General features: G+C 41.5%; 3 protein-coding genes across 13 annotated transcripts; 2 read left to right on the top strand and 1 right to left on the bottom strand.

The window, feature by feature from the left end:
- Positions 1-7,357: 7,357 nt before the first annotated feature.
- CENPU (centromere protein U) lies at positions 7,358-41,910 on the top strand. Its single transcript, XM_028099685.1, has 13 exons — positions 7,358-7,425; positions 10,480-10,528; positions 12,228-12,345; positions 15,218-15,323; positions 18,519-18,579; positions 19,043-19,294; positions 25,627-25,690; positions 26,866-26,974; positions 36,643-36,721; positions 36,947-36,994; positions 38,131-38,192; positions 39,941-40,097; positions 41,734-41,910. Exons 1-13 carry the CDS (start codon positions 7,385-7,387, stop codon positions 41,863-41,865), a joined length of 1,278 nt encoding a protein of 425 aa, XP_027955486.1. The 5' UTR covers positions 7,358-7,384; the 3' UTR covers positions 41,866-41,910.
- A 4,100-nt stretch (positions 41,911-46,010) lies between these two features.
- PRIMPOL (primase and DNA directed polymerase) lies at positions 46,011-94,255 on the bottom strand. Of its 3 annotated transcripts, none has more exons than XM_028099889.2 (16): positions 94,081-94,255; positions 93,138-93,204; positions 92,690-92,758; positions 90,594-90,723; positions 88,617-88,855; positions 81,054-81,151; positions 80,035-80,164; positions 77,303-77,450; positions 69,615-69,902; positions 59,083-59,245; positions 56,731-56,819; positions 54,845-54,934; positions 54,659-54,767; positions 49,508-49,590; positions 49,383-49,429; positions 46,011-46,354 (listed from the first exon to the last, which is right to left on the bottom strand). In XM_028099889.2, exons 5-16 carry the CDS (start codon positions 88,794-88,796, stop codon positions 46,106-46,108), a joined length of 1,674 nt encoding a protein of 557 aa, XP_027955690.1. In that variant the 5' UTR covers positions 88,797-88,855; positions 90,594-90,723; positions 92,690-92,758; positions 93,138-93,204; positions 94,081-94,255; the 3' UTR covers positions 46,011-46,105. The 3 variants fall into 3 exon arrangements, with proteins under 3 accessions (XP_027955690.1, XP_027955691.1, XP_087877040.1); XM_028099890.2 differs by having other exon boundaries at positions 54,845-54,931; XM_088020914.1 differs by lacking the exon at positions 69,615-69,902.
- Positions 94,256-94,619: 364 nt separating this feature from the next.
- CASP3 (caspase 3) lies at positions 94,620-124,090 on the top strand. Of its 9 annotated transcripts, XR_015767732.1 has the most exons (10): positions 94,669-94,757; positions 98,809-98,956; positions 106,603-106,667; positions 109,086-109,210; positions 112,397-112,525; positions 112,847-113,022; positions 113,520-113,640; positions 115,002-115,123; positions 121,920-122,133; positions 123,137-123,221. XR_015767732.1 is itself a non-coding variant. In XM_088020910.1 (8 exons), the coding sequence occupies exons 2-8, from the start codon at positions 106,615-106,617 to the stop codon at positions 123,218-123,220; spliced, it is 810 nt and encodes a 269-aa protein (XP_087877036.1). In that variant the 5' UTR covers positions 94,669-94,757; positions 106,603-106,614; the 3' UTR covers positions 123,221-124,090. The 9 variants fall into 9 exon arrangements, 6 of the variants coding, with proteins under 6 accessions (XP_087877039.1, XP_087877036.1, XP_087877037.1 ...); XR_015767733.1 differs by lacking the exon at positions 98,809-98,956 and having other exon boundaries at positions 94,620-94,757; positions 106,607-106,667; XR_015767731.1 differs by lacking the exon at positions 98,809-98,956.
- Positions 124,091-128,675: the final 4,585 nt, after the last annotated feature.

The raw sequence follows: 128,675 nt of genomic DNA, 5'->3' as shown, positions 1-128,675 counted from the left end.
ATGTGATCTCAGCTTGGCTAGGAGCGGTGCCAGTTAGGTCTGGAAAAAGTAGGATCCTGGTGGCAGAGCAAATGAGTCCAGCCGTGGAGGACCAGGGCCAGGGAAATGCCAGCGAGCTTGGGACGCACACGGAGGGATCTGAGGTCATTGCAGTTTGCCACAGAGGAAAAACCTTTCTCGGCCTTCCGACTTTAAAGTACACCGAATAAAACTTCCTTTCTGGGTTTCTTTAATTTCCTCTTTTTCTGAAAGGGAACATCCAAGCGGAGGTCTCGAGACCTCCTCCCTCGCCCCAGCCTTACCCTCCTGGGACGTTTTCGGTTAATTTCCCAGCGTCATGGTCACAGATGTGGAGCAGTTGGTCTGTTTAAACCAGATAACGACTTGAGTTTCTTCCCAAAGAGAATGGCCAGGTTTCATGGGTTATTCCTGTGCACCCAGGAATTAGTAGGTGCTGCAGGAAGTTTAAAAACACAGAAGGAAAATTTGAGAAATTATTTTCTGTATTTTCTTTTCCATAATAGAAAAATCACGCCCTTTGCCTTCAGGGAAACTTGCAGGAATGAGGTTGACAGATGACAGCAGGGCCAGGAAAAATGAGTTGAGCAACAGGTAGTTAAGCTACGTAGTCTTGGGGCACCTGGGTGGCTCAGTCGGTTGAGCATCTGCCTTCGGCTCAGGTCATGGTGCTGGGGTCCCGGGATCGATTCCCTCTCCCCCTCTCCCAAGCTCATGCTTGCTCCCGTTCTCTCTCACTCTCTCCAGAAAAAAAAAAAAAAAAAAAAGTGTTACTGATCTTGAACAGGCTTCTTTTTGTTTCTAATTTTTAAAAAATTTTTTATTTAAATTCAATGTAGTTAACATATAGTGTATTATTAGTTTCAGGGGTAGAATTTAGTGATTCATCAGTTGCATATAACAGCCGGTGCTCATTCCGTCACGTGCCCTCCTTAAATGCCCATCAGCCAGTTACCCCATCCCTCCCACCCACCTCCCCTCTGCAACCCTGTTTGTTTCCTAGAGTTAAGAGTCTCTTATGGTTTGTTTCCCTCTCTGTTTTTATCTTATTTTATTTTCCCTTCCCTTCCCCTGTGTTCATCTGTTTTTTTTTTTTTCTTAACAACATCTGAAAATGCAAGCTCTCCAATTACATTTTCAAACCTCCAGGACCAGTCTTTGTCTGCCCTCTGGTGGCTGCGGCTCTGTACAGAAAGTTCTACAGAAAAGCTCACTTGAAAAAAAAGCAGAGGCCCAATAAATGACAAGTTGTTGTGGGGTTTTTTGTTTGTTTTTGTTGTTGTTGCTGTTTATGCCAGAAGTGAGATATCCATTTGTAATTTATTTTGTAAGAATACAGATTTTTGCCAGGAGTTTTAGGAATTGTTCCAAGATTGCTCTGGATTTTTTTTTTAATTTAAATTCAAGTTAATTAACATGTAGTACATTATTAGGTTCCAGGTAGAGTTCAGTGATTCATCAGTTGCATATGACATCCAGTGCCCTCCTTAGTGCCCATCAGCCAGTTACCCCGTTCCACCACCCCTCCCTCCAACAGCCCTCAGTTTGTTCCCTTGAGTTAAGAGTCTCTTATGGTTTGCTTCCCTCTCTGTTTTTATCTTATTTTATGTTTTCTTCCCTTCCCCTGTGTTCATCTGTTTTGTTTCTTAACTTCCACATATGAGTGAAATCATATGGTATTTTTCTTTCTCTGACTTATCTCGCTTAGTATAATACCTTCTAGTTCCATCCACCCACGTCATTGCAAATGGCAAGATTTCATTCCTTTTGATGGCCGCGTAATATTCCATCGTATATATATATACCACATCATCTTTATCCGTTCATCTGTGAATGGCCATCTGAGCTTTTTGCATATTTTGGCTACTGTGGACATTGCTGCTATAAACATTGGGATGCATGTGCCCCTTTGAATCGGTATTTTTGTATCCTTTGGATAAATAATACCTAGTAGTGCAATTGCTATATGTTAACTAACTTGAATTTAAATTAAAAAACAAAAACAAAAACAAAAAACCAAAGCAATTCCTAAAACTCCCGGCAAAAATTTGTATTCTTACAAAATAAATTACAAATGGATATTTTATAGGTATATGTATATATATGTGCAATTTATGTATGTAGATGCCATATTCTTTACCTGTTATTTTCATGATAAACCTGTAAGATACATAATAATATTCTCATTTATATTCTTATTTAAAAATCAAACTAAGAATTCTAAAACCTAAAACTAATATGTATATCAACCCAATCCACATGGAAGGTGTATTTCCACAGGGGAGTGTTCATGTCCAGCCACTCCATTCATCCCAGCGTCCAGGGTGCTTTGTGGTTCTTTATTTTCTGCATGTGTGTTATAAAAGCAATAATTGTGGGGTTTTGTGGTTTTTTTTTTCATTTTCCAAACATGAAAGTATGTTCTATTACCCAGGGCCCCCGCCCACCTACCCACCCACCCATGAAGATGTCCTCCAGCTTTTCTGCCATCACCTTTCCTCTTCTGGTTGCTCACATTGTCCCAGGCTGCCTGCAGGGGTCGGGACCCTGCTCCCTCCACTCCTGCGTGTTCAGCCCCCTTCCAACACCCATGCTTCACCCCGTCCTGGCCCCTGGCCCTAATCCTTCACAACTTCCCTATGTACACCGAGACAAGGTTGTCGAGTTTAACAAACATGCACAAAAGGTTAACGGTGATGGAGAGAGTGCACACAACACAGGGACCATCTGAAAATAGAAATATGGGCCATGGCTTCCTTAAAGAGTTTCCCAGAGACCGGATCTGCCCTTGACTGCAGCTTTGCTGATCTGCTGGGCTTCTCCTCTTCGCTTGACCGACCCTTCTCCCCTCTCCAGCTGCTAACTCCCAGCCCCCAGCCCCCACGTTTCTCTCACTGTCTTATGATGAGCCTTGGTGTTTGCCTTCTCCCACCCAGACTGGGCTCTACACTTGGCTTTCCACGTTCAGACGCTCATGAAAGTTCTGGTCTTCACCCCAGCAGTACAAATAAACCACAGAAGCTTGGAAATTGCCGTTCGACACTGAATTCTTAGGCAAGGCTCCCACCCACCCTTTTTTTTTTTTTTAAAGATTTTACTTATTTGTGAGAGAGAGAGCTCATTCATAAGCAGAGGGAGCTGCAGGCAAAGGGAGAAGCAGGCTCCCCGCTGAGCAAGGAGCCCAACTTGGGGCTCGATCCCAGGACCCCAGGATCATGACCTGAGCCGAAGGCAGACGCCCAACCGACTGAGCCACCCAGGTGCCCCTCCCACCCACCCTCTGACCAGAGCAACTGAGAGTCTTCTCTGTGTCACGGTAGTACTGTTTTGTCATACTCCACACGCCCCAGAGATCCTAGAATGTGCCCCCTTTCCTCTCCCCTTCCCTCACCCAATTTGAGAATCTCTGCTCTAAGCTAACAGTTTAACTGAGAAGGCAGCATGAGAGGAACAAAGGTGAGCTTGGTGTTAGAACACCTATGTTGGAATCCTGCCTTCCCTATGACTAGTTCTATGGGCTTGGGCAAGTTTCTGCAGAGGACTTCGGTTGCCTGTATCTACAGCATCCATTTCCCACTTTCTCACTTTCCAACCCCCATCCACCACTGCCATTCTAGTAGGAATCCATGGGCTTCCTGGATGCTATTCCAGTTCTTTGGCCACAGGAATTGGTTCAGGGGTCAGGTGTTTGGCCAAACACCAGTCTAGATGTTGCTGTGAAGGTATTTTTTAGATGTGATTAATCTTTCTTTTTTTTTAAGATTTTATTTATTTGACAGAGAGAGAGAGAGAGAGACAGCGAGAGAGGGAACACAAGCAGGGGGAGGAGGAGAGGGAGAAGCAGGCTTCCCGCTGAGCAGGGAGCCCGATGCAGGGCTCGATCCCAGGACCCTGAGCTCATGACCCGAGCCGAAGGCAGATGCTTAACGACTGAGCCACCCAGGCGCCCCTAGATGTGATTAATCTTTAAATTAGCAGACTTTGAGTACAGCAGATTATTCTCCATGCTGTGGGTGGGCCTCACCCAACCAGTTGAAGGCCTTAAAAGCAAAGACTGGGGTTTCGCCCATGATAAAAAAATATTCTGCTTCAAGACTACAGCCTCAAAATTCTCCCTGAGTTTCCAGCCTGCTGCCTTGCAGAACTCAGACTTAAGGCTGCAATATCAACTCTTACCTGAATTTCCAGGCTGTTGGCCTGCCCTCTCATTTCAGACTCGCCAGCCTCTATAAATGATTGTGTGAGATAATTGGTTCTGTCTCCCTGGAGAACCCTGACTCACCCAGGTAGGTATGTCACCAAAGCTGGACCAATTTGAGTAAAAGCTTAGGGCTTTTTCTAGGAATGCTGGACATGGCTATGCCCTTTTTTTGAACGGTGGAGTTCAGATGTGAGACTTGGAACAGCTACCAGGTGCCAGCTCTGGGCCTGAATCCTAAGATCTAATGCAGGCACCACCACTTACCACCTATGGGGCTGTTCTTCTGTTTCCTCATCTGTAAAGTGGGATTAGAGTATTTACCACATAGGGTTATTGAGAGGTTTAAATGGTTTAATAAGTACTAAACACTTAGAACAATGCCTGGATCATAGTAAATGCTCAATAAGTCCAAGCGATGATGATGATGATGATGATGATGATGATGGCGATGATGATGATGATGGCGATGATGATGGCCATGATGATGGCGGTGATGATGGCGGTGATGATGGCGATGATGATGGTGATGATGATGATGATGGCGATGATGAGGATGATGATGGTGATGATGAGGGTGATGATCGTGGTGATGATGATGGTGATGGCGATGATGATGATAATGGTGATGATGATGATGATAGTGATGATGATGATGGTGATGATGATGATGATGGTGATGATGACGGTGATGATAGTACCCAGCCTGAGGAAAAGGCTGATGTACAAGGAGGGCAAGAAAATGGATTCAGAGTCCTGATGGCTTGTCAAACCTCTAGGTCAAACTGTGCTTGAAAGCCATTCTACCTCTGGACACAAGCTCATAAATTCCTTTTATTTTTTAAACCCTACTTGGGTTGAGTTTTTATTTCATCCAGAGTGCTGAACCTCTTCCTGTCTTGACAGTTGGGCAGTTTTGTTTTGTTTTGTTTTGTTTTGTTTTGTTTTGTTTTCAGAGCCACAAGCACAAGACCTACAACCCTTTTCCCAGAAAATGGAACTACCTACCCACTCTCTTAAGGGTGGATAGGAAATCCACAGATTTCTGTGGCTCCAGGGACCCTATTTCTACCCATCAGCCGGGAGGTACTTTCAATTCCTCAAAGGTATTTTACTCTTCATTGGTAATTGCCCAAGTAATTCCTGGGTGGGGTTATTTCACTAAGGAGGAATCAGGAAGGACCTATAAACAATGAGAAGATGATGGACTTAAGGAAAATGCAAATTAAAATCATAATAGGATAGCATTTCAGCTCACTAGTTAGGTAAAAATGTAAAACTCTTGAAAGCTCTAAGTGTTGAAAAGTATACAGAGCCAAGGGGACTTTTATATACTGCTGATGGGGGATTTAAATTGTAGTCTACCAAACAGGGTATAAAAATTGACATTACCATGGAGAGCTGAAAATGTCATTGTCCTATGAAATGATAATATTACTACTGAGTCTATCCTTAGAGAGACTCTCAGACATATGTCATGTGAGACACAAGAATGTTTAGCACTGCATTGTTGGTAAGAGCAAAAAGACTGAAGACAACTGATGTAGCCATACACAGGGGAATGGAGAAATAAAATGTGGAATATTTACTTAAAGCATTCCAAAGACAAGGAAAAAAAATGATCTACAGCTACACGCATTGATGTGGCTAAATCTAAAAATCATAGCTTTGATTAAGAGCACTTGCAGAATACACACCAAATATCATTTATATAAAGTTTAGAACAATACAGTAATTCATACATTATTTAGGGATTTATCAAGGTAGCTCCATTTTCTGGGAAAAGTTTTCTAAGTCTTGTGTTTGTGGGTCTGACGACAAGTCAGAAGAGTGGTTATTGCTGGGGGGGGGGATAATGGTTTATTTTCTAATCCAGTGGTGAGTACATGGGTGCTTTTTTTTTTTTGAGAGGGGGTGGGGAGGGAGGGCAGAGAGAGAAGTAGATGCCCCGCAGAGCAGGGAGCCCAACGCGGGACTCAATCCCAAGATCCTGGGATCAGGACCCCAGCCGAATGCAGAGCCCAACCGACTGAGCCACCCAGGCACCCGGTAGAGAGAGAGTCTTAAGCGGACTCCATGCCCAGCACAGAGCCCACGTTAGTGGGGGGTGGGGAGGATTGGATCTCATGACCCTGAGATCATGACCTGAGCCTTAAATCACCAGCCCGATGCTTAACTGACTAAACCACCCAGGCGCCCCATGGGTGTTCCTTTTTATCCGTACATTATATATATTCTATTCTTTTGTGTGCATGAAATACGGTGTAACTTTTTATTGTGATAAAATATACATTACATGAAATGTAGCATTTTAATCAGTTTTAACTCGACACTTGAGCGGCACTACTTCAGTACATTCAGGTTAGGCAACCAACCACTCTACCCATCTGCAGAACTTTTTCATCATCCCGAACTGTGCTTTTGGCCTCATATCCAAGAAATCATCGCCAAATTCAATGTCATGAACTTTTTGCCTGTTTTCGTCTAGGAGTTGTATAGTTTTCAAGTTTAGGTCTTTGATCCATTTTAAGTACATTTTTATTTACGGTGTGGTTAGGGCCCAACGTTGATTTGCAGGACAATAATACATTTTTAAGCAAAGAAAAGAATAGGAGAATATTAGCTCCAGAAGGGGCCCTCCCCATTTGCAATGAGCAAACTGGAATAGAGGTAAAATAACACGCGCAGCTCACACAGCTGGTCGAGGGCAGCAGCGGAGTCAAATCCTGCCCTTTTGCGACGCATCGTTCTAAGCCGAAGCCCTAAGGAGCTTTGGATCGGGTCCACAGAGCGACCGCACCACCTCTTTTCAGCTCCGGCTCCTCCCTTTCCCCGCCCCGTGGGCGGGCCCACGCGGCTGAAGAACTGCGGAGCTTTGGCAAACTGGCGCGGCGCGCGGGTGGGAGGAAAAGCCCGGCAAACTGCTGACGTCTCAGAGACCATCAGCAATTGGTTGTAAGGCGTGGACTCCAGCTTTCCCAGAACTCCAGGCCGGGTTTTCTCTCGCGCTCCAGGACGGGGAGGAGCCCCGGGCCCGCTGGCGCTCAAGGTCCGGGGAGGGGCTTGGGGGGCAGGCGAGCGTGCTCGGCCCTGATTGGCTGCACGGAGCGGCGCGGGGTTTGGCGGGAGCTTTCCGGGCTCAGACTGCGGGGAGAGCGGTAGGTTCGGATGGCCCCGCCGCGGCGGGTGCGGTGCCCGGGTCGGGGCGGGTAAGTTGTGCAGCCCGGGGGTACGCGGGCTGGGGACAGGCTTTATCTCCTTCCTCTAGTGCGGTGTTTGTGCCTCTCGGAGCTGTTCGTGCTGCGCAGCGACGCTCCCTGGCTCTGCCACCGTGGAACTCGCTCAGGCCCGCGGTTTCCGCCTGCAAAATGGGAATAATTGTCCCGACTACATAGGGTTGCCGCAAGATTTAAAGGAGTTAGCAGCTGAACCCTGTGCCCGGAGGGTGGAAAAGAACGTTTGCTAATGCTAGCTTTGCGTGGGCGGGTGTAGTCTAAAGTAGACTCAAAATATTTTGAAACAAAATATCCAGCAAATAACGCGAGTGCCTCCTGCTTGCCACACATTACGTTCTAGAAACGTTTGCACTCCGGCTGGTCGTCAGTATTCTTATTTTCAAGACCCTGGTGGTTTTGTAACACAGACCTTAAAGCTGAACCAAATCTCCAGCCGGGAGACCAAGCTGCCGCTTGTTATTTTTTAAAAGGGGCGCTCCGGGATGGGTCAAGCACTTGGTTTTTGTTTGTTTATCAAAAAGGGCATGCATTTAAATATAGGCTGCCAAACCTCTCGCCAAAATGTTATTTTTAATGGTTTCGTGGACGTCTGGCCCACTGACGGTGTCTTGAGCGCTAAAGGGGTCGCGGCTTGCCACAGTGGGTACACAAGGTCCTACAAAACCAGGAGTTCTCCAGGGCGGTGGGAAGACTGCCTGGAGGAGGTGGCATTTTAGATGCGAGCTGACTGTGGAAGGTGAGCCAAGCAGAGCATAGGGCGGGGAAAGGCTAGAGCAGGCAGGTGGAATAAACAGACTAGACTCCTGTGGCTGGTGGGGAAGAACGGAAGCCTCTGCCGATGGAGGGGAGGATCAGGAAAGAATGTGGGCCGGAACATCACCTGACAAAAGAGTTAAGCTTATTCTGATAGGCCAGGTAGCTTTTGTTTCTCTCCCCCCACTTCCCCTTCCCCATTTTTTCACCCTCTCTCTCCATATGTGTGTGTGGGAGGGGTGGGTGTATACATGTAACATTCTTGCCTTTGAGACTCCTGAAATCTGTTCACCCCTCCCCCTGAAGCGCACTGGGGCACATATACCAAAAATCTTACATATGGTATCACAGAGGTTTCTGTCTTTCGGAAACCTCACCTTGCTCCTACCCTAAGGTAAGGAGGAAACCTGACTTTTTCTTAAGCACAGAGGAGGCAGGAGCCAATGGGTTTTAGTCCTGTTTCTGTTCCTTGGCTGTATGACCATTGATAAGTCACTTTTCTGAAACCCTAGAATCGTAAATGCCGTAAAATGAAGACCTGTTCTCTCTTCTTCTTGGGAGCTGAGAATCCAGTAGAGTAGAGGTTCTTAAGGTGTGGTTCCTTGCATTTGTTAGAAATGCAAAATCTCAGATCCCATCCTGGGCTTACTGAATCAGAAACTCTAGGGGTGGGGCCAAGCCATCCGGGTTTGAAGCCCTCCAGAGGTGATCCTGATGCCAGAAGTTTCAAAACCGCTGCTCTGAGGAGTTCACCTTTTTTGTTTGTGATTCACAATAATGATATTTTTACATCTCTGTACATAAATGTGCACTACACACATGTAGAACCAGAAAGAGTTTATGAAGATACAATGTCCAGTGCAATCTTATATTTTATATTCTTTTGTATTTCCTCTTTGAAAACGCAGAAAAACATTTTTAAAGGATATGATGGGGCAACGGATGAAATCTGGATATAGACTGTAGATTATATAATCATATCAGTGTTAATTTTCTTATGGAAATTGTACCGTGAAGATGCGAGATAATGCTCTCTTCCTTAGGAGAGACACACTGAATTATTTAGGGGTAAAAGTGCACGGTGTCTCTAGTTTACGTATATACACAGAAAGCATATGAGAAAATGTAAACAGTTGGTGACCCTGGCTGAAGGATATGCAGAATGTTCTTACACTTGTGATTTTTCTGTAAGTTTGAAATTATATCAAATACAACATTACTCAAATATGGATTCAGACACACTAAGCTGATTTTGCTACCTACAAACAGGTGTCTGCGTCGCATGTTGTAAAGTCAGGGGCTGGGGCGCCTGGGTGGCTCAGTCGGTTAAGCCGCTGCCTTCCTCTCGGGTCGTGGTCCTGGGCTCGGGCCCTGCATCGGGCTCCCTGCTCAGCGGAGAATCTGCTTCTCCCTCTCCCTCTGCCTGCTGCTCTGCCTACTTGTGCTCTCTCTCTCTCTGTGAAATAAATAAATAAAAATCCTAAAAAACTAAATAAAGTCAGGGGCTGAGTATGGAAATTTCCCAGAGCATTCCCAGTGCCCTAGTACAATGCCTGGTGCACGAAGGATACTCGATACACCTGCGCTGGCGCTAATATTTCCTGCCACTCTTATTTCCAGCTTGTATTTTAGTCCCTGTTTTTACATCTTGTTTACTTGAAGCTCGAAGATGTACAGCTTTATCCTTCTATCCTAATGCCCAGTGGAGGGGCATGAAGGGTCGGAAGGAAGGAAGCTGGATTTGAACTGGTGCACGTTTTAACGCAGGCTTCTCCTTGGCTGTGTGCTGGGCTTCGGGTGAATCGACGTCCACAACATGGGCTTCACTTCTGCTTTATAGGACTGTGAGAGCCAAATGAGAAAATGTATGTGCAAGAGCCAGGCACGGGGTGCAACAGGTGTCAGGTGCTTTGTAAATGCCAGTGCACCTCCCTTTTGCTCAGTTCTGCAGAAAGGGTCGGTCGCTGCTGTTGACTTGTCCTCAGGGCCAAGGACAACAGCAGGATGAAGAGTGTCTGTGTCTCTGAGGGAGAGAGGGATGCAACTTTATACACCGGTGATATGATCTGACCTGCAAAAAATATGTGTGAGATACGGGTTCTGTTTTCTGAAATGATTTGGCCAGAACCTGACTTGCACTGGGTGCACACTATTCGTGCAACTCACAAGGAATATAATTTGGGGAGAAAAAATGCTTAGAGAGGGTTGCAAGTTAGGGTGCTTCCCCGGTTATTTTAAATATTTCCTCCTGTTTGTGTTTTTGCTGTTTAATAGTGTGAGATCTTCAAAGAACACTGTAGGAAGAACGCATTCCACAAAAGATGTAAGTTATCTTCATATTTTAATGTGATTCTCTCATAATTGATGATAAGAAATAACACGTTTCGTGGGAACCTTCGAATCTCATAGATTTCACTGGGTGAACTCAGTGTTTTATTGTGACGAAAAGCATATTCCTTTTCCTCCCACGTTTGCCAGTATATTGGAAGAAATAACCACTGTTAACATTTTCAATCTTTTTTTCTGGGCCTCCGTTTTGTTTTTTGTTTTTTTCCCAGTTGGATAATTGATATCCTATAAAAATGTGTACACCTCTCTGTATTTTGCTTTTTTCACTTAACCACTTCTCCATTTGTTTCCCACAATTGTTTATGATTTCATGCTATTGATTTAGTCCGTATTATAGTTTCTCTTCAGGGTCTTAAAATAAATGTACGTTAAAGGTGGGTATATTTCTTCAGCACTCTCCATGGCTCATTTCATATTATTTTCCAATGGCTCATCCACTTGGCAGTGGAAACCCACCTTAACGACGTCTGAGAGTGGTTGCTTTCAGGGTGGAGGGAGTCGGGGGTTTTGTCTGCTCTCTGCCCTGCCCTCCTGTCTTGTGAGCTCCGCTCTCCCTCCACCTGCTGCCCTAACCCCCTCCTTGTCCTGCGGGAAGGCCTGGGACACCTCTGCAAAGGTTGCGCTCAGCTCTGGGCTCCCACCCCTGCCCTAGCTTGCTTGTTCTATGGATGGATTTCTCTCAGCTCTCTGCCCTTGGTGGCTAACATCCAGCGTACCTGGCATGGGTTTCTCCAGGTTCTTCAGCCCCGCTCCCAGCCTGCCTTAGCCGGAAGTCCGGAGTGCCCGAGGAGGATTTCTCAGCTCTCCCGACCTCTTCCCTTGAAGGCAGCTGTATGCCGGAGGCCAGTTTGCCTCAGGGGAGATGGAAGGTCTATAAATGGGAAAGTTTTGTTTTTTGTTGTTCAGTTTATTCCATCTTCTTTATATCTTCCGGAATTTTCTCATACTTTCTCATCTGTTAATGGCACCCTTGCACATTTTCCAGAGTTATGATGGAAGCTTTTCTCATTTTCTGTATGTTTTGGTCTATTCATGAGGATTTGGGGCAGCAGACTTCATGGGGCTTGTTAGTATATGGAACCATAAACCTTTGTCTCTCTCCTTTGGTTGGGAGTCCCCCCGCCACCCCGTATCCTTAGGAACTTTCAGATACATGGGCGTATTTCTGGAGAGAGGGCCCAGAGCTCGCCCGAGATCAGGAGTCGGCAAACTATGACCCTTAGGCCAAATCTTGCCTGCCCCCTGTTTTTTGGACTAAGAATGATTTTTACATTTTTAAAAGGTTGAAGTAAAATCAAAAGAAGAACATCTCATGACGGGAAAATGATCTGAAATGCAAATTTCCGTATTCGTAAATAAAGTGTTATTGCAACACAGCCATGTTTATTCTTTCTGCATCGTTGCTCTCTGCTTTCAGTCACTAGCGGCTGAGTGGTTGCAACAGATGCAGAGCTTAATATATTTGCTCTCTGGTCCCTTATAGAAAAATTTTCCAGTCCCTGCCTTAGTTTGTCAAAGTGGTCTGTGTTTCTCCCCGCAGCACGTGTTAAGGATCATTTCATTAGGCGGCACTAATAGCAGAATTGTCCTTGCTAAATAAATCAGCTACAAAGCTGATTCCTGTTCCTGTTTGGTAGAGCCAATTCAATGACTTTGACTTTGTCTACTTTTAGAAAGCCGGGCCAAAGCAGAAGCCTACTGATGTATTTGATTTTCCTGATAATTCTGTTATCTCCAGCATCGGCAGACTGGGTGAAAATGAGAAAGATGAAGAACCTTATGAAATCTTTGGTTAGTATTTTAAATCTTTATCCTAAAAATTTTAAAGTAGTTTATCCTAAAAACTTTAGGCTAGTTACTGATAAAAATATGGAAATATCTTCAAATATAAAAACCCGACGTCTGCATACGACTATAGCGTTTGGGGGAGTACTTGATAATTTGAGTTAATTTTCCTCACTTCTAGATACGTTGGAACTAAAAACTCTGTTAAACATTTATCAGGGTGGAACTCTTCTAGTAGCATTTGTCAACAAGCCAGTCCTGTCAGGATTACCCGTTACAGTACTCTGTAACAAGAAGAATATGAACTGTGTTTCTCACTCCACACCACCAATAGAGTCATTCAGTAAGAGGCTTTAATTTAGGGAGGAGAAGAGGGGTAATTTTCCCTTTTCCTTAATACACTGAGTCAGAGGTTCCTTCAGGAGAGCCGGCGGGGAGAGCTTCACCTGTGTTCCTTGGAATGTGAGGAAAACAGGGCTGGTACCCAGTTGACCGGGAGTATGTGAGTTGTCCATCTGGGCCTGCTTCTGGCTGTGTCCTCACTGGCCACTCCACAGGCCAAAACTGAACAGAAAGTGCCAGGTGCTTTGAGATCAGCATTGAGATCAGCAGTGATCAGACATTGTTGCTGGAATAAGTTTAAAGGCCATTTTGAAAATCTGTACCCTCTGACGTATTTTTAATTCGGTCTCCAGTATCTTCTAGTCTCGTCTTTTGTTAATAAAAGAATATTGTACGTTTTATAAGGTAAGCATTACCAGAATACATCTTTTGTTATGGCTTTATTAAAATGTTTTAATTACTTATTTAAAGGAAATTTAAATGTAAAAGATCTGAATCCAAAAGAAACCCCATAATTTTTTTTTTAATTTTTATTATTTTTTAGAGGAGGGGGGGGCAGAGGGAGAGGGCAAGAGAGAATCTTAAGCAGGCTCCACACCCAGCACAGAGCTCGATCTCAAGACCCTGAGATCATGACCTGAGCCGAAATCATGAGTCGGACACTTAACCGACTGAGCCTGGGTTGTTTCCCCTGTGGGCCCAGTATGAGTTTATCCTGCTGTGAACATTCATATACAAGTTTTTGTACGGACCTGTGTCTTCATTTCTCTTGGGTCTGTACCTGAGGGGGAAACTGCTAAGTCGTATGGTCATGCCCCGTCACCGTTTTGAGGAACTGCCTTACCGAGCAGCCGCCCCCACCCAGCAATGCACGAGGCCCCAGTCTCCCTGCGGCTTGGTCGGCCCTTGCTATCACTGACTGTCTGATTCTGGCCAGGAGCGTGAAGTGCTATCTCATTGCGTTTGTGTGGTAACCTCTACAGACCGTGAAACTGACCGTTTTCACCATTTTTAAGAGTACAGTTCTGTGACATCAGCACGTTCACGCCGTTGTGCAGCTCTCCTCACTGTCCACCTCCAGAACCTTCCCATTTGCCCCTACCTGAGAGTCGGCCCGCTAGACAACAGCTCCTCATTGCCCACGCCTCCCAGCCCAACTGGTTGGTTCTAGAAATTTGACTACTCTAGATACTTCATATGAGAGGATTCCTACAGTATTTTTCCTTTCGTGCCTTTTTTTTTTTCCCCACTTAGCAGTATGTCTTCAGAGTCCGCCCGTGTTGTAGCACGTGTCTGAATTTCCTTTTGAAAACTGAATCATATTCCATCCTCTGTGTGTATCCATTCATCTGTCCATGGACACTGGGGTTGCTCCTACGTTTTGATGACTGTGAATAATGCTGCCGTAAACATGGACGTACGATCATCTGTTTGAGTCCCCGCTTTCATTTCAGGGTACAGATGCAGACGTAGGGTTGCTGGATCCTGTGTTCGCGTTTTTGAGGCCTCGTTACGCCATTTTCCACTGAGGCTGCCACATGCGCGTTACATTTCCAGCTGGCAGTCCGTGAGGGTTCCAGTTTCTCCACATTCTCACTTGGGTGTTCTCTGATGGTAGCCGTCCCAGTGGATGGAAAATGGTGCCTCATTGTGGCTTGGAGTTGTATTTCCCCAGAGGCTAATGATCTTGAACATCCTTTTATGTGCTTATTAGCCACTTGTGTATCTTTTTAAGAGCTGTCTCTTCAGATCATATATCCGTTTTTAAATCGGATTATTTATCTTATTAAAATTGGGTTATCTGTCTGTGTGAGAGGCCAGTTTGGATGACTGGTTACCTATGGAGGTTTGGGATTGGTTTATTTCTTTTATTCTTTGTTATTCGCAGTTGTAAATAAATCCCTTTCCTTGGATGAGGGCAACACAGAATATACTACTAACTTTAAAATCGTGCATTGATAATGGTCATCACTTAAGCAGCTGTTTATTTGAACAGCTGTCTTTTAAATCTGTACCGCCGTGCTAAAATTTGAGCATGAAGCAATGGTTGCTTGGCTTTTACCAGGCACCCTGCAGCAATCGCTGGCCGCCACCCACCCCCAAGCTCCCCCTGTCAGCCAGCAGCTTGGCCTGGCGTGCGGAGGCCAATTGACCTGAGCAGGTAGGAATGCCCCCCTTTACTCTGAGTCCTTTCTGGGCCTTTCCCAGCAGTGGGAAAGAGCCGTGACGCTCCATCGGGTGAGAACAGAGAATGCCAGGCTTCCTATTTAGATTTCTTTTAGCTCATTAAAAAATTCCCACATAGTATGTAAATACAGTAATACAGGTTATAACTGATAAATGTCCACGTATGTACTAGTGAAACGGTGTAAATTTCTTAGTGTTGAGGTGCGAGCTCAAAAGCATTTGGGGAGTAAGTCACCTGTGTGGTGGTGAGTCGTTCAGACTGAGCTTGCCCTGGTAAAGGGCGTAGACACTGCCCAAGCTGCCAGACTTCTAAAGTGGCATTTTTTTTTTTTTAAATAATCTTTTCTAGACCCTCCTTTACATAGCACTGCTATATATGCTGATGAAGAGGAATTCTCCAAACACTGCGGGTCGTCCATCCCCTCAACTCCTCAAGGAAAAGAAGTGGAGAAAAGGTACGGTTACATTTCAGGCAGTTGTTTATTCATGGTCAATGGAATTTCTGAGAAGCTCTCTAAGATAGAAGCTTACAAAACTGAAGCTTTCTAAAGATCCTCAGAGCCAACTTCGGTTTTTCCTCAAGAGAACTGGTACATGAAAACCTGATCTCAGAAAATAACATTACTTACAGTAACTAATTATAGTTACATATTTCCAGTCCTAGAAAACAGTCCTGGGGATGTATTACGGCAGGGTGACTGTAGCTAATACTGTGTTGCTAAGAGGGTAGATCCTTTTTTTTTTTTAATTTTTTATTGTTATGTTAATCACCATACCTTACATCATTAGTCTTTGATGTAGTGCTCCATGATTCATTGTTTGTGCATAACACCCATAAGAGGGTAGGTAGATCTTAACAGTTCTTGTCACAAGAAAAATTTTGTAGCTCTGTATGGTGACAGATGTTAACTGGCCTTATTGGGGAGATCATTTTGCAGTGTGTACAAGTAGCAAATGATCACGTTGTACACCTGAAACTAATATATGTCAATTCTACCTCAGTTATAAAAGTCCAATTTAATCTAAAAAGCCCCAAAGTAATTATAATTGACAACAGACTATTCTAGAAAACATGCTTGTGAAGGGGGTTTTAGCTTTGAGGTAAAACAAGGAGGGAGGGAGAAGCTTTTTTTTTTTTTTTTTTAATTTCGAGCAGCACATATACTAAAGTTTTTATTTTAATTCAAATCGCCAGGTTCTCATCACAGGTGCACTGCTTAATCCCATCACCTATTTCACCCAACCCCCACCCTCCTCCCCTCTGGGAACCACCGGTTTGTTCTCTGTAGTTAAGAGTTGGTTTGCCTCCCGCTCTTTTTTTTTTTTTTTCCCCTTTGCTCCTTTGTTTTGTTTCTTAAATATCATACGAGTGAAATCATATGGTATTCGTTTTTCTCTGACTGACTTCACTTAGCGTAATACTCTCTAGCTCCATCCGTGTCACTGCAAATGGCAAGATTTCATATTTTTTTTTGTTGGCTGAATAACATCCTGTTGTATATATATTATACACCACTTTATCCATTCATCAGTCGCTGGACACTTGGGCTGTTTCCACAATTTGGCTATTGTAAATAATGCTGCTATAAACATCGGGATGTATATATCCCTTTGAATTAGTGTTTTTGTATTCTTTGGGTAAATACCCAGTAGTGCAATTTGCTGTTTAACTTTTTGAGGAAGCTCCATACTGTTTTCCACAGTGGCTGCACCAGTTTGCGTTCCCACCAACAGTGCATTAGGGTTCCCCTTTCTCCACATCCTCACCAACATCTGTTGTTTCTTGTGTCATTGATTTTAGTCATTCTGACGGGTGTAAGGTGATACCTCATTGTAGTTTTGGTTTGCATTTCCCTGATGGTAAGTGGTGGTGAGCATCTTTTCATGTGTCTCTTAGCCATTTGGATGTCTTCTTTGGAGAAATGTCTGTTCAGGTCTTCTGCCCGTTTTTTAATTGGATTATGTGCCTTTTGGGTGTTGAGTTTTGTAAGTTTCTTTTTTTAAGAAATGAAAGTTTTTAAAGATTTTATTTATTTGAGAGCGAGAGAGAGCAAGTGAGCAGGAGGGTTGGGGGGGCAGAGGGAGAGGGAGGAGAGGCTCCCCGCAGAGCAGGGAGCCCGATGTGGGGCTCGATCCCAGGACCCCGGGATCATGACCTGAGCCGAAGGCAGACCCTTAACCGACTGAGCCACCCAGGCGCCCCTTGCAAGTTCCTTTTATATATTTAGGATACTAACCCTTTATCAGATATGTCATTTGCAAATGTCTTCTCCCACTCAGTAGGTTGCCTTTTCGTTTTGTTGATTGTTTCCTTCGCTGTGCAGAAGCTTTTTGTCTTGATGAAGGCCCTTGCTTTTGTTTCCCTTGCCTCAGGAGAGATACCTAGTAAGAAGTTGCTACGGCCAATGTCAAAGAGGTTACTGCCTGTGTTCTCTAGGATTTTGATGGTTTCAGGTCTCCCATTTAGGTCTTGGATCCATTTATACGGACACGAAGGGGAGTCGGGGCAGCAGGGACGAGAGAGAGCAATCTCCCCGGACTCACGGAGGCATCAGCCTCTAGGCCCAGCTCCTCACCAGGGATGTTAGGGTCTTTGTTCCTTGATCTCCTTCCCCTCTCCCCTATTTATGTGCGCAGGTGATGCTGCTCTCGGCTCTCTCCTCTCCACCTGCCCCCCCCGCCCTGTGTTACTCTCATGGTGTTAGCTACCCAGATGCCACTGCGCCCCGAGTCTGTCTGTCTGTCCTGCCCAGCCTTTCTCCGGGGCCCTGCATGTCCTGCAGATTGGCCATATGTCCCTAGACGCCCACAGGCACCTTGGATTCAACAAAGGCAAAACCAAGCTCAGTCCTTTCGTCTCTCACCCAGTGACAGCAAGCTGCTTTGAGAGTCTCTAGATTAATTGCCCTGCTGTCCCGTGGGAGTCACTCCCGGTAGCTTCTCTGCTCTGGCCGTTCCCGTTTGTCTTCTCCATGCCCCTGCCACGGTCTGGCCACCTGTCCCTCTCGCCGCGTTCCTGCAGCAGGGGGGGCCTGCTGTCCCTCGTTTCCAGAACCGCTCTCTCCCCTCTGGCCCGCCCACCCCACACCTTCCAGTGCCATCTTTCTGAACTGCCGGTCTTCTCTCCCTGGTATGCTGCCACCTTCAGGGCGCCCCCTGCGTTCTGAATGCATGGCGTACAAGTTGGCGTCAAATGAATGTTGAATTGAGTGGAAAAGTGAACTCTCATCTCTCATCGGAAATTTAGGGTTGGTTTTTTTTTTTTTTTCCTTTTCAAAGGGAAAAAGAAGGGCTTCCCTTTTATATCCCCTAATGATGGGGCTGGTGTCTGCGGATAAGCTTTTATTTCAAATGATGGGCCATGTATGTACCCGGGAGTGGTAACGTGGGGGAAAGTGCAGTTCTGGGGCATGACCACAAGGTGGTGCAGTATTGGGGCGCCTACTTGCCCGCCAAGAATAAACTGATGTGGCCTGGGCATGGGAAGATGTGGGAGATGACCCATAACTCTGGGAAGGTGGCAAGCCCGCCCAGGACAAGTGGGAAATCTCCTCATGAAAGTGAGCTTGTTTTAATATTGGATGAGCGACTTACACAAGACGTGAAAAAAAAATAGGTGCAAGATACTGACGGTTTGTTCTTCGGTACAGGTCAGACACTTATGAAATTGAAGCAGGTGAAAACATGTCTGTAGAGATGAGTGCAAGAAAGGTACGTAGGAGGGTTCTCTCTTCTATCTTGCAACAGATTTCCTTTCCTATTTCGATTGGATGCAAATAGAGAAAATGTGCCGTAACCACGTTTTACATAGAGAAAAAATGTTACATTTCAGAAGATACTTTTACTGTAAAAAGGGAAATAGGTTTTCATATTTTAGGTGCTTTCATTTATAGAGACCTCAAATCTCTGTGTCCCTAGTCGGTTTTCAGAGCGTTCATGTCATCTGTTTAGATCGGGAGCTACAAAGGCAGAGTGAACTGTGGGGAGTGTTTATTGGGAGCTCGAGTCTGGGTTTCCCCACCTACGTGCTAATCTCGTTGCCATCTTCCTGTTATGTTCAAGCTGGAAGGTGGGAAATGAGAAAGAGGGGCTTAACTAGGGCTATCCACTATTACAGTAAGGATGATAAAGCATTTGTATTTTCTAAACCAGTAATGCTCCTTTCTTGACATAGCCAGGAAGAAAAGTCAAGCCCATTAGCGATGAATCTGAAAGCACCGAAGAAGGTGATATAAGAAGAAAAGTTCAATCTGCAGAGAAAATAAGGATACAAGCACACGAACCTACTTCAGATACACCATGTACATCTTTGGAGCTTCCAGAGAAACTGGCTGAGTCGGTCACTCCTAAAAAAATCAGACCCCTTAGTGCCAAGTCAGTTGTTGAAAAAGAGACCGTGACAGAACCACATCAGTCGGTAAGAGAGGTAAGAGAGTGCCTGCCATCCCCCTGGAGGGGGGAAAAAAAAAAAAGAGTTGAGGAAAATAAAGCATTTCCTCTCTTTCCTTTGTTTCTTTAAAAAGATAAGTTACATATTTTTGTTATAAAAATGTTTGAGAACATTCAGAAGGTCTGGAAAGGAAAATAAAATCACCTACAATCAATCCCATCTCCCGAAAAGAGCCACTCTGCTCCTTGGTCTAGGCTCCTCAGCGCCTTTCCTGCACTTTGCTCACCCCCAGTGGGACCAGCCTGGGCACTTGTGTTCTAGGCTACCATCTTAATGAGCGCACGCCATTTCGTTAATGAGTGTGCTGCAGTGTAGTTAATCTCTAACGAATGGTTGCGATTCAAAAACATTTTTAAGTGCTCTCATGAATTTTTCTCTAGCTAAATCTTGGTATACACCCTCGATCATTTCCTTAGGAAAAAAGTGGCTAAGATTTCTGGGTTATAAGCACTCTGTTTTAAATTCTTGACATTTATTATCTTTTGGTCACGCTCTTAATATATCATTCTATTCATTTGGTTTAATGCTTTGAATAATTCATTCCTCATGTCCAAAAAAAGTTTTAATATGTTCCTGCTGCATCATGTTCCACTTTCCATCTTCCTCACCCAGTAAATACACACCCAGGTGACATTCTAAGTAGGTTCTTACGTGTTCTTCCAGTTTTCTTCTGCCTGTGTAAACAAATACGGATCTCTTTTCTTCTTTTAGTTTCCCCTTTCTACACAAATAGAAGCACATTATACATGTTGTTTTGCCTCTTATTGGTCTGTCTTGGTGAACATCCCATGGGAACTTGAATTTGCAGTTGTTTGAGGTATTGGTGGGAATGTGCTCTCAGGTCAAGGTGACTGACATATGTTCCGATATTATGTCTCCTTACGGTCTTTTTATGGTGGGGGGAATAGTCTACTTGATTACAAAGTGGAGTTTTTGGATGTTTTGTTTTGTTTTTAAAGATCTTATTTATTTTTTGAGAGACAGTAAGAGAGAGAGGGGCGGAGAGAGAGGGAGAAGCAGACTCCCTACTGAGCACCCTGGGAGCGTGACCTGAGCCGAAAGCAGACGCTTAACCGACTGAGCCACCCAGGCGCCTCAGGTGGTTTTGAATATCCCAATTTTGTGGATTCTCTTTAGTTCTCCGGAGTTTTGCATCATGAATTTTGTAGCTTTGTTCTTTGTTTTCTTAATTTTACACTTAAAAGTTACAAAAATAGTTCAGGAAGTTCCCACACGTTTTTTACCCAGCTTCATCTAATTCTTACTTTTTACATTACCAAAGCGCAGTGATTAAAACCAGGACATTAGGGGCACCGGGGTGGCCCAGTCAGTTAAGCGTATTCTGTTTTCTGTTTCTTCCAGTTTTGGTGGCTCTGGCATTCCTCAGCTGATGTCACATCACTTCCATATCTGTCTTCCATCTTCACATCATCATCTCCTTTGTGTGTGTCTCATCCCCCTCTGCCTCTCTCATAAAGGATACTTATGATGACACTCATGGGCATGGACATATCTTAAGGGGCACCATTCACTACATACGGGCTTCACTAAATGACCTTCCTTCCTCCCTTCCTCTTTCTCTCCCTCCCTCTCCCTCTTTCTTTACGGTGGGGGTGGGGGAGGGGACGGTGCAGAGGGAGAGAGAGAGAGAAAATCCCAAGCACACTCCACACCCAGCACGGAGCCTGACATGGGGCTCCATTTCACAACCCCGAGATCATGACCTGAGCCCAAATCAAGAGTTGAACACTTAACCAACGGAGTCACCCAGGCGTCCCCCTTCGCTGCAGATTCTACCTGCCAGTTTAGTCCGTGAAACTGAAAACAAAGCAATAAAAGTTTATCCAATTTGCAAATCAGAGAGAAAAAATGTGAGGGGTGCCTGGGTGGCTCAGTCGGTGAAGTGTCTGCCTTTGGCTCAGCCATGATCCCAGGGTCCTGGGATCAAGCCCCACATCGGGCTCCCTGCTCGGCGGGGAGCCTGCTTCTCCCTCTCCCTCTCCCTGCCGCTCCCTTTGCTTGTGTGCTCTCTCTCTTTCAAATAAATACATAAAATCTTAAAAAAAAAAAGAAAGTTCTGAAAGAAGAGTCAGAATGGGGGTAGAAAAAATTAAAATTTAAGAAATAAAATGACTGGAATTTTCCAGTTTACAGATCCAAGAAGCTCAGTAAACCCTAAAGCAAGATAAAACCATACTTAAGCATATCATAGTTAAAATGCCAAAAAACAAAGAAAAGCAGAAAATCTTGACAGCAGCCAGAGAAAAGGGACAGAGTAAATATACATGGGAACAATGACAAGTCTCAGAGCTGTCTCACAGAAACAGTGGAGACCAGAGAACAATAGAAAAACATACTTAAAGAGCTGAGGAAAAAAGAAATGTAAACCCAGAATTCTACGTCCAATGAATACATCCTTTCAAAAAGGGTGAATAAGCACACTTTCAGAAAGAAAATTTGAGAGAATTTGTTGCCAGCCGACCTGCATTAAAAGGATGCTGCAGGGGCGCCTGGGTGGCTCAGTTGGTTAAGCGACTGCCTTCGGCTCAGGTCATGATCCTGGAGTCCTGGGATCGAGTCCCGCATCGGGCTCCCCGCTCAGCGAGGAACCTGCTTCTCCCTCTGGCCCTCCCTCCTCTCATGTGCTCTCTCTCTCTCTCTCTCTCTCTCTCTCAAAATAAATAATAAATAAATCTTTTAAAAAAAAAAAGGATGCTGCAGAATGTTCTTTAGGCTGAAGAGAAAAGGTATCAGAAGGAAACTCAAATCTATAGGAAAGAGAAAAGACAACTGGAAAAGAAAAATCAATTAAAAAAAGGAGGGGGGCACCTGGCTGGCTCCGTTGGCAGAGCATGAAACTCTTGACCTCAGGGTCGTGAGTTTGAGCCCACATTGGGCATGGAGCCTACTTAAAGAGAATAAATAAATTTTAAAAAATGAGTGGGTGACAAAAACTACATCATATTTTTTTTTCTTCTCATAATTTCCTTAAGAAACAGCTGTTTCAAGCAAAAATGACAACACCTTAAGGTTGGGTTTACAACGTCTGTAGAAGCAAAACCTGTGTCCAAAGCAGCACAGAGGATGATGGATAAAGAAAATAACGTGGTTATGTAATGAGATTTATGCGGTGGGAAGTAGTTAACTCTCAGGAAGTAGGATGTGAGGTGGTAATGTACTGATTCTAAATAGACTTTGCTAACTGAAGGATGCATATTTTTAACCCAGGAGCAACCGCTCTTAAAAAATTCAGAGGCATCTAGAAGCCAATCGAGGAAAGAAAATGGAATACTGAAATATATTCAGTTAACCCAAAATTAGCAACAGAGAGGGAAAAAAAAAATGAAAGGCTAGTGGAAAACAGTAAGGAGGATGGTAGACTTGAACCTAATTATACTTAAAATTACATCAAAAGCAAATGGGCTTTTGGAGAGGCAATAGCAGGACGAAGTAGATGAATGGAAAACAAAAGAGCAGTATGGCTGACTTACACCTAATAACCACACCAACAATTACATCAAAAGTAAGTCAACTAAACATTCCAACTGCAATGCAGAGACTGTGGATAACTGGATGCTACTCTGCAAGAGATACACTTTAAAGACAAAAACAAGAGCATCATGGCTGAGTACGACGTCCTTTGTGTACCCCCCGCAGCAGCAACGGTTGGGCATCCATCCACAGATAAGTCTGTAATGGGAGCTGTGGGATCCAGCACCACATGCCCAGGGACCTAAGTGTCTTGCCAACACTTTTATTTTGGCCCATTGGAACTGATTTCAGACTTCCCCCCAGAACTGTTGGAGAATCAATTTCTGTTTTAAGCCGTCAAGTTGTGGTAATGTATTACAGCAGCCACAGGAAACTGAAGCATGACCCAGTGATTTCTTAGTTATATGCTCTTTGGTTCTAGAATTTCCATTTAGGTTTGTTTTTTGTTTGTTTGTTTGTTTTTTAATATAGTTTCTCTTTCTCTGCTAAGGTACCCTGGTTTTTTGTAGTCATTAAGGCCACCATTTCCTTTTACTTCTTTGGGAAGTAGCTGCTTTAACAAAGTCTTTCTTCGGGGCTAAGTTGGGGTTAGTTTCTCTTGAATATTTTTTTCTGTTTTGACTATGGGTCACATTTTTTATATAACATTTTTAACTTAATACTTTTGGATTGTGTATTGGATATTGTTGACAGGTTGTTGAGACTCTGAATTCTGTTATCTGCTTACGAATGTTGACTTTTTATTCTAATTGGTAGCTTGTTTATTGGCTGATCATCTTTAACTTCTGTAAGCTTGGTTTTATCTTTTGTTAGGGTCAACTTGTGGAAAGCCTGACGTATTTTCCAAGCAGCTCGAACTCACTGAGACTCAACCTCTGTTATAATTGTTGCATGTTTGTTACCACAAACTTTGTGACTTAAAACAGCACACATTTATAGCTCACAATTTCTCGCGGTCAGAAGTCCCTCTTAGCCAGATTCTCTACTCACGGTCCCATAGGGCTGAAATCAAGATGCTAGCCAGGACGGACATCTCATCCGAGGCTCATGCTCCTCATCTAAGATCCTTCAGATTGTTGGTAGAATTTGGTTCCTGTTTCCTCTCTGGTTGAAGCTGGGGATCACCATTAGGTCTTAGTCATGCCGCCCTCTCACAGTATGGCAGCTAACATCTTCAAAGCCAGAGAATCTCTCGAGTCAGCTACAGTGGAGTCTTCCGCTAAGGTAACCTGAGAGAGGGAACAAGTAGCCCATCCTATTCACAGGTCCCACCCACACTCAAGGGAGGGAGTTCTACAGATCACTGGGGATCATCTTTGAATTCTACTTACAACCTCCAGTCTCTGTCTTTCTAGCGAATCTGGTCTGAGATGAGTTTTAGGTTTTCTTAGGGTGGGTGTTGAGTAGGCCTTACTCAAGGGTAGTGCTTCTCAATCCTTTTGAATTACAGTCCTGCCTAAAAAGTCTTTATTTATTTATTTTTTTAAGACTTTCAAAATTTATTTGAGAGAGAGAGAGAGAGCACAAGCAGGAGGCAGAGGGGACGGGGGAGAGGGAGAAGCAGACTCCCCCGCTGAGTGGGGAGCCCGATGCGGGGCTCTGCCCCAGGACCCTGGGATCACGACCCCGAGGCCAAGGCAGCCCCTTCACCGACTGAGCCACCCAGGCGCCCCGACTTGCTACATTCTTAATCCTGTGCTACCCGCTTTCCAGGAAGCTTGACGTAGTCTCATTCTGCACATGCGGAGGACTCAGGACCTTCAGGGCACCCCCACCTGGACTCCCGGTGCTCTTTTCTGAGCAGCCTGCTCCCGGCGCCTCTGCTGGTGCAGTCTGGTCGCCGCCGCCTCAGCAGAATAGGAGTCCCGCACTGCTGGCGGAGTCGTCCCCCGGTGTGGGTGCGGAGGGGAGCGGGCATTCCTAGGGCGCCCCTTCTGAGCTTCCCTGCCGCGGGTCCCTGGGGTCCTACACCTAAGTAAAGGAGCCTCCTCCCCAACCCCATCTGATGGTGTGGTGTGGCCCCAGAGCTCGTTTAGAAGCTTTTCCTTCATCCTAGCTTGGAGCAGAGAGCAGCCTGACTCCACAGGTTATTAAGTAATAAAAGTTGAACTTCCTCCAAGGCAACCACTGTTGGTTTTTTGGTTTTTTTTCTTAATTTTTAAAGATTTTATTTATTTGAGAGAGAGTGCAAAGCAAGCGAGAGAGCGAGTGCATGAGCCAGGGAGAGGGGCAGAGGGAGAGGGAGAAGCAGGTTCCCTACTAAGCAGGGAAGCCCCGTGCAGGGCTGGCTCCCAGGACCCCAGGATCACAACCTGAGCCAAAGGAGATGCCTAACTGACTGAGCCACCCAGGCGCCCCCAAGGCAACCACTGTTCAAAGCCAACTAAAAGTTTTATTTACTTTTTGAGACCATTTAATTTTTCTTTTTTTTTTTTTTTAAAGATTTATTTATTTGACAGAGAGACAGCGAGAGAGGGAACACAAGCAGGGGGAGCGGGAGAGGGAGAAGCAGGCTTCCCGCGGAGCAGGGAGCCCGATGCGGGACTCGATCCCAGGACCCCGGGACCATGACCCGAGCCGAAGGCAGACGCTTAACGACTGAGCCGCCCAGGCGCCCCAAGAGACCATTTAATTTTTCAATGTCTCTTTATATTAATTTAGGTAGTATACATAATAATTTAGAACTAAATGAGAGTAACAGCCAGAACTGAGAGTGTTTGAAATACCATGATCAGATAACTTATATAAGAGAAGGAAAACTTTTCCTAAATAAACATCTTTGCTTTTGTTTTTTTTTGTTTTGTTTTGTTTTGTAGAAAACTCAGAAAAAGATGTTTGGTGGCAAAAGGAAGAAATCAAGAAGTGAAGCCATAGACTCAGGTACAAAATAGTGTTTTATACTTTGTCAAGCATTCAAGAATTTTATTTTAAAAACTTTGTTGTTAAAGCAGTAAATTGTAAGTACATAAAGTTGCTACTTTAAAAAGCTAAAAATTTGTGATTTTGTAGTAACTAATTTTTACAACATATGTCATGAAAATTTTCAAACTACAACAAAGGTGAATCTTAAAATATATATTTATACTCCCAGATTTTACTCTTACACCTGCTTTATCACCTTAATTTTTCATCACACAGTGTTGAAACACAGTGTTGAACACATCACATAGTTTTACCTTGAATAAGGCTTTTTTTTTTTCTCTCGGCATAACTTTTTTGAGATTCATCCACATTGTTCTGCATTTTTATTGATACAAATAAAAGTATATTGAAAAATGGGAGGAAAATAAAGCATTTTCTCTCTTTCCTTCCTCTTTCATTTCCTTTTAAGGACTACATCTTTATAGATGTATAATAGATATATCTTATATAAAAGCTATATAGATTTTAAGATAATCTTTTAATCTTTTAAAAGCTAAAAGACATCATATATGTTTAGAAAAATTTGGAAAGTATAGAAAGGAAGATAAAATCACCTACTAATCCCGTCACCCGAAAAAGAGCCACCCTGCTTTTTGATATATACTCTTCAATCCTTTTACTGACACTGCTCACCCCAAATGGGATCCTGTCCTTATCATTAGGTATTCTACAACCCCCTCTTACTGAGTGCTGGACCTTTCATCCACATTACTGAGACTAAATCAGCACAGTGGGGAATCTCTATGTGGCCTATTAGGTAGATTAAAATTAAGAAACTACAAGTAACAAAGAGCTCTGTGACCAGTAAGTAGTGTTGGGTAGGAGCAGACTACTAAGTAAAGGTAGAGCTGGTAGTTGTGAGTCAGTGGTACTTCAGGCTGTGTTGGCAGAAACGGGAGAACCAAGGAGACGGCAGTTAGTGAGTGTAGAGGCAGTTAGTGAGCGTATAGACGGGGATTTGTGAGATTGGCCTGGCCTGGGGACAAGTGAGTCCTGTCTCCTCCCATGTGCCTCGTCAACCATAGCTATTTTTGGCAATTTGGTGGGGCAGTTTTTGTTGTAGATTTTCAGAACCCTCGGCCTAGAGCCAAAATATAATCAGTATATTAAGTGGACTTCTCTTAATATTCTAGATATTTCTGACTCTGTACATATTTGGTGTCTGAAAGGAAAGAAAGCCAGTGACATCGTGGACTTAGATGTCGTTTTGTCTGCATTTGAGAAAACCATCCTAGAGTATAAGTAAGTCTTCTGATGTGATATATGCACCCAATGAATCTTCCTTAAAGCACCACTTTTGCTCATCCCATGGCTCTTGGTGTATTTTCATCATCTAGTTTACCTATTTTTACATTTCCATTATAATTTTTTCTTTAATCCTGTGAATTATTTAGTAGTATGTTTTGGTATGTCCAAATATGTGACTTTTTAATTTATATTTTTGTATTAACCTTGTGTCTTACATATGTCCTAATCAAATTTGATAGACTCGTGATATTTTTTGTAATTTCTTTATGGCCTTGCGCATCATCTGTAGGGAATCTAATTATTGGATCTCTGTAGCATCAGTATTATTTTTCCTGATTCTTTTATCAGTTTATGCTGTATATATTTAGAGACTATTCTGTTAGGACATCATGTTTAAAATTGCCCTGTCGGGGCTCCTGGGTGGCTCAGTCGTTAAGTGTCTGCCTTCGGCTCAGGTCATGGTCCCAGGGTCCTGGGATCCAGCCCCACGTCGGGCTCCCTGCTCCGCGGGAAGCCTGCTTCTCCCTCTCCCACTCCCCCTGCTTGTGTTCCCTCTCTCACTGTGTCTCTCTCTGTCAAATAAAATCTTTAAAAAAAATAAAAAGAAAAAGAAAATTGCTCTGTCTTATAGACTGCACATTTTATCCTTCTGTAGTACCCTCTCCATTCCTAAAAACGCTTCTTTTGGTCTTAAAATCTGTTTCATCTGGTGCTAGTATTGTGTCACTAGATTTCTTTTGCTAGCATTTGCTAGAACTTACATTCTTTTCACTTCCTTTTATTTCCAGCCTTTGGCCTTAAAAATTTTTTTATAAGTAATGGTAAAGTTTAGGGGCGCCTGGGTGGCTCAGTTGGTTGAGTGTCTGCCTTCGGCTCAGGTCATGATCCCCAGGGCCTGGGATCAAGCCCTGCATTGGGCTCCCTGCTCAGTGGGGCGTCTGCTTCTCCCTCTGCCCCTCCCTCTGCCCCTCGTGCTCTCACTCTCTCTCTTTCTCTCTCTCAAATAAATAAATGAAATCTTAAAAGAATTAGTAAAATTTAAATCCAATATGTCCATCTTTGTTGACTTCAGTCCATTTACATTTATTATAATTACCAATGTATTTGGAAGAACGTGTTGATATATTATTTTTACTTCTTTAGATCTTTTTTTGTTCTACTTTGATGCTTTTAATTATAACTTTGTTAAAAAATAGAATTTGTAAGTCTCCATTAATAAGCTCTCTTAACTCTTGGTCCCCTCTCCCTTTCCCCCTACCCCAGAGATTTTTAATTCTGGGGTAAAATAAATTTTTTCTCTCTTTTTTAGACAGCAACAACACTTATTAATGTATTTATCTGATCACCTTTATTTCATACATTTCTTACAGCAACCTCGGGTAATGTACCTTTTCTTCCTTGTTTCATCCCAACACTGTTGAGTGTGACTCTTTGTGTTGTAAAATTTCAAAATCCTTTGGATTATTTTGGTCATGACATTGAATTTGAATAACAGTTTAGCTGGATATAGTATTCTAGGTTCTAAATCATTTCCTTAAATACTTAGGAATCACTGTTCCTTTGTCTTCTTTTGCATCTAGTGTTGATCTGGAAAATTTGGTGTCTGTCGAAGTCTTATTTATATGTGATCTGCTCTTTCTCTCTAGGCTTTTAGAATATTTTGTCTGTGATATCCTTTAATTTCACTATATTGGGTCTGACTTTTCCAGTCTAAGGCGGTTCTTTTTTAATTCCAAAATTAAAACTATTTTTGTTCTAATGTTATATCCTTGTCCTCTGCTTTGTTTTTCTAGATTTCCTCAGTCTAGAAACTAGAAGTTTGCTAACTTATTTCTCTGATACATCCGTTATGCCATTTACCCCATCTCCTGCCTTCTGTATGGAGCCATATGACCTTTTGTCTAACATTTCTGTTCGGTTCCTTTTACGTCATGTTTTCTGTTGCTACTGTCCTCTTTAGAATATTTATTAGGCTACTTCCAAAATACTGGGTCATCTTTATGAAATACCTGCTTCTCTTAGAATTTCTGATCTAATAGTTTGTTTTCTCTTTGATATAGTTGTGTTCCTCCAGTGTGTTGTTACTCCAACCTATGAGCTCGTTTACCCCAGTCTGTCAGCTTCTTTGTCCGACAGCGTATACCGGGGAAAACCAAGCCTTGATTCCCATCCATTCGCAGGAGTACAAGGGATGGGGGTGGATAAGGCCTAAGATGGGAAGCCTCAGTCACTTACCCCACAAAGTAACCTGTCAGGTCAGGACTTAACCTTAACCCTCCAGAGATAAGTAGCGTTAAGAGCCGCTACACTCCTTAGTAAGATTATCGTTCTCCAGCCCTGGGGGTTTGGCAGGGGAAGGCGGAGGAGACAGCTCGCAAAGGTAGTCTCCGTGTTTCTCTCCAGACCCTCAAGCACAGACCAGGTTTTACTCTTAAAGTCTCAGGGACAGAGGTCTAAGTGGCTGCAGCTGGGAGGGAGGCACAGCGGGGAGAATCAGCCTGGGGAAGAAGCAGAGGCCAGCCTTGACCTGTCCTTTCCCGCCCTGGGCCACAGCCCCTGGCCCTTCTCACCTGTCATGCTAACTCATCGTTATCTTTGTGGGAATTGTCTGTTCTTCTGTACTGTATGTTTTTGTTTGTTTGGTTGGGTTTTTTGTTTTTGTTTTTTTTTTTTTGGTACTGTATGTTCTAAAGCCAGTTTGCTGTTAAAATTGGTACAGAAGGTCTCTTCCTATAGACCATCTCCCGTTCATAAATCTCTTCAAAAGGAAGAAAAGACTTAGATTTCTGATGTTTACGAAAAATGGCAGTATCTTGCCTTTTAGCATAGTGTTCTTGATAATAAGAAATGATTTAGAAGAGGTATGGTATTTTTGTTAGCCTTTTTTTTTTTTTTTTTAAATAGGCTCCATGCCCAGTGTGGGACTTGAACTCACGACCCTGAGATCAAGAGTTGCATGCACTAGTGACTGAGCCAGCCAGGCACTCCGTAGACTTTTAAAATTATACCCTTGTGTTTTTGTCATACCCCATGGTTCTGGAAGAATCTCTGGTCTTGTGTTATTTTCTTAAAGTATTCTCAACCACATGAAAAGTTTTGCTCTTTCAAAATCAAATTAACTATTTGAGGGTGTGCTATTAATACTACCCTATATCTGGAACTCACCACCTGAATAATTTGTTAAACTTAACAGATTGTAAGCAGTTTACCAATGTATATATAAGTAGGGAAGTATGCCGTGAAATGGAAACATTACAAACATAGGCTATTTTATAACTGATTCAATTAGTTATTTGTAGGGAAGTGACCAAATTTTTAAGATACTAGAATTTGAAAAAGTTGTATCTGGCTATTGTATGTAGACCACCACTGTTTTGGTTGGTACAGTCTACCAGTTTATCATCATTGTAAGCCATATGCAGAAAGACCTAATCGGTTTTCCTAATTTTTTATGTGTTTTTAACATCTTAAAATCATGATTTCATATTTATATTAGAAATACCTTTATTAGATAGAGCTGGTATATTTTTGGGAATTTTTATTTTTTATCATTAAAATTTATTTAAAATTTTATTTTTTATTTTTATTTATCTTATTTTTATTTTTAAATGTGCATTTGTATACCATAAAATTTACCATTTAACCATTTTTAAGTATACATTTCGGTAGTGTTAAGTACTTGGTTTGCTTTCTCAGGATTGTTTTGGCTATTTGGTGTCCTTTGATATTCCATATGAAGTTTAGGATTTTTTTTTTTTCTATTTCTGCAAAAAATGCTATTGGGAGTTTGGTAGTTATTGCATTGTATCTATAGACTGCTTTAGGTAGTATGGACATTTTAATAGTATTAAGGCTTCCAGTCCATGAACATGGGATGTTTTTCCTTTTATTTGTATCTCGTTTCTTTCAACAATGTTTTTACAGTTTTCAATGTATATTTTACCTCCTTGGTTAAGTTTATTTCTAAGTATTTTTTTTTTTTTTTTGATGCTATTGTAAATGGGATTGTTTTCTTAATTACTTTTTTGGATTGTTCATTGTTAGTATATAGAAATGCAACTGTTCTCTGTGTGTTTTTTGTATCCTGCAGTCTTGCCGAATTTGTTTATTCTCACAGTTTTTGTGTGTGTGTGTGGAATCTTCAGGATTTTCTACATATAAAATCATGTCCTCTGTGACAGAGATAACTTCTTCCTTTCCAATTTGGATACCATGTAGTTCTTTTTCTTACCTAATTGCTTTGGCTAGTATTCCCAGTACTGTGTTGAATAGAAATGGCAAGTGAGGCATCCCCACTTTGTTCCTGATCTGAGAGCAATAGCTTTTAACTTTTCACCGTTGATTATGATGTTACCTGTAGGCTTTTCATGTATGGCCTTTATATTGATGTAATTTCCTTCTATTCATAATTTGTTGAGAGTTTTTATCATGAAAGGGTGTTGGATTTTGTCAAATGCTTTTTCTGTATCAGTTGAGATGATCGTGTGGCTTTTGTCCTTCATTCTGTTACTGTGTGTTACACTGATTGTAGTTCGTATGCTGAACTATCCTTGCATTCCAGAAATCCACTTTCCTGTGCTATATAATCATTTAAATGTGTTGTTGAATTTCCTTTTTGAGTATTTTGTTGGGGAGTTTTGCATCAATAAGGATATTGGTCTGTCGTTTTCTTTTCTTGTAGTATCTTTGTCTGATTTTGATCAGGGTAATAACAGCCTCATAAAATAAGTTTGGAAATGTTTCCCCACCACCCTACTCCCCCACTCTTAAATTTCTTGGAAGAGTTTGAGAGGGATTGTTTATTCTTCTTGAAATATTTGGTAGAACTCTCCAGTGAAACCACCTAGTTTGGGGGTCTTAAATGGGAGGTTTTTGATTAGTGATGCAGTCTACTTTTATGAACTGTAGGTTTGAACATATTTTTTATTTCTTCCTGATTCAATCTTGGCAGGTTTTATGTTCTCAGAATTTCTGCATTTCGTAAAGGTTACCCAATTTGTGGGCTTGTAATTGTGCACAGCAGTCTCTTAAGAGCCTTTTTACCTCTGTGGCATCAGTTGTAATGCCTCTTCTTTCATTTTTTGAGTCTTCTCTCTTTTTTTCTTAGTCTGTTTAAGGATTGGTCAGTTTTGTTATCTTTTCAAAAAACTCTTAGGTTCATTAATTTTTTCCTGTTTTTCATTTCATTTATTTCTGCTCTAATCTTTACTGTTCCTTCATTATGCTATCGTTGAGTTTGATCTTTTTCTAGTTCCTTGAGGTGTGAAGTTAGGTTGTTGATTTGAAGTATTTTTTTTTTTTAATGTAGGTATTTACTGCTATCAAATTCTCTCTTAGTACTGCTTTTGCTGCATCCCATAAGTATTGGTACATTTTGTTTTTGTTTGTTCCAGGATATTTTCTAATTTCCCTTGTTATTTCTTGTTTGAACGATTGGTAGTTCAAGAGTATGTTGTTTAATTTCCACATATTTGTGAGTTTTCTGGGTTTCCTTTTGCTGTTGACTTCTAGTTTTGTTCCACTGTGGTCTGAAAAGATACTCAGTTTGATTTCAGTCTCGTATTAAGTTGGTTAGGACTTACTTTGTCACCTAACATGGGATCTATCTTGGAGAATGTTCCGTGTGCATGTCAGAAGAATGTGGATTCTGTTATTGGGTGGAATGTTCTGTGTAGGTTTATTAGATCCAGTTGGTTTATAGTTTCGTTCAAATCCTGTTTCCTTACTGAGCTTTTGTCTGGTTGATGTATTACTGAAAGTGAGGTAATTGAAATCACCTTCTATTACTGTGTTACTGCCCGTTTTCCCCTTCAATGCTGTTAATTCATAATTGTTGAATTGCTCCAGTGTTGGGTGCACATGTAACTCTTATTTCTTCCTGGTGAATTGACCCTTTTATCATTACATAATAGCCTTCTTTTGTGACTATTTTTGACTTAGTCTGTTTTGTCTGATATAAGTATGGTTACCATTGCTCTCTTTTGGTTACCATTTGCTGGAGTATCTTTTTCACATTCAGCCTGTGTATTTCCTTATACCTAACTAAAATGAGTCTCTTGTAGACAGCATGTAGTTGGATCTTTTTAAATCCAATCAGCCACTCTGATATCTTTTGATTGGGGAATTCCTGATAGTGACAGACTTACTACTGAAGTCTATTGTTTTCTCTAAGTCTTACAGTTATTTTGTCCTTCTTCTCATCTCTTGTCACCTTCCTCTGTGTTTCGTTGATTTTTTTTTTTTTTTTGTGATGGCATGTCTTGATTCTGTATTCTTTTGTGCTTCTATAGATTTTATGTGTGCTTACAATGGGGATGACATAAATCATCTTATAGCAGTCTGCTTTAAAATGGTAACTTGACCTCAATCACCTACAAAGGCTCCACTCCTTTATGTCTTCCTCCCCCACTGTATGGGGATAACACTTTGTTATTGATGTCACAGATTTCACCTTTGTATATTTTTACCACTGACACAGCTTCATAGTTATTTTTTATGCTTTTATCTTTTAAATTCTGTATCCTTATGAAAAGTGATTTATGTATCACTATCACAGTATTATGGGGTTCTGTATTCATCTGTATATTTGCCTTTACCAGAGACCTTTATATTTTCATATGTCTTTGTGTTATTGTCTAGTGTCCTTTTGTTTCAACTTGAAGGACTCCCTTTAGTAATTCTTATAAGGCAGGTCTGGTGATGATGAACCCAGCCTTTGTTTATCTGGGAAAGTCTCTATTTCTCCTTGATTTTGGAAGGATAATTCTGCCAGGTATAGTATTCTTGGATGGCACTTTTTTTCTTTCAGTGCTTTGTATCGATCATCCCACCCCTCTGTCCTGTAACGTCTTTGCTGAGAATGACGATGACTGACAATGTTATGGGAGTTCCCTTGTATATGACAAGTCGCTTTTCTCTTGCTACCTTCTACTTGTGCCTTTGAATTTTGACTTTGAATATAATGTGTGTCAGTGTTGGGCCTCTCTGGGTTCCTCTTAGCTGAGAGCTTTGTGAATTTGGGTGTCCATTTCCATCCTCAGGTCTGGGAAGTTTGGGGCCACTATTTCTTCAAATAAGTTCTCTGCTCCTTCTCTCCCTCCTCTCTGGGGAATACCCGTAACACACATAATGGTGTATTGAATGGTTCCCATAAGTCCCATACACTGTTCTCCACTTCATTCTTTTACTTTTCCAATTTGATAATTTCAAATAACTCATTCTTGAGTTTGCCGTTTCTTTTCTCTGCTTGATCAAATCTGCTGTGAACCCATCTAGTGAATTTTTCAATTGTCATTGTACTATTCAGCTCCAGATTTTGATTCTTTTTATAAGTTCTCTTTGTTGATATTCTCATTTTGTTCATGCATCATTTTCCTGATGTAGTTTTAGTTATTCATCTGTGTTTTCTTATAACACATTGAGCTTCATTAAGATGATTATTTTTGAGTTCTTTGTTAGCCAATTCACAGGTCTCCATTTCTTTATTTAGGGTCTATTTCTGGGGATTTTTCCCCCACTTGATTATGTTTTCTTGTTTCTTCTAGTGCCTTGTTCTTTTTTGCTGTGTTTTGTACATTTAAAAAGCAGCCACCCCTCTCCCATCTTTACACTGGATTTGTACAGGGGAAGACCTTTGCCAGTCAGCCTGGGTGGTCCCTCAATCCGTTGCTGGAGATGTATCTTCTTTGGGCTTGTGCATGTGATTCCCCAAATAGAGAGGTTTGCTTCTTTCTTTTTTAGGGATTTGTAATCTCTAAAGACTAGAGCTCCCTCTGGTGTCTCTCTGTGGTACTGCGGGTTCTCCTGCTGCAACAAGCTGCTGAACTCAAAGGCATCCAAACTATTTCATTTTTCGTCTCTCTGACCAAAGGCATCCAAACTATTTCAGTTCCCACCATTGCTGTACTTCGGGTGACACGGAAACCATTCCAGACGTTGGATTACCTTCTAGTCCTCTCTTTCCCTCCCAAGGGAGAAGGTGCGAGCTGGGCTATTTGTCCCGATCCGCTGTGCGTAGCATTGCTGCTTCTGTTACTACAGCAGTCGCTGAACTCTCTTCTCCATGGCAACCAGGCATCCCACATATGCCACTTCCGTTAGCATTCCAGATCAGGCGCTGTGGAAAGGAGTTCCTCGGGCAGCCCCCTGAAAAGCCAGAGCCTTGGACACACGTTCCACTCTTCCTTTCCCAAGGGAGAAACCATACACGGAGCTCCTCGATTGAACCAAGCTGTGCTGGCTTGGGAGATGGGCTGTCCAGGTTGATATGAAACCGCTTTTCTTATCAGTAGGACTGTTCCTGACTTTGAACTTGCCTACAACTTCTTAATTGGTTTCTGGGATTCGGACAAGGCCTTTTGGGATGTAATATAGTGGTTAAGTTGGTTTCCCTGTGCAGGGAATCTGGCCTGCGGCTTCCTATTCCACTCTCTTGCTGATGTCACTAGAAATACCTTTTAACACTTTTTTGATGAGACCTTTTACAAAGATCTATTCGAAAGTACAGGCCTTCTCTTGTGTTATGCTTAGCTCAGTCCCCTTCTCCTGAGTGACTTTTCTTGCTCATGGATTTCCCCCCAAGAAAGAAACCGTTTTCTAATTACCTGTCACTTTTACAATATTTATTACTTTCGATTAAAAGGTATCCTAGGGCGCCGAGGCCGAGTAGGGGGTTAGCTGCTGTCCTGGAAGATGGCAGCTGCCGCTGCACACCGGGGGTCTGCCAGGCGGCCCCGATTGTGCCAGACTGGGAGCGTTGGGCCCTCTTCTGATGATGGGGACCGGAACCAGTTTGTTAGGGTCAGCTTTGCAAGATTTTGAAGAACTGGACTTTTGGCTGCTTCAGTCCAGCTTGCTTTTCCCTACTTGTTGGTTAGTCCAGATGTGTTACACAAGTATTCCTCCAGCTGTTGGCAGGCAGGAGGGGCTGAAGTCTGCTGCTTGGATCCGGTGGCAGGAAAGGATGGGGACTGGCTGTACACCTTTCTACATCACTTGCCTTCACCTGTGGACAGAGCCAGTGGCAGGGAGTGAAGCTAACCACATACCTGAAGGTTTAGGGGAAAATATTTCCCGTTCCTTCTCTTTTGTTGAGGCTGTTTCCAGAATTTTTTTTTTAAAGATTTTTTTAAATTTATTTATTAGAGAGCGAGAAACAGCATGAGCGGGGATAGGGTCAGAGGGAGAAGCAGGCTCCCTGCTGAGCAGGGAGCCCGATGTGGGACTCGATCCCAGGACTCCGGGATCATGACCTGAGCCGAAGGCAGCCGCTCAACCAACTGAGCCACGCAGGCGCCCTCCAGTATTTTATTTTTTTTAAGATTTATTTATTTGAGAGAGCGCGAGCGAGCGTGAGCCCAGGTAGGGGACAGAGGGAGAGAAAGAAGTAGTCTCCCCACTGAGCAGGGAGCCTGATGACAGGACTCGATCCCAGGACCCCAGGAGATCAGGACCGAGCAGAAGGCAGCCGCTTAACCAACTGAGCCACCCAGACGCCCCTCCAGTATATTTTTTAAGCCTGAAAAATGTCTCTAGCCCTGCCATCTTAGATATTCAAAATGGTGTATGCCAAATCATGGTTTGTTGATGTGCTAAGCAAATGAAACATACCTTTCAAAATCCTTTATGTGATACCTAGTTTGATCTTTTCTTTCTTGCTATAGACAAAAAGTAGAATCTAAAATTTGTAAGGAAGCCATCAAAAAATTTCATTCTAATATGAAAGAAGAACTCATCAAAATGGTAAGTTCCTTGACATAAATTTGTTGGGTCTAAATGTGTTTTGCTCATCCTGAGGCAGTGTACGGTTATCTTAGAAAAGATTGCCTTTGCTGGCAACGTGGTAGAGAGCTCATTAGAACTGTTCATGTTTCACAGGTTGTTTTTAAACTAAATGCAATATATTGAGTTAATAAACATTTTAATTTTGGAAAATGCCCACAAATATTTATTTTTTCTTTTGTGCAGCTTAAAGAAGTCCAGATGTCAAAAACTCTGAAAAGGAAGAACACAAAGGTAAATGACGTGCGTTATTAGAAGCATACAGTCCCACAGAACCCTGACCCGTGCAGAGCTAAGTAACACCCTGACTCTGGGTTTCAGGACCTTCGCTTTGTCGAAGTTGTTTTTTCTTAGGCTTTTATTTGGTAGGTCTTGTGGTTGTGTACTATTAATGCATGCTAAGGGATCGGGATCCCAACCAGCCTAAAAAGGCTATCAAGCCCCAAATAACCACTTCCATGCTATTAAGTAACTAATAACTGTATAAGTAATATATACTTATTGTTTTTGTGGCTGTCAAAGAGTAAAACCTTTTAGAATAAAGAACTGTCCCAAGTCTCAAGGGGCAGCCCAGGAAGAATACTGCATTAAGGGCAAGGCGACCTCATTTCTTGTCCTGGTTCTGCTACTTTGACGTTGTCCCACCTTCTTGGAAACTCTGTACCACTGGGATGTGTGAGGAGAAACGAGCCAGTGAATGCCGGGCCTTACTTCCCCATCAGTGTATGGGTGGACCAGATGACCTCTGAGCTCCACACTTGCAGGAATCCAGGAATGGAAGAGCAGTTCCCCCTCCACATTTATAATAGAAATGGAGTTGAAAGGTATATATTTTCGTTTCAGTGATTACAGGCCGCCTTTGCTGGTTTTTTTCCTTCAGTTTTATTGTCCTACTGGTCAAGCCTTCATTGCTTACAGGGGAACGGTCTGAATGTCCAGCCGTGGAATAGTCTGGTAGTGCCTAAAAGTGATGGCTGAGATAATTTGTTACGTGGAAATACTCTTTTAAAATACGGATTGGATCAGGGCACTCTCCTTCAGTATTTTCGTAGTGTACCTACATAAAATCCCAACTCCTTGCTTGATGGCTCACAGGGTTGTAAAGATCTGGCCCCTGCTTTCTCTTCAGAGTTGTCCTGGAGTAAATGCCCCTGCTGTTCCCATTCTTCAGCGTCCCCTTAGCAGCACGCCTCACGAGCTGTACTTACGTCAGGTCTGTGTGCGGCGTCGGTCTTCCCTTCAGACCGCAGTTCCCTGAGGGGAACGATGGAGTCTCTTTCCCACTTCCCATTTCTAGCACCTGGTACAGGGTAGCTAGCAGTGCTCGGACATTTAAGGCGTTATTTTAACAAATTATTGTGTTACTTTAGATTATTTCAGATATTGAAAAGAAAAGGCAACGTTTGCTTGAACTCCAGGATGAACTGCTTTGGTAAGATGATGTCAGACCCCTCTGGGAACCTACCTGGAAGGCTTTAATTAGAGCACATCGCGTGGGGCTGCTACCCTCTGCTGGATGATACTGCAGTCCCAGGCTTTCTCTGTGCCGGGAAGCTCAGTGAAGGTGGTCGTCCTGCCCAGTTGGAGCTTTTGGCAAAGGAGAAGTCAGCACCATCAGATCTCTCAACTCCGGCCTATGAGGCAGCCCAGTCAGAGCCTCCGTGCACCGACTCGGGGACTAGATGCCCGGGTTTGAACCCAGGGCCGGCCATTTATCGGCCGTGCACCCTCGGGCAGGCTCCTTACCCCCCCAGGGCCTCGGTCCCTCATTTGTAAATGAGCACAAGACCCACCCTTCCCAGGGTGCTGGGAGGATGAAACGCGTGAACAGACACAAAGCGCTGCGCGGTAGCTGGCGTTCAGTCAGGGCTGTGTGCTCCCGGTTCTGGTGGGCGGGATCGTTGGCGTGGCGCTCGGGTGACCGCGCTCCCGTGTGCGGGGCCGGGAGAGCGGCCGCGGCTGCCCCCGCGGTGGGGTTCGGGAGCCGGTGCGAGCTGAGCGGTAGGGAAGCAGTCGGGTCCACTCTGTGCTCCAGGGTGTTGCAAAACGGCGGGACTAGTGGAATTAACAGAAAAGACCGCCTGTAAGTACAGTGGCGAGTTTTAAAGAGGCGGCCAGAGAGGTTGGGAAGAGGGCGAGCGTGGGCGTCCGGCGTGTTGGCTCCCCGTGTGGGCTGTGGCGCGGCACTGGCCCAGGGCAGAGCTCCCCCGGGCTCCGGCCTAAGGGAAACGGCGTTCGAGCGCGCTTCCCGGGCGTGCTGCGCACCGGCCTGCTCGCTTTACATATGCGCGCGTTGTCCTGCTTCATCAGAATCCGACATTTTAAAGACCAGCCTCTTGGTTCCTTTTCTAGATACAGTTCTAGGCGTTGTAAAGTACACCTTGAAAGGGCCCAGAAAGAAAACTGCGGTGTGCCGTTATTTTCTGACTTGACGTGTGTAAGACCTCAGGCCTGGGGCAGAGGTACTTACCCACAGTCCCACGCCGGAAGTGGGGGCCAGAATCTCAGGTCTGCAGACTGATGGCTGATCCTGCGCCCCTGACCACAACCCTTGTCAGCTTTTCCACAATTGCTGCATTTGTCCCCCAGATGCAACTGTTGAAAGGCCTTTTCTAAAACGGCATTAGAGGACAGTTACCTTTTACCTTTAAGAGAATAAAGAATTGGCAGCCTCTCCCCTTCCTGGTCCATAAAATTCCACGTGTCCCTTTCTGTCTTATAGGTGAGAACCTAAGCCCCTGAGAGAGAAAGTAGCCTACCCGTGTGGTTTCCATCCGGGCACTCTGATCAAGTTTTCCACTGGTTTTATTGGACCTTGGAAAATGGGCAGAGGGAAGGCCTTTGGTCCACGTTTCGTTGTTGCCCGGCTGGGAGAAGTTAACCGCAGTTCCCTCAAAATGCCTGGATGGCTTGTGGGCTGTTCAAGGCATCGTCTTCTGTGGGTTTCATTTCTGATTCCTCATCATGTATTGTATCTCAGAGTTTTGTCTATATTTTAAATTGGAATTTAGAACCTGTCACACATCCACAGTTTCAGAACTGAAGGTTCTTTAAAGACCTAGCCCCTCTGCCCTGCGTGGTCCTGCCTCAGTGGACCTGTGCACTCAGCCTCCTGCCCCCTAGGCTGTTACACTTGACTGTAGGCATTCATTTGGGGGAAACTTGTTGTTGTTGTTGCAGGTTAGAACCGCAGCTGAAACAACTACAAATAAAACATGACGAACTTAAGGAGAGAAAATCTTCCCTGAGGAATGCAGTGTGTTTCTTATCGAACCTAAAAAAGCTTCATCGAGATTATTCAGATATTCGAGAGAAAGAACCTCATGGAAAGGAAACGGTAACTTCAGTTTTTATTTTTCACTGTGATTCAGAAGATGAGGGCATCTACACAGTGGAGAACTTCTGGAGAAGCCTGGGGGAGAGAGAAGTCGGGGTGCAACATCAGTCTACCCAAACAGCGTCGCTGTGAATCCATGAAAATGTGTTCTCCCATCACCTCTTTAGCTACTTCAGGCGAGAGGAATAGAGAACAATCTAGAAACGCTGATTTTATTAAAGAGAACTGACTTAACAAGAGAGCACTTGAACTACTGTGCTTTGCTTCATGAGAATCGTCACTGTCAGGCCACACGGACCTGTTCTTTGTTCTGCCCGTGTTCACAGTAGCTTTTTTATCTGAAAACAAGCCATTATCCCCTACGCGTGGTAGGTCTAATTGGGAAACATGAAAGGGACATAGAGTAGGGAAAGGCATGGTATATTTTTGTTTTAATAAAACTTGTTGCTTCCGGATTTTTGCTGCAGACACTGCTGCTGTTACGATAACCAGCTCAGATCAATAGAAATTTAAGTTACAGGAAAAAAATATATATCATTTTATATAAAATGTAAATACATATATCTTATGATCATACTTGTATTCTTCACTTCTAAGTTTTTTACGGTGACTTAAAAGCCTTCAGTTTGTTTGTATATTAGATCTGAAAATAGAATGCTTTTAGATTAATGACTCGACTTTGCCCGGAATACACTACTCTTACTAACGTGTCCTTCACATGCCCGTAGGCCTTCTGTGCTCTGCTGTAGTGTCTGTCTGCCTTTGTGGAAAGTAGACATTGGGGGCTCGGTCTTCTTTCCTAAACCAGAACTCTAACCCCAAATGTTAGTCCTAGCCCTCACGCCTCCCTGAGAGCGAGTGTCCCATGGCAGCTTGACTACAGTAGGCTCCCAAGTATCTGTTTGACTGAAGTCCACAGTAATAGGGGAGGGTAGAGAAAGAACTGATTGTGTGGGTGGTAGTAATAGTTGCAGAGCTTTTCTACACAAAGCTGCTCTTTTCCTTACTAAGGAAGACACCTTAAAAAAATGAAATTAAACGGTTGTCCTAAGTATGAGCAAATTCTGTAAGGGGAATATAGTCCCTCATCCTTAGATAGAGTTTACAACATGAAGCTTGGCTTAGTTATTTCAAAATCATGAGTTGGGTTTTGATTTCTATTTTATGTTGGGTTTGTATTCTAATTTTGTCTTTCGTCTTCCCCATAAGTTTTTCTAGATGACCTTTTTTTTCCTCGCGAACTTTTATGGGCCTGGTATTCTCCTTCCATTAGTTCTTCCAGTAGACGTTAATCTGCCTTACAGTTTTCTGGGTTTAAAATAGGTATGAGATCAGCAGACTTGCCCAAACGTAGCCTCGATCCATACCAGGAATAATTTTGTTTTAAATAATTTAGATGCCACTGTTCCTGGAACCAGCTGGTCTTCTGGGAGGAGGTCAGCCTAAGCTTTCTAGAGCAGTTCCCTTGTAACCTTATTAATTAATTATGCCTTAAGGAAAAGGATTAAACCAGTTTTTAAAAAAATCCTAATTTAAAAGATGAAAGTGAAATGCTCTTAGCATTGAGCTGTATAACAGATAGGGCTATAAAAGTTCTTTTATGCATGTTAATCTAAATATAATTTTCCTTCAACAGTATGATTCATCCAGCCTTCCAGCTCTGTTACTCAAAGCGAGAACCCTTCTGGGAGCTGAAAACCACCTACAAAATATCAACCATCAATTAGAGAAGCTCCTTGACCAGAAAGACCAGTCTACTGAAATGTGACTATATAAAGACTAGTCCCCCTGCTCTTGCCTGTTGCCTTCTGATACTATACTTTTGTAAATAAAAATTCTTTGAGAAGTTAAACTTGTCTGCTTGTTCAGGCTGGCTTGTCACCAAAATTTACTGTTACTTGGTTCATAGTCATTTGGTTCAAATGACCATGTTAAGTGGCAAGCTGGGAGTGTGTAAGTGGTTTTAGAGGCCAGATCCAGACACTAGCCAGACACTGACCGCTAAGAGTTCTAACCTGAGGTGGCCGAGGGAGGACCCTGTCACACATCCGGAGTTCAGAGATGGGGCAGAAGGACCCTGAACCCACCAAATCTCCAGCTACCCACGGAGCAGTTCCTCCTGAACCACACCTGAGGCCTGATGGAGCCGCTGCTGTGCCGACGCCAGGGGGGCCCCATGGAGAGAGAGGGGTAAGAGATGGGCACAGGGTGACGGTGGGAACCCCAGCCCTGACGCAGTGGCCCGTGGGAGGAGGACTAGCATGGGGGGCGGGGGGGCAGAGCAAAAAAAACCCCAAAAACAAAACATCAGTTTGAAGGACAAAGAGACTTGTAAGTGAAGGAAACCCATTTACTAACCTCAGAACATCCGCCAGGCTGTTGGGAAACTGCTGGACCTGTGTGGGGCCGAGGGGCACCATTACTTACTCTCCCCCTCTGCCTGGGAGCCTGACTGGAGCAGGCTCCGGGCCTTCGGACCGCTCCTCCGGGGCTGGCGGCTGCAGGGCTGTGTGCACCGGGACCCGCCCGCCAGCCGGCTCCAGCCAACCCCCCAGGACACCCCCAGCCGGGTGTGCCGGGACCCCCCAACCTGTGTACAGCCCAGCTGCAGCCAGTCCCAGGGCAGTGCTAGTGCAGAGGACGCCAGGACCCTCTGGCCTGTGCCCACTGCAGCATCTGTGCCCCCCTCCGCCGGCACAGAGGACCCGGGGGCTGCCTGGGCCCAGGCAGCCCTGGCTATCCCACCAAGGACTAGAGGTGACTGTCATTTTAAAACAGACTGTTCTATACAGGTCAACATATATGAACGTCATGATAACCAAAACCCTAAAAGAGACAAAAGAACATGAAAGGAACCCAAACACTAAAGAAAACCATCAAACCGCAGGGAAGGGGCCAAGAGAAAAAAGGGACAGAGAACAACAAAAGCAACCAGAAAATGGTTAACAAAATGGCATGTTGATATGCTCCAATCAGAAGACAAAGTGTAGCTAAATGGGTTTAAAAACTGACCCATCTCTAGGCTGCCTACAAGAAACACGCTGCAGACGTAAACACAGACTGAGAGTGAAGGAATGGAAAAAGATATTCCATGCAAATGGAATGGGAAAAAAAGCCAGGGTAGCAATACTTAGACAAAATAGACTTTAAAACAAAGACTGTAACAAAGGACAGAGAAGGACATTGCATTATGATCAGGGGTCAATACAAGAAGAGGACAGAACATTAGTAAACATCTATGTACCCAACACAGGAGCACCTAAACACAAAGCAGGTAATAACAGACAAAAAGGGAGAAATTAACAATACAATAATAATAATACGGGACTTTAATATTAAACTCCCACTAAATCAATGTCATCCAGACAGAAAATCAATAAGGAAACCCTGGCCCTAAATGACACATTAAACCAGAGGGACTTAACATATACAGAACATTCCATCCCAAAACTACAGAATTCACGTTCATTTAAAGGGCACATGGTACTCTCCAAGAAAGATCGCCTGTCTCAAATTCAGGCCAACTGGAAAAAATACAAACGAGAAGAAGCAACCTGCTACTGAACAACCAGTGGATCAATGAAGAAATCGAAAAGGAAACTGAAAAATACCGTGGGACAAAGAAAATGGAAACAACCTTCCAGAATCTAGGGGACACAGCAATAGCAGTTCTCAGAGGGAAGTTCATAGTGCTACAGGCTTACCTCAAGAAGCAAGAAAAGTCCCAAATAAATCTTTATACCTAAAGGAGCTAGAAAAAGAAGACCGAACAAAGTCCAAAGTTAGCAGAAGGAAGGAAATAATACACATCAGAGGGGAAATAAATGGAGAATTAAAAAAAAGAATAGAAAAAATCAGTGAAACTAAAAGCCGGTTCTTTGAAAAGATAAAACTGATAAAACTCTAGCCAGACTCGTTAAGAAAGAGAGAGAAGGGCACCAATAAAGTCAGAAATGGCTGACACCATAGAAATTCAAATAATCGTGAGATTACTAAGAACAATTATACACAACAAAATGGACAACCTAGAAGAAATGGATAAATTCCTAACAATACACAACCTTCTAAGACTCACTAAGAAATAGAAAATCTGAATAGACGAATTACAAGTAATGAAACAGAATCAGTCATTTAACAACTCCCAAAAAAAAAAGCCCAAGACCAGGCGATTTCACAGGTAAATTCTACCAAACATTTAAAGAAGAGGTAGTACCTATTCTTCTCAAATTATTCCAAAAAATTGAAGAGGAAGGAATGCTTCCATATTCATTTTACAAGGTCAGCATTAACTGATAACCAAAACCAGACAAAGACATCACAAAGAAAATTACAGGGCTGTGAGAGCGAGCCCCATGTTGGCGCCGTGCTGGGCGGGGGGCCTGCTTACGATTCTCTCTCTCCCTCTCCCTCTGTCCTTACACCCCCTCCTTCTCTATATATACATGTTGTTGTTTTTTCCAGAGGACCAGTCTCTCTACCAAGGGCAATAAAAGCTGAAATAAACAAATGGGATTATATCAAACTCAAAAGCTTCTGCATAGCAAAGGGAACAACAAAATGAAAAGGCAACCTACAGAAAGGGAAAAGATTTACAGATGTAAATCACACATTCTGTAAAAGGTTAATATAAAAAACATAAAGAACTTACATAATATAAAAAAAATTTTTAAATGGGCAGAGAACTTGAACAGACATTTTTCCAAAAAAGATAAACACATAGACAACAGACATGTGAAAGATGGCTCAATACCATAAATCAAAACCATAATGAAGGGGCGCTTGGGTGGCTCAGTCAGTTAAGCGTCTGCCTTCAGCTTAGGTCATGATCCCAGGGTCCTGGGATCGAGCCCCATGTCAGGCTCCCTGCTCTGCGGGGAACCTGCTTCTCCCTCTCCCTCTGCCCCTCCACCCAGCTCATGTGCGTGCTCTCTCTTTTCTCTCTCTCAAATAAATAAAATTAAAAGAAAAAAAAAGTATCACACCTCACACCCATCAGATTGCTATTATCAAAAAGGTAAGAAATAATAAGTGCTGGCGAGGCTACAGAGAAAAGGGAACCCTTGTGCACTGTTGGTGGGAATGTAAGTTGGTGCAGCCACTGGGGAAAACAGTATTGAGGTTCCTCAAAAACTTAGAAATACCATACAATCCAGTAATCCCACTTCTTCCGGGTAGAAAATGAAAACAGTAGTTCAAAGGAATGTATCATACTTATGTTTGTTGAAGCATTATTGTTTCTTGAAGCAGCAAAGATCCGGAAGCAACCTAAGTCTCCACTGATAAATGAATAAAGAAAATGAGAAGTATATACAAACACGTAGGAATATTGCTCAGCCATAAAAAAGATTAAAAACCTGCCATTTGTAACCACATGGACTGAACTAGAGTATATTATGCTGAGTGAAATAAGTCAAAGACAAATTCCATATGACTACCTTTATATGTGGAATCTATAAAACCAAACAGAAACAGACTCCTGGATACAAGAAATTGTTGGTTGTCAGAGGGAGGAGGAATTGGGGGGGGGTGAAAAAGGTGAAGATGATTAAGAGGTACAAACTTCCAGTTATAAGTCATGAGGACGTAATATACAGTACAGGGAATATACAGTAATACGTAATAACTTTGTGTGATGACAGACGGTAACTAGACCTATCATGGGGATCATTTTGTAACATAAAGATAGCAACTCAGCAGGATATACACCTGAAAAGGATACTGTATGTCAATTATACTTCAATTAATTTTTTTAATAAGATTAAGAGTTTTAACCTATCAACAGACATGCAGAATTAAGCTGATATGAACATAGACCAATTCTGGTCAATCAATAAGATTTCTAAGCAAATTTTCAATAAAACTGGCTTACTTCAGTAAAAAAAAGGAATTGAGAAGCAAAGTGATCAAACTTGGTTTTTATAAACAGGTTTAATAAGAAGTTACTCTAACTTAATATGCTCAGGTTATTAAACTGTCTTCAGGCCAAATCACAGCCAGTTACGTAAGAGCTACTCTTGTAAAACCTGCACGATTAGCTCGTCGGGAATTTCACCCTCTCCGCTGCAGTAACCGAGGAGACCGTGCTCTGCAGCTGCGGCTAGTTCAGCATCTTCAGCAGCTTCCACAAAGTCAGTCTCATCAAGGCCATTGTCCCAGTCGGCGTCGGAAACGGCACCTTCTGACAACAGACCCGACGGTGGCTTATGAGGACTCTTGGTGTCACTGTTCATTGTTTCAGCTGCTGTGAACTCTTCTTCCTTTGGTTTGAAAGGGGGAATGTAGGGGGGAGTGGGAAAGGGAGAGAATACAGGTCAGTCAAGGAGAGTACGTGATGCTCTCACTCTACAGTCAGTCTAGGTTAAACTAAGGTATTGGATATAAGACCAGTTCTTGAGCAGACACTAAAATAAATATTCTGGATGATACTCTCTCCAACACAGTCGCCATGGGAATGAGTTCATTAATTCAAATGTCACTACCACTGTAGCTCAGACACTCGAAACTCTAAATTTGGAAGTCCGTTCCCCGCCCACCCCCATCCCGTTCCTCTGGTACATTCTTTTCAATATACACAGGTGGGGCTAGAGAGATGGTAGACTGAATTTTTTAAAAAGCAAATAGTCCAGCTGAAGGCAAACTGGAAAACCTATCTGCTATCTTAAAAGACAGATTTTCCTATTTATACAGTATTTTAAGAATTAACATGAATTTAAAAAACTGTTAAAAACAGTTGAGACAATTGTCAAGATAGGAGTATGGATTTGTATATTAGATAACAGTATTGTATCAACATTAAATTTCCTGAATCTAAAAATTCTACCATACTTAAGAATATCCTTAACCTAAATCTCTCTAGCTACATGCTTAAATATGAACAGATGTAGGATTCTGATGGCTGCAAATTCCTCTCAAAAGATTAGTTATGGACCGAAGGTGTTACCCCAAATTCCTAAGTTGAAATCCTAACCCCCAATGTCATGGTATTAGGAGGGAGGCCTTTGGGGGGTGAGTAGGTCTTGAGGGTGCAGCCCTCATGACTGGGATTTAGTAACCTTATAAAAGGGCCCCCAGAGAGCTCCTTCATCCCATGGAGGGCCCGGCGAGGAGATAGCTATGACCCACAGAGCCGACCAGACACCAAATCGGCCAGTGCCCCGAGCTCAGACTTCCAGCCTCCAGAACTATGAAGAAAGAAACTTCTGTGGTGTATACGCCATCCAGTCTATAGTATTGTGTTATAGCAGCCTGAATGGACTAAGACAAAAAATCATCCAAAATAACAGTGTGTGCCCAAACAGCAGAGGGAGAAAACAAATGTGGCCAAGTAACATGTTAACGATGGCAAATCTAGGTGAAGGGAGAGCCCACTGTCCTTGGGCAACACTGCTATAGGGAAGAAAAAAAAAAACAGAAATGTTTAAAAAACAAAGATGATTAATGCAACAGAAAGCCAGGTAACTAACACTGATTGGTAATTCATTTTAAAATACTAAAAGCAAAAAAGCCAGAGGAAGCAGAAATGACAAAATATACACTGTTAAAACGATGTGACAGGTACATGGGTATTCATGAAGCTGTTCCATCTTTTATTAATTTTCTATTTTAAATAATAAAAAAAAGTTCTGTCCAAGCAGTGGTAATACTATGTACCAAGACTACTTTCAACTTGGCATTTTTGAGGTATTACTGGATAAGCAGGAAAAGTAATTTTTAAAAATCCAATGAAACCACAAACATGCTTCAAAATAAGACTCCAAACATACAAGGATGACGTACACCTCCTCCTCTTAGAGGCAAAGTTTATTTTTACAAATTTAATTTTCTCTTGGTTATTTCAAGAACACTTTTTAACCTAATAGTTTACCAGGGAATCTGGCTATCAGCTATGTTGGTCCAGTTCCTACCATGTCTATCTTAGATGTATGAATTTTTTCCAGAGACATTTTTTAGTCAAATCGAATAGGCAGCAGACCATTATCTAGAATATAAACTGAGCACTTAATCAGCCTGTAGCAGGTAACTTTTATTCTAACCAGAACACTAGAAAGGGAAAGGCTGATAGATGTGGGAAAAAAGAACACTAAAATGTTCAGTCTAGAAAATAACACGACCAAAGAGTTAATAAAAAGTTCTCATAAATTATCAATAAGACCTCAGAGAAAAGTGGATAGAGGACAGTTACCGGCATTGATAATAGAAATACAAACAGGAAATCTAAAAGAAGTTCCATTTCCTCAAAACATTAGAAAATGTAAACTAAAACGGCTAAAATACCATTGGCCAAATACTTTTGGCCAAATAGGGCGGTAAAGTCTAAAAGGTAAAAATAAACAATGTTGGCAAAAATGTAGGGTAAACCGGTATTTTTTTTTTTAAAGATTTTATTTATTTAACAGAGAGAGACACAGCGAGAGAGGGAACACAAGCAGGGGGAGCGGGAGAGGGAGAAGCAGACACCCCGCTGAGCAGGGAGCCCGATGCGGGGCTGGATCCCAGCACCCTGGGATCACGACCCGAGCCGAAGGCAGACGCTTAACAACTGAGCCACCCAGGCGCCCCTGAACCGGTACTCTCTTATGTTGTGAAGTCTAGTTTCCTACCATTTTTATGGATACCATTGGTAATACGTACTCGTGAAAACAAACGAGGAAAAAAAGCCTATAAAGTAGGATGCATACTGTGACTTTGAAAATATATACGTGAGCACACATCAATGGAAATTCTGGAAGATGTATGCCCGAACACATCAGTTATCCCTGAGTGGTCAATTTCTAGCTGAGGAGGAGTTTATCCCCCTTGGTTTTTCATGTATTTTCTAATTTTTTCTCACAATGAATGTGAATGATTTGAGTAAATAAAAGTTTTTAAGGTGACAATGTCAATTTGGCCAACTGGTAATATCTACCAAAATTTAAAATGCACACACCCTTTGACATAATTCTACTTCTAGCAATCCTACCTACAGATAGAGTTGTTGAAAGAAAGACAAAGATGAGTATTTTGGTATTCTTTGTAAAGCCAAAAGTGAGAGACTTGTCCCCTGGCTGGGCGTGGTCAAACAGGCGTGTCCACAATTTTGTGTGCAGCAGGTGAGAGCGTGCGGGCGCACACGAGCAGATGTGTGTGGACACTGGCACGGTCACCACGGCACACTCCGAAGTGACAACACGTACTGAAGTGTGTGTTTACAAACTCTGCACACGTCCGGACACGGCGCATAGCTCAATTTCACTGTCGTACTGAGAACGGATTAGGAATGAGAGAGAAACTCAAACCTGCACTCACCTCTTTGAAAAGAAACAGGAGACTAATTTCCGCAGGTAATGGAAAACCTGAATAAGAAAAAGTTTTACTCTTTTATGTAGATATCCACTTTTCACTTGGCATACATGTAAAACTTAATAACTCACAGTCCGATTTGAAGTTTTCTGCTTTACATACAGGATCATGACATTTCTGATACCACACTTCATTTTTCAGATCAACCAAAATCCTTTACATTGGGGGGGGGGAAAAAAAGGAAAAATTTATTACTTAATCCCCAGACTGGATGGAAAACAAAATTCATCTACATGCTGCTTACCAGAGATGTGCCTAAGACTTGAAGATGGAGACAAGGTAAGAAGTAAAAGGATGGAAATAAATATACACCAACCCAAAGAAAACTCTGGTTGTCAAAAATAGCACCCCAAATGGACTTTAGGGCAAAAAAATACACATTGACAAAAGATCCCTCCAAGAAGACCTAATTCCCGACCTGTCCCCACCAAGTGAGAGAGCTTCAAAGTGGGTGAGCAAAACTGACAGGGCTCCAAGGATAAATGAACCGTCTACCATAAATCAAGATTTTAAAAAGCATTCTTTTAGTAATTGATACAAATAATCACAAAAAATTCAGTAAGGCTACAGAAAATTTGAACGATCTAAAAAGCATTTTTTAATAAAATTAAAAGCAATTAACAAGTTTGCTATAATAGGCATATATGAACACGGCCTCAGATCATTAGAAGCAGTTCTTTACAATCACACATAAAAAACAATTATAAAAACTGACTATGCTAGGTACCATGTCAATCCCATTAAATTTAAAAGTATTCACACAACACATCTCTGACCACAAAGCAAATTATTTAGAAATAAGCAACAGAGGGCCACCTGGGTGGCTCAGTCGGTTAAGTACTGGACTCTTGGTATCGGTTCGGGTCATGATCTCAGGGTCCTGGGATCAAGCCCCGCATCGGGCTCCCCTTCCCAGAGTTTGCTTGTGCCTTTCCCTCTGCTCCTCTCCGGGCCTCCACCGCCCCCTCGTGTGCTCACCCTCTCTCTCCCTAGTAAATAAAATCTTTAAAAGAAAAAAAAAGAAGTAACATAAAAATAGCTAATAGAAACCCATAACTTGGAAATTAAAAAAATTTCTAAATAACCAACTACTCAAAGAAAAATCATGATGGAAATTAGAAAATGTTTGGAACCAAATGGAATTGAAAATACATATTAAAATATGTGAAATAGCACTAAAATGATCCTTGGAGAGAAATTTAGAATCCTAAAAGCTTATTTACAAAGAATGGCTAAAGACCAGTAAGTAACTAGCTTGGGAAATGAACAACAGAATAAACCCTAATAAAATAAAAGGCAGGAAGTAATAAAAAGCAAAAATTTAAAAGAACCAACAAGGCCAAAATGTGAAAACTACTAGAATTCTTGCAAGATTGATCAAAAATAAATAAGGTAAAGAAACAAATGTTATTAGAAATTAAGTGCAGATGTAATGACCAATCACAATATACTAAAAATTTAAGAATATTAGAAACAATTTCTGCCGCTAACATTAAAAATTTTGGTAAAATGGACAAAGTACTAGATAAAAAGATACCAAACTAAGCAAATCTAAAAAGTTACAGAAAACCTGAACGATCCTTATAAACACCCCAATGCTGCAGTTCCCAAACTGTACACCAGTCTGTCCCCAGGCCATGAAGAATATTTATACCCTTCCAGGGAAACACAGTGATACCTGACATCTGTCAGGCACCCCACATAATACTTGCTTACAGTTCACAGCTTCGGTATTATAACAGGCTTCATTCCTTCCAGTGGTGGCCTATCTTTGTAGAGCTGAGGTTTTTGGTGGTGACTGTGATGACAAAGACCATAATCAGGACGCCTGGGTGGGGCTCAGTTGGTTGAGGGTCTGTCTTCGGCTCAGGTCATGATCCCAGGGTCCTGGGATCCGATCGAGTCTCGCATTGGGCTCCCTGCTCAGCGGGGAGTCTGCTTCTCGCTCTGCCTCCTCCCCACCCCCCCGCTTATTCGTGCTCTCTCTCAAATAAATAAAAATAAAATCTTAAAAAATAAACAAAAAACAACTCATGGGACTTTAAAAAAACAATCAAACAAGTACCATAACCATCAATGTGGAGTAAGAGATAACTGTGGGGTGGCAGCATTCAATCTAATTCCAAGGTTTAAGAGATTATGCAATGCTCAGAAGGACACACACCCATTAATAAGTATTTTTATTTAAGAATGAGTTCAAAGGTATAAACCTTCAGTTATAAATAAGTCATGGGGATGTGATGTACGGCACAGTGATTATCTATAGCTAATAGTACTGCACTGCATATTTGAAAGTTTCTAAGAGAGGGCGCCTGGGGGGCTCAGTCGGTTAAGCATCTGCCTTCGACTCAGGTCATGGTCCCAGGGTCCTGGGATCGAGACCCGCATCGGGCTCCCTGCTCCGCGGGAAGCCTGCTTCTCCCTCTCCCACTCCCCCTGCTTGTGTTCCCTCTCTCGCCGTGTCTCTCTCTGTCAAATAAATAAATAAAATCTTAAAAAAAAAAAAAAGAAAAAACAATTATAGCTATGCATGGTGTCAGATGTTAACTAGACTTCCTGTGGAGATCACTTTGCAGTGTGTACCTACACAAATCACTACATTGTACAGCTAAAAGTAATGCTGTCAACAATATCTCAACTAAAACTTCTTTCTTTGATGAATACGGTGTTTTCAAATAGCTACTAAATTGTTAGATCATGATTACTTACTGTGTGAAACTAATAAACTGAACTGCTAGGTATCTCTGTTGGCCCGGGACAAACGTGTAAAAGCTGCTAAGATCCAGAGGGCACCAAGAGTGGAGAAGGCTGGGACCCTGGGGGCCTGCACGCTAGGTGAAGGGTCCTTGCCCACAGCAGGCTCTCCGCAGGATGCTTCTGACTTCTGTGTACTGTAAATAAACCTACTCTGTGGATTTCTGAGGCACGGGTCCCTGGGAATGTCACACATGCTACGTAACTACAGGGCTGTACAACACACACGTTTCATGACCTCAGCGGCCCCCGTGTGTGGTGACCACTCACTTCTGCCTCGGCTTTCGACCGGAGTCACAGCCTCCAGTGCAGGACGGACCTGGCGAGCTGAGCCAGGCGTTGCAGGCCTCGGTCGGCTTCACCTGTTCCTTTGGATTCCTTGAATCCTTAAGAAGTATTCAGAAACCCCAACATTGAGTAAGATCTCTGTTTCGTGTGAGTGTGGTTTGATCATCCAACCTCATATTCATAGTGATCAGGTAAATTCAGATGAAAACCACAGTACCATCTGTTATCACCAGATCAGCCAAACAGAGGTTTTTAACACACCAAGTGTTGGTGAGAATATGGGACAGTAGAGAATCTGAAAACACTGCTGGTGGGAGTATACATTAGCTGACCATTTGGGAAAATAACTTATTACCTAGTAAAATGAAATATGTGCATATTCTATGACAGAGCAATTCTGCTTTCAGGCATATACTCTGAGAAACTCTCGCATATGTGCCACAGGCAAGATGTACCAAAGTATTTGTAGCCTCACTGTTCATACTAGCAAGCCAAATGTCCACAGGAGGAAAACAGACTGGCACGTTTATATTTATATAATGGTGTACTATACAATAGTGAAAAAAAGAATAAGCAACTACATGTTGCAATATGGATGAACCTCACAAATTCAATGTTGACCAAAAAGCAATTCAAAGGATGCAATTTACACAAGATTCAAAAACATGCATTGTTTGGAAATATAAATATATATGGGGAAAAAATATTTAAGGAAAGCAAGGGAAAGATTAACACAAAACCCAGGATAACAGGTACTATTATCTTACATGGTCAGAGGAAAGGAAGAAACTGGGGCTGGTCCCACAAAGTGCTTCTGAGGTTTGGTCAAGTTCTGCTTCTGAAGGTGGGTGGCAGATAGGACAAGTAATGATTTTAGTGTTAGTCTTTGAAGTGTACCTACACATTATAATACACACTTTTATACATATGGTGATTTCATAGTTAAGAAAAAGAAGAGATTACAGATACATGATAGAAGCAGGTGATTTTTCAGGAAGAAATATGTAGCAACCTGAGAATCTCAAAAAGTTAACAGATGATCATCTTATCATAATGATTTTCTGGTAAATTTATATGCAGAGTAAAAGACTAGAAAGATATACCAAAATCATAACCATAGTTATCACTGGTTCTGGGCCTCTGGGGGAGCTTTTGCTTTGTGTTATTCTATGTGATAGCTTTTGTGTATTGAGCATATAGTTTTTGATTTTTTTTTTTTAACTGAGCTAATCTACATATAGAAGTATAGCATTAAATGGTGCTACCCAAGATGTTTCCAGCTTTCTAGCAAAAGCTTCAGGATCTTTTCTCATGTCTGGCACACATGCTCTAAACAATGGATATACAGAAGTCTCAGCTTTGATATTAAATATAAAACATACATATAAAACAGAGCAAAATTTCCCATATCATAACTGGTAACTACTGGGTTTCTGTCTTATTCCTATTGTCACCATATCCTTGTATTACCTAAAATTCTATTTCATCCTTCACTTCCTCTCCTTTTGCCAGGGGGATTTTAAAGAAAACTCTTAAAACAGGGCCTCGGGTATACAGCAAGCATTCAATACTGGTTCCCTTCAATACCATTCTTTGTCTTTTGTTTTTAAGATTTTATTTATTTATTGGGGGAGGGCACAGAGAGAGCAGCAGACTCCCCACTGAGCAGACAGGGAGGTGGGGCTCAATCCCGGGGCCCTGAGGTCATGACCCAGGCGTCCCAATACCGTTCTTTGCCTTGACCACGTTAAGCTAACTCCAGCTCTCAGCACTGAATAATTTCCTTTTCACCCAAATCTGCTCAATTTCAATTTACACTCCGTAATATGTCAAGGACCAATGGCAACAGACGAGGGAGAGACACTTCATCACCCCTGTTCGCTCACCTGTCTATTGCCTCTAATTTCTTCCTAGCCCTGCTCAAGTCTGTTTTTCTCTTCTCAAGATTATACTATCTGAGGGATTATTTTACCGAATAAAGTACAAATAAAGATGACATGTGCTATAAAGGTGATAATTAAGATAGTCAATTTAATATTACAAAACATAAACCAAATATTTGATATAACTAAATTTATTATAAAACCAAAATCATTTTTACATTCAACTGTAAAAATTATAAACATTTAAAATAATACTGGTTAAATACCCAGAACCTGTTAGCAAACACCATTACTTACATGATATTATTGCTCTTGTGGGCTCTTCCAATGTTTTCGCACCAGCGATATTTACAAATATCATAAACCAGTAATTCTTCTGGGAAAAAGTAGCTCCAATGCCGAATTCCTAAAATACAAATAATGTTTCTAAAGGTATTAAAACTCTGTCATATTATAGTGAATAAAGAATAAGATTATCTTTACCTCCTTTAATGCCATTTTTATTCACCAAAGAAAGAACAAACTGATCAATTTCAGGGTAGGGTGAACAGTGAAAACCTTCAATGTTTCCTGCTGCAACAGAGAGAAAAACTAATTATAATCAAAGTGGCTAAAAGTTGAAGAGTTCAATGTTGAGCTGTTCTTCAGGACAATTACAGGTTTTGGAGTCCCTGTAGCTTTTTGTTTCCATGGCTTTGATGCAGCCATGGGCTCTTGCTTGCCTTACAAGCAAGCAGGGAAAATTCAAACCTCTCAGTTAAGTCAAATGTGAACTACTACTCATAAAAGAAGCACCTGTAATCATTTCAACTGCTTTCTTCATTTGGATGAAGAGAAAAGCAACCCCTTCGAGCCAGGAGCCAGTCTACTACTAGCAGCTAGGCCTTGGTGGTATTACAAAGCAGGCTGGTCACTCAAAGTTCAGCGCCGGTGCTTTCCTGCCGCTCAGAAATTATCTCACAGAATTTCAACATCAGATACGGCCAGTCTGTGGCCACGATGATTCGTGACAAAAACAAGAAAACCCTGTAATCGTGTCTGAATGCAGACAAAACATGAATGTTCTCCAAACTGCAAAAATGACCAACACCTCTCATCTTATCCGATGTAAGTAACCGCTGCTGCTTTACGCATTATCACTTCACACCCACTGTCATCTGCCTTGCTTCTAGATTGAATTTATGAAGATATTCAGTCATAGAATCGTCTCTGACAGTACCCAGTTCGAAACAAATCCACGCCTCCTCAGACACTTCTCAGAAGCACCTAACTCAAGCCTGCATCCTATAATAAACCTTTTCTAATACGCTTTTCCTGAGATGCCCCACAGTTCCCCATGGCAGGAGCTCTCCACTTTGAAGCCAGGACCAAACCTCACTTGCTCACTTGTAGGTGTGCTCTCCCATGATCCTTAGCTGTAGGGCTCTGACAACCCAGTTATATTTTGTATCTAAGAATCTCCTGGAATAATTTATGATAATTTGTTTAAAATGTCATTTAGTTTTTAAACACAGAATTATCTACTTTTCTTAAAATAAAGCCTATATTTCACTTACAAGACTGTACATAATTGGAGAAACTTTGGAAAATACGTTGAAGCAGAAACGAGAACAATGAAGTCCAAATCAACGTCTAGAAATAACTGTTAAACAACGAGAAGAAAATAAACCTAAGAAAATGTTAGCCACGTTTTTAATGAACCTGGGATCACACCTCCAAAATAATTTGAGTCTATTTTTTCTCTTAACATAAATGGACATTTTCCATTTTATACTGGCTTTATAAATTTAAATTAAATGGTTACAGAGTATGTTATAGGATGTCACCAATCCCATTTTCTTGTACATTTAGATTGTTTCTGGTTTTTTGCTCTTATAAATAATGATGGCCCAAAATATGTGTATAAAAATGTTTACTGGAGAGTTAATGTATGGGATGTTAGAAAAAGCCTGTATGTTTTTCAGTAAAAGAATGAAAAACATACACATTTCTTGAAAAAATTCTGCAGCCATTAAAAGAATGAGAGAATACAGGGACAGCTCCGCTGGGTTCAGTGGAAACGAACAGTGGCTGCCCATCCGTGATTGTGGGCAGAAGGGAAGAGAACTCTTAGTTTTTTCTTTTAATAGGGGTTTCTTTCTACAAACAATCTATTTTCTTCTGGGTTTTTTTTTTTTTCCTCTCAAAATCACCATATAATGAAAATTAGTGAATAAGCTATAAAAAAATATCTTTTCTTCACGCATTTTCCATTTTGAATAGAAACTAAGTTGTTTTAAAGGATCAGTAAATATGAATCCTGAAGATTGAAGATTTTTAAGGCAAAATAGACTTTAAATTTTCATAGGAAATTGTTTTCTTAAAATTACCTTTAGTGTTGGTACTGTGAGAATATTCAACTCGTTTCTGTTTATTCTGAGATGTGTCACATGTCAGAATTCGTAAAGTATCTGAGAATCTGAAGAAAATATTGAAAGAAACAAAGTAAGGTTACCTAAGAATCAAAGGGAGATGGCTACAGAAAGGAAACTGAATTTCACATAGTTCTACATTAAAATCCTTTATTCAACAGCTAATTCTTCTAGGACAATTAAGTCACATTTGCCTACAAAAACACCAATCCAAACAGTAGTCTGGTGATCATTTAAAATACTTTTTTCAGGGGCGCCTGGGTGGCTCAGTCATTAAGTGTCTGCCTTCAGCTCAGGTCATGATCCAAGGGTCCTGGGATCGAGCCCCGCATCGGGCTCCCTGCTCCGCGGGAAGCCTGCCTCTCCCTCTCCCACTCCCCCTGCTCGTGTTCCCTCTCTCGCCGAGTCTCTCTCTGTCAAATAAATAAATAAAATCTTTAAAAAAAAAATACTTTCTTCAACTACAGTGTCAATCAGAGGACTCTGGGACTGCTGAATCCATGGAATGAAGTATATAAATCTATTCTTCAAATGCACAGGGCCTGTGAAATTTTTGTTATAATGATTTGAAAAGTGTGAATAATGGGGGGGGGGAAGAAGGAAGGAGGGATGAGAACAAAGGAAAAAATGAATTAAAATAAACTGAAAGACACATTCATAACCCTAAAGAATTTAGCCTTCATTTCAGGAAGAAATGGACACAACAAACAAAAATTAAGGAAACCCTATTCAGCAGAACTCTCCACTTCTGTGGAATGAATACTGAAACTACAAAGGAAATGGGGTTTGGTAATCGGGAGATGACTTCAGGCCGTCTTACAGGCCGTGGTGCTTTTCTCACCCAAGACAAAGTAAGATCCGACTCTTGGCCAACAGCAGTGAACAGCGGCTGTCATACAATTTTTCCACTAGCCCCACAGTGCTTCCAGAATCGCGAAACTGCTACTGCTAACTAACATTCACTGAGCAGATAACATGTGCCAGACACGGCTGTCATTTTGTGTACAGTTTTTTTTTTTAATTTTTTTTTTAAGATTTCATTTTTATTTATTTGACAGAGAGAGCGAGCGAGCGAGAGAGCACAAGCAGGGGGAGCGGGAGAGGGAGAAGCAGGCTCTCCGCTGAGCAGGGAGCCCGATGCGGGGCTCGATCCCAGGACCCTGAGATCATGACCTGAGCCAAAGGCAGACACCTAATGACTGAGCCACCCAGGTGCCCCTATGTGTACGGTTTTAACGCAATCTTCACCACTCCCCAAGATAGGGGGTGATATCATTTCCATTTAAAAGGTAAGGAAGCAAAGATTTTGACATTACTTCTGAAAAATGTTATGAAAGAACTCAAAGTCCAGAAATAACATGAAGAAAAACCACCCATCTTCCCACCCTCCTGGGTAACTGCTGTCAAGTGGACATCTGGACACAACTTCCCCTCCAGCGAAGTATTTTAAATATTTTATTAACATTTATTTCTATGGGATTTCTCCTGAGAATTCTATCTAGGGAAGGCCAAGGAAAAAGAAGAGGGGCAAGTTAATATAGCAAGGCAATTTAGTCTGATCGTTAAACACGTGATTTGGACTAACAAAATTTGCCAGCCCAGATATAGGAAAGTGGAGGGAGGGCGCCTGGGTGGCTCAGTTGGTTAAGCGACTGCCTTCGGCTCAGGTCATGATCCTGGAGTCCCGGGATCGAGTCCCACATCGGGCTCCCTGCTCAGCAGGGAGTCTGCTTCTCCCTCTGATCCTCTTCCCTCTCGTGCTCTCACTCTCTCTCTAATAAATAAATAAAATCTTTAAAAAAAAAAAAAAAGGAAAGTGGAGGCAAACGTTTCTGTTGTAAGGGGTCTTTCACACTTTTTAAAAATGACCAAAGAGTGGCAACTTAAGTGTTCAATAACAAAACTGACAATAACTTAGAGTTTATCAGTATAATGGAAAACTATATGGGCATTAAAAGTTTTAATTACAACTAACTGTTGCAAATTATTAGCTTGGCAGATATTCATGGTACAATGGTAAGTGGATAAAACAATTGACATAACCACATACATAATGAACTCAAAAAATATTCTTTGAATGAAGGAGGTATGTAAATTATATGTATGAATGTACATACATGAAAAGTAGATATTAATAGTAACTCTATTTCCAAATGGATGAAAGAAGAAAGTTAACCTAGAATTTTAAGAACTTTCATTTTCTTAAGTTAGAACAAATTTACACAATTCACATTTTGGTACTATACAATGCCTATCACTGTTTAAAGAGCACTCATGAATACCTAACGGTTTGATTCTGGTACTATATACCTGACATTGCTGACCAAAGAAGATAGGAAATACTGATTTTCTTCAGAAATAGTCTTGGACTGTTTAGGAAAAAATCTGTTGTCTTCAGCAATCTCCAAAGCCACCTGTTTTCCTATCTTCGATGATTTATACAGCCGAAAGTTTCTATTTCTTGTATAAACTCCTATTGTCAAAAATTAATAAAACAATTATGAATGCATGTTTTCAGTGATTTGTTTTTACAGTCAGCAAATATTAATTTTGTATAGCATTATTAGAGAAACAATTGGTTCTATTTCAAGGTGGCAAGGTAGGAAGATCCTGAACTCTCTCCACATGTGATCACACCAAATCTATAGCTATACTTGGAACGATTTCCTCTGAAAAAACTCCCAGCAGATTAACTCACCAAATGAGACGGAAACCACACCAAAGCAGGGGTGAGAAAGGCATAATCTCACCATAAGCCCCACCTCCAGTGCACCAACCTACAACTGGGAGAGAATTCAAAACCTGGGGCTTCTCCCTGAAAGTAAAGGGCTCATACCTCACATTAGGTACCCCAACTTTTAAGGCCCGCACCTAAGAGATGAGCCTCAGAAACATCTGGCTTTGAAGACCAACTGGGCCGTGGCAAACTGAGGAAGGGCTCTTAAGGGCTTCCGTGCAGACTCACTCACCCCAAGGCCTAGTGCAGTAGCAGCCCTTCAAAGTGCCCAGACTTTATGTGAAAGGGACTCATTCCCAAACTTTAAAGTGCTGGACTGAGGGATACTCTCCAGGGTTAGAGGTGGTGGGCGCCATCTTCTCGGCCTCTCTAAGCCAGCGAGCGCCATCTTTTTTCTTCTTTTTTCTCCCCCTCTTCCTTTTCCCCCCTTTTCTTCGTGGGTGCCATCTTTGTTCACCCCCTCTGCCTCACTCCAGCCAGCAGACACAATCTTTGGCTCCCCCTCTGCTGTGCTCCAGAGCACCAGTAGCTCCTGGAGGAAAGTGTCTATTCGAATACATCCAGTGCCCCAGTGTTTACTGGTGATCCATTTTTCAGGTGATCCCTTGATCACCCGGCTCTGAAGGCCAGAGAGGCCTGCGTTCCTGGGTCCCCAGGACTGTAACGACTGGGGAGACAGTTCTCAGGACACTACCACTCCCTGGGCACCGCACAGAGACAGACTGAAACACATCCCCAGTTTCTGAGAGAGAGGCCTATTTGCCTGTGCAGCAGCTCTCGCCCACGGGGCAGGCTTCTGGTCTGGCACACTTACAGGAGCCTGCAGAAGGGCTCTCAGGGAAGGGAGCTCAGTGCACAGCATTTTTGCACTCTCCCTCTGCTTCATCCAGCTCACTGGTATCTTCCAGAATGGAGCTTATGCCCTCTGTTTGATGCCCTGATTTTTGCAGTTGCTGCCAGGGGACTTCTTTCTATCACCTGGCTCTGGTGGCCAGTGGGACTGACGCTCACAGGTCCTACAAAACTGTAACCGACGGAGAAGGAGTTCTTCAACAACGACCATCCCGAGGGCACGGCAAGAGGCAAGAGGCCCAGGAGCTCAGTCTCTCTGCCTAAGAAGCTCATTAGCTATCAGCATTGGTGCAGCTGTCGGGGCAGGCTTCTAATTAAACACGCACCTAGGGGCTAACTGGAGACCCTTCCTGAGACCTTGGAGGGCAGGCGGTATCTTCATCCTCTCTTTTGCTGTGCTTCACAGCACCAGCATCTCTCAGAGGGGAACTTGTATACGCATCTCGTGCCCCAGTTTTGACATCGGGTACCTGCTTTTGGGGGCTGCCTCCAAGGAGATAACCCTCAATCACCTGGCTCTGGTGGCCAGGGGGCTCCGGTTCGGCGGGGGGGGCTCACAAGACTGTAACCATTAGAGAGAGAGTTCTTAGATGGCTCCCACCCACAGGGCCCTGCACAGACAGCAGACTGGAGCACCCCCAGCCGTTCTGGGAAAGAGGCCTAATGGCTCGTCCTAGAGCTCTGGCCTGAGGGGCGGTCTTCAAGTTTGGCACATGTCTAGAAGCTCCAGAGCTGCTCTCAGGAAACGTAGGCCAGGGGATGCTATCTTTGTGCTCTCTTCTACCTCACGATAGCTCACCAGGATCTCTCAGAAAGGAGCTTATATGCTCATCAAGTCCTGATTTTTGTGACTACCACCCACGGGACACCTCCACATTACCTGGCTGTGAGGGTCAGTGGGACTTATACTCGCAGTCCCATATGACTATACATATTTTCATTCTTTAAAAGCTGCTGCCTGAGGGTCTGGCTTCCAATCACCTGAATCTAGGTGCTGAATGAGATCCTCCCCTTTGGGACATTAACTGGGCCTGGCATATTCTGAAGACCTGGGAGCTCTTAAAAATAAAATAGGCTGCCTGGATAATTATAAAAGTTTGAGAAACAGCCAAGAGCTAGGACTGGGTTGAAGGATAAGTTTCATCTCCTACACAAGGCCAACCCTTCAAGACTGGGAGGGGATGCTATTTCATCTAATGCACACAAACAGAGTCAAGCAAAATGAGGAACAGAGGACTACATTCCAAACAAAGAAGATAAAACTCTTAAGCAAACTTAATGAAATGGAGATAAATAATTTATCTGATAAAGAGTTCAAAGTAATGGTCATAAAGGTACTCACCAAACTTGGGAGCAGAATGGATGAACACAGTGAGAACTTCAACAAAAAGACAGAAAATGTAAGAAAGTAGCAAACAGAAGTCACAGAGCTGAAAATACAAAAAGCAATCTGAAAAATATCCTACAGGGGTTCAACAGCAAACTAGACGAAGCAGAACCAATGAACTCAGACAGGACAGAGGAACTCACCCAACAGAGCAGCGGAAAGAGAAAAGAATGAAACAAAGTGAAGATAGCTTAAGGGCCTTCTGAGACAACACTGAGCAGACTAACATTTACATTATACGAATCCCAGAAGGGGAAAGGGCCAAAAAACTCTGAAGAAATAACTGAAAACCTCAATAACCTGGGGAAGGAAAGACATACAGATCCAGGGTGGACTGCGAGTTCCAAATGAAATGAATGCAGCAGAGAGACCCACACCAAGACACATTATAATAAAATGCCAAAAGTTTAGAAAAAAAAAAAAAAGAGAATCTTAAAGGCAGCAAGAAAAAAATCACTTATTACATACAAGGAGACCCCATATGACTATGAGCACATTTTTCAGCAGAAATGTTGCAGGCCACAGAGAGTGGCATGATATATTCAAAGTGCTGAAAGAAAAAACCTCCAACCAAGAACACTCTATCTGACAAAGTTACCATTCATAACTGAAGGGCAGATAAAGAGTTTTCCAGACAAGCACAAGATAAAAAAGTTCATTACCGCTCAACTGGTCTTACAAGAAATGTTAAAGGGACATCTTTAAGCTGGAAAAAAACAAAGAGCAAGTTGCTAATTAGTAACAAGAAAACGTATAAAAGTGTAAATCTCACTGGTAAAGGCAACCATATATTAAATAGGTATATCAATCAAGTGTGAAGCTAGTGTAAAGGTTAAAAGACAAAAGTAGTGAAAACTGCAACTATAATAACAAGCTAAGGGACGCACAAGATAAAAAGATGTAAAATGTGACAGGCAAAACGTAAAACGAGGGGGCAGAGCGTAAAAATGTACAGCTTTGAATGCGTTCACACTTAAGTTGTTGTAAACCTAAAAAAGGCTACTATGAATGTAAGTCATTACCCGTAAGCCTCATGGTAACCACAGAGCAAAAAACTATAGTAGCTACCCAAAAGATAATTAGAAAGTAAGCGTGCCACTAAAGAATTCATCAAACCACAAAGGAAGTGAGCAAGAGCAGTAGAAAAAAAAAAAAAAATTAAAAAACAGCCAGAAAATAATGAACAAAATGGCTAGAAGCACATATGGATCAATAATCATTGTAAATGGATTAAATTCACCAATCCAAAGCCAGAGAGTAGCTGAAAAGATAAAAACAAAACAAGCCCCATCTATATGCTCCCATTTCAGATACAAGAACACACACAGACTGAAAGTGAAGGGATGGAAAAAAGATGTTCCACACAAATGGACACCAAAAGAAAGCTGGGGTAGCTAGCTCTACTTTCCTCAGACAAAATACTTCAACACAAAGACTGCAGTAAGAGACAAAGAAAGGCATTACATAATGACAGTGGGGTCAATCCAAAAAGATATAGCACTTACAAATATTTAGGCACCAACATAGGAGCACCTAAATACATAAATCAAATATTAACAGATCTAACAAGAGAAATAGAAATACAATAGTAGGAGACTTCAATACCCCCACTTACATCAATGGATAGATCATCCAGACAGAAAATCAGTAACAAAGAAACATCAACCTTAAACTACACATTAGACCAGATGGAAATAACAGATATATACAGGACATTCCATTCAAAAGCAACAGAATACATTCTTCTCAAGTGCATATGGAGCATTCTCCAGCATAGATCATACATTAGGCCACAAAATAAGGCTTAACAAATTTGAGATTGAAATCATATGAAGCATCTTTTTGACCACAATACCGTTAAATTAGAAATCAATCCAAAGAAAACTGGAAAATTCACAAACATATGGAGATCAAACAACGTGCTACTGAAAAAAAAAACAGGTCATGAAGGAATCAAAGGGGATAAATACCTAGAGACAAAAAAAAAAAACGAAAGAAATACAACAAACCTATACCTATGGGATTCCGCAAAAGCAATTCTAAGAGAGAAGTTCATAATGATAAATACCTATATCAAGAAACAAGAAAAATCTCAAACAACTTTACACCTCAAGAAATTAGAAAAAGAACAGCAAACAAACCCAAAGTTAGGAGAAGAAAGGAAATAATAAAGATCAGAGCAGAAGTAAATGAAATGGAGACTTTCAAAAACAACAGAAAAGATCAATGAAAGCAAGAGTTGGTTCCTTGAAAAGATAAACTGACAAGCCTTTAGCTAGACTCACCAAGGAAAAAAAGAGAGTACTAAAATCAGGTCAGAAATGAAAGAGAACACGTTTCAACTGATACCACAGATATACAAAGCATCACAGAAAACGACTGTGAGCAACTGCACCCAACAAATTGGGCAACCTGAACAAGTCTGCCACTTCCTAGAAACAGATAACCTTCCAAGGCTGAATCATGAATAGAAAATAGACCAATTACTTGTAAGGAGATTGAATCAGCAATCAAAAACCTCCCAACTGGGGCACCTGGGTGGCTCAGTCATTAAGCGTCTGCCTTTGACTCAGGTCATGATCTCGGGGTCCTGGGATCGAGCCCCGCATCGGGCTCCCTGCTCCGCGGGGAGCCTGCTTCTCCCTCTCCCACTACTCCAGCTTGTGTTCCCTCTCTCGCTGTGTCTCTCTCTCTGTCAAATAAATAAAATCTTTAAACAAACAAACAAAAAACTCCCAACAAACAAAAGCCCAGGAGCAGAGAGCTTTAAAGCGGAATCTACCAAACATTTAAAGAAGAAGAATACGTTCTGTCTCAAACCATTCCCAAAAACAGAAGAGGGAGGATCCCTTCCAAACTCACTTTACATGGCCAGCATTACCATGACACCAAAAATAAATAGAGAAGAAAGAAAATTACAGGCCAATATCCTCGATGAACATACGCAAAAGTTCTCAACAAAATAACTAACTAAAGAAGAAAACAAAATAACAGCAAACCAAATTCAACAATATGGGTATCCCCCACTTTCTGGAAGTTCACGTTACAACACTTTACTTTTATGAACGATCTACATTACTACCTGTGTTCACTAACTGAAAGATTCCAAAGAGGATTTTCACTCTTATGAAAAAAGCTGTTAGCCATACTAATGTGAGTCTTTCGTAAAAGCAAAGTGGCTTAATAAAAATCAAACGATCATCTCAATAGATGCTGGAAAGGCATTCGACAAAATTCAACATCGACGTATGATCAAAACTCTCAACAAAAGGAGCACAGAGGAAACACAGCTCAGCATAATAAAGTCTGTATGTGACACACACATAGCTAACATCATACTCAGTGGTGAAAGCTGAAAGCTTTTCCTCTAAGATCAGGAACAAGGCAAGAACATCCGCTCTCATCACTTCTATCAACACGGTATTGGATGTCCTAGCCAGAGCAAGTAGGCAAGAAAGAAAAGAAATAAAAGGCATCCAAACTGGAAAGGAAGTGAAACTGTCACTATTTACCGATGTTTATGTACAGAAATGGCTATGCAGAAAACCCCAAAGACTCCACCAAAAAACCATTAGAATAAATGAATTCAGTGAAGTTGGAGGATACAAAATCAACAATACAGAAATCTGTTGCATTTCTATATAATAACAACCCATCAGAAAAAGAAGTTAAGAAACAATCCCATTTAAAAAAAAAAAAAATCTCATTTATAACTGCATTGGAAAGAATAACATACCTAGGAATAAACCTAACCAAGGAGGTGAAAGACCTATACCCAGAAAACCATAAAAAAGACACTGATGAAAGAAACTGAAGATGACACAAACAAATGGAAAGATATTCCAAGCTCCTGGACTGGAAGAATATTGTTAAAATGCCTATAGTATGTACCCAGGGCAAGCTATGATTCAGTGCAATCCCTATCAAAATTCCAATGGCATTATTTACAGAACTGAACAAAGAATTCTAAAATTTATACGAACTACAAAAGATCCAGAATGGCTGAAGCTACCCAGACAAAGGAGGACAAAGCTGGAGGCATCATGTGTCCTGATTTCAAACTACATCACAGTGCAACAGTAACCAAGACAGTACAGGATTGGCAATAAAAACAGATTCAGATCAACAGAACAGAAAGCAAAGAAATAAATCAAGTATGTATGTTCAATTAACTTACAACAAAGGATGAATGAATAAAGAAAATGAACCTGGAAAAATATATGTGTCTCCACAAAATGGAATTATTATTTAACCACTGAAAAGAGAGAAAAATCCTGCCATTTGTGACAACACATATGGACCTTACGGGCATTATGCTAAGTGAAATAAGTCAGGGAAAGACAAATACTGTATCACTTATATAGAGAATCTAAAAATTAAAATAAAGAAAAAAACAACCCAAGCCAATAAATACAGAGAACAGACTGGTGGTTGCTTGAGGTGGGGAGGTGGGGGTGGGCCAATGGGTAAAGGGAGTCAAAAAACACAAGCTTCAGTTATAACACATGTAGGTCGTGGGGATGTGATGTACAGCACGGCAAATACAGTTAATAACACTGTACTGCATGTTTGAAAGTTGCTAAGAGAGTACATCTTAGAAATTCTCATAAGAAAAAAATTCTGTAACTATGTACGGTGATGGATGCTAATTAGAGTTACTGTGGTGATCATTTTGCAGTATCTACAAATAACAGATCATTATGTTGTTCATCCGAAACTAATGTTAGGTGGTATGTCAATTATACCTCAATAAAAAAATGAAGGCGGAAAAAAACCTCACCTTCATGTAAACAAAAATAAAAATGAAAAAAGTTATTATCTTCTATCAGTTGTAAACAAAAGCAATATATAAATTAAGATAAAGTGGAGTTGGTATGGAAGAATGCCACATGCAGAAACAGAAAATGAGACGAGATTACTTGGGGGTAACCCACCTATTGTAAATAAATAGAAAAGCTGGGCAAATCAATTAGGAAAAAAAGTTTGAGACTATTAAAGAGCTTCCAAGGCAGTGAGTATTTCTGGTGCCAAAATCCCAAAGAAGGGAGCCATCAAAAAAATCAATATTGCTCTCTCCCCACTATGTGAGCATACAATGAGAAGACCATGAACTGTAAACCAGGACAGGGACTTCATGAGAATCCACCCATGCTGGTACCCTGATCTTGCACTTCTATCCTCCACAACTGTGAGAAGTAAATGTTTGTTGTTTAAGCCAAAAAAAAAAAAAAAAAAAAACCCCACAAAAAACAACAACCCAAATACCAAGAATAAATCTAACAAAAGATACACAAGTTCTCTGTTTAGGAAATTATAAAACATTGAGAGAAGTTAGAGAACATCTATGTTAGTGGAATGACAAAGCATGCGCATGAAATGGAACACTAAATATTATAAAAATGTCAATTCCAAGTTGATCTCTAGGTTCAATGCAAACTAAATCAAAATTCTAACAGAGTGCACATGCGCATGTGTACGTGTGTGTACGTGCAACCTGACGAGTTGATTCTAAAATTTAAATGGAAGTGCAAATGGTCAAGAACAGCCAAGAAATTTCCAAGAACAAACTCGGTGAACTTCTCCTACTGGAGAGAAGACTTAAAAAATAAAGCCTATATTGAGACAGTAATGGTATTGGCACAAAAGGAGATCTATGTAACAATGGAACAGAACATAATCCAGAAAAAGACCAAACATATACAGACACTTGACTTATGACAAAGATGTCCTTTTAGGAAAAGGACAGTTATTTCAACAAACAGCGTTGAGACAAATGGATATTCGTACAGAAAAAAAAATGAATCTTGACTCCTCTTCACACAATAGGTAAAAAATCCATTCCAAGTGGATTATAGATCTAAATATAAAAGGTAAAAAAAAAATAAGTCTTCTAGAAGATAAGAAGGAGAGTATCTTCATAATTTGGGGATAAAGATTTAACAAGATACAAGAAACACTAAGAGGAAAACGTTGATAAATTAGACTACTACTATTTAAAGTTACTTTTATTCATCAAAGAAACCATTAAGAGAGTGAAAAAGCAAGCCATAAATACTGTATGATTCCAATGATAAACAGTTCAGAAATAGGCAAAACTAATCTACGGTGTTAGAGGATGGATTAGCCATCACCTGTAGGGAGGTGGAAGAGCACTCACTGGAGAAACATGGAAGAGGTTCTGGGATCCTGATAATCTTCTATTTCTCATCTAGGGTGATGTGGTGACAAGGGTATGTTCACCTTGTGATAATTCATTGACCTGTACACTCACAAATTACTCCTATTTCAGTCTGAATTGTTATACTTCAATAAAAAGGTTCCTCAAAAAATTTTGGCCTGTGGGGCGCCCGGCTGGCTCAGTCAGTACAGCACGCGACTCATGATCTCGGGTTGTGAGTTTGTGCCCAAGGTTGGGTGTAGAAATTACTTTAAAAAAATAAAATCTTTAAAAACAACTTTTGGTGTGTACTATTAAATCTCTGACCTCTTCAAAGGATGCCTTAAGGAATGTCCCTTTTTGGTACGTAAATAATTCTGGGTATACTCTTAAAATCTTTCTTTCAAGCATATCATGGAAATTTCCTTGCTAGTCCAATAGACTAACTTTTAAGGCTAACTGTCATGAATTGGGGTATCTGTTTGGGGTCGAGGTAGAGCACAGCGACCAGCTACTGTTGCCCCCCTTCCCGAATCACTTCCTGTTAGGCCTTCTCCCTAGTTTACTGCATGTTAGCACAACCTGGAGAGGGTATTCCGCTAACAAAACACAACTTGTCATTTGGAAGAATGCTCCTCTGTTCGTAACTCATGCTTGTTCACACCCAAACCCCTGCACTGCGCTTCTCTGACTACATTTCCAAATTCTGGTGCCTGGTTGTCAGGGTAGCTAGCTAGGAAGGTATATAATACAGTAGGAACACTTCCCTACTCTTGGCCCGGTTGGCTTGATAATCCTGCCTCTGAGTTAAACCTAGTTTCCTTCAGCCTCTAGACACTGAAACCTTCGCAGTTGCTCTAACACTCAATGGCAAAATGCGCTCTTAATGGCTTTCAAACCACAAGCTAGAACCACAGCAAAAAATAAAATGAGGTTTAGGGGCACCTGGGTGGCTCCGTCAGTCGGGCATCCGACTCTTGATCTCAGCTTCGTGAGTTCAGGCCCCGCGCTGGGCCCTGTGCTGGGCGTGAAGCCTACTTAAAATTCTTAAAAAATGAGGTTTAGTTCACCAGATTGGAGCCGGATGAATTAGAGGTCCTGGGTGGCCTATGTGTTACCTAACCAGGTTCCATCTTGCCCAGTGCTTCATACATCCTCAGGTCCATGGACCAGAAGCAAGGAGGGTGGAAGAGAGCACATGTGAAGAAGCCCCAGCATGAGGATAGGCAAAGAGCTGACGAAAGGACTCCAGCCACTCGCTGCAGTGCTCTTGAATGAAGAGACCACTGGCCTTATTTTGCCACATAAAAGTACCATTTTTATACTGTATCTGTTTTTAACATGTATTTCATCTCCTAAAAGCTGTCACTAGTACTGGAGAACACTGGTCCAACTGGCCCCCGTCAGGACTCCCGTGACACAAATCCTCTGGACGCTTCAGGGGAAGTGACAGCTCCAACGATTCTCTTTTGGAACTCAGGGCAGCCTGGGGCCTCGGTCCCGCAGGGGCCGCTCTCAGATCTCTGGGCAGAAGCCTCGCCGTGTGCTGGCACCCTAGCTCATGGGTCACGTTCTGCTAGTGATTCCACGGTCCCTGTGGACCAGTGGTGGCAGCAAGAATCCTCAAACAAAGTGACGGATGGGCACTGATGGGTCGCTCAGGGAGGAACACAAAGACAGTCTAACAGAGAGCTGGCAACCTTACTTACCGAGGTCCACAAAAAGATGCTTTTCTCCTGTGTTATTCTTCACAACTAAAAATGATAGGTCAGGACTGCTTTGCTCAGCTGACCCCAGCCTCCCCCGTTCCTTTGAATTCTGCGTCTGGCTCTCTCCTCTATCTCTATCTGAGGACATTTTGCTAAAGGAAATTCCTTGTTTAACTGGCGTTTCAGGAAAATGGGAAAATCCGTGGCCCGTGCTCTCTGAAATACTATCATCATCTTCACTGGCAATTAAGTGAAAAGCAGGCTGCAAAATTTTTCTCACAAAATTACCTAGAAGAAAAAATATTATGATTAATCTAATTCTTTTCCACAAACTGTAACTCAAGATCTAGGCACAAATCTACACATGACAACTTTATTCAGTAAGGCTTCTTTTTTTGACTTCTGGTTTTAAAACTGAGTTGTTATTACAAACTGTAACATACTTCTGTTACTTCCTTCCTCTTGTGCAATCTTTTATTTTTCCCAATTCCCACTGACAGGGTAGCTTGGTGTCACTTAAAATAAATATCATCAAAGACTCCACTAGGGGCACCTGGGGGGCTCAGTCGGTTAAGTGTCCAACTCCTAATCTCAGCTCAGGTGTTGATCTCAGGGTCGAGAGTTCAAGCCCTGCATTGGGCTCCACACTGGGCGTGCAGCCTACTTAAAAAAAAAAATTCCACCAAAAAACTGCTAGAACTAAGACATGAATTCAGCAAAGTCACAGGATATAATCAACGTACAGAAATCAGTTGCATTTCTATACACCAGTAATGAAGCAGCAGAAACAGAAATCAAGGAATCAATCTCATTTACAATTGCATCAAAAACAGTAAGATACCTAGGAACAAACCTAACTAAAGAGGTGAAAGACCTGTATTTTGAAAACTATAGAGTACTTATCAGAGAAATTGAAGAGGACACAAAGAAACTGAAAAACATTCCACGTTCATGGATTGGAAGAACAAACATTGTTAAAATGTCTGTACCACCCAAAGCAATCTACATATTTAATGCAATCCCTATCAAAATAACACCAGCATTTTTTTTTTAAAGATTTTATTTATTTATTCATGAAAGACAGAGAGAGAGAGAGAGAGAGGCAGAGGGAGAAGCAGGCTCCCAAGGAGCAGGGAGCCCGACGCGGGACCCGATCCCAGGACCCTGGGATCATGACCTGAGCCAAAGGCAGATGCTTAACCATCTGAGCCACCCAGGCGCCCAATAACACCAGCATTTTTCACGGAGCTAGAAAAAACAATCCTAAAATTTGTATGGAACCACAAAACGCCCCAAAATAGCCAAAGTGATCCTGAAAAAGAAAACCAAAGCTGGAGGCTTCACGATTCTAGACTTCCAGCTCTATTACAAAGCTGTAGTCATTAAAACAGTACGGTACTGGCACAAAAACACAGATCAATGGAGCAGAATAGGAAACCCAGAAATGGACCCACAACTATATGGTCCACTCATCTTTGACAAAGCAGGAAAGAATATCCAATGGAAAAAAGATAGTCTCTTCAACAAATGGTGCTGGGAAACTGGACAGCAACATGTCAAAGAATGAAAACCAAAGAATGAAACCAGGCCACTTCCTTACACCATACACAAAAATAAATTCAAAATGAATGAACAACCTAAATGTGAGGCAGGAAACCATCAAAATCCTAGAGTTCGAGAACAAAGGCAGCAACCTCTGCGACCTCAGCTGTAGCAAATTCTTACCACACGTTGCTGGAGGCAAGGAAATAAAAGTGAAAATGAACTATTGGGACGTCAAGATAAAAAGCTTCCGTACAGTGAAGGAAACAATCAGCAAAACTAAAAGGCAGCCTATGGAATGGGAGAAGATATTTGCAAATGACATATCCGATAAAGGGTTAGTTAGTATCCAAAGTCTATAAAGAACTTATCAAACTCAGTATCCAAAAAATAAGTAATCCAGGGGCACCTGCGTGGCTCAGTTGGTTGAGCATCTAGCTCTTGGTTTTGACTCAGGTCATGATCTCAGAGTCTTGGGATTGAGCCCCTTGTCAGGCTCCGTGCTCAGTGGGGAGTCTGCTTGAGTATTTTCTCCCTCTGCTCCTCCCCCCAATCTCTCTCTCACTCTCAAAACAATAAATCTTTAAAAAACAAAAAGAAATAACCCAGTTAAGAAATGGGTAGATGAACAAACATTTTTCCAAAAACGATATCCAGATAGCTAAAAGACCTATGAAAAGATGCTCTACATGAGTCATCATCAGGGAAGTACAAATCAAAACCACAATGAGATACCACCTCACACCAGTCAGAATGGCTAAAATTAACAAGCCAGGAAACGACAGATGTTGGCGAGGATTTGGAGAAAAGGGGACCCTCTTACACTGTTGGTGGGAATGCAAACTGGGCAGCCACTCTGGAAAACAGTATGGAGGTTCCTCAAAAAGTTAAAAATAGAAAACCCTATGACTCAGCGACTGTACTACTAGGTATTTACCCAGAGGATACAAAAATGCAGATTCGAAGGGGTACATGCACCCCAATGTTTACAGCAGCATTATCAACAATAGCCAACTATAGAAAGAGCCCAAGTGTCCATTGTCTGATGAATGGATAAAGATGTGGTGCACGCGCCATTAAAAAGAATGAAATCTTGCCATTTGCAATGAATGGATGGACCTAGAGTATATTGTGCTAGGCGAAATAAGTCTATCAGAGAAAGACAAATACCATACGATTTCACTCATATGTGGAATTTAAGAAACAAAACAGATGAACATATGGGAAAGGGAAAAAAAAAAAGAGGCTGGGAAGCAAAACATAAGAGACTCTTAACAACAGAGAACAAACTGAGGGTTGATGGAGGGAGGTGGGTGGGCGATGGGCTAGATGGGTGATGGGTGTTAAGGAGGGCACTTGTGATGAGTACTGGGTGTTGTATGTAAGTGATGAATCAATCACTAAATTCTCCTGAAACCAATATTACACTATATGTTAACTAACTAGAATTTAAATAAAAAATTTGAAGAAAAGAAAAAGACAACTGCCCAGTGACCTGACCTGCAAGATTCTCTAATTACTGTTATTTTAAAATAAATTATTTTATTCCATTCTAAAAATTAAAAATAAGTAAATAAATCATCTTAGAAAGGAAAGTTGGTTTGAGAAGATGTGTCAATGTTGCTAGTATGAGCTTGACCCTAACGTACGGTCACCAAGAGAGCACCACTTTTATTTTTTTATTCTTATTTTTAAGTATTTTATTTATTTTAGAGAGAGACAGCAGAGCGAGAGAGACCATGAGCTGGGGTGAGGGGGCAAGAGAGAAGCAGACTCCCCGCTGAGTAGGGAGCCTGACACCTCAGGGCTCGATCCCAGGACCCCAGATCACGACCTGAACCACCCACCCGGGCGCCCTGAGAGCACCACTTTTATTAATATAAATTGAGCAGAACTTATCTTGACAATTAATGGGTTAAAGCATGAAAGATTTATATGCATCAACAGTGCTGCCGAGATAATGCACATTAACACTTGAGTCAGGATGTCAGCAAAGTTCTCCAGAGCTGCTTCTCGCTCCTTTGCCTGTCAGAATACGCGCTGGGCGCCCTGACATTCACAGCCATCACCTCCGCAACTGTTGCTCCTCCTGCTTCACCTCTCATCGGTCACCAGATGGGCTGTGGCATCATAAGTGAAGCCCAGATTGCAAGCAATTAAATACGTGTACTGCATTTCAACACTTAACTCTATGAGCTCTAACTACTAGAGGTCCTGTCTTTACCAAGAAAAGATGATACGACAATCCAGAACTTCTTTAACTCTCATGTATTATCTATACCATAAAATCAAGCGAGAATTTGGTTAAGTTGCTTCATATAGAACAATACTGGAGAAACGCCGTGTTGTCAGAGAAACCTGATTTTAATTTCTAAGACTGCTATTGTCTGGGTTTGTCACTTTATTTACCAGACAGCTTAAACTTTTAAATACACATGCTCTAAATTCAAAATTCTCTCTCCAAATTAATTACTCTCTGCTCAATGAAACAAACCCAGTAGCTCATAAAACACTATACATCAAAATGAAAGCAAAAGCGTGTGATCCTTGCAGTGATATACAGGCATGATTAAATCTGGAATGAGGGAACTGAGGGTAGATACTGAGTAAAAAGAAATCATGATGTAGCACAGGACAACAAAGCAATACGAACATAAACTGATAAGGTTAATGTTTCCGGAAATGTAAAATTACATCTACTTGACTGGAGCCAGTGCGAGAAGTGAAGGCAGGGCTGCAGAACCACCTGGGAAGGTAGCGCTCTGCAGGCCAGGGGGCCCTCTAACCTCTGGCAGGGAGGTAACGTGGCCAGGACACAACAATGACAGTATCAGCAGCATGAAGTCTAACACAGGCTTCCAGCAAACTCTGCTTTCTACTTCCCTCCCCCATTCTCACCAGCCTCGCCCTCATCATTAATGTGGGGACAGGCATTTCACTGGCTGGGAATAACTCAAAAGAATCAATCAATCCCAGGAATTTCAGGTCCTACTGCAGGCTGGCAGAGGTGTATCTTAGGCAGATCAAATTTACATATTTTGCAAACATTCTCTGATCGCTTACGCTTACTCTAATTCGATTTTCTGGAAGGCTGACAATGGGCGCTAGAAATGTCACCAAGACATACATGGAAGGACAGAAACTGAAGGGGAAATCTTGGACTAATTTCGTCATCTCTGCACCTCCGGTCCTGGCAGTTCCTAATTCTGGAGGAAGGAAGTTTCGGCCGCCCTCTACCCCTGCACCCCCAGGTTAGCCTCAAACTTCTGTCTCCATACTTCTGTGCATGCCGTTCTGCCAGTAAAGCCTTTCTTACTTTGTTTCTGCGAGGGAATCGGATTTAAAGGCAGCTTGAATGTCATCTGCTTTCAGAAGACATCTGTAGCAGAGACTGCCAATTACCCGACACATTGCTACTCTCCCATCTTCCCAAGCAACCAATCTCAAGGTTTAGCCTTGTAGGCAAGGAGCCGTAGAGCAGACTATGAGGAGTGAACAGAATCAAAGAAATATCTTGCTTAAAACTCTGCGAAGTGGAGAGCCTGGTCCTAGAGCCCACCTAGGAGTCTTTGATTCAGCGCGTCCTCATCAAATGCCTGCTTGCATTTTACGGCTCTTTCAGTCTGCGCCATCACTAATACTATTGATAAAGATACCATTATGTGCCAAGCTCTGGAAATGAAAAGTGAGTAAGAAACTGTCCCTGCCCTAAAACATTAAGTAGCACGGAAGTAAAGAAGACAGAACAACAACAACACAGAAAACTACCTCAGCAAGAGCCGAATGCTTGGAAGCGAGAAGCCCTGGGCTCTCCGCAACCCAGACGAAACGCTGCCCTGGGTCTTAGGGTTCGGGACGTGACAGAAATGGCTCCTCATTTGACGATATCTACACTGAGTTTCCACAGGCCAGGTAACTGGAGTGTGTCTTTTCAGACAGCAGCATCAAAAAGTGCAAAGGCCCACGGACAAGAGAAAATGCAGCCCCGGCAGGAGCTAAGTAAAGGACAGAGGGAGAGGCCTATTTTGTACCAGGACTGGCCCTTGTGGCTCTCATTATGACTGCAAGAGGCCCCTCTGTAACAACCATCAGGAAACTTGGAAAAAAAATTGAGGTTTGTTACTTCTAAGACCTGAAAATTACACTGCATACCTGGGACCACACAGCAAGCTCTGGGGTAGGGAGCGCATGCATGGGCAGGGGGTTTTGCTTTCACTGGGGTTGAGGGTGTAGCCCTAGAGTTTCCTGGGCTCACGCCTTATTGGTGAATTTAAAACATAAGAGCAGGAATTTAGGGGCGCCTGGGTGGCTCAGTCATTAAGCGTTTGCCTCTGGCTCAGGTCACGATCCCGGGGTCCTGCTTGGCGGGAGGCCTGCTTCTCCCTCTCCCACTCCCCCTACTTGCGTTCCCTCTCTCGCGCGGTCTCTCTCTCTGTCAAATAAATAAATAAAATCTTAAAAAAAAAAAAAAAAAGCAGGAATTTAAAGCAAGGAAGCCAAAACAAGAGGTCCAAAAGGTCATTTATCAATCAAGATTTCTGAATCTAAAGAGCCTCAGTGGGTGGCGTGTGGCTGCCTGGTGTTTATTGAGATAGCTGTCTTTGAAATGGATGCCTCAGCAATCAAAGCTTAAGTCAGGTGCTTGCATTACAACAAAATAGAACACTGTCAAGGTTTACAATGCAAGGGTCAGGTGATGAGAGAGAAGGCTAGTGGACCTCTGTGGGCCTCTGTACAAACTAAGACATCTGGACATTTTCCTGAAGGCAATGAGCAATCCTGGAAGGGTGTGAGGCACATTAGTGGTATAATCAGATCACTCCAGCCAGCTGACTAAATGAATGAATAAGCTGAGAGAAAATAGAGCTCAGAGATGACACCAACATTTCCACTTGGGCAGTTGGGTAGATGATGGATACTACTCACTGATACACGTATCACAGGAGAAAGGGCAAGTTTAGGGGGAAAATGAGGCATCCGGTCTAGGAATGCTGAGTTTGAAGTATCTATGTGGGGATGTTTAATAGGCAGTTGGCTGTATGGGTCAAGGAGGGCAATCTTGGCTGAAGACGAGGACTTAAGACTTTGATTACCATCTATGTGTTGAAGACTTGAGAGTGGATGATAACCAAGGTTATGGATCGAGTGAACAGAGGGACAAAGATAGATTCTACAGCTATCAATATCTAAGGGGTGAAAGAAAGATGGAAGGAATGTCCAACCATACAACACAAAATAGGGAGATAACAGGAGCCCCTCGCACATAGCAAACCAGGTCACTGTGACCTAGCATTAGTCTAATTTAGTAATTAGGTACCTGACTTCTATGCTAGTTCTTTTGTGACTATGTTCATGCCTTTTCCTCTAGGTACCCCTGAAACTATCAAACAAATGTAGTTCTGAAATGAATTACCTATCACGGGAACTTCAGTTAATCATCTGCCATCTAGACCTAGAAATACTCTGCTCTACTGCTGCTTTGATAAACACTCAGGCTTTGGGCTTCTGTTTAGACCTTGATTTTCAGCGTTTCCATTCTGCCCCCCAATTGCCCCTCAGACTGACTTCATTTTATACCCGGGCCTGCATCTCTCAATGTCCAGTTCCAGACAAACACTCTGATTACACTCTCAGGCTTACATATGCAGACATTTTCCCAATCCTGAGGTTCTGCCTGGAGCAATAAACAATAAAAAAGCCTCTCCAGACATGGTTTGGAGCCCAAGCCCCAGTCCTCATGGACTAAAGGCTAAGGCTAAGGCAAGGCTGAAGTGAAGGACAGAAACATAGCTCTGAGGCATCACAGATGAGACTTGAATTAGGCCTCTCGGGCAAAAAACTTCTAAAAAGACTCCTGTTAGAGCAGAAACCAGTACTAGGCAATGCATGGCCATCTCAAAATCTCTAGCAAGAGTCACTAATACCAAGGACCTCCTGAGTAGTTAATGTATCTAAAATGTGTCTAGAAGAGGAAGGCAGGTCTAGAACCGAAGGCCAATCCTGAAGATGTGAAAAATCACATCTCGTTATTCAGGATAGGTTAATAACCCTAAAACCCGACAAATACTTACAAAAGTTTAAGAGGAAAAGGAAAATGTGAGGATTTTAACAGAATTCCATGACTTTTGAAAAAACAGTATACTTACCAACATGAACATTATCTTTAAATGCCACATCATGGAGCTGAAATATTAGATGGCGGCTAAATTTTTCATCAGTGCTGGAATCCAAGTTGAAAACATCTTCGGCTGAACAATTAACCCTGTATAGCTCTTGAAGTGCTTTACAAACATGCTAAAAACACAGGTAAAATGTAAGTAATTAATATTTCAAAAAAACTTTTCCATGAGAAAATTCAAATATCTTGGTACAACTCATTTTTTATTTTATTATCTGAATATTCACTATGTAACAACTTCACCAAATTACTGATGTATAGAAATATACATTCATATTTAAATTATCATACATGTTCAAAAAGTCATAGGCTCTCAGGAGTAAAGGACTTCCTAAAATTCGAACAGTTTATCTTATACATTAATCTCTTCTAAAATCACAATAAATACATTTATTTTTAAGCACAATAAATATATTTCTTTTTAAGTATCTCCTTAAATATCATCTGTGAGTTAAAAAGTCACAATTCCATTTTTCATAGTTTTAGTTTTCAGAAGGTTCCTCACACACACTGAGCCAAAGTCTACCTCCAAGAATACAGCCCCCTGGGGCTGGATGCTGCTGACACTGAAGGCAGTTATCCATTATAAGAAGGCAGCAAGCACAGGGATAGGAGCACAAGATCTGGAATCAGAAAGATCTAGGTTTGAGTACTGGCTTTGCCACTAACCAGCTCTGTGACTTTGGTCAAGTCCAAACCTTACATTCCTCAATTGCAAAATGGGATAATAACCTGAGCTAACTTTTGGGATTGTTGTTAGGAGTAAATGACAAGATGAGAGTAAAGAGTTAGCACAGTGCTTGAAATATGTACCTGCTTAAAAGCATTAGCTGTGCAGCCACTCAAGAAGTCACTTCTGAAAGTTCAGTCTTCCCACTTGCAAAAGGAAGTCACTAAGAACTACCATACATAGCTATCTTGACGTGAGCAAAATGCTTATAAACTGCCAAGCACTTAGATACCTAACAGTTATATAATAACTTGTATTTATTCATGTTATTTTTGCAGGTACAAGGATGTATGCACAACAATATAGGGAATATAGTCATTAATATTATAAGCTTATATGGTGACAAACGGAAACTAGACTTAACATGGTGAATCTTATATAATGTATATAAACGTTAAATCACCATGTTAATATATCCTTAAAACTAATAAAATATTAGATGTCAACTACACTTCATAATAAGTCAATAAACCTAAGTAAGGGAAGGGGGAAGCCAAGAGAAAGCTAACATTGCATGATTTTTTTTAAAGTATTTGCATACATTTTTCAAAAAAGTTTAAGAAAAAAAAAAGAGTGATTCAACATAATCAGGAGATACTCTTTATCAAAAACATTTTAAGATATATTTTTAGGGCGCCTGGGTGGCTCAGTTGGTTAAGCGACTGCCTTCGGCTCAGGTCATGATCCCGGAGTCCTGGGATCGAGTCCCACATCGGGCTCCCGGCTCAGCGGGGAGCCTGCTTCTCCCTCTGACCCTCTCCCCTCTCGTGCTGTTTCTCTCTCTCTCTCTCTCAAATAAATAAATAAAATCTTTAAAAAAAAGATATATTTTTAAAGTTATAAAATGTGTCATCTATAGTTAACATCTAAAGAAAAAAATTAAGGGGTGCCTCAATGGCTCGGTCAGTGGGCGTACGACTCTTGATTTTGGCACATGTATGCACTCTCTCTAAAAAAAAAAAAAAAAAGAAAAAAATTAAGGGGTGCCTGGGTGGCTCAGTCGGTTAGGCGTCCAACTTTTGATTTCAGCCCAGGTCATGATCTCCAGGTCATGAGATCAAGGCCCATGTCGGGCTCTGTGTTCAGCGTGGTCTGCTTGGAATTCTCTCTCTCCCTCTGCCCCTCCCCTGCTTGCTCACTCTCTCTCTCAAAATAAAAAATAAAATAAAAATTTTTAAAAAATTTTAAAAAGGAAAAAAGAAAAATTAATCAATAAATGTTATTACCTACTTCGAGTCCAAATAATAGCCAATACAAGTTTAATAAAACTCAATGTAATAAAATCTTAAAAGATTTTATAAACAAATATTAACAGACTTTAGTTGAACAAGCCCATATTATCCCTTTTGTTAGTAACTTCCTGGTTGACACTGCTAAATCAAAAACATATACTAGAATTACAGTCTTTTCTCTTTGTTAAAAAACAATAACTGTACTTCTAGATCATGTTTTACCAATACCATTGGACCTGAAATAGGAGTTAAGTTTTTCTAGACCTTAGTCTCCTCATTTATGATGGTGTAAGACAGAATAATTTCCAAAATTCCTTCCAGCACAAAAATTAGGATGCAATTTTTAATCAAAGTTTTCTTGAAATTCATCTCAGTAACCGATTTTTACAGTAAAAATTACTTTGCCTAACTTTTACCAGAGTCAGCTACTTGTAACAGAGTTAATATATAATTTAAAAACAAAGTTTCCAAACTACCACCTTTCTCAAGTCCATTTTAATAGATATATTAATATTACAATATATATGGACCTAAACTGAACCTTTGACCATTTTAGAAGTTTACTCAGAGAAGTCATATTAAGAAATGAAAAGTCAAAAGGAAGAGAAGAAAAAGGTGGTGAAACACAGAACCCAAATATTACATAGGTTGGACTCAATGAATGAATGAATGAATGAATGAATAAGTGAATGAAGAGATATACAGATATAAGGAGAAAAACCTGAGTTTGTAATTTACCTCAATGAGTAATGCAACCATCTTTTTCCCATCAGCTTCTGGATTGGCAAGTTTGTTAAATTCCAAATCAAAATAAAGCTTGCACACAGCGTTTTCAGGAATGACTTCATAGCAGTGTAAGAGATTTTTTCTGAATTGAGTAATTCAAGATTGTTAGGTTTACATCTTATACCTTTTTAAAATCATGGCAGTTGATCTTATATCTCAAGATACTGCTTAACTGTGATTGAATGATATATAACTACGGCATAATGAAGACATGGCAAAGTGAACAACTGCTCCCTGTGGGTTTAGGGATCATATTATTAAGAGCTCCATCAAAGAAGATGTAACAATCATATTCTGTAACAGTATTTATTTGAAAATATGGTCAACTTCATGCTGTTATTTATTCACAGAATTTTGACATTGTATGATCTTTTTTTTTTCTTGGTGTCATTATAAAAAGAATCTTGTCTGAGAAAAGAAATTTCTTTCTCGAACTGGAATCTCAGGATCACATGTATTCCTGGGATTTGATAAATGAGAATTTTTTAAGTTTTGTATTTTCATTAGGAAAATAGTATGTTAAAAACTGACTAAAAACATATTCTGAATCACCAGACTTCAAAGAGTTTTCAATGCTCACATGTGGATCAAGAGATAAGACTTTAACATGGGTTATTAAAAATACATACTGCTTCCATAAGTAAATGATGATCTGTGCTAAGTGAAGTCCAGATGGCATCCTACAGAAGTAAAAGGTTTGTAATTTGAACAAGAGGTGATGGGGGAATTGCGTCATCACATGCGCAGGAACTCAGAACACACACACAATTGCACACGACTTTTCTCCCGGCACCTGGTAAGATCATGCAGTGTTGCCATGACAAGGAAGCTCCAGAATTCAATTCTACTATTAAAGGAGTAACCAAGTGGGGGATCGAGATCTACAACAGTTAATTCAGCCAGAATTAATTTCACGAACATTACTAGATGAAGGAAATGTAACTTTAATGTGTTGTCCTTTACAGACTTACCGGGATTTATAATAAAACCAAAGTTGAGCATAGGTTGTCACCAGGTAAATACGTTGTCCCTCGCCCACTTTGTATTCCAAAGCAAATACATGAACAGCCTTTAGAAGATCAAAAATAATATTCAAAAAATTAATAAGGCACAAATCCAAAATCAACTGTGGCTATGCAATGTTCGTGAAGAATTTTATCGAATTTTGGAAAAGTGGAATTTGAACTTTATTACTAAAAAAAGAAAAATAATTATTACATCTATGCCAATCAAAATCTAATTATATTTATTTTTATTCACTCAAGTAATACGTGCTCAAGGCAGAAACAATTCGAATATCCAGATCAAAAAGAGAAAAAAAAGGAGAAAAATCACTTTTCAATCACCTCAGTTTGACTTCCTATTATAGCTTCACTTTCTAGTTTATGAAACTGAACTATTTCTTTTAAAGATTTACTCATTTTAAAGAGAGAGAGAGAGCTCACGTGCATCATGGGGAGGGGCAGAGGGAGAGAGACTCTCAAGCAGACTCTGCGCTAAGTGCAGTTTTCCTTCCTCCTCATTTCATCCTTAAAAATTCCATACTCCACTCATTCGTTTCCTCATATTTCTGTGGGTATTGTTGTAGTTCTCCACTTAAATCTAGTCATTCTATTATTTTTCAGTCCATGGATATGGTCATTCTTCCTCTAAGCATAGCTTCTTTTATTTATTTTTTTAAATTTTTTTTCCCTAATTTATTTATTTGACAGAGAGAGAGCACAAGCAGGGGGAGTGGGAGAGGGAGAAGCAGGCTTCCCGCGGAGCAGGGAGCCCGATGCGGGGCTTGATCCCAGGACCCAGGGATCATGACCTGAGCCGAAGGCAGACGCTTAACTGACTGAGCCACCCAGGTGCCCCAGCATAGCTTCTTTTAAATGTCATTAAGTGTTCCCTCTTTCGCTGTGTCTTTCTCTGTCAAATAAATAAATAAAATCTTTAATAAATAAATAAATAAATAAATAAATAAATAAATAAATAAATGTCATTATGTGAGAGTAGGACAAATAGGCTGAGTAGGAGGATGCTGAGCTCACCTTCCATGGACACACTGAGGTAACCGCCACAAGTAAAGCAACTTGCTCTGAAAACAGTCAAAGACCAGCAGAACAAATCTTCCACAGCTGAAGATGTAAAATCAGGGCAATATCAAGAAGGGTCGGGGGGGGGCGTAAAACAAAAATAGGAACTAAACCCTGGTACGGAGAACCACAAGCAGGACAGTTAGCACAGGCGTAGAAGTCCTCCCTGAGGAGGAAGAGGATCAAGCCCCACATCAGGCACCCCCAGGCCTGGTGACCTGCCGCCGGAGAACGGAGAACCAGTCCCCATTCCCTAGTATATCTGGTTTTTGAAAATCACCAGGACTTAACTCTCAGACAGACTCCACTGTTACAGGGCCAACACACCGTATTACTTAGTTCAAGACCCAGCACACAGAAGCAGCAGTTTGAAAAGCAACTGGGTTACATACAGGAAGATTCATTGACTAATTTTAAGACCAGTGCCAGAGAAACCAAGATAGGGGTAGGAGCTCCCTCTGGAGATGCGAGTGCTAGTGGGTGGCATTTTTCCTGCCCTCCTTTCGCCTAGCTGGCCCGACACTGGTGGGAGCCAGTCCTGACTCTCCGTCTGCCTGCCCCATCTCAGTGCTCCCCGGGTGACTGGCCCCATCTAACCTGCCTGCCCTGACAGGCATTCATCCAGCGTGGCTCTTGCCTCACCATAGCTGGCAGACAGCCTCGGTTGGGGCCAGCACCCCCAAAAAGCAACACTAACCCGGCCACACCCAGCAGACAGCCCCGGCTGGTACTGGCACCCCCCCAGAGCGAGTCCTGCCCAGGCAGGTGAGGAGCCACAGTGGCTGCGGCCAGGCCTCTCAGCCAGAGGCCTCAGGGCCAACAGCACTGGGGGCTAGCTCTTCCCACCTGTGTGCCTGCGGTAGTCACAGCCAGTCATTAGAGTCCACTGATCTGGGGGCCAGGACTGCCCAGCAGGGCGCCCAGAGGAACCACGGCCCACAGTCATTGCTGATGGACAAGGAAGGCTGAGGACCAGGCTCAGCAACCAGGGCACAAGCAGCCGCCGCAGCCTGGGCACCACAGGAGGTCACATGCAGTCACAAGGGGACACCCCCACAGTGATTGGTTCCTGTGACCGGCGGGGGTTGTGCTTCTGGGCCCCCAGGACACCTGTCACATAAAGCTACTACCCTGAAGACCAGAGACAGAGCTGACTTACCTAATAATTGAAAACAAACACAGAAAGTCAGACAAAATAAGGAGACAAAGGACTATGTTCGCAACAAAAGAATAAGACAAAACCTCAGAAAAAGAAACGGAGATAAGCAATCTACCTGACGAACAGATAGTTCAAAGTTATGGTCAGAAAGATGCTTCCCAGACTTGAAAGAAGAGTGGATGTACTTTGAGAAGTTCAACAAAGAAATAGGAGATATAAAAGAGAAGGAATCAGAGCCGAAGAATACAATAACTGAAATGAAAACTACACCAGAGGCAATCAGAGCAGATTAGAGGATGCAGATTGTGGAAAGCATCCAAGCTGAATACTGAAAAGAAAAGGAAATGAATAAAATAACCATAGGTTAAGGAACCTCTGGGACAACATCAAGTGCACTAACAATCACATTATAGGAGCCCCAGAAGGAGAAAAGATAAAGGGGCAGAAAACTTACTTGAAGCAATGATAGCCTAAAACTTCCCTGACCCGGGAAAGGAAAAATATAACAGTGCCAAGAAGCACAGAGAGCCCAAACAAGATGAACCCAAGGAGGTACACACCAAGACACGTGATAACTAAATGGCAAAATTTAAAGATAAAGAGAGACTCTTCAAAGCAGTAACAAAAAAGCAACTAGTTACATACAAGGGAACACCCACAGATTGTAAACTGATTTTTTCAGCAAAAACGAGGCAGGTCAGAAGGGGGTGGCATGATACATTTCAAGTGCTGAAAAGAAATAAACCTATGTCCAAGAATACTCTACCCAACAAGATTACCATTCAGAACCGAAGGAGAGATATAGAGTTTCCAGACAAAATTTAAAAGAGTTCTTTACCACTAAATTGGCTTTCCAACAAATTTTAAAAGGACTTCTTTATGTGGAAAAGAAAAGAACATAACTAGAAGAAAATTATGAAAGGAAAAAATTTCACTTATCAAAGAAAACATATAGTAAAAGTAGATCAATCACTTATAAAGCCAGTATGAAGGTTAAAGGACAAAAGTAGTAAAATATCTACAAAAATTAGTTAAGGCGAACATAAAACAAATAGATGTAAAATATAGCATCATACACTTAAACACGGAGGTGGGAAGTAAAAATGTAGCACTTTTAGAATGTGTTGGAACATCAGCAACCACCAACTTTATAGACTGCTATATACTTAAGATATTATACATGAACCTCGTGGTAACTATACGCCAAAAACCTATAACAGATACACAAAAAATAAAGAGGGAGGAATCCAGGTATAACACTAAAGAAAGTCATCAATCACAAGGAAAGACAGCAAGAAGGAAAAAACGAGAACTACAAAAACAACCAGAAAACAACTAACAAAATGGCAATAGGTACATATCTATCAATAATCACTTTTACACGGACTAAGTGGACTAAATGCTCCAATCAAATGACAAAGCGTGACTGAATGGAAAAAAAACCAACCCCATCTATATGCTGCCCACAAGAGACTTCAGATTGAAAGACTGAAAAAGAAGGGATAAGATATGCCATGCAAATAAATGGAAAAAAGATATTCCAAGCAAATGAAAATGAAAAAAAAAAAAAAAAAAGGCAGCACTTATATCAGACAAAATAGACTTAAACACTGTAAAAAGAGACAAAGAAAGGCATGACATAGGGGCTCCTGGGTGGCTCAGTTGGTTGAGCATCCAACACTTGGTTTCGGCTCAGGTCATGATCTCAGCGTCCTGGGACTGAGCCCCTTGTCAGACTCTGCACTCAGCAGGGAATCTGCTTGAGATGCTCTCCCTCTGCCCCTCCCGCACCTGTGTGCACTCTCTAATAAATAAATCTTAAAAAAAAAAAAAAAGAATAGCATGACATAATGATGAAAGGATCAATCTAACAAGAGGATACAACAATTGTGAACGTCTATGCACCCAACACAGGAGCACCCAAATATATAAAGTATTAACAAAGAGGGAGAGAGTGACAGTAATACAGTAAAAGTAGGGTAACTGAACACCCCACTTACATCAGCGGATAGATCATCCAGACAGAAAATCAATAAAGTAACACTGGCTTCGAATGACATGAGACCATATGCATTTAATAGATATATACAGAACATTTCATCCCCAAAGAGAAGAAAACACATTCTTTCAAGTGCACATGGAACATTCTCCAGGATACATCACATGTAAGGCCACCAAACAAGTCTCAATAAATTTAAAAGGACTAAAATCCTATCAAGCATCTGTTCCAACAATATGAAACTAGAAATCAATTACAAGAAAAAACTGGAAGTAACACAAACACATGGAGAATAAACAACATGTTTCTTAACAATGGGTCAATGGGGTGAATGGAGTCAATGGGCAAATTCAAGAGGAAATAAAAAAAAATACCTGGACACAAGAGAAAATGGAAACACCATGGTTCAAAATCTATGGAACACAGCAAAAGCAGTTCTAAGAGGGAAATTTATAAGCAATACAGTCCTACTTCAAGAAATAAGAAAAATCTCAAAAAAGCAATCTAAACTTACACCTAAAGGAACTAGCAAAACAAGAGCAAAGCCCAAAATTAGAATGAAGAAAATAATAAAGATCAGAGTGGAAATAAATGAAATAGAGACTAAAAAGATAATAGAAAAGCTCAATGGAATTAAAAGCTCCTTCTTTGAAAAGATAAACAAAATTAATATAGCCAGACTCACCAAGAATAAAAAAGAAGACTCAAAAATAAAATCAGAAATAAAAGAGAAGTTACAACTGACACCACAAAAATACAAAGGTTTATAAGAGACTACTACAAGAAAATATATGCCAATAAATTAGACAACCTAGAAGAAATGGATAAAGACTGAATCAGGAAGAAATAGAATATCTGTACAGATGGATTACTAGTAATGAAAGTGAATCAGTAATCAAAAAGTTCCCAAAAAACAACAGTCCAGGACCAGATGGCTACACAGGTGAATTCTACCAAACATTTAATAAAGAATTCTCAAGCTGTTCCAAAATATACAAGAGAAAGGAATTTTTTTTTTTTAGATTTTTTATTTATTTATTTATTTGAGAAAGAGAATGAGATAGAGAGAGAGCATGAGACGGGGGAGGGTCAGAGGGAGAAGCAGACTCCCTGCTGAGCAGGGAGCCGGACGCGGGACTGGATCCCAGGACTCCAGGATCATGACCTGAGCCGAAGGCAGTCACTTAACCAACTGAGCCACCCAGGCACCCTTTTTTTTTTTTTTTTTAAGGAATGCTTCTAAATTTGTTGCACAAGGCCACCAGCATTACCCTCAAACCAAACTGGACAAAGACACTACAAAAAAAAAAAAAAAAAAAGGAAATTACAGACCATTATCCCTGATGAGCTCTTCAACAAAATATTAGCAAACCTAACACAATACTTTAAAAGGATCATTCACCATGATCAAATGGGGTTTATTCCAGGGACACAAGAATGGTTCAATATCCACAAATCAACATATACAGCACTTTAATAAAATGAAGGATAAAGATCAGATGATCACCTCAATAGATGCAGAAAAAGCATCTGACCAAATTTAACATCATGATAAAACTATCAACAAAGTGAATATAGAGGGAACACACCTCAACATAAAAAGACCATAAATGACTAACCCACAGCCAACATCATACCCAATAATGAAAAGCTGAAAGCTTTTCCTCCAAGATGAGGAAAAGATAAGATACCCATTCTTTACGCTTCTACTCAATATAGTAGTAGAAATCCTAACCACAGCAATCAGACAAGAAAAAGAAGGGGAAAAAAGGCATCCAAATTGGTAAGGAAGAAGTAAAACATACAGATGGCCAACAATGCTCAATATCACTAATCATCAGGGACATGCAAATCAAATCAAATCGAATGAGATATCACCTCACACCACTCAGAATGGCTAGGATCAAAAAAACAAGAAATGGGGCACCTGGGTGGCTCAGTTGGTTAAGCATCTGACTCTTGATTTCGGCTCAGGTCATGATCTCGGGGTCCTCGGATGGAGCCCTGAGTCAGGCTCAGCGTTCAGTGGGGAAGTCTGCTTGAGGATTCTCTCTCTCCCTCTCTCTCTACCCCTCCCCCACCCTGCTCTCTCTAAAATAAATAAATAAATCTAAAAAAAAACAAAAAAGGACAAGAAATAACAATGCTGGTAAGGATTTGGAGAAAAGGGAACACTTATGCACCACTGGTGGGAATGTAAGTTGATGCAGCCATTACAGAAAGCAGAATGGAGGTTCCTCAAAAAAAATTAAAAATCGAACTACCATACAATCCAGTAATTCCAATAATTCAGTATTCACCTGAAGAAAATGAAACCACTAAATCAAAAAAGTATATATACAAGGTTTATTTGTAATAGCCAAGTTATGGAAGATACCTAAGTGTCCACTGATAAATAAAGATAAAGATGCAGTATATATACACAAAAGATTATTACTCAGCCATAAAAAAAAGAATGAAGTCTTCCTGTTCACAACAACATGGATGGACCTAAAGGATATAATAAGTTAGAGAAAAACAAAAAATCGTATGATTTCATTTATATGTGGAATCTAAAAACAAAACAAACCTGAAATGGACTCATAAATACAGAGAACAAACTGGTGGTTGCCTGAGCGAAGGGGGATAAATAGGTGAAGGGGTTTAAGAAGCACAATCCTCCAGTTATAAACGAGCCATGACGATGAAGGGTATGGCATAGGGAATACAGTCAATGATATTATAGTAACTTTGGTGAGAGACGGTGATTCGACTTATCATGGTGAGCATTTTGTAATATATATAATTGTCGAATCACTGTGTTCACCTGAAACTAATATACTATGTCAACTATATTTCAATTAAAACTTTTTAAAATATCATTACAAATTTTTTAAACTAATTGTCACTACATAGCTCATTCTTTTTCATTTATTAATATTAAGTAAATGGCCAAAAATTCATAGGGATAATTTCTGTAAATAGTGTGATATTTAGGGACACCGGGGTGGCTCAGTCGTTAAGCATCTGCCTTCGGCTCAGGTCATGATCCCGGGGTCCTGAGATCGAGTCCCGTATCGGGCTCCCTGCTCAGCGCGAAGCCTGCTTCTCCCTCTGCCTGCCGCTCCCCCTGCTTGTGCTCTCTCTCTGACAAATAAATAAATCTTAAAAAAAAAAAAATAGTGTGGTATTTAGATCACAATTAAATTCTTTTGCTAGATCATGTGGACTGAAATGAAGACAACAGACTTTTTTTTTTTAAATCCTAAGTTATAGTAGCTTCACAAAAAAAAAAAGTAGGAGACAAGAAAATTACCTCTTTACAGCTTTTAACAAAATTAAAAGCCTGAGTTTGCCGATGGAATAGTTTCCAAATGGAGGGTGGTTCTTCTGGCTTGGACAATCTTGGTCTGTATACTGAGGATAATGGTTTCCTCTCATAACGAGATGCTCGTTCTTCAATTTGCTTCAGTTTTGCTTCCCATTTTCTCTCCATTGGTTTAGAAGTTACGGGAAAGTAAATTCTATCCCATGTAAGATTTCTGCCAGTTAGTACTAAAACAAACAAACAAGGACATCAATTTCTTTGTTTAGAATATATTTTTTTGGTAAAACTTCAAAACCCATTTTGTAATGGTTATTTCCTTAACTGCCTTTACATATAATATATATTATGTACATGTGTACTATGTATATACGTATATAGTATATTTAACATACATACTATGCGTATATATGTACTATATACATGTGTATATATAGTTTTGCATGAAGTTTTAATGTGAAATAAGAATGGGGCTAGTTATCAGGTAGCTTTAGATCTTGGCTCTTCCATCTAATAGTGCTATGATTTTAGAAGCACCCTAAGCCTTAACTGCAAAATGGGGATCAATGTCATCCTGAACACTTTATGCAATTATCATAAGGATAAATGTGATAGGACATAAGAAAACATTTTGTAAATTACAAAGCCTCATGTAAACATAAGTGGTTTTTGTGTCATTATGGTTTTTTTTAATAATTTTGTTATGTTAATCACCATACATTACATCATTAGTTTTTGATGTAGTGTTCCATGATTCATTGTTTGTGCAAAACACCCAGTGCTCCATGCAGAATGTGCCCTCTTTAATACCCATCACCAGGCTAACCCAACCCCCCACCCCCTCCCCTCTAGATATCATTATGGTTTTTATTATAACCACTTTATTGCATCAAGCACTATCTTGCCCAAGTAGTGCTACTATGTTGGCCATCACTCTTGTGCTATTTCCTAGTACAGAGTTCCTTTCTAGACACCACTGTGCAGTTCCCTTTTCTTCTGTTTCCATCCACTGCTCTTCTTTTCTCCCAACACGATAGTTAGTTGGGAGAACAATTCAGTGTATAAACGAGAACTGCAATATTGATTAGTTTTGGTTTATGTTAATCATAAGCATGTTTAAAGATAGGAATAAACACATTTTAACCTGTGTCTGTTAATTTAATGACTGTATTTTTGTCATTAGTCAATGTGAAATGGCAGTCTTTTAATCCTTGTTTATCAATGACATGTGTTTTTTGTTTGCACACAGTATATCCATGTTAGCCATGCCAAGGTAAGGGGGCCAGGAAATACTTTTGTGATTTGGGATTATGGTTTACTTACAATAAAAAAAAAAAAAAAAAAAAGGATAGGCTTTTAGAAGGGGAGAAAAGCTTGCATCGTAGGTAAGTAATGGCCACAAAATCTCTGCCATTCCTCCTATCAAGAGATGGTATCTGAGCCCACTCACTGATTCTGTCCTTGGCCATGTGACTTGCTTCGGTCAATGCCGCATCAACAAGTGTGAAGCAAACCGAGGTGTAGTAAGTGCTTTTGCACTGGATTTGGCTACGCTGGAGTCCTGCCCTGAGACTGTCATGCTAGAACTCTGGTCTCACAGAGGATAAAAGGACATCAGGAGCAGAATCAAATTACCCCAGCTAACAGCCAAGACCAACTAACTCAAACGTACTGAGTTCAGATGTTTTGGATCATCCAGACATCCGAATTCAACGCCTAAGTAAGCCTGAGTGAGTTCAGGTGACATCTGCCAAAGACCTGCCCAGTCAACCCATAGAACTGTAAGAAAAAATTAACTTGTCTTAAGCCAAGAGGTTTTGGTCTGGTTTTCCGTATAGAAATCGATAGCTGATGTAGTCTCCCTCTTCATTAGTAATATCATCATTTATGTAGAAAACACATATAATAGTTTTTTAAAGTGAAATAACAACATATACTAAAGCATTTGAGAGAAAAACTCCTATTTACCTCTGGCAATGCCTTTCCAGTACTTGTGCTTTTCGAGTCGATAAATATTCTCTTGAATGTTTGCAGAAAACTTTGCAACACAAACTCACTGGCAACTGATATATTCCTGGGAAGGAAAAACAGGTTCATCCTAAAAGATTGAGATGGTAGAATATCATGACACTGTTAGATTTCACATTGGACTTCAAACATATCAGACCTAAGAAAGATTATTGTTACACATGATCCACATGAAAATTATATTTTATAAACGAAGAAACAAACATAATTCTAAAGGTATCAATATAAACTTCATAACAGATATGCCTAGAAACAGAATACAATTTCACTGGGTTGAAGAGCTGGAATAATTTTTAATGAAATGGCTTTTTTCAATATAAAGTGACACAGAACTCCAGATTGCTAGATTCTGAGTATTCAGTTTATTTTAATCTGCTTCGCATACAGATAAAAATCCTTTACATTTAGACAACCTAGGTGAGAAACTGACTTTCTTCTATGAAATGTATTAACTTTTAATAAAGCCCACTGATTACTTAATGAAGAAAATAAACACAGAATGCAATTAGATAGGACTTGTAGCTCTAGTACCTAGCCAGTAACTGACAGAGTAACCATGTGGATGTTCATACTTGGTGACATGACATCGGGAAAACTTCTGATTTTATAAAAAAAAAAAAAAAAAAAAAAACCAGTATTTTTTATGTACACCATACATGAAAGTCATGGAAACACAATGGAAAACCAGTCTGACACTTAGCAGACTGAAGAAACCACAATGTCAACAGAGGAAAAAGAGGAATTCAATATATGTTATGGCTCTCATGTTGTCTGCACAGTTCAAAAATTTTAACAGCTGGGTTGAGGGTCAGAAGACAACTGGGGGCTGGACTGTTGGAGCAGGAGGGCTGAATGACAAAAGCAAAGGAAATGGAGACAAGGAAGGCATCTGGCATGCTGGTTTGGGACTATCATATTCCTCATCCCTACCCCCTGGGATAAGAAATAGGTCACCATTTTAGAAATGCTTTTAATTCCTGGTAGGGAAGGACTGCTGTCTTTCTTTTATATAACTGTACATCAAAAAACCCTTTTTACACAGAGGCCGTAACTATTTTTGGTAAGTTTCCAAGTTCCAAAGAAAAATATTTGTTGTATTTTAAAATAGTAGGTTTAAGAGCTCTATTATTTATTTCTTCACATTGCACCACAATGTTAATTTTTTTTTTTTTTTAAATTAAGCTCTATGCCCAATGTGGGGCCCGAACTCCTGACCAAAAGGTCAAGAATCACATGGTCTACCCACTGAGCCAGCCAGGCGCCCCTCTCCCCCACCCCGCCCACAATGTTATTTCTTAACATTGTGTTTAGCCACGGTCAATACTGATTTTACAACTAAAGGTGGTCAGGCTAGAAAAAAGGCTGGCTTAGTCCTTTTAGAGGAACTGTAGTGGGAGAAGAGGCAGAGGGAAGGAGGAAGACAGACGACACAGCCAGCCAACCTCAGCCGCCCTGGTTTCCCTAGGTTTATGCCTAGACTTGCCCAGCTCGGACACTTGAAGGCCTGAGTCCCAGGACCAGCTGGAAGAGACAGCACATGCTTCATGATTCCTGGCCTCTAGGGAAAGCTTCCTTACTCTTTTGTCTATCACAAGTCAACTCCTCTTCCCTCTGCCCTGCGAACAGATTCATCAGTATTCTGTGCTTTCTGGCATTTATGTTCAGTTCCAGTATTTAGTCATGTTCTGGTATTTGGCAATATTTTCTTAAAAAGATTCTACTTATTTGAGAAAGAGTGAAAGCGAGAGAGATCAGAGGGAGAGGGAGAGGCAGACTCCAGGCCGAGCAGGGAGCCCGATGCAGGGCTCAATCCCAGGACCCCGGGATCACGACCCAAGCTGAAGGCAGATGCTTAACCACCTGAGCCACCCGGGCACTCCTGGCAATGTTTTCTTAACATAATCCCCTTTATAGCCTCTTGGAATACATTTATACTATTTCTCCCACTGCTAGAATAGTCATAATAAACTATGTGATTAAAATTTATTTGTAGTAATATTGCTATATAAGAGTACATTCCAGATGAGTACGTTCACCTTTTCCACTTCGGTCATTTTGCCTCTCAATGCTTGAACAGAAGTAACTCATAATTTCCCAGAAATCTCCTATAAGAGATAAGAAAACATACAGTGATCTATTGTTCTTTTCCAATTCCCCCTTTCTGCCATCCTCACTGGATTCCCCCATCCAAATAGCCTAACTCTCTGCCAGACTAATCACCCTGAAAACCAGATTTGTAACTTTCCATAGCAACATTCCTTAATGATTCAGAACATCACTCAATTCACACTTTGGCTTACCTCAAGAAGTCCAAACTCCCTCTATAATCTGGACCAGATTCTAAACCACTTTACAGTCTCCACAATCAAAACCACTTAATCATCTTATTTCTTATTGTTCAGGCATCTCACCAAATGAACGATAAGGACCACATCCTGTCCCTGGCCGACGACAATCACCCTCTTGCATATATATTCCTCTTACCTGGAATGCCTCACTTGCCTCTCCCTCTTCGAGGCCCAGGTCAAAGTTGGCCACCTCTGAGACAATTCTGTAAAAAGAAATTACTGGATTCAGTCAGAAGACATCACCTCTAGCCAACCCTTTTGCTATGACAACGTTTCACGAGACTAATTAGCGTAATTCACAGGAAAACAGAAAACCACTGCTGCTGCTTTAACTGAAGTATCATGTTGGTAAGAGAGTTCAGCAGAGCAAGGGGTGTGGGCATCACCATGGGGTGATAGGACCTGTGCAACTATACCAGCACCTCCCTTATGAAGAACTGCATGCTGAACCAATGGTAGGGTTTGGAGGGGGTCCCATTCTTCAGTTTTACGGCAGCAGAAAAGGGCCTGCCAAACACGGGTCCTCTCTCAATTTGGGAGGGATTAAGAAAGGCCCAAGTGTTCTTCTTGGGATGCAAATCTAACTCCGGTAATTCTCCTTTTAGCAAGAGCAAATGACTTCATTTCCTTAAGCCCGTGCAGGGATTGGGATTCCTACCTCCAGGAGTTGTTGAAAGGGTAAGAAAATGTGCTGCGAAAAATGTGCTAAGCACTCAACAAAGGGCTGCCATCCATCCATCCATCCATCCATCCATCTATCTATGTCTATGTATGGACAAAATACGGCCCCTGATTTATACCCGAATAGACAGAAATGTTAGGGGCAGCCTGGCTCTTCACGTGGGAATCCCTGACTTCGAATGATGTCCCGAACCTCTTGAAGTTTGACGCAGAATTTCCTGCTGGATTTGTGTTGATAAATTCTGCGAAAACGACTCCTTGTTTGCACCAGGGTCTGTACGTAGTTCGTGAACCAAAACAGGCGGGGAGGCAGTAGCGCAGGGAAGGAGGATTTAGGGGCAGGGAACTGGGGGTGAGCCAAGGAAAGGCCTCGGGCACCAGAGGGGAATGGAGATTACCAGCGCGGGTCGCAGCCTGCTCCCCTTCCTCCGGGAGGTCTGAGTGGGCGTCAGGCCCGCCTTTGACTCCCTCCTCTCTGCTCCTTGGGCCTCGCGAGGCGTTCAGGGGCCCCTCCTTTTACTTTCAGAAGCCCGCGCCACCAGCGGAAACCCGCGGGTCCTCACTCGCAGGCGGGACCGCTCTTCAAACCAAGCGCGCGAGGGCGAGGCCCGAGAGCGGGGCGGGCATGCCGACAGGAAGGGACGCTCAGGCCTATGAGGGAGCGGCAAGGGGCGGCGGGGGCGGGGAGAAGAGTGCGCCGGGCCTATGAGGGAGCGGCTGGGGCGGCGGGGGGCGGGGACAGAAGTGCGCCGGGCCTATGAGGGAGCGGCAAGGGGCGGCGGGGGCGGGGAGAAGAGTGCGCCGGGCCTATGAGGGAGCGGCTGGGGTGGCGGGGGGCGGGGACAGGAGTGCGCCGGACCTATGAGGCAGCGGCGTAGGGGCGGCGGGAGCGGGAGAGCGCTGGGGCTGGAGGGACTTGTCCCCGCAGAGGGGAGAGCGCGGGGGCGGGCCCGGGGCACGGCCAGCGGGGGCGGGGGCCTCCCGGGAGCTCACCCTTTAGGACTGCGGGCTGGGGCCTGCGGTCTGGGAAGTCTAACCGGTGCGAGAGGAGTCTTGGCTGCTTGGAGGCTGTGCGGTGAGTGCTGCCATCCGCCCTTCCCGCAGCGGCCCCGTCAACCCTGGGCCCGGTCCCTTCGTCCTCCCAAGCCCTGCGCCTGCCCCGGCACCCTGCCCGGGCTTGCAGCTGCTCCGGGGAGGAGGACGTTGGGCACGGTCCTTCCGGCGGATCCTTTGTTATCGCACCGAGACGGGTGCGAGAACGTGCACTGAAGCCTGCTTAGCGAGAGACCCAAGGCGGGTGGAGGACACCAGGGGATGTGGAGGCCGGGGAACGGAGATCCGGCTGTTGATGCGGAGCCCAGAGGACTGGAGGATCGAGAGGCCGGTCCGGGAGCGTCGAGGCCGGGTTGCAGGAGAGTCTGGATCCGGGGGTGGGAATAGGGGGTTGGAGCCGGAGCCGAAGGCAGCGGGGTGCTTGGGAAGTGAGGGTGGCCAGGACCTTGGGCTGACGTTTGGATCGGGAAGAGTGGAGCGGATGATGGGCGCGAAAAAACGGTGCCCCGAGAGGGCTGGAGGCGAGCCTGGTGCTGCTTGAGAGGCGCGGACTGATCCTCCTGTTACTGGAAGAGGGTTTGGTCTCTGCTGCTTTCTCTGTCTCGGGCCTAGATTTTTTGGGGTTGACCGTGTGACTCAGTTTTCCAGAGAAGTAAATTTCAGGCATTGAATTCCACTTCCTTTTCAGACCTGCAGGCATCCTTAAATCCTTGCAGTTCTTCCCTGTGATTAAGTATCTGTTGCCAAAGTCACCTAGGAGCCGCTTTGAGATCCCCTCAGGGTGTGCCTTTCTCACACTTGTCACTCCTGAAGTCAGTGGGTCTGTTCTCAAGCCATGCAGAAGCTGCCTCTGTCCCTGTACTCAGTAAGTGGCTTCCAAGCCAAAAACCAGCCTTCTCAGCTACCTCTCCCTGTTCCTTCCCCAGTTAGCCATCAAGCCACCTGGACCTCCTAAATACCCGTGAGCTCTGTCCACTTCCCTCCATTTTTGAGAACCACCCTAGGCTCTCACCTAGCTACAGCATTCCTCACCGGCCTGCATACTTCCAGACCCTTCCCCCTGCCCTCCATTCCATTCTCCACAGCACCAGCTGAGTGATCTTTATAAAATAGAATTCTAGAAGGCTGTTCCTTTGCCCATAGGACAAACCCAATCCCTTGACAAGGCTAACAAAGCCGAGCATAGGTTGGCGCCTTGGTCCCCTCCCCATCTTATCTTTCGTTATACCACCGTTTCACTTACTGAACAGCCAGGCTGATCTTCCTACCCATTCTCTGCCTGGAACACTCTGCATTCCCTCTCTCCTTTCATTACATCACATTTGCTTGAGGAACTCCTTCTGGGTTTCTGTTCTCATTAAGTTCTTCAAGGTTAAGTTTTCTATGATGAGTTCCTTTTGCATCCTGCATTTCATAAAAAGCAAATGGCATATCCTTTGCAGTTGCTTGTTTACTTCCCTGCTATCTTCCCTACTAGTCTGTAAGCAAATTCCATGAGGGACTATGTTTATCTTGTTACCTTGCTGTTCCTTACTGTTTTTCCCCATATATCGGGTCTGGCACAAGTAATGCCCATACTACAGCATTATGCTTTTTAATAATTATGCCCTATCTGAAAAAAATAAACCTACTTTAGGTTTACTTAGCAAATTATAATTAAAAGATGTGAATTAGAAAGAAATGGCAGAAGTGAAATACGGAGTTGCTATGACAATGTGAATGTGCAAGATAGTAACAGGTGCTAAGCAAAGTGGTTAGACCAGTCTGTATCAAAATGTGCTCAGCCACTTTGTGTTGGAAGTTAGATGATCTCCAAGAATGAAATGTAAAGCTTAAGTCATCCCTGTCACAACCTGATGTTGGAGCTTTGGTTTTGCCTTGCTCTTTTGCAAAAGAAGGCTTTGAAAGTTAGAATGTGTTTTAATGAACGAACAATTTATTGGAGTGTGGCAATAAAACCTGTTCACAGTAAACAATAACAACAACATTGTACCTAATTAAATCAGATTTGCTTTTGCTCTCTTTAAAAGAGGCCTTAACTTCCTGCCATTTTAAGAGACTGACATGTTATCTGATACAGGCAATTACAATGTTTCTTTACTGTTTTGCTTTCAAAGCCAATTTAACACAATCTACTGCTTCATCCCCCTTAAAAAGCAGTCTATTTTCATGTATGGCTTTAAAACAATTTTGGTGCCTACTATTAGATCTTTAAACTCTGCCTCAAATATGGGAAGCACTGGTGTTTGGGTCCCGAAAAAGAGGTGGGAATTTTTAGACTGTTAGATAATGTTTTGTCCACATGTAACATATGTAATGGAGGGGAACAGGTACTTTGTTGTCAGACCACTCAAGGCCAAGTCCCAAGGGTGCCACTTACCAGCTCATTCATAAATTAAGCATAAATCGTATATACACCTCATAGGGTTGTTGTGAGGATAAAATGGGATGTCTGTTGACTATGCTTTGTAACTATATGATGTTATTTCTCTGCCTATTTCATTCTTGCCTGCAAATTGCTTATAGAGCTTTTGAATTAGGGTAGAGTAAGATAAAATTCTCTGATCCCTACTGAGCCCTGTGTGGCATCTGCCTTGTGGAGCCACTTTTGAATAAGGGAGTACAGGTGTGAGTCCCACACAGGGATAGGATCCATGGCTCTAACCATCACTCCGGGCACTCAGGTTTACTGCAGTACTCTGCACACAGTTCGGTAAATCATTACAGCGCAAATGACAAATGAATAAATACTGACTCAGACTTTTCCCAGTTTCAAACCTTCTCTGGCAGGCGGAATTTCTTTAATCAGGTGGTTGTAAATCAGAATCTCCTTCTACAGAGGAGTGGTTCTGAGCGGGAGGGAGGAGACCCTGTAGGTTATCTGTAGTTTTTATAAATGGCATCCAAGATCCTTCATTCTACATTTATTTTATACAAAATATGGCTTTGGACAGTGGGGAACAATTTCAGCCTGTCTTCCTGGTCCTGGGGCCCTTCCAGAGAAAAGGAAAGAATGGTTTGATCTGTTTGTACCGCACCACGGAACTTAGTTCAGTTTACTCTGTATTTCATTTTACTTGCTGCTCAGTGTGTTTTCACCTTAATTACAAAGTAGATATTAAGAGATTGACTACCAGGTCCAACGGCAATATCCAATTTGGTGATTCTTCTAATTCCCCGGAGAAATTCAGAGACCAGATGGGAAAGAATTTCAATAACACCTCTAGTACATTACAGCTGAAATCTGTTCTTATCCAAACTATTGTGAAAAGGCTGTTCTTTCTGTTTCACTTGCTGAATCTGGATATGTGACTGCTTTCAAGATTTTGTCCTAATAGGTCATAAATACAATCCTGATGTTTTTCAGGCTCTTTGGCAAAAGTATAGCCTTCCCAGAAGTCATGATGGAAAGGCTTCACCTTTACTTTACAGGCATATAGAAAATGCCTTAATAACATAAAACCAGATGTTTTGCTTTTAGAAGTAGATTACCCAGTGGCATAAAAAACACTGTAAGTGTCATTCCTATTTTGTTCATTAATTAGAGTAAGTGCACTTTATACTATTTCAGTGTCTCTGCTGTGAGTTTCTGTCATGTTATTTGTGCTCTCTGTCTCATCTTAATTAGAGCGTCTAGGTTATGGATTTTAGTTTCCTTTATTGAAAGTAGAGAGAGTATTACCCCTCCTGTAAGGTAGTAAGTCATGTTGAGGAGTGGGACTCTGCCCTCTCAAGGCAGACAAATCCTGGTTTGAGTCCTGGCTCTGCCACGTAAGTTACTTAACTGCTGTGAGCCTCAGTCAGCTGAACTGTAAAATGGGGATCATTATGTCTCAGACCATCATTGGAAGGACTAGCCAGAAACACATAAGTAAATAATAAATGCATACCTAAGTAAGTAAAAGTATGTTTTGGCTCAGAGTCTAGCCCATGAGCCAGCATCAAGAGGAACTATTGTTACAGGACACTTGTACACAACCCTCAAATCACATATGACATTTTGATTCTTTGGCCTTTTTTTTTGGCTATGTGTTCTGGTAAATCTTTACTCATAATTTTTTTTTTTTTTTTAGATAGATTCATGGAGATGATTCATAAGTGAGCAGTATTCATTCTGATGTCACATTTGGAGATTTCAAGCCCTTTTGAGACCAGGCTTTATCCTTTACTTCAGTTTCCTATTAGGACAGGCCCTAGGAACAGCCTACTGCTGGGGGACAGGTTAGTGAAGTAGGAATCTGGCAAACTGTTGATACTAATTTAATATCTTATTTTGAAATCTCTACCACAGGCACGCTTTTAAACTATTCATTTTTAATAACAGGGTTTTGTGGGCTTTTTCATTTTTAACACTTTATAACTTCATATAGAAATTTCAGTTTTAGAAATTAATTTTCATTCTGCTGCCTTCACTGTAGATCATCTATTCTGCTTTACTGGATTATTGCAATATACAATGGTCCCTTTAGTTGGCTAACTAGAATATAAATAGGAAAACATTACAACTTTTCACTTGTTTAGGAAAACAGCATGAAATGTTTAAATATCTATTTTAGAGTGACAGTACATTTATACTGACAACCTTCTTTTAGTTTTTGAAGATTTGTTTGTAGCAGCTTTAGTGGCAAGTGTTAAAGGGGTCTAGGAACTAGAGAAGTGAGTCTAAGACCCAAGTTCAAATTGCCATCTAATGCCCGTTGGTCTATTAAAATTTCTCCAGGATCTAATGTATGTTCAGAAATGTACTTTATAATCAGCAGCATCCTGAATTGATTGAAAGAATTATATACATCAATACAGTAAGAAACAATTAGTGTTGAGTTCATTGCTGTGCTAGGATATATTTTTTAAACCCTTTTGGTATGTTTTCCCATTTATGTTTTGTCAAATGAAAATGTTCTAAGAACATAAACTCCTGTTATCTCTTAGGGCGTTAACTATTTCCCTTGAGGTATATTTTTTTTATTCTTCTAAGATGAGATCACCATCCCCAGAATAATTTGTATTCAGCCTGGCATTAGCTAATGGAGGTGAGGTAATGCTAAGTGTGACACGTTAGTAAGTTGCAAGAACCAAAGCTCTTCTCCCAAGAGTGTGTATGTGGTGTTTTCATGTGGAAAAAGCAGATGGTGACAAGGAAAGAGCAAATGTGCACATGTCTGATGCAATGAGGATTTTATTTACCATTATATAAATTTGTGATACTATATGAAGGTCATTCGATACTGTTACAATATATATGGTTCAGATATTGATAAAGAAAGCAATGAAACACGTTATAGTATGTGTTCCTGAGAAATCTTTATCAAATTGTATAAGACACTGTTTCAAATCCCATTCCAAAGAACTCCTATTTTTTCCTTTCAGCCACCAACTACCTTACTGAAACAAAATCGTTCATCTCTTGGTATTATCTCTTGAAAATGATATCTCTTGATATGTCCTCCTATCTCTCAATAAGAGCTTAGAAGTTTGATCTGGTAAAATTACACTTCTAAGAATGCGGCCTAAAAAAATGACCCCAGGGGTTGGGCGAGAGGAGGAAAAGGGAAGGAGGGGAGAGGAGAATGTTGAGAATTGAGAATAGTTAAGTTCCGGTATATCCATACATTGGTTAATACAGCTATAAAACTTGATCTATGTGAAAACTTTCTTAACTGTTAAAAATGATTTGGTTAAAGTTCAATAAATACATGAAAAGGAAGTGACTACTTAAAAGTCACCTATTATTTAGATGAAATCTTAACATTGATATGAGCCAAGAAGCCAAATATTTTAAAACTCTGGAAAGCAGATCACTATTTAAATTTAAACTTTTTTTTATTATTCAGTTAGCCAACATATAGTACATCATTAGTTTTTGATGTAGTGTTCAACGATTCATTAGTTGCATATAACACCCAGTACGCGTCACAAAAAAAAAAAAAAAAAATTAAACTATCTATAAGGATAAAATAGTTTCATGCCATAGCTTTATTGTTGGCAAGACATAAAAGGTTGTTAGAAGTTAGTATTTCAGCCTAAGAATCATGACACTGTTTGCAGAAGGGTTTGACAAGAGCTCTTAAAGGCCTCAGTCATGTGGGAACCCATCAGGGGGTCCTCAACACCCTACATTTGGAAAACCCATTCCCAGGGCCAATTTGAGGCAAACCTGGGCCAGAAAGGACACTGGTGGGAGCTCCAGGTTCAGCTTTAGAAATTTCTATTTTTATTAAGTCTTCTTTCCAACTCTGTTTTCACCCCAGATTTACTACAGACTTTATGGTCTTGAAACATAGATAGTATTATTTTCTTATGGATTGTAATATAATAACAGTAAATCACTTATTATGTATTTGCCTGTGGTTTGAGAATTGTTAGCCACTCTAAATATTCTCCCCATTCATCAAATTAACCACAACTTTGTTTTTCAACCACAGATGGATAATTAATTTGCATTATAGTCTGCCCAGTTAGAATTGACATGCGTGGGGCAATTTGGTCTCTATATTTATGGTTCAAGAACGTTTGAGGTTTCTTGTACCTGATCTATGTTTGTTGTACGTGTGAAACAGAAAGAGAACGAAAAAGAGGGAGCTAGGACATGGTGCGGAGCAGCCAAGGAAAGATTGCTACTTTCACAGCAGTAGCGTTCCCCTGTTTTTATCACTCGTGAAACAGGGCTGAGAGTCGAAATTGACCACACAGTCCTGGTTGATGCAGTCTGTCCTTGCTGATAGATATTATTTTATAAGATAATCTTTGTTACTATTTTCTAAATTTAAAAACAGTACAGGTGTTGTAGAAAATATAGGGAAATATCAAGGAGTAAATAAGTTGCCAGTAATCCACCACCCAGAGACAGCCACTGTTAAAAGATAGGTTAATATGTAAAGGTGCTGGATACTTACTTTGGATCTTTTTCTTGTGTTTAATTGAAATTATATTATTATATACAACTTTATAACCTATTTTTACCTAGCCTTATAAGCATTTCATATATAGTTGATAAGTTCTTTTAAAAAGTTTTACAGCTGTATTAACCAATGTATGGATATACCGGAACTTAACTACTCTCAATTCCCAACATTCTCCTCTCCCCTCCTTCCCTTTTCCTCCTCTCGCCCAACCCCTGGGGTTATTTTTTTAGGCTGCGTTCTTAGAAGTGTAATTTTACCAGATCAAACTTCTAAGCTCTTATTGAGAGATAGGAGGACATATCAAGAGATATCATTTTCAAGAGATAATACCAATTTATGCCCCTTCCAGTAGTGTATGAGAATGCCTATCTCCCACACTTCTGCTAGCATTGTGTGTGATTGGGTTTTGGTATTACTTGGTTACAATACATGGGGAAGTACCCAGGAAAGTACACCTCAGACGTTTTGGGATTCTTGTCTCATAGTTTATTTTCTAAATATAGAGAAAATAGGAACAATTTTATAAGAAGTACCTCATCCTCCTTCCATCACATTCACCCTCCTTCACCTATTGTGCCCCAATAGTTTGCCCTCCTTCTCCTTATGGGGGGGATGAACCCTCACTTGTTCTTAGCTGAGACTGATGCTTTTCCATATGTGAGCTAGATTCGCAAACCCTTTAATCCCTTCAGGAACTTTCTCTCCTCTTGCCTTATTAATTTCTCACTTTCCATAGATCGTTCTCATCAGCATGAAAGCAAGCCTTCTATGGCCCATCTTTAAAACCAAACAAAGCGAGAAATCTCCGACCCTCGTCCCCCTCCAGCTCCTATTCCATTTCTCCTTTCCCCTGCCCTGCAAAACTGCTTGCTCACTTGTGTTACCTTTACTCATTTTTGTTCTCCCATTTTCTCCCCAACCCACTGCAGCAACATTGATCCTTTTAAACTATAATGTTTGAAAAGTCTAACACTTGGCTGTTGTGTAAATGTAGAATAAATGTGCCAGATATTTTATTTAATTAATAATAGAACCAGTAAGATATTAAGAGCAGTTCAAAGGAGAATTTGAAGAACAAACATAGATGGTTGGGTATAAGGAGATGAATTTGCCGATAGAAGTGGAACTGGTTAATATCCTGCGGGGCAGTGAAAGGTAATTTGGAAGGGTCATTTTTCTATAGGTCGAAAATCAATTGCATCACTAAAAGACAAAATTCATTTTTGTTGCTATAGGCAAGAATCCTTAGCATGGCTATCCATTTTCTATGACTTAATTTCCTACGGAGTTGTAAAATAACCTAGTCATTACAAGGACAGATAAAGGGTTAGTATCCAAAATTCATAAAGAGTTTATCAAACTGAATATGCACAAAACAAATAATCCAGTAAAGAAATGGACGGAAGACATGAGTAGACTTTCAGATGGCTAACAGACACATGAAAAGACAGGTGTCTCAACATCAGTCATCAGGGAAATACAAATCAAAACCAAGATGGAGACCACCTCACACCTGCAGAATGGCTAAAATTACAACTCAAGAAACAACAGGTGTTGACAAGGATGCGGAGAAAGGGGAACCGTCTTATACTGTTGGTGGGAATGCAAACTAGTGCAGCCACTCAGAAACGGTATGGAGATTCCTCAAAAGGTAAAAATAGAACTACCCTATGACCCAGCAATTGCACTACTAAGTATTTACCCCAAAGATACAAAAATACTGATTCAGCAGAGCTCCTGCACCCTGATGTTTATAGCAGCATTATCAACAATAGCCAAATTATGGAAAGAGCTCAAATGTCCATCGACTGACGAATGGATAAAGAAGATAGGCCATATATACACACACACATATATATATATATATGTATGTGTATATATATAGAATAGAATAGTAACCATTAAAAAGAATGAAATCTTGCCATTTGCAATGACATGAATGGAGCTGGAGTGTATTATGCTAAGCGAAATAAGTCAGAAAGACAAATACCATATGATTCCCCTCATATGTGGCATTTAAGAAACAAAACATGGAGGAAGGGAGGGGGGAAAAAAAAAGAGAGAGGCAAACAAACTTCTGTTCTCTTAGCTGTAGAGAACAGAAGGGTTGCTGATGGGGAGGTGGGTGGGGGATGGGCTAAATGGGTATGGGTATTAAGGAGGGCACTTGTGATGAGCAGTGGGTGTTGTATGTAAGTGATCGATCACTGACTTCTACTCCTGGTACCAATATTACACTATATGTTAACTAACTAGAATTTAAATAAAAACTTAAAAAAAAAGACTCTATAAAGTCAACTAATCCTCAAGATTCCTCTAGACCACACCCAGCACCGTGCTGAAATGATATACAATAATTTCTTTTGCCCATTTTGCCCATTTCCAGGTGTTGGACAATTTTTCCTGATAATCCCCACTATACCCATGACCTTCTTGCCAAAGCCAGTGGTCTGTCCTTAACTGACTCCACCTCTTAGCAATATTTAAAGCATGGAACACTCCTTGAAAGACTTCTGCATGCTTTGGTATACCACATTCATCTGACCCACCCCTACCAACCCCCTCCCAACCCGTTTCAGTCACCTCTCTTAGTCTCGTGCTGGCCTGTAAATACCAGAGTGCCCGTGTATCTCTAGCGCTGATCTCTCCCTGAGTTCCAGGCTCTTAACTACCCATATCCGATGATCAGCTCTAATCTAAGCCACCATCATCTCTTTCTAGAACTATTCTATAAGGCTTTCCATTGTCCTGTGTGCTTCTACTCCAATCTTCTACAGTTGATTCTTCACTCCGCAGCCAGAGTGATCTTTTCAAAGCATGCCATCCCCCTCTGCTTAAAACACACCAATGGTTTCTCCTTGCAACAAGAATAAAACCAAAGCTATTCTCGGCTCCTGAGGGCCCTGTGTGATCTCACCTTCCCTATTTCATCTCTCTTTATGCCTTCCCTTCTCTTACCATGCACTAGTCAAAGTAGTCTTCTTTCTGTACCATGAATACACCAAACTTTTTCAGGGACTTTGTACTTGTTGGTCCTTCCCGGCAAAGATAGCCTCTATGTCATTTAGATCTCGATGTAAACGTCACCTGAGAGATGTCTTTCCCAGCCACCTTAGCTAAAGTAGCTCATACTCCCAGTCTCCCCATTACTTCACTCTGTTTTCTTCTCTTCATAGCCCCAGTTAGTGTCAGAAATCTTACTATCATTTGTAATTATTCTTCCTTTCTAGGATGAAAGGTTGAGGGTAAGAACTTTGTCTTGTCTTCCACTCTGTCTTGGTGTCTACAGTGGTACCTGGTACAAAGCATGTGCTCACTAAGTATTTGCTTACTGACTAAAAGATGGTTCATCCCGGTCATATTCACCACCCTCCCTTGGTTTTCTAGAAAGCCTATAGGAAACAAGATGGTAGAAAAGCAAAGAGCCTTCGTTAGAAAGGCAAAACAAAGACTGGCTTTGAGAGAAAGTAAAACACTGCTCTCGACTGTGATTGAAATGGTGACGCTTCCCTTCCTCCATGTTCTTGTCTCCATCTTTTCCCACGATAGGCTCGCACAATATTTAGGGAGAAGGCGGGAAAGAACTTAGTTTTGGAGAACAAAAGAGGTCTCCTTAGCTTTGGGCTTGGAAAAGGGTGGGCTTTGGTAGGGATTTTCAGTTTGGGAGAAGATGAAAAAGTAAGTTTAGAGATGGATGGTGGTGATAGTTATGCACCAGTGTAACTATACTTAATGTCACTGAGCTGTACCCTTAAAATAGTTGAGATGGTAGATTTATGTATGTTTTATCACAATTTTTTTTGACTTAAAAATGGGGAGGAAGGCTAGGACTTTCTGTAAAGGCTTTTGTGATGGGGTGAGTCCTATTGATGGGCTTGTATATTCTTTTACGATTTCTGATCTTAGCATACGGGTCAGGTTAAAGTTGTCTTTCGATTCAAACTTTTGAGATCGCCAGGGCTTCTAGAGGCTGGAGAAAGTCAAGAATTTTTGGCCTTGTTTTTCTCTTTTTATTTAGGGAGGCAGATTGCCATGGGAAGTACCTTTATTTCTGGAAGGCCAGAGAAGACATGGGAGAACTCCGGAAGACCAGTAGTAAGGAACTGGCTTCTTCAGAGGCAGCAGAGCAGAGTGGGAAGGAGAGGGCCTGAGTCACTTAGCTCTGTGACTGTGGACAAAGTCATTTAATCACGAGAAGTGGGGTTTCCTGACTTTCAGGAGTGTTGGGAAGAGAAAAGATAAGATGCCTAGCACAGTGCCTGCTGTATAAGTGCCCCATAAGTGGTAGCTCCTCCAATTGTAAGGACTCGCTCACCATGTCAGGTCCACTGGAATTGTCTGATGGACGAACGAAAGCAGAAACTTTAGTTCTCACTTCCAGGTGACCCTGGCCATTCCATGACCCTAGATGAGAAGTTGGAATTCTCAAGCCCAGTTTCAGAGTAAAGATTATATGGAGGTTTGGAACTTCCTGGTGCTCGATCTCTTGAGAATCTAAAGCATTGTAGCATAGTATTATGTGAGGTATACGATTGTGATGGGAAGTTTCTGGGTTTTGTTTTGACTGTGCTGTGTTGGAAGGCTGAGTTCTTAGCAATGAATGACCTGATCTGTTGCAAGAGAAACAAGTTGCAATCTGTATCTTGATCTAGTTGGGAGTGGATAAATGTAAAACTTTATCAAGCTGCATGCTTCTTATCTGTACACTATATGAACTACAAAGCTCACTTAAAGAAGAGAGAGAGAAAGAAATGGACTACATTACACACACTTTTAGAAAGGATTATTGCTTCTAGGTTTGACTCACCAAAACCTTTAACAAGAGAGGTGAAGCTGGGCGAGGAGTGGTAATGCCAATTGAAAATGTCATATAAAGCATTAATTTGGAGAAATAATCATTGGAATAATTAATATAATGCGTGGTCTGCTCATGACGGAGTAACTTCTGTCTTCTTTATATTCCAGTTAGAAGTATCCATGGAGAACACTGAACACTCAGTGGATGCAAAATCCATTAAAAATTCAGAAATGTGAGTATTTCTAATGCTATCCTCTATAATCAGGGAAAGATGTGTATGTAATACAGCAAACTTTAAGGAATGGGGGAGCAGAAAGGGCTTTCAAACCAGAGAGAACCAGCTGACTTCTTACCTCAACAGCTGAGTGGCTTTTGCACACCGTTAACTTATCCTCCCTGAACCTTGTCTTTAAAAACAAACTTTCACGAAACTGTGGGGAGGATGGAGGGAAAGATGAGGTGTAGCGCCTGACCCACAGTCAGAATCTCCAGCCTGGAAGCAGAAGGGCGCTACAGAAGAGGCAGAACTCGCAAGTCTGGATGCTTCTGTGCCTTCCTAAATCCGTCTGCAGGATGAGAGCTTTTGTGTTTGCAGGAGATTTTTGGCTTTCTATTTATGAGTTGTTGTTGTTGTTGTTGTTGTTTCTTAAGATTTTATTTATTTCTTTGCCAGAGAGAGAGAGCACAGCAGGGGGAGCAGCAGGCTCCCCGCTGAGCAAGGATCCTGATGCGGGACTCGATCCCAGAACCCTGGGATCATGGCCTGAGCTGAAGGCAGGCGCTTAACCAACTGAGCCACCCAGGCGCCCCTATTTATGAGTTTTAAGGCTAAAATGAAATGCCAGTTCTGAGTCTGGGGAAGAATTGACTGATTTTAGATGATCTTGTACCCTTTGTTTTTCTGTCTTCCTCTTTGCAGTACTTTGCTTAATAATGCTTCCCCTAACCAGATGATGGAGAAAGGAAAAAGATAAAATGCAAACACCCTGGGCGCCTGGGTGGCTCAGTTGGTTGGGCGGCTGCCTTCGGCTCAGGTCATGATCCTGGAGTCCCGGGATCGAGTCCCGCATCGGGCTCCCTGCTCGGCAGGGAGTCTGCTTCTCCCTCTGACCCTCTTCCCTCTCGTGCTCTCTATCTCTCATTCTCTCTCTCAAATAAATAAATAAATGCAAACACCCTTCATGTAATTCATGTCATTATCCACTTGGGATCTCTTGTGGAGCTTTCAATTCTAAAGAAAGTTTCTTCTGAGACCCAGTATTATTATTTTGGACAAAAATAGTAGTAATTATTTAGTGATCTTCGTACTAAACAAAAGTATTACAGAACAATTAACAGGTTACCAATAAAGGTTTAGCAGTGTCTGTTTAGGTAAGGAGATTTTAGAAACTAAACTTTTGAAATACAATCTCTTTTAGAAAGTTTGGGGTCTTATTTTCTTTAAACCTTTTAAGTGATTTATAAATTTTCCTACCTTTTCATATCATACAGAATATCATTTAATAGCAAATTGCATGGGAGCCCAAAACAGATTTAGGTCTGTTTTTATCCGATGATAAGTTATCTTCACGTCCCTCGGCTTTTTGAGTCTCTGCTGTGCATCAGGCGTGTAGTATCCTATTGCTATCTACGATCTGTATGATCTTCAACAAGTCACTGAGTATTAATACTTTCTGAGTATTAATTTTCTCACCCATAAAACACGGGGATCTTCACTTTAGTTAATATAATCGTTTCTGACGTTGACTGCTTTAATTTACTATTTTAATTTTTTTCCAAAAATGTTTTTAGAATTGTATGTAATGTGAAACATACTCAGGTTAAATGCGTGAGGACGTGGACTTTACGTTTTGATGTTTGGCTGTTCCTAGACCTGGTATGTCCCGATCTCTGGCCTAGATCGGGGGTCAGGCTTGCAGTCTATTTTGGTCGAGTTTTATTGGAACACAGTCACACACATTCCTTTACGTGTTGTCTTGGGCTACTTTCACCAGCAGAATGGAGTAGCTGCTTCAACGGAGCCTCAAATACTTAATGTGTGGCTCTCTTGAAAAAAAGTTTTTTGACCCTGGTCTAGCTAACAGAGGTTTTTGGATAAGTGACCTTCAGACAAGTATTTCCAGTTCTTTATAACAGTGATTCTATGTATTAACTCTTAATTTGTTCAGCTTGTAGTGTTTAAGGAACAATTTAGGAATTGTGAAAAATACCGTGCTTTGAGTCCTATCTGCATTTTGTCGGTTTCCTCTCATTTCCAGGGTAATTTTTAAGATCTTACTCTTACCTTGAGAGATAAATATCTCACAAGTTATAAGAAACTTAAGAATTTTAAGCTATAAAATGTATTTGGTGAGATTGTGTAAAAATTTAGAGGAAAACTTAAAATGTGGAGAGCAAAAGCCTGAACTCTGAAGTCCGACAGGTATGACACTGTGTCTGCGTAACCCTCAGCACTGAGCCTCACCGCACTCATTTCCACATCTGTGAAATGGTTTCTCACGAAATTTAAATCAGGAAAGGCCTGTAGCACACAGCCTGACATTCATTCAACAAATGTGCACTGTTCTTACGTGTTATAAAAGTTGTATTAATGTAAACAGCGGCATCGGTCATTTCTGCCTTTGTAAACTGTTGTTTGATTTCCAAACAGAAAGACCTTACATGGAAGCAAATCAGTGGACTCTGGAATGTCCTTGGACAACAGTTATAAAATGGATTATCCTGAAATGGGTTTATGTATAATAATTAATAATAAGAACTTTCATAGAAGTACTGGTATGTATCCTAATGTAATTTTTAGCCCTCTTCAAATATTGTACCATTTACGTTTGGTATAATATGAAAAATGGAACTGATGTTATTAGTTAGTAAACAATAACACAGAATAGCCACAGAGTATAGATAGAGCTGGTCCCTACACATCCTCCATCACAACTCTTGATCTTCTACCCATCATCAGAATTTCTCCCTCTTCCAACAGCTACCTCCCATCTGTATGTTGGCTCTTCTGCCCCGACTTCTGTGTAACCCTTGCTTCTTTATCCTTCTGCTCCCTCTTTCATTCTAATAGAAGGAGCACAACAAATAAGGAGTAGTATTTTTTTCTTTCCAAGAACTGTGCAAGGCACCTCATTGGTATTATCTCATTTAATTTTTACAACAACTCTGAAAAGTAACCGCTATTGGATGCTGAAAGGTTAAAATTCTGACACAGAGTTCACACAGGTCATTTAGTAGCAGAGCTGGGACTTGGCCTTGGTGTGTCTGACCACCCGCCACCCCCAGTCTGAGCTCTGAATCCACCTCCTGCACTGCTTCACTTCTTTGTATCTTCATTCGCTCTACTGACTTTTTCCTTTTCCCCCACAAAAATGACAGAACCCCATCTTAAAGAGACCTTTCTTTTACCCTGCTTCCTCTTAAGCTTTGATCTGATTTTTGTCTCCTCTAAATTTTGAAAACATGTGCTTTAAGCTTGCCATCTTCACTTCTTTCCATCCCTCTTGAATCTGTTTTCTGTTTTCTACCTCTGCCTCTACCGAAACTGCTCTCTTAGGTTCACCGTGGCCTGCTCACCAAATCTCCCTTCTCAGTCTCTATACTGGGTGTGACTTGAATCTACTAATATGGTTCAGACTTTTTTTTTAGAGAATATAAACAATAGAATCCCTTACAATCCCAAAAAGTTAATTAATATCTTGATGTGTTACTTGATTCTTTTTCCTGACAGTTTCTTTCAAAACTTAATTTCATTCGTAATATGTAAGCAATAATTTATCCTGCTTGTTCCATTTAATGTAATATAAGCATTTTTCACGTTGCTATATAATTTTCAGATCTTTTAATGATTACATAATATTCCATTTGCTTGATTTGCATAATTTACCATATGAGTGGACATTTGGGTTATTTCTCCATTATTTTTATATTGATGCTGTGATAATTCTTTGAATTGACATATTGGTCACGTTACTAGACTTAATTTTTAATTAAAGAAATTAGAAGCAGCAGATCCAACTTAGGAGGCCATCTACTGGGCTGGTTGGTAAAAATGGCCAGAAGAATCCAGGTTGCACTGGAACGATAAGTAGAGCTTGGTGTTAGACTAGTTAGAAGGAAAGAGTAATTGGAAAAATGGGTGTCTGATTCTGAATGAGAGCCTTTGTATTGCTTTTGGCTGTAAGCTGAGATGCCACCTTCAGCCATCAGATACTCTGCATCACATTACTGGTTATGATGCCCGCTTCCTGTAGAATTTTACACTGTGGAACCTATTCTTTAACAACCATAACAACAAAATACTTAACCCAGGAGTCTGGCTTTAGCATTCGAGTGAGCGCTTCCTCTGCTTTGAAATGTGAAGGTCAGGTCCTCACAGTGATCTCCTGACAGTCTCGTGTTTTCTATTCTACTATTAAATGGCTCACAACCCAGGACTGGAATTCACTCACCTTGTCACATAGCTGCATGGTGTCCTCAGACTCTCCGAAGTCAAAACTTTGATAGGCTTATTTTAATTTTATAAACATTACCTATGGCCATAATAGCAATTTCAGAAACTACAGATTAGCAAAAGAAAAAAACATTAAAATCACTCATAGTCACACTATTCAGAGATGCTCTATCAACGATATTTTTTAGGCACAGACATTGAGTCTTTTTTCCCATTCATACACGTTAATAATTTACTCAGATCTAAGGTGTGTCCTCCCTAACGCTTTAGCCTTTTTAGATCTGAGTGCATTGTCTAGTCAGTCTGTACGTTTATGTGGAGGGTACCGGAAAAGAGGGACAAGAGCTCGGGACCCCTGGGTACCAGCCAAACGCTAGCCTTATTACTTTCAACAAGTTCCTGAACTTCTCTGTGCTCCCTGTCCCACATCCGTACAAGTGAAGTTGGTCACAATCACTGTCTCACTGGTGTTTGGAAGGTTGAAGAAACTACTCATAGCAGGATGCCTGGTGAACAGTATTAATGTGGTAGTGATTTGTGGGGGGGGGGGGGCTTCTGAAAACATTATTAAAGGCGTAACGGATCTGAAAATTGTTGGGAACTTAAAAAAAATACACTTCCTCGATGTGTGTGAGATGTGTGTATTGTTATATATACCATTTTTTCTTAAGCAAAAGTAGGATCCTGTTGTTTTATAGTTTTTTTAATACAGTGACCATTTCCCATGGCAAAATTTTGTCTACAGAAATTTTTTTTTAAGATTTATTTATTGGGGCGCCTGGGTGGCTCAGTTGGTTAAGCGACTGCCTTCGGCTCAGCTCATGATCCTGGAGTCCCGGGATCGAGTCCCGCATCGGGCTCCCTGCTCGGCAGGGCGTCTGCTTCTCCCTCTGACCCTCTTCCCTCTCGTGCTCTCTATCTCTCATTCTCTCTCTCTCAAATAGATAAATAAAATCTTAAAAAAAAAGATTTATTTATTTATTTGAGAGACAGAGAGTGAGTGAGCAGGGGGAGGGGCAGAAGGAGAGAGAGAATCCCAAGTAGACCCTGAGCTAAGCTTGGAGCCCAATGCAGGGCTCAATCCCACAACCCTGAGATCATGACCAGAGCCAATATCAAGAGTCAGACACTCAACCAACTGAACCACCCAGGCACCCCATGTCTACAGAAATGTTAATGGCAACACAGTATTCCATTATGTAAATGAATCATAATTTATATAACCAGACTTCTCTCATTAAGCATTTCAGTTGTGTTTTTCACTATCTAAGCAGCTGTGAAAGATATCTTTATGACCATAACACTGATACAGTTTTCGTTATGAAGTGTCTTATGTGCTAAGAAACTAAAGACACTTTGTGTTACCATGATGAAAGTCATTGAATTTTCTTAGCAGTTGAAAAGAAGAATTTATTGTGGATTGTGTGACTTGCTGAATAGTTTATTTCAGAGCGGTTACTTTTTTTTTTTTTTTTATGCAATTATAAGTAATCCTTTCTGTTTTCAAGGAATGACACCTCGATCCGGTACAGATGTAGATGCAGCAAACCTCCGGGAAACATTCACAAACTTGAAATACGAAGTCAGGAATAAAAATGATCTCACATGCGAAGAAATTTTGGAATTAATGGACAGTGGTAAGAAATAATTAATTTTTTTAATTGTCTAATTTATATTATGGTGTAGCTGTAATTACAATAATAAAGCACGAGAACTATGGCACCATACTCTATATAATGCTACATTTTATATACATAAAATAAAAGTTATTCATGCCACCTCCCTAATGTGGCTTGAGGTATGTTGACTGCCCCAAACTGGGTTTCTGTGATCTCTCAGTTCTGTCTTCAAGTTTCTTTGTCTTCCTCCTGTATAGTTTATGCAGGAGATTGATGGGTGAGTGAAGTTGTATTGGTTTTTTGTATGTCTTTTTTCCTTACTTGTAAACATTTTTCCAGTCTCTAAAGAAGATCACAGCAAAAGGAGCAGTTTTGTTTGCGTGCTTCTAAGCCATGGGGATGAAGGAATAATTTTTGGAACAAATGGACCTGTTGACCTGAAAAAATTAACAGGTTTCTTCAGAGGGGATTACTGTCGAAGTCTGACTGGAAAACCCAAACTTTTCATTATTCAGGTAATCTATAGCTAAACAACTTGGTTACTGAGGATTAATCAGGGATTAATTTACTCATTTGTGGATTAGCCAGTGGATTTATTTTTTTCCCCTGAAGCTGCTCAACTACTGTAACTTTTTTATTCATTTAAGCTACCACTTACAAGATAGAGAATAAATGTTCCTTTTAGACTTGTATCAAAAAGATGCCTTATTTTAACATCCATTTTTACACAGCCTTTACATTTCTTAGAAATAACAGGAATGTGTATACACACATACAGTTTTGTTTTTGTTTTTGTTTTTTGTTGTTGCTTGTCCTTTGGTTGGTTGGTTTGTTTTTACACATACAGTTTTTAATAAATTTTTTTTCAAGTAAGCTCCCCACCCAGCGTGGAGCCCAACCCAGGGCTTGAATTCATGACCCTGAGGTCAAGACCTGAGCTGAGATCGAGAGTCGGACATGCAACCGACTGAGCCACCCAGGCGCCCTTAAATGCTTATTTTCTAACCGCTAGGCCTGCCGAGGCACAGAACTGGACTGCGGTATTGAGACAGACAGCGGAGCCGATGATGACATGGCCTGTCAGAAAATACCAGTTGAAGCAGACTTCTTGTATGCCTATTCTACGGCCCCTGGTAAGACGGTTACCAACAATGAACATTACCTGGAGATTCTAGACACAAAGCAAGTGTTCCAAAGGCTGCCAAGATCTTCACATTCATAAACAGCTAACTGGTCTGTATTTTAGGTACCTTAACGACAGAGATATGTCAGAAAGTTGTCTTTAGCAAAGTTTGGCTGGAAAATGTGCAATTATAAGAAAGGGGGAGGATGGGGTAACTGGGGGATGGGTATTAAGGAGGGCACGTGTTGTGATGAGCACTGGGTGTTATACGTAGCTAATGAATCGCTGAACACCACGTCAAAAACTAATGATGTATTATATGCTAACTGAACATAATTAAAAAAAAATAAGAAAGCATACTTCCACAGTATCCTTCATGAACTTAATGCCGCAGAGGATACTATATTGCAATATAGAGTAATGAATCGTAATCTTGTGATATGGTACAATATGTGCTATATTGTCATATGCATGGTAATCGGCCAAGAGCTTCGTCTACTTCTTAGAGTAGGATAGAGGTAGGTTTTCCAGGAATTCTTTGGAAGATAGGAAATAATAAAAATAAACCTGAATAGTGTGTGAGAAGGTAAAGTGGAACGAGGGAAAAGAAATAGGTTATTCCACGTTTTTGTGGTTGTGTTATACCTGTCCTATAAATAAGTGTTGATTGATCGTGCAATTTATTTATTATACAACTAATTCGGGGTGTCACAAAGTTTGGAAATAGAGGACGAATGTATTTTTAAAGAATGTTACATTTTTAAATATGCTCAACATGATTTCTTTTTAACCTCAAGACAGTTCCAGATAAAGTACTTCCAAATTAGAAGCAGTAGATCCAAGAGTTAATCTGAAAAATGTACAACGAATACATTGTGTTCCCTTTTTTGGAGTTTTTGAATACTCTGTAATGTCTTCATCATACTTTACTCGGATGCCTTGTAGACAAGTTTAGGACATGCAAATGTGTGTGCATACACAAGCAAGTGATTGCTTGGATGAATCAATAATCTGATGGCAACGCCATGCTCCTTACAATGGTGCCTCTTTCACATTTGCTTCGGCATCTTGTGCATGTTTCCGTCTTCCTCCCTGTGAGAAGGGAAACCCAGACAAGAAGGCTCACCGTCATTCAGCGGGGAAAGTAGTCCACACTCTTTCCCTTGCCAAAAGCAGAGGTGTATGCACAACACTACCCCCCACCCCCCGTACCACCATCATCTCCCCTGAAACGAGAGGTGTTGTTTATTTCCCTTTTTTGTGGCTAACAAACATCTCAAGGAAGTTTGTGCTTGTTTTTACCTTTATGATTATGTAATAATCTATAAAATCAGATACTCATGGTACTTTGGTTGTTATTCTGCCTCATAGGTTACTATTCCTGGCGAAATTCAAAGGACGGATCCTGGTTCATCCAGTCACTTTGTACGATGCTGAAACTATATGCTCACAAGCTTGAATTTATGCACATTCTTACTCGGGTTAACCGAAAGGTAGCCACAGAATTTGAGTCCTTTTCTCTTGATTCTGCTTTTCATGGAAAGAAACAGATTCCGTGTATTGTGTCTATGCTAACAAAAGAACTGTATCTTTATCACTAAAGCTGGATGGTTTTTTGGGTTCTTTTTTTTTTTTTTAAGGTCATATGCCAAGTGAGGAAATGGTTTAACCAATCCTATATTTTCCTCTCATTTAAATCTAATCGAATACTTCACATGGTACTTTAGAACCTGCTACTTTCATAGCAATAGAACTATGAGGCTGCCTCACACTCAGAATCAGGTAGTCGACCTCGAATTTAATTAGGAATAAATAAAAATGGATAGTAGTACAGTCGTTGTGAGAGGAAATGTTTCTAAATTAACGGCCCTGATAATTAGCAAGTTTTAGCGATGCTGTTATGAATTTTTGAGTAATCGTGGAAGAAGTTAAACATTGTAGTTATGAATTAATGATCTTGATATGCTCCTATGTGAGAGTATGTACTCTGGTTTTTGTCACACTGCAGACATGATGGGGAATAATGTATCCTAGAATGTGGAGCTCCGTGAGCAGGGTCAACATCTTAAAGACCTACCTTGATTTTTAGAATCAGGATTTGGGGATAAGTCAGCTGTATTTTTTGATCATTTATCTGAGCGCGTGGTTTTTTGATGTTTGGCCCAAGCATGTCTTTGTTACCAAAAGTCATGTTTAGTATTGAAAAGGAAACTAAATATTTGACCAGAGGAAGTGTGAGCAAATCCCGCTGACTCTTGTTGACTCCTGCGAGGCATTTAGCTAGATGCAGCGTTAACGGAGGGGGCGGCATTAGAAGCTCAGGGTGCTGACGTGCAGCTCATCCAGCAGCTTCCATATCCTATCCTTTGGGCCTGAGCCAGCCTTTTGAGCTTCACATACCAGCAGAGTATGTGCGGAGCTGTCATGTGAACATCTCAAACTGTCGATCACGCTGATAGCAGTGTGAATTGAAGAAATTCTACAGGAACATCCTCAAATACAACTTACATAATAACCAGTGAAATGCCGCGAAGAAACAGTAAATCAGTCAGCTGGGCACTCCATCGCTAGAAGGTGGTTTGAGCCTGAGCAGAGACACAGGTGGGCAACAGCCTTTGTGATGAGGGCAGAGCCCTAGACCAGCTTTGGAAAAAGCACTGCTAGCTAGTTTTTTCGTACGGACTAGTGTGCTGGGAGGATGACACTCCCCCACCACCAGGGCAGGAATCTAACCAAAGAAAGCGATCATAAAGAATCTAGCAAGAAGGCTAACCAAATCAGAAATTTCTGAGATGGAAGTTTTCCAAAGATGCTAAGAGTCACAACAGAAACCGTAGCACGTTTTATGATACCATTTCTAAGCACGTTAAGTTATTTTCTGTTGAAGCGTACGGTCAAAGGTACAAAAAATGGTGGTTATAACGATGTACTGTTCACTGAAAGAAAGGCCCGTAGCACACAGGACCTTGGCAATCAGCAGACTCACCCCTCCTCTGGTGCGTGGGGAAGCGGCCCCCACCAGGAAGGCCAGCCTGCAGGCCTCCTCACTCAGGCAGGCTCTGAGCCCTTGCTGCATCCCGGGGCCTCACGGGTTTTGCAGTCTGACATTTCACGGGAGCTATCTTTTGCTCAAGGAAAGAAACTCACATTTATAAATGACCACTCTTTGTTTCACCTGTGGAACTTTTTCTAAGTAAATGAGGCATGTAATGGTATCCTGAGATGTGTTCCTGTGTGACTGTTTTGTAAACTTTTGTTATGCGTTTTTATTTCGAAATATAAATTTTAACTTAAAATTACCAACATGTTCAAGTTTTTGTTGTTATTCTTGTTTCTGATATCATGCTACTCACTCTAGTTAAAAACAGTTTTAACCAAGAGCTGGGGCCTGATTTGGAAGGACCAAAGAGGATGCAGCAGGACCCTGTAATCAAATATTTTGAGATGATGGCAAATTACTAAATAGGATAAGTAGAGCCCTCTTCTTCCCAGGCCCTGTCATTGGAGCCCTGTTCCTAAGATGACCATGATGCCAGGAAGGATAGCAGGTCTGCAGTCACAGTCCCTAAATGTGACCAGGTTTTTGTTTGTTTCCTTGCTTTGCAGATTGGTAACAGAGTATAAAGAATATTGCTGAAGGACAACATTTTCCACCACATACATTTTCAACAGGGCTAATAGAAGGGGAAAAAGAACTCCGGGGACATACATGTCAAACCACTGATGGCCCTGGTGGCCACCTCTGGGGAAGCGTTCCCTTATTTTATGTACTTAGAAAAGGAATTTAACAAAGTGCAAACGTGTGTAGTTTTAAATTCCTTCGAGTGTTTCTATAATGAACATGGAATACTTCTTAAGTCAGAAAACTAAATTAAGGGGCGCCTGGGTGGCTCAGTCGTTAAGCGTCTGCCTTCGGCTCAGGTCATGATCCCAGGGTCCTGGGATCGAGCCCCACATCGGGCTCCCTGCTCCGCGGGAAGCCTGCTTCTCCCTCTCCGACTCCCCCTGCTCGTGTTCTCTCTCTCGCTGTGTCTCTCTCTGTCAAATAAATAAATAAAATCTTTAAAAAAAATAAATAAAAAGAAAAAGAAAAAAAAAAAGAAAACTAAATTAAATGATCCAAACTGGGAATAGGGGATTCCTGTTTCCAAGGAAAAGAGGATGGCATGAATAACTTTTTTAAGGCGCTTTAAAGCTATAGTTCTGTAATGGGTTGAGAAAACCAGCCCGTTCTAATCTCCCTACTATCTAAAGAAGTCTGAGATATTAAAAAAAACCCAACAATTAAGTAGGAAAATGGACCAAGGGCATGAACACAGTTCACAGAAAAGGAAAAGCCAAATGTCCCTAACACTCAGGTGAAGAGCTTAATCTCCATCATGATAAGAGAAAAAGCAAATTAAACTAAGGTATCATCTGTCCTCTATCAGACTGACAGAAGTCCTCGAGTTAGATACCATTCTGTGGGCAACACAAGGAAATAGCTCCTCCCACTAGTTGGATTGCAAAATGGTGTAATTCCCTGTGGAGGAGAATCTGGCACTACTTATCAAATTATTTATTCTTTGAAGTAGCAATCTTCATTTTCTTGAAATTCAGACTACCCCTACATCTGTACATGTACAAAATTTTATGCACAATTACTCATCACAACCTTGTTTTCATGGTTTAAAAAAAAATGGCAGCAACCCATCTGTAAAGAAGGCAGGTTAAATACATTGTGATACGTCCACATAATGGAACACGATTTGCTGTAAAAAAGTGAGGAGGAGCCTCCTCGAATGATAGGTAAAGATCTCCCCCGCATACGATTAAGTAGAAAAGGATGAAACAGAACACTATAGATAATATGCTGTATTTTGCATAAAAAGGGAGGTGGGAGATATGAATGTGCATTTGCATAAAGAAACACCAGGAGGATAAGAAGAAGAAGAAGAAGAAGAAACTAATAAAAATGTAAATGGTGAATGGGCACAGGGATGGAAGAGTGAGATTTCACATGTGTTCACTTTTCTAGATGACTTTGACTTTTTGGAACCATGTCAATGTATTACCTGAAAAGAAGCAGAACTGAATCAAACAAACACTCTCATTTTGGGTCTCAGAATGGCAATTTGGGAGCACAGATTCAGGTGGCAACCCAAAATTTGACCCACTAGGGAAGAGAAGTCAGGGTTTATTAAAGACAAAAGGGAATGCTTGTCTATGTCGTTTGCAAAGAATTCTGGTTGGTGTTGGCAACAGAAAACTAGTCCTGGCTAACCATAATTGCTTGTGAAGGCTATCACTGAGCAAAAACTTCATTCCTATGCCAAATTGCAGGTGCTCCTGCAGAGGCGTGGGAATATTTGCTGTTTGGCCCACTGCAAAAGTCCATGGTTCCACCCTGTGAGGAGTGTGCATAAGGCCCACCTTAATGGCCTCCCAGCTCCATTTTAAAACCCATTGATGTAAATCACTCCTTTTTATTGTACCTTTCAAGCCTTCAAAAATGAAATTAAATCAAGGGGAGGTGAAAGGGGCACAAAACTCTCTCAATGATGAGAACACGGATTGTACATGATGAGTACAGAGGGGAGGGGTGGAGAGGGTACCATACATTTCCAAAAGCCGTGTTATGTGATTTTGTTTAGCTCGTTAACTTTCTTCTTTGTGTCAATCTCTGTAGGTAATAATTGAGAAATCATAACATACTTAATATTAGAACTTGAGCCCAAGATAATTCTCAGGGTTTTGTTGTTGAAGGAACAAACTAGAGTATTAGTTTCTTGATTGATTTTTCTTCTCGTTCCATCCTTTTCCTTTATAATATGATTATAATTAATTATCACATGGTAAGCAGGCCAACAAATATCCATGAAAGAATTTTCATGCCCAGAATCTCTACCTTTTACTACCCTGATAATGAAAAGACCTAACAAGTACCACATGATTTCACTTGTCTGTGGCATTTAAGAAACAAAACAAAGGAACAGAGGGAGAAAAAAAAGACAAACCGAAAAACAGGCTCTTAACTACAGAGAACAAACTGGTGATTACCAGTGGGGAGGTGGGTGGGGGGGGGGTGAGGGAAATGGGGGAAGGGGATTAGAGCACACTTAGGATGAGCACTGAGTAATGTATAGACTTCTTGAATCACTATACTGTACACCTGAAGCTAATATAACACTGTATGTTATTAATCCTGGAATTAAAATTTTAAAAAAATAATGACAAGACCTGAAGAACTGAGATGTTTAGGAATCTTCAGAAAAGGCAAGCAACCCCCTCTCAAGAAAATGTTTTTGCCAAATTCAAACTTGGTACAAAAGCTATAAAGGAGCATGCCTGAGCTGAAAAGAGTCCATTGTCTAATCTGCTCTTTATGCTTTGGTTTTATGTGACTTAAATATAAGCTCAGAGACCTGACAGCCCTCCCTTCGAGGGAAGCATGCTTGGCCAGGGTGTTGAACGCTAATTCACTGATTCTACTGAAGAATTTCCAAAAACCCATTTCTGCCTGGCAGGCTGAAGGAGCGTTAAGAGGGCCACTGTGGCTGGAGGAGAGTCAACAAGGGCCGGGGCAGGGGCACGGGGAGGAGATGAGGTCAAGAATGGCCTTACAGGTGCTTTGTTAGAGATGCCACCCAGGGAGAATGCATGTGGGAAGAGAAAGCTCCAACATTTGAACACCCAGGAAAGGAGACAAAGGACCACCCAAGTCAAAGATGGGAAAACCGTATCAGCTGAGAGAGCCACGGGAAGAAACTTTCCAGAGGAAATGTGACAAACTACTGAGAATTCAGAGGGAAAAAAAGATTTTAAATATGCATTGGATTTGTGACGACAGCAGGTTTTAGAGGTGATCCCCACAAAGGGGAATCTGCAAATACTGAGGCAGAATCCAGCTTAGAGTGGATTGATTCATTAGCGGAAAGTAAAGAAACAACAAGTATAAGAAACTTGAGAAGTTGGCTTTGAAGGACAGGGAGAGAAAGGGGTAGTTAGAGCAGAAAGTGCATGAGGGTAGATCGAGGCATAATTGTGGGGAAGAGGAAAGGAGACTTTTTTTTTTTTAATGGGGAAAGTGTGAGGCTGGGTGCTAATGAAGCTAGGTGTACAGTTTTTGTGGCAGGAAGTTCCTTTATAATAGCGTCTATATGTTCTATGAAGTAGAAGACAAGGTCTCTGCTCAAAGTTAGGGAAGTGATAGTGGCATCAAGGAAAGTTTGAAACAATCATTGTTAAGAGCGGGAGAGTAAGTTGACCAGAGAAGCTCGGTAAGGTCGCTGGGCAGTGCTGAGGCTGCCCTTGACACTAGCGATTATGAATCAGTCCACAGGGGCACCAGCCTGCCCTGTGGTGTGAGTCTATCTAGTTACACTCAGCTGCTTGCGTACTGGCATGTGTTGGCTTTATCCAACTTTGGGCCTTTGCCCACATTTATAAAAAAAAACACAGAGGACTTCAGGATGCTGAAAAATGAGTTACTGAATGGATGAACCATGGAATCTAAGCTGGCTGGAGAGGGAAATGAAAACAGAAGGGGGATACATACAGGGAATAAGAGGAGTGGTCCAGAACCTGATGGTCCTGACAAACTTGAATATCCACTGTACTCCCAGTAACAGACTAAATGATGAGAAATAGTGGTCAGAGAATGGATGGAAGGTGGGGCAAATCTGATCCTGAAAAAGATGTGACTGAATAGAAGGATGGAGAAGCAAGACACAGACCATTTTGGAAATAAGGGCATGGAACTAAGAGGTGACCATGTCGGGTGTGTCCCCATGCACGTGAGCACTGATTTGCTGAAATGAGATTCAATATGAGGGAGTATGGTAATAAGATAATGTGAAAAAATCTAGTTATGTTTACAACTTTTGATTTTATGGAATTAAAAATATCCAACTTTTGTTTTTGCCAAATAAGAACATTTTTTAAGAACACCACCTATTATCACCATTATTCGTTTAAAAAAGATTTTAACTACCCCCTCACCTCCAAATAAAGGACATAATCTCAGATTAAAGGACCAATACTTCCCAAAAAAAGGCAGTGTGCTTATTATATACACACATACACACACATTATACTATCTTCATTTTTCTCAGCTTGCCAGGATCAAACTTCCTGCAGGTTGAAATGGTCCATGTGATACTGTGATTTATAGTAAGCAACAGATGTTTGGTCTTCATCCCTGTTCTGACATAGAGCTCGTAAAAACCTTGGAATTTCCTAAATGATAAGAGAGATAAAAGTGCCCTTTAATTTTTTTTTTTAAGATTTTTTATTTTATTTACTTGGCAGAAAAAGACACAGCGAGAGAGGGAACACAAGCAGGGGCAGAGGGAGAGGGAGAAGCAGGCTTCCCGTGGAGCAGGGAGCCCGATGCGGGGCTCGATCCCAGGACCCCGGGATCATGACCTGAGCCGAAGGCAGACGACGCTTAACGACTGAGACACCCAGGTGCCCCTAAAGGTGCCTTTTATGTCAATGAGATGACTTTTGGAGAGCTGGCCAGGTAACCTAAGGACGGGGGCTGGTTGCCAGGGGAACCATGTGATGAGAAGGGTGGAACTTTCAGCTTCCCCCTCCTTGGCCTGACCCCTGGGGAAGGGAGTGGAGCTGCAGGTTGAGTTCAATCACCAGTGGCCAATGATTTAATCAATTATGCCTATGTAATGTAGTCTCCATAAAAACCCACAAGAACTGGGTTCAGAGAGTTTTCAGGCTGGTGAACACATGGAGATGTGGGGAGAATGGTGCACCCAGAGAGCACAGAAGCTCTGTGCCCCTTCCCCATCCCTTGTCCTGTGCATCTCTTCCATCTGGCTGTTTCTGAGTTATATCCTTTTATAATAAATAGGTAAGCTAGTAAATAAAATGCTTCTCTGGGTTCTATGAGGCACTCTAGCTAATTAATGGAACCCATTAGAAGGGGATCCCACCAAGGGCACCCCTAAGGGCATCATTGGAACCTCTGATTTATAGACTGTCCTCAGAAGCACAGGTGACCATCTGAACTCACAACTGGCATCTGGGTGTGTGTGTGTGTGTGTGTGTGTGTGTGTGTGTGTGTGTGTGTGTGTGTGTGGCAGTCTTGCAGGATCAAGCCCTTAACCCTGTGCCGTCTGACACTCTCTCCTGGTAGGTAGTGTTAGCATCAAGCTGCACTGGAAGACATCTTGGGGGTGTCCAACATATGGGGGGAAAAACCCATATATGTTGAAATTGGTATCAGATCTGAATCTTTAATGTAGCATTTGAGAAGGGCTACTTTTACTCTGGTCCAATAAAATTCTACTTGCCACATGAAATAAATTTGTACTCTTAAAAATGCCCTTCCTTGATGAGACTTGAGCAGTGAGAAGTGGCAGTGACTAGAAATGGCCCAGAATTGTCTTTTAACAGTGACCAAAGATCCTCCTTGTACAATGTTACTATGTCATCATCGTCAGCAATTTGCCAGAACTTTCCATAGATTAAAATAAAAGATTACAATTTAAGTCTTCATTTCTTTTCAGATTTATCTAACTTTTCAGTGGATCCTGTGCAAGAGCAAAAAGCGAATGCTGCTGTGGGAGGATCTCCGTCAGTCCATTGCATAGATGATGAGGAAATAATAGATAGTAGATGCAAATCAGATGCAATCACACGTGACTGTTAGGAAGATATTTGGGTCCCAGTCTCTACTAGGCCACTAATAGTAGAGTGATTGTGGCCAAATTACAACTTCGTGTTCCCTAGGCATAAAGTCAGGGGGTTTCTAAAGACTCTTCCAGCACTCACATTGTATGTAAAAGTAAGTGGTGCTTTGAGCATGTCTAGAGAGAGCTCACAACCTTTCAAACTTCAGCATGCCTCACAATCACCATGTGAAAAAGAAAATACCAAGGCTCTGTGCTTGGAAATCCTGCTTCGGGAGGTCAAGGACGTCGGGGCCCAGGAATCTCCAGGTTCAACAGGCACTTCGGGTGATCCCTGCATCTTTGTTTCCAGGATCACATTTGGAGAAACACTGTTGGGGGCCTATTTAATGATCCTGGGTCTGACCCATGAACCAAATGAGAGGAAAACTTTGGCCAACACCTGTTCTGCTATTTCTTCTCTCAACTCAGGTTTGGACTTAAGCCTTTCATCTCCCTTTCTCTCCTACTATCAAGATGTATATGGAAGTTCTGTGACTAAGAACCCATCACAGTACCTGTGGGCAGTGTAGGCAGTGATCATTCTCACTAGCTAAAAATAACTGGCCAGAACAGAAGCAGCCTGGTAAAAATGGACAAACAGCAGAAGAAGCCATGGTGGGAGATGGGAGAGGTGATCTAGGTTTGGAGGCTCAGAAGATGGTGGCGAGCCAAGGAGGAAGCAAAACTTAATATTCTGTAACCTATCCATATCTAATACTATCTAACAATCTTCTAAAGAAGTAAGTCTATTGCAATATTTCCAGACCCTATTGTTCATTTATTGTATTTATTTCTTAGGCCTTCAAGTTTCCCAAGAACTTTTCCCATTTTTAAAGTTTAAAAAAACCCGGTTCTGCTCAAAACCTTAGTGTGTGTGTGTGTATTTGTTGTTGTTGTTTGTTTCTCATTTTTAATCAGAACATAATACAATCAAGAAATAGCAGCTCCCTATTTCTAACCAATGCTGCTGTGTCTTTATTTTGAACATCTGCCTCCAGAGCCACTTAATGGCTGTCGGTGCAAATTCAGATGGAAAGGACTGAAAAATAAAATTTGCAAGTGGTGCCTGTTGAGAGTTTCTACTATTTCAAAATCTATAAGAAACAGTCAGACTACTGCTGGGGTGGGGGGTAGAGGCAGTGTGTGGACTGAAATCTTGTTCCGCACCTGCACATTCTGACCCTGCCTTCCCCATCTCCTGCTCCCTCTCCACTCCTCATAGCTCTCTGTTTCCTGCTATGAACTTGAGACTTTGGAGTGAGGGAAAAATAATCAGATTTGTCTGGCTTGTGCATATCAGCTGTGGTCCGATGCAATACTTCCTTGACCCAACCCAGGCTGTTATAAAATTTAATGACTTAAATTAATATTCCATCCTTCTATTTTATTTTCAGTTCTTTGTCCCTACTGATTGACCTGTTAGCCTTCTGAAAACATTTTTTCAAAAATCTTTACTGTAAGAAATTGAAGATGAACTTTCTAGATATAGCTCTCTGATGTTTAAACCAGTCAAATATCATTTATATTTCATTTGAATTTCTAATATTAGTGTATAATCATACAAAATTAGGATCTGATTTATCCCTGCTCTCTCCCTCTCCCATCATACATCTCCTCATATACCTTCAAGCATGGAGCAGAATTGAAAGGTTGAGATGGGTGAACCAAAATAGTAGTTTGGTTTATCCAATGAGAGCATAAGAAGAAAGGCTAGACTCAGAGCCGCTATAGTACATTGATATTAAAGTTAACCACTAAAACTTTTAAGTTATTTGTTACCAATTCTCTTTACAAATTTCTCCTTAAAACTCAAGTCACTGATGGAAGCTTATTGTGAAAGTTTATCTGTGAGTCTTAAGGCCATCTACTTTGTATGGAGTCATTGCACTGATAGAACTACCTTAGTTGGAGGGCAGCATAATTTCAAATGGTGTCAAGTAAATTCCAGGAGATGCTGAGTTGACATGTGCACTATCTCTGGAAGTATTATGGTTTGGGGGCAACCCATTTTTCAGCATATGAAACTTATAGCTCAACTATGACTAAGAAATATTTTTCACAGAACATAGTCACAGTTCATTTCAGTTCGGAATTCTCCATCCCCACTCTGCCGCCCACATCTACACCTCCTCTGTTGGGTTTCATGTAGTTAAGTAGCATTGGTTCTATTGAGCTAACTAGCTACCTCTTCCCAAGTCTGAACTACAGTTTCTCCTTCTCTACTATGGGAGCCATAATATCTTCCTTCCAGTAGGAGTGACATGAGAATTTGTTAAAAGATAATGACAGAGGAGCACCTGGGTGGGCTCAGTCTGTTAAGTGTCCGACTCTTGATTTCTACTCAGGTCATGATTGCAGGGTCATGGGATCAAGCCCCACCTTGAGCTCCATGGTGGGCATAGAGCCTACTTGGGATTCTCTCTCTCCCTCTCTTCCCCTCCCCCATTGCCCCCCCCCGCTCCCATGCATGTGTATACATGCTCTCTCTCTAAAAAACAAAAACAACAGCAACAATAAAAAAGATAAAGACAGAGAAGTTGTCTGACAAATTAAAGCACAATAGAACCATGGTAGATTATTTAGATATCAATCAGTTTGCTGTCATTGAAAATGTCAGTAGAACTAGGAAAACTACTTTATTTACTTATCAACACATATAGCTCTCAACTTTCTGAGAGCTCTTCTAAGTGATTTTAAATATTAACTCATGTAATGCTCTTATCAACCTTATAAGACAGACCCAATTTACAAAGGATGAAACTGAAGTAACTTGACCAAAGACACAATGAAGTAAGGAGCAGGGCCATGATTTGAACCCAGGAGTCTAGCTATATGGTTTACCCATTTAACCACTATGCTGAGCTACCTTGAGAGACATCCTGCCTGACTACGGCAGCCACATTAGCAGGTTCAGTCCTGAATGTGCAGACGGCCCTGGGGAATTTAAACTTTTATTCAACAAATATTTATTGAGTACTTATTTTTTTTAAAGATTTTATTTATTTATTTGAGAGAGAGGGAGAGAGAGAGAGAGCACATGAGAGTGGGGAAGGTCAGAGGGAGAAGCAGACTCCCCGCCGAGCAGGGAGCCCGATGTGGGACTCGATCCAGGGACTCCAGGATCATGACCTGAGCCGAAGGCAGTCGCTTAACCGACTGAGCCACCCAGGCGCCCAGATAAAGTTTTTTTTGTGTGTTTTTTTTTAAGATTTTATTCATTCATCTGATAGAGAGAGAGAGAGACAGTGCGAGAGGGAACACAAGCAGGGGGAGCGGGAGAGGGAGAAGCAGGCTTCCCACGGAGCAGGGAGCCAGACGCGGGGCTCAATCCCAGGACCCCGGGATCATGACCGGAGCCGAAGGCAGACGCCCAACGACTGAGCCACCCAGGCGCCCCGTCCTTATTGAGTACTTATACTTTTTTTTTTAAGATTTTATTTATTTGACAGAAAGAGACACAGGGAGAGAGGGAACACAAGCAGGGGAAGTGGGAGAGGGAGAAGCAGGCTCCCCACCGAGCAGGGAGCCCAACACGGGGCTCAATCCCAGGACCCCGGGACCACGACCTGAGCTGAAGGCAGACGCCTAATAACTGAGCCACCCAGGCGCCCCAGGTATTTGTAATTCCTTTGCCAGGCACTGTGCTAGGTACTATAAAGATAAAAGACACCTTTCATGCCCTTGTGGAGTTTGTCAGATGGTTGTTGAAATAACAACTCAGGGAACACCTGATAAGAGGCTATTTCCTTTCCTTTCAAGTCAACAAGAGTAAGCTGAGTCAAAGAATTCCAGTTTGAAGTCAAATCCCTGCCTTATCATAGGTAGTCTTTGACTAGCCTCCCAATCTCTACCTATTTATCTGTCAGAAAAGAAAGCAAAGGAAACCTGGATGACTCAATAGTTAAAAAACTAGGGTTGCTTCCGGCTGATCCTAGGGCAGATCAACTGATTGGTCTTGTTACAGGCTCCTTCCCCCAGACTGCAGAGAGACAAGGCCAAGAAGCTAAGTCAGAATAGGTCAACTTTTAAGGGACTGCTCTTAACACCCATGTGGGGTACACGTGGTACACTTGTTCTGGAGGGAATGTTGATTTCCTCACTGGTTTTACATGGTGGGAGGGTATGGAGGGGACTGAACATCACAAAATCGGAACAAGTGATGAAAAGAAACAGGCCATTTGTCCTCATTGCTAACAAACCAGTGCCTCCAAAGTACAGAAAAGGAGCATGCTACTGTCTTCATGTTGTTGCGTTTTTAAAGGAAAATAGCAATAAAGGTCAAGATAATACAGGAAACATTTATATCTATTCTCAGGAAGCATATGGAAAAACAGCAAATGAACAAATGAGGGTTTAGAATACAGACATATGCCCAAAAAGACCTACTCAGATAGGCACATTTGAAATCTCCTTGTGTGGGTCACAAATCTCTTTCCACTAACATCCAATTCGGTCTTGGGTTGTGGATAAGAAAGTCAAGCTGAGGGGTGAGGAGTGTGACTCCAGGTCACAACCTTCTGTGTGATCTCTCAGGCCCAATGTTAGCCAATCACAGAGGCCTTCCCTGGTGGACCTTGTGGTGGGGGGGGGGAAGCTGACCTCCCCATAGCACACTTCGTGCAAAGCCAATGCACAGTGTCTGTGTGTATCGCACGGAGTCTCTGGAGGGATCCTCAGGCCCTCCTCCCTGGTGAGGCTTACATATATCTGCATTCCTAGCCCTATCACCTCCATTTGGAGGCCTCCTTATTGGGGAGCCCATGGTTAAGTCATTTTTCAGGCACTTCTGCAGAGACCACCTTCTAGGCTTGGGAGGAGGAGGACCCTGAAGACACTCGCCTTCACTTTGACCCAGTATTCAGTATTTTCACTCCAACTCTTCCCCCAGCTCTCTCCCACCCCCTCCACAAACTGGCAGGAGCCTTTTGTCTGGGGTTTCCTGTTTGTGCTGGCCCTGTTCCAGGGGGGAAAATAAAACACTGGGAGAGCTAGGGCGTCCCCAATTTGCCTCTTGCTCCTCCAACCCTCTAAGCATTTAAAGGCTCCACTGTTACTCTCACTTTGGCTTGTCCTAATTGATCACCTTGATACCTTCGGCTCTCCTCAGGTCAGCTCTTGCCAGGCAGGACACTAAAACAAAAGGATAGCTTCCAATTGTGATTGAAAGGTAAGTATTTGGACTGAGGTGACTCTAATGCTGGGGCAGCCTAGGTAAGCAGACCCAAACCTAAGCCGGTAATGCCTCAGGGCTAAGAAATCAAAATGTTGGAGAGGTTGTGGAGAAAGGAGAACCCTCGTACACTGTTGGTGGGAATGCAAGCTGGTGCAGCCACTCTGGAAAACAGTGTGGAGGTTCCTCAAAAAGTTAAAAATA

Source organism: Eumetopias jubatus, unplaced genomic scaffold (assembly GCF_037043125.1).
Source record: "Eumetopias jubatus isolate StellerSeaLion01/CBP00866 unplaced genomic scaffold, mEumJub1_p1.0 scaffold_2, whole genome shotgun sequence".
NCBI lineage: Eukaryota > Metazoa > Chordata > Mammalia > Carnivora > Otariidae > Eumetopias > Eumetopias jubatus.
This window is presented reverse-complemented; position numbering and strand designations above follow the sequence as displayed.

What these genes read in the sequence shown, in the direction of transcription:
- CENPU (XM_028099685.1), top strand. Translation starts at nt 7,385, where the DNA reads ATGGCCCCGCCGCGGCGGGTGCGGTGCCCGGGTCGGGGCGG. An exon ending in CACATCAGTCGGTAAGAGAG is followed by an intron (nt 19,295 to 25,626) that starts GTAAGAGAGTGC and finishes TTTGTTTTGTAG; the next exon opens with AAAACTCAGAAAAAGATGTT. An exon ending in AAGTGAAGCCATAGACTCAG is followed by an intron (nt 25,691 to 26,865) that starts GTACAAAATAGT and finishes TTAATATTCTAG; the next exon opens with ATATTTCTGACTCTGTACAT.
- PRIMPOL (XM_028099889.2), bottom strand. Translation starts at nt 88,796, where the DNA reads ATGGAGAGAAAATGGGAAGCAAAACTGAAGCAAATTGAAGAACGAGCA. An exon ending in TGGTTGCATTACTCATTGAG is followed by an intron (nt 77,451 to 80,034) that starts GTAAATTACAAA and finishes CTGTGTTTTTAG; the next exon opens with CATGTTTGTAAAGCACTTCA. An exon ending in TCACAGTACCAACACTAAAG is followed by an intron (nt 54,935 to 56,730) that starts GTAATTTTAAGA and finishes TCTCTGTTGCAG; the next exon opens with CAGGAAACATTGAAGGTTTT.
- CASP3 (XM_028099846.2), top strand. Translation starts at nt 105,670, where the DNA reads ATGGGAAGTACCTTTATTTCTGGAAGGCCAGAGAAGACATGGGAGAAC. An exon ending in AGAACTCCGGAAGACCAGTA is followed by an intron (nt 105,733 to 106,602) that starts GTAAGGAACTGG and finishes TTTATATTCCAG; the next exon opens with TTAGAAGTATCCATGGAGAA. An exon ending in GAACTTTCATAGAAGTACTG is followed by an intron (nt 109,211 to 112,396) that starts GTATGTATCCTA and finishes TCTGTTTTCAAG; the next exon opens with GAATGACACCTCGATCCGGT.